Here is a 139,849-nt window from a genome sequence, read left to right as displayed (position 1 = left end):
ATATTAACATAGTAGCAATTTATTATATATCTGCACAGTATTTTTTAATGTATTTTGATGAACCAAAACACTGTTTACTGCATGTAACATCCTCAAAATGACACATACATTAAATATTGGGTTGCCATGTAAACAGTATTACAGTTGTAGCTGATGTTGCCACACAGAAAACTCCCTTTGGGTGTGAGATGACTTTTGTCATCGTGATGGAGATAAAGCATCAGCATTGAGCAATACATCACCCATTGAGGACCACACATAAGAGCACAAGCCTGTTGACGCCTGAGGCTTTGGCAAGACCCCAAAGTATCTTCCCCAGAGCCAGGATGCCTTCATCTGGCTGCAACATTTTCAGTAATAACATTGCAGAGCTCTCCTCAAGGGAGGCATGTTGCATTTAATGATGGTGTTTAAATGGTTCTGTCAATGCACTTGCCAAATCAATTCACTGCAGTACAGGGGTGCTTGAATTTTGGAGGCATTGCTCTCAAACTCCAGAAGAAGTGACAGTAAAGCTTAAAATAAAGAGTGACTCCAGTTGTTCTGTTTTCTCAGGAAAACAGATTACTTTGCACTTTATGGATGTATTTTGGCAAAGTGGGGTACTGGCTACTGCGCACAAAAATGTGTTATAGTGCAGGCCTAGTTGTAATTGGTCCCACTGAGCAGAATTAGGGCAGTACAATTTTATTTGTTTCACCTAATACTTAAATTTACTTAGATCGAGCATTTAGTGTATTTAAATGTGATTGTCAGTGTTTAGCCTCCATTTTCGGAACTGCTTTTTCTCACTGACTGAATCTATTTTCCAGCGCGACTCTTCGATTCAAAGATTAAAGTTGAAGTTACTGCATGAGTTTCGATCCACATCAAATATCAGTCGTGATCATAACAGATGTTTGCTTATGTAACAACATCCGCATCATGATAAACATCTGGACCTGAAATATATAGGCGCCGGCGAGTCTATACGCTGATAATTCACCAAAATATGATTGTTATTGTTGTTTTTACAGTAGTATATAACGTACAGTACAATTATAATATGCATGTATTATGTAAAGTACATTTTTGTACTAATAATGGATTCTTTTTAGACTTCCGGGCCTTTCTTGTGGACCTGTCGTCCCACAGAGAAGGCCAGTCTGCTCAATAAGAGGGTTATTCTCTGTTTATTTTAAACCGCCACGTCTCATAAAGGGGACAGTAAAGTGGATTGTTTTTCTTTAAACAGAACATTTGAAGTGCAACGAATTGTCGGAGGACTGTGTAAAGCTGTAAAACTTTCGTTTTAAATGCGTGCTATTTTTCAGGACGTCCAAGCAGTCTCTAAAATAGGTATATAACTATTTGAAGTTGTCAGTGACTGTTGTATTATAATCGACTCATTATGAAGTCTTGCCCTAACTGGAGCTACTCCAGTGAATAAATGTATGTCTGAGGAATAGTTGTTTATAATTAAAGATAAAAACAATTAGCCTAAATCACAGTAAACATAATGGCCCACGTGTTAGAAATGGTATTTAAAATAGACCTGTTGATATTGTACTTTATTCATTTTTACGACACAACGCTTGGATACTCCCTTTGTGTGCGCGGGTGCTCCTGGTGACTTGTCGTTCATATAAAAATAGTTAAATATTAAAATAATTCATGACATGCTTGTATGTGAAATAGATTCAGTGGCAGTGATGCTGCGGCTTCACCAGGAATCAAACAGGCCAGATATTAAATAGGCTAAATAAAAAAATATTTAGTGAAGAAGAAATGGAAAACCTGTGACTTTGTGTCCGTTAAATCATATTGTCAATACACACAAAAGGTTAAACATCCATTTAAAAAAAGCTTTTAAATAACTTCTTCACCTCTCAGTCTAAGCACACACCCCTTATAAAGGGCATATTTACAGATTTACAGCTCACCTTGCAAGCTTAAAGGAAACCTTACTTTCTCTGACATATTTAAAATCCATTCAGGGTTGCATTTAGTCAATTATCACATTCAGTAATCCTTCCATGTATTTTTTTTTTATTTTAGGTTTTGAGGGTTTTAAGGTCTAACTCTCACTACCACAGGCTACACAAAAAGTTACATTTCCATAAAATGTCAAAATATTATTATTTTCCATGCTCCCAGTTGCCCACATTAATTTGATAGGAAACTGCACAGCCAAATTACACATTAATTTAAGTATAAATTCAATTAATATACTTCTGTTCAGTTGAGAAATGAATGGCAGATGAGAGTCCTCCTCTGCTCTCCGCTCCCAGATCACTGACATTCAGATGCTGTATGACACACACACTAACAGTACAATTACATTATTGCTCGCAAATTCCCCACTCTTGTAACGCGTTTCCGTTCACCTTATGGTCGATACATTGCCTCATACAGTTCCCCCACTGTCTCCCTTCTCTCATGTGCACTCACCATAGCAGGGAATGAGCGTCCCACCGTTGAGCCCGTTGTCCGGGTGCAGTTTGCTGCCTTCGGGTGGAGTTTTGCAGGTCGGCCGCTGCATGAAGAGCTGGTATTTGTTGAAGGTGCCCTCCTCGGTGCCATCCAATGACTGGCACTCCGGCTGGAAGGGACTCCGGGACTTCTCTCCGTAAGACTGCCCTTTACCCGGAATGAACGTGGGGCTGTATTTGGTTTCAGTGGTCGGGAAAGTCCTGAACGGGTTCGCCTGGTGATCCCTACCTGGCGCAGTAGACGTGCTATAATATGAATCCATCGATGTCATATCGCAGTATGAGACGCACGCTGCGTTCATACCTAAAAAGTTATATTTAAAAAAAAATCCACACGGTTCTTCTTTCCCTCCCCTTCTCTAGATAGCAGATAGACCCAAATTCTCATGCACTGACAAACTCACACTGACGCGCTCACGCACACACACTCTCACACTGCCGCATCTGGGACTGGTTAAAAAATGAATCAGATGTTTTCCAGAGACTGCAGACTGAACAAATGCTAAAAGCCCCCTGAAGGTTTGTCGGGGTAAAGAGAAATGCCTTGCTCAAGCTGATGCCGACTCAGTAGGCTACAGTGTATCTGACACACACACACACACACACACACACACACACACACACACACACTTTCGCACACACACACACACTTACGCACACACACACACACACACACACACACACACACACACACACACATACACGGATCACTCCAACCTTCAGGCTCCACACACATCAGAAGTATAGGCCCACACCGAGCTGCAGCCTGCGCTATTATGCAGCCAGTAGAAATGGGAGGTCAAGCTCAAAAGGGGGGGGGGGGGAAGCTTTTTTGGTAAACACGCGGGAGACACAACACATGACATTAATGTAATTAGAGAATGAATGTGACGGCTTTGATTCCTGCAGTTGCACGGCTGCGTGGATAAACTCTGATATCAAACTTTAAAGCAGTTTTTAAAAAAGCGGTGTTTCCATCTCTGCGAGGGGAGCCGCTCTTGTATTGAAGGGTGTTCGTGGAAAATCTAATTTGTGTTTCCTAGAAGAAAAAGGGGACCTTAAAAAACATGTAAATGAAAGGATCGAGACACGAATTTAAGAATTTGGACCAATAAGAGGCCTTAAAGTCAACCGATGTTAAACTGCCCTTATATGTATAAATATTTAGTTGTGTATTTGTTTTAGAGACTTAGCCTACATTAAACCAAACAACAATGGCAGTTTGACCAGCAGGACCTTATGTGAGAAGTCAGTCTGTCACTGCGGATATGTCCACTTATAACGATGAAGAATTAGAGCTCATCATCGCAAACAACTTTCAGCGCTGCTGTTTGAGCTTTTGGCTACTTCTTAATATTAAATTCATTATAAACCATTAAGTCCATAATGCTCGTTGAAATACTTGGCTGCGTGCGCCGTGACGACGCAGCGCCAGCAATTTGTCTTTTCTTGGCTGTAAAAAATGTGAATTACAGCGGTTAAAGCGTGTTTTAAGGAAACAACACAGGCCTTTATGTCTGTCGGTAGTCAAATTGGGTAGCTAAGTTGTCTCATATCACGTCCTAATTGTTTTTTTCTTCTCTCTCGCTCTCTCTCCCTCTCTCCCTCTCTCCCTCTCTCTCTCTCTTGATGCCATCATCTAGATTTGTACTCCTATGGTAATGGAAACATTAGTTTGAGTAAATGAGGAGAATAAATCAACTTAAATCTGACACAACAATACGTTTTTCATTAGTATAGAATGCAAAATGTTTAAATACTGTATGAGTAAGTGTAGTAATTAAAGACCAAACATTATTATTATTGTTGTTATTGTTATTATTGTTATTATGTTGCCATGCTTGCATTTTATTTTAAAGGGTTGAAACGAAATATTCCTTCAGCCTGAGTTGCGGCTGTCAGGCCTGAACTCACATTAATTCTGTATGAACGCTGAAATCCACTCCGCCCTTTCTCTCTTTTATTTCTTATTTTCCGGCATAAGCATTAATTATGACACGAGACATAACTCGTGTCTTGTCGCCGTTACACAACATGACGTCGGCCACATCTGCAGTCCAACTCATTTCTTGAGAAATAAGAAAAGATCCAAAACGATGAAAATCACATGTTCGTTTTAAGACGTTGGCTGTTTTTTTTTTTTACTTTCACTCTTCTAACCCAAGGACTTCCCAAGAGCAGTTATCTTTTAGCATCTATTAAAATGTCTTAATGAAAAAAAAAAAAATTAAATAGCTCAGGTATATAAATCCAGTTTTACAGCTCTGGACCCGGTGCAGTCTGTTCGGTGCTGACTCTCTCGCTGCGCAGGTATTCGTTAACGAGACATTTCACTATATTCTTCATTGGTTTGTTAGTAAATGTCTCCTGTTAAGAACTATTTTCAATATAACATAATGAGTTTAACTTTGGCTGCACACAACACCGAACCTAACTTTTTGTTTAGAACTATTTTTTAATTATTATTTTAATGTTGTGGGTTTTAATTTGGGGAGCTTTTCTCATTTTATTCCGGGTGTGTTTTCGCACTCTGCTCGTTGTTTCAGTCGATGTTATGTGTTCATGTCTTTCAGAGCTCAACAAGCAACACAAAGCTTTTTTTTTTTTGACCTGGACTGGATTACCAATGTGGGATTGAAACAAACAAGCAGACAAGAGAACCATGTCAGCTCTTTATTTCTCTGTTGCTTTTTCTGCCACTCTCTACTGACTTTGTACATTTTACACGGTTTTAAAATGAATTCAGTGAAGCATTTTTTATTTGTTTGCTAAAACAGCAAATTGGCGTTGCCTTTGACTTATAAATAATCTCTCTTAGTCTTGTAAGATTTATTCAATTTTTTCTTTTTCAGCATTAAATTGAAAACAGCTTTCAGAATTTATCCAAATTTTGGTGTTTTTGAGATTTATTTGCACTTCATTGAGCTGTTGCACAGGGTGATACGGTGTGTAAAAAGGAGAGAAAGTGCACACACACATACATGCATATACGCATTTGCACATGCAGACCGTTTTGTCTGCTTATGAAAACACTTCCCCTCAAGTATTGGAAATAAAGGAGACTATGAATTAGGATTTTTTCTTTTCTATGCTCTCCTAACTATTCTACAGGAAAATCTGATATGAACATTTGAAGATAAAAGTGTCACAAAAAGAGAGCTTATAAATGACAAGTCAAAGTTTGTCACACAACTAAACAATCAAGAATGACAGACTTCTGCTTTGAGTGCAGTGTATATATGTAGGCCTCCCTTAATATAAACCACTCCACTGCTACGAGCTAAACTCTCAGCTGTCACAGATATGCATCACTCATGAGTGGCATTCAATCTAAAAGGTTTCCACCAAACGGTGACTTTGTCTGTTTAACTTCCAGCAGGAATCATGTCCAGGTATTCACTGCTGAGGGGACGGGGTCTCCGCTGATGCAGCAGCTCAGAGCCTCTGGGGTTTATGTTGGCACAGGCCTCATGTGTATCAGCAGCAGGGTCCCAGAAAACTCTTCAGGCTATCAGTTTCTTGTACAAGAGAGGCGTGGCAGCGCGGGTAATGGACTGGAGAAAGTGCTCTAGGTTAGACTTTATGTCTCAGCAATGCCATGTTCAGTTTGGCTGTGGGAAAGGCCAGGCGTGGGAGATGGAAAATTCATGGCCTATATGTTGTTTTTATGCTTTATGGGAACATTTTTTAACGTACAGATAGGTGGAAATATTTTGTAAAAAACAGCACAGGAATGGAAACTTTCTAGAAGAATGACGATCAAAGTCTGTAGTTATCTGTGTAAGATTCAAATTCACGCACGTCACTCAGCAGGAACATGTCACAGCAGTGGGTTGAAACCGGAGTTGGACTTGAACCTGTTTGCCTGTGATGCTCATAGATGGGAATTCAAAATAATTAGAGGAATTTTGGGAATTCATAAACCGGCTGTCACATAACGGCTGTAGATCACATCTCACTCTGTCATTTGTCCCAACGTCTATTTTGGGTTGACGTTTCTGTGTGCAGTGCCTCCTCTGTGACTGCAGTAATCCCTGCCGAAGCAGTGTCCATTCCCTTTATTCTCTCTGTCTCCTGTGGTTGCAAGTTATGTTAAATCATAGTTTAGCAGTTTTTCATGTCTTTCCTAAAACAGCACGCACATGCTCATATGTTAACTGAAACAGTTGTTGATCGCTATAATTGTCTCTTCTCTCTAAGTGGGTTATGAGGAGTTTGCTACCAATGCAATTTCAACAGGTGTTCAGACATAAAGCAGCTCTGTGTTAACCTATGTGCATTGGTGGGGTGTGTTGTTCCAGGTGACAGTTAGACAAAGAAATATTCAAAAAGGTCAGTTTTAGTTGTACTTCTATGAGTTTGAAGGCTTGTTAGAAGCTTAAAGACTGTATAGTGGTTTATAAACTACAGGGCAGGTTTTACAACTCTAGATAGTTATCACAGTGAGAATTAATTTCTCTTTTTGTGGCGACAATCTCGAGCTTAACACTATCAATACATTATTCATCTTACAAAATAATCCACCCTGAATGTGCACTTGCATGTGTCTGATTGGCCAATGCAACCTCCTGCCGGATGATGCTGAATTGCTCTGTGGGAAAAGTTGAGCCTGGTTTAACTATTTTGACTGTGCGTTGTCACCCCTGCTGAGGTAATGCAGAGGTCTCATTCAAATAAATTCTACTTTAAATTGTGGGACAAAAATGTATTCTGAAGTTCAGCTGAAGCTAATATGAGGCTTCAGCAGGTCTGCGTTAGGCAAACTGAGTATCTTACAAATGTAGTGTTTTTAATGTAAAATTCCCTCTTTGTGTTTTCTTCATGAGCCATGAAAGTGGGGGGATAGTAACATGAAATGGGGATTTCGCACTAACAAGACAGTAACTTTTTAAGATAAGAAGATGACAGATAAAGCCTCATATTAACTTTAGCTAAACTTGAAAATTGACTTTTGCCCCAGACCTTTGGAAATATCTCCCATTTCAGTGAAGACGAAGGATTTCAATTTTAATTTCCATCTGGGAATGTGAGTGCTGCTTTAGGAACAACTCAAGCTGAATATCTTTTGACTCATTAGCACACAGGTGTGACTGCTGTTACTGATTGTATACATGAAGCGTTGGACTTTCGCTTTTTACACTTTTACACATAGACAGAGGCAAAAGCACAACAGATGAGGATGGGTTACACCTCAGTTAAACCTCTCAGCTTGTGATCAGCATTCACAGAACTGTTGACATTGTCCACATTGTTCGATGATGCTTTCGTGAATTTGAGAATTCTCTCTCTCTCACACCTGCGGACAAACCATCAGCTGGTGTTCCCTGCTCATAAGGCACATTATCACAAGAAGAGGGTCTCTGCACCTCTGACAAATCACACCACACCACACTCTTTGTATGTATGTGTGTGTGTCAGAGAGAGAGAGAGAGAGAGACAGAGAGAGAGAGAGAGAGAGAGAGAGAGAGAGAGAGAGAGAGAGGGAAAAAAAAGAGACACCAGATTTTATGTGTAGCTTTAAATTGGTTTCACATGAGCCGGGCACACACTGCATCAGCAGATTCTCTGATCAAATTAAGCAGAGATGAGGGGAGAGGAAAAAAGAGGCAGCGGTTGTACTGAAGTGTAATTCAATAAACAGGACCAAGCAGGGGCAGACAGAGGGGATGCTGTACTGCCTTCATCTCTCAGCTCTATATCTGGTTCAGCCACGGACAGTTAACCCATGAGCAGGAGACACACAGGAGAACACCTCCGTCCATCAGCACTGCAGCAGCAGCCGACCCAGGCCCTCTGCAGTCACCATGCATATAAAGTGAATATAGATATAAGAGCAAGGATGTAGTGAGTAATAAATAACTTAATCTGATGTTATTCAAGGCAAACCATTTTTATATAATTTTTGTAATATGTCATAATACATCTGAAACAATTAGTCAATGAGTGGATGAAATCAACATGTTGATACTATTAGTCAAAAATTAATCTGTAAATGCTTCTTTACTGTGAGGATTTTCTGTTTTTCTTTAATAAACTGAATATCTTAAGGTTTTGGACTGTTGGTCAGCCATTTAAAGACGTCACCTTGGTTTTGGGGATATTGAATTATTTTGTGTTTTGTGTCATTTTATTGGCAAAATGATTGAACAATTAATACAGAAAATAAACTGCAAACAGGACGGTTGATCAGTGTTTACATGCTGAAATTTATGATTAACCACCTCTTGAGGAAACATTGCGGGGAGCATTAGGATTAACCGGACTGTGCCAGATGGTTCTGGTCCAACTACCCAGTAAAGTTACATTAGAATTATTCATTCGTTTTTTATTATAAATTATTTGATTTGATTTGATTTAAAGTATTGGGTTTCTTTTTATTCTGTCTTTTTAGTATCTTTTATAGGTCACTTGCTGAAATTTATAATTAACCACCTGTTGAGCTTTGCACTGCTGGCAACATTAGGATTAAGGTTAGGATTATTCATTATTACTACTGTTATTTATTAATGGTCTCGAGCTGAAACAATTAGGTTGTACTGAATTAATTCACAACTGACAGACATTCATTCCTCCAAGCTGCTTAAACAGAATAATTTGCTGCTTTTCTTTGTCATGTATGATAGTTAACTGTAAATTGTGGGGTTTGACTGAGTCTGAATCTGAAATAAAATAATCTGCATAGTAATTGATGATTCAAATAATTACTTGCAGCCATATCATAATTGTTACCATCATTCAAATAATAGAAACATATACAACACACACTGTTGTGCCCAACAAATTGTATCAAGACAGATTCACTGTCCTCCTTAGTGAATTGTAATATCAATCCACATGCATTCTGTAAAATATAACCAATTAAACATTAAGAGAAAAAAGTCCATGAAATCTAGTCTTATATCTACTACCTCAGAGGAACATTGATGCATATTACAAAGGGATCGTGCTAAAAATAGATCAAACATTTTACACAAAACTCAAATGTGGAATATATTTATCACTCCACAGTGTTAAGATATTCATGGAGGTGTCTCGCTCTAATAATGCAAAAATTGAAACAGCACTCATGATTGTTCAAACACAGGACATATGGAAGACTTCAGAGGACAAGGTTGAACAGTTGTGGACACATGCTGCAAATAACACGAGATCACACACACACACACGCACACACGCACACACGTACACATGCACACACACACACACACACACACACACACACACACACACACACACACACACACACACACACACACACTGTAATGTATTCCAAAAGCAGAAACATCTCTGTGCTGGTGTTAAATGTCCTCACATTGAGCACCAGTTGATGACAACTAGAGGGCATCTTCACCAAGAGCTTGTGGAAGATCAATCGCTGCAAATGAACACAGAAGATAATGAAGATAATGAAGATAATGAAGATAATGAGTCTCTCCGTTAATGCTGTGCAAATTGAGTGCAGACAGAAAATGTGCCAAGGATTCTGAAAAGATTACACTAATATCCCGTAATTTCAATGTTAGCTTTAATATTGTTGGAAAAAGCCAGATGTGCATACACCACAGTTTGCCACCAAGTCTGCTGCTGGCATTATTGTATTCTAATCTTCCTCATCTTGCTAGTAGTCAAATACGGTTGTAAACTATTTGTAGACACAAATTTCCAAGTAGTTTCTAGCTGCTGCAGTCCACCTTCTGAACAATTTCATACAAAGACTCACATTCAAGGCCAGCCTAATGCAAGTCAAATGCTCTCGCTCTAAAAATAGCATTTTTTGCATTTCCATGTACTTATGTTTATTGTTTACCCTAGCCCTAATTTATAATAAGTACTCTTGAACATGCTGACTTTTTTTAGTCTTCTTCATTGAGGCCAAATTACCTGGAGGACTGATTGCTCTTCAGACTCGCATCCTTTCAGATCATTATGAATTAAGTTGTTGACGATGGCAGACCTCTCTGTGGATATCTGTGTACTGAAGTCTAAATTATTATAATTGAGCCTAACAAGAGTACCCATTTGGTGTACATGTTGGTACAGTATTCCTGCAGGGAAATGGCAGAGTTCATTTAATTAGACGTAACACGGCTTACATTGTATCTAAACAGTGTAATTGCCCAATTACATTTGACTTTGGTTTGTGGAGGCTTGGAACTAAATAAATACACAGGGAATTACACTCAACCATGAGCTTCAATCTCTCCTACTCACAACATGTCAGTAATTGTTGAGTGTCTTAAAATCTGAAAATGAATGAAATTCCATTACGTGTGTGCGTATCAGTCACTGCTGTCATCTCAAGACCATGCAAGATAATAGCCAAAAATACATTATTTTTTTTACCCAGGTCTCCTCTATCTGCCCGTTTGATACAATTTTAGTAAGTGTTTGGATTGTAACAGAACACCGTGTGTGTGCTGACCCAGCCTGATCTTCCCACAGCAGTGTCTGAACCAGGCGAGGCGAGGCGCGCAGAGACGCAGTACCAAAACAAAACAAACGGGTCCGAGGGAACATGTCTGTCGATCCAGGGTTCAGCTCAGCCACACAGGGCTCAAGGAGGACTCCTATCTAGATGGGGAAAGAGCTGCATTCCCCTGAAATGAGCTTCTCTGGGATGAAAGCCTTGTGTGAGCTCCCCAGATGACCCACGACCCCGTCTGTATTTGTGCAGGGGGGAGCCCTGATCCTGGGTTCTCTGCCTCCCTGCCAGGATCCTGGGGAGTCGTGTTGGGGTGGCCAGACAAGCCCACCATTCTACCCTCGGGTGTTTTGCTTTTGGGGTAAAGATAGCCCCTCAGATGAGCCAGCACTGTCACAGCAGTAACCTTTCACCCCAGGAGTTTCAGAGGTGGGCCACAGGAGGCCGTTCCTGGAGCGTTGTGCTATCCCATGTCAGAGTTTGCAACACACTAATATTTCAACAAATCGTGAGATCTGTCAGTGTTTTGCTTCAAAACCCAGTTTGAGATTTTAATATTGTCTGGAAATCATATGTATCTGAGTTCAAATCGCAGGCATTTTTTAACATATTGCATAGGCAGCATGATGTCCACATTTTACTTGCCGGTAGCGGAGAAGAGTCTGGCATGTTTCAGCTAACTGGCGACCAGCTTCAGAAAATCAAATCTCTGGAAGGAGGCGAGGAGAGAAGCTGTCATCAGAAATCAGTTTTCTCCTTTAATGTCTGCCAGTGACGGTGTGCTGACATAATCACACCCAACAGCCTCTGATAACTTGCTCGAGGGATGAGAGGTGGAGAGATGCAGGTTCGATTCAGAGAGGAACCTACTTTTGATACCCAAACCTGATGGTGATACATTTAAAAAGCAGTGAGGCTCAAAGTTCAACAGCAGCGGTCAATGTGCAGTTTTCAGCATGACCGCAGTGTACAGCAGGATTGTGATGGCTAACCTCTGCCCTGCCCCTTAGGCTTTGCAGGATGTCAGAGTCAGCCCCAAACACACCCAATTACAAACAAACACAGATGCCCCAAATTCCACTTTCACTTGAAACAGTTGGCTGACCCCCTTTTCCCCTCTGTTCAGGTTACCTCTACCCACTCTCACCCTCAGGCCAACGTTAATCCAATAGAGAGCACACTTTAAAGGAGGTTGAACAGGAAGACACAGTGGGTGACTGGATGACTAACCCAGCCTCCTCCTCATCCCCCAGCCTGCATTTCTTCAAGGGGAGACACAAGGATAGAGCGCATCTTGGCCTGATAGTTATTGTTACCGTGACCCACTCCAGGTTACCTCCTTCCAGGTCTGCAACAAGACAGTTCCCCTCATAGTCTGTAATATGTTTTTTTCTTTCCCTGGAGCTGTTTTGCACGGCAATGTTTCCTAACCATATGACCATAAAATGACTCACGATAGAGAAAATGTGAAATCAAGATTTCAATTTCCATCTTTAACCAAAACACCTAATATAATACATATTTCTCCACTGTGGAAAGTATCTTAATTACCCAAGTAACACTAAAACAAGAGTGCAGAGGAGAAATTCAGGTGCATGAAATCAAATGCAGGCTGTTATTAATTAAGACAACAGAACAAGACTAACTTGCGCACATTAACAATGTTAACATGCTGATGTTAGCAGCTCAGGAAACTCCATAAATCACTGAAGGTTGAAGCAGAGCAGCCAGAGGACATCAGAGGGAAGACCAGAAAATATTTTCTAAATAAAGTGTTTCACTGAAATAAAGTTTTAAAAGTTGCGTGCTTTTGTAGAGTGAGGCCCGGCTCCCAGAAACCCTTGTTTCTCGTCTCATTTCACTGTAAATTCATCAAATTTAGTGCCCCATACCAGGAAAAGTCAGCAGATCACCAAGCTCAGAGGGATTCATCCTCTGGGGACCACAAATGACTGTATAAAATTTGAGGGCAATGCATCCAATAGTTGTTGAAGTGGTGGACTAACATTGGCACTGGCATGAATAAACAGGAAACTTTTTTAGCGTCTAAAGAAAATTAGGTGATGTGGTGTGATTCTGGGCATTTCTAGTAAAGTGGAAATTAAGCTGTGACCAGCTTTTGCACATCTGAGAATTGAACACAACATTTTGGGATGTTTTTGTGTCAGATAATAAAATGTCATTAATTGAATTCTTTGTTTTTTCCCCTCTTTGTTCAAACTCTTTCTCTTTTCCTTTTCCATCTCTGAAGACACAGAGTTTCCTCCACTCATACTGCTTTCATTTTCTCTTTTTTTCTCTGTCACTCCATCACTCACATTCTTTCTCTCAGAGTTTGGCGTTTCTCAGTTTCCCAGGAGGCCATATCCAGATTTGGTTTTTGGGGTTGTACCATAAAATATTAGAAGATGAGATTTATTTTTTAGATTCTTTTCTTTTTTCCTCAATTTTTTTTGTTGAGAGAATTGGTTTAATTTAATTTTGGTAACTACATATAATATGGTGCAACCTTGCCAGTAAAGTCAGTGATGGTCTTCAGTTCGGTTGTCTTACTGTTGAAGCAGACATTAAAGTGGACCAAGTGACACAGATGGAACTGTCCCAATGCTCTTGCTCTACCCACAGGCTGAAAGTAGTTTTGATTGAGTAACAATCAAGTTTATAGTTTTCAACTCCTGTCATATAAAAGGTTTCATTGATCTGTCATGAAGGTAAAGAAAATGAAAGGTAAAAATCCTGAAAGTTTCTCTGTTATCTGTTTCACATCTTTTCTGCTTGTCATCTGTAACTGAAATGAACAATACGAGTAGCGTTTGCTGTAATTGCTGAAATATTAACCCTCTTCTGAATAGTAACCCTACTTAGCAGCAGAGGGTGGCTCGTCACCTGCCACTTGTTAACGCTGTTTCTGCAGAGCTGCATGCAGATAGGTCACATGGTTCCTATGTATCTTAGACTCCCAGGTACTGAGCCAACAGACAAGGTCGCCTCGAAGAGACAAACAAAGCTGTACTCATCCTCCTAATTGTCAGGAATGTCCTCATTGAGACAAGAAAGAAGCTCATTCACATGGCACTTAATCAGAGTCATGCTCCCTGCACTGGATTTCGGAGGACACTTATTGAACAACTGTGTCCTCTTACAAACAGCTACAGAGACTCTGTGCCCTTATCACTCCTGCAGAACCACCACAGGACAATGTTAGTTCACAGACTTGCCTGTCTCAATCTGTCTAATGCCACATCCGACCACTGCCACTTTAAACAACGTGTCACCTGTTATTCTTGTGTTGCTTTGATTATTCTATTTGCTTATGGTTTGAACGTCTGGGAAAAACACTCGAGGAGAATTTACAGATCTCCCAGAATAAGTTAATCAGGGTTGTTGTGATGGGGTTGAACTGAAGGGCATATTGTTGTCAAACAGATTCCAACAGCTCGGTACCTTTAAAGGCTAGAGCTGCACAACTGCAAATCAGTAAAGTTTTTTTGTAAAATGTTTTCACTGAAAACAACTGACTGCTGCTGATGAGAGCCATGAGAGTGAACCAAAACATCAAAATTGTGGGCCAGAAAACCAAAACAATGTGCTGAAAGCTAAAAGGCTCCATTGTGTGAAGTTGAAGGGAACTGCAGAGTCAGAGAATAATAATAATTATCTGTTGATTCATCACTCCTTTCACATTACACTTCATTTAATTAATTGTTGATATTGAAATAATGATTGATGCAGCATTAAAAACAGGACCAAATGATCAAACTTAGACCTGCACAGTGTTATTTGCATATCACTATATTTTCTCTGTATATCTTGCATTATCAAAAATAATTAACCTATGTAAAAACATTTATTTATTTATTTAATAGTACCAAAATATTTTATTGAATGGCATTCGTTCCTCATTGAACAAGGGAATGAATATACTTAGTATATTATATTACACAGGAGTATGTCAGTCATATATATAATGTTTAATGTTATCTGAGCACTGATTGCACCCCCACTTTGCTCTGCTGATAGAAACACACTGCATGAGATGCTGACTTAACTGTGATTTGTGGGTTCAGATGTGATCTGAGTCAGCTGCAGTAGTCATCATTGCATCCAGGAGTCTGTAACAATTATAGTAACAAAGCTTTACAACATATAACTTGAGAATAGGGCCTCTGGCTGCCCTGCAGGCCTCTGCTCTCACTATTGTGCTGCGGGGTATTACTGTAAATCTATGTGCCTTCCTGGCACAAGCCAAGAGAGTGTAGTCTATCTTTAACAATATGACAGTTGGCAAGTGGGCTGACCAAGCATTAAAGACACATGTTGGATAATACACTTGTCTACACACACATTTGCCAAGATTGCTTCCACAAGTAAGCTCCTCAAATGGTGGCGAGAATTGTCTGACATTTCTACAATCCTGGATTTAAGATGAACATTTTCTTTTATATTTTATAACTAGCCTTGACTTTCTAATCCTACTGAGGGCTCGTGTCCCTTTGGTTTAGTAATGAGCCATATTTTACAGACTTCAGCTCCTCTAGAGACTTTGATTTACTCTGAGAATTAGCAGACTATAAGTAATTTATGGAACTATTTCACTGCATCATAGTGGAGTGATGGAGTAGCCCATTTTAATTTTCTTTATTATAATGCCAACCGTTTCCTGCCAAATTTGCATGAGCTGGGGCAGATTCACAGTAAACAGCTGTGTGAATGTGGGGCTAATGGGTCCACACGCAGGGGTAATATTTCAAGCTGGGATAAGTTGTGTCACAATTTCGGAGTAATTTCACAATCCTGTGTCACTGATGTTTTGAAATCCGAAGCCTTTTTCTTTCACTTGCTGAAAGCAGTCAAGTCGATGTGCCTGGTTTGATGGCTTTTGACTGAAAATTGGCCTTATCGGAGTTAGCTGATGGCAAACATTCCCAAAACTGTCTCACAGCAAAGGGATTTGTGGAAATTCTGCTCACAGACAATAATAATTGGGATGTTTTTGCGTGGTTGATCCCAGTCTAAAGATAGTGACTCACATGGCAAACACAAGACATGGCAAGCCTGAGCACTAAACCTGTAAACTGTGTGGTTCCTGAAATTGGTGGCCTAGACAATTAGAGTGGAGGGGTCCACACAGGGGTGCTGACCAGAGGCCGATCAGGCCGCGTGATTTAGCCTGAAAGGTAGCAGCAATGATGGAGGGTCATGGACAAAGGCTCCACTCAGCAGTGCTCTTTTGCTTTACGCCTCACACTCACGCGCATGGCCCTTCGATTGCTTATTGAATTACATCTAATCATTCAATTAAAGTCACATGGAGGAGCAGCATACGTTGTCTCCACTGAGCCACTGGATGCTGGATAACGGGCGCTGTGTTGTTGTTCGTGGGAAGTTTCAAAACAAGATGTCTGAAATGTTAGCACTATGACAAACGTCTCAATCTCTGGCTGCATTCGGTTTTGTTTGACTACGGCTTGGGAAAGCACCATCATGAATCTAGATCAAACACAGACATTTTTCTGTAACTAGTCCCATTCAGCTCACATAGTTTCATATGATTAGATGATTACAGATTTCTTTAATACTTTCAGCATTGTCTTTCACATAGATAACGTTATACAAATATATATGTGTAAAATTTAATACATTTTACAATTTGTGTCCAGACTTTACAAAGAATGATGTGATGAGCAAGAATGACCTTTTAAAAAGAGTCAAAGGTCCAGTGTGTAACATTTAGGAGGATCTATTAACTGTTCTTCGTTACCTTAGAATGAGGCGTTTATCTACAGAGGGAGCAGGTTTCTCTTCCACACAGCCTGCCATGTTAAACCACCATGTTTCTGTTACAGTAGCCCAGAACAGACAAACCAAACACTGGCTCTAGAGAGGGCCTTTTCGTGGGTTTTGTGGCCACCGCTGTTTCTCCTACGCGCTTGGAAGGCGAGCGGTAATCAGTTGGTTTTAATCTGCAACTACACCGCTAGATGCCACTAACGCCTGAACAGTGGTCCTTTAAGAAGAGAATAGTGAGACTCAAGCTAGTCAGTCAACATCTCAGTATGACAGAAGACTAAAGCAAATAACTCATTCTAATGTGTCTGAAATAAGACAATCAGGCTGCCTGGGCAAGTGATCAGCAACATTTCATTACTGAAGGGGGTAACAATGTAATCTGATGCTAATGAAACATGTTTATGTTGAAACATTTTGCATAAACAGTATGAATATGCATCCCTCCTCCATAGTGTACAGCTGCTGCAATGTCAAACCAACATGAACCGCATGTTTTCAAAAAAATGTTTTTTTAATAAAAGATTTTTATTCGTTAGGTAACAGGTGTCCTACCGTGATCAATAGAGGTATATGTATGGTGAGTGCCTATCTGTATTTTGTTTTTTAGGGTTTCATATTAGCGTTTTTTGTCGTTATTAGTTAATATGCTTAGATTCTTTCTCGATTAATCCTTTGGTATTTAAAATATAAGAATGTTTTTTTGATTTTCATGCAATACCATTAAAATTGTTCTTTTTCACATTGGATTACATGAGACCAGTGGTGTGCACAGGGGGTTGGGCATGGGGGGTTGCCCCCCCATCGTGGCCCAATTGTTGAAAAACGTGTGCTAATGTGCCCTCTTGGGAGCCAAAACGCCTGCTAAAGTGCCCTCTACAGTGGTGAGGACGCGCTATATGTGCCCTTTTTTTTCTTTCAGCCCCTGCCCTTCAAAAAGTCTGTGCACGCCACTGCATGAGACACAATATTATGACATATAAATAACAGCAAATCACTGCTGCCAACCACATACTGTATGTCATTTCTGAACCGAAGGGAGAGAAAACATGTTTGACACAGAAGAACTACACCATTCATGACCAGGCTTTGTCCAAATACTCAGATGGAGAGCGGTCCACATCACAAAGTGTTTTCATAACCTCAACATCTTTCAGAAGAAAGTCATCTTTTTTAGTTTTACTGAATAACCTGAAGCTATACTACAGATACAGATAATAGTAAAAATGGCTATTGCAATGTAGTGCAAGTAGGCAAGACATATTCAGGTTGCTTATTTTGTCTCCTCAACAATCACAAATGCAACCATATTCATATTAGTATCATATAAACTAACACAAAGCCGGAAATCTTCATATTTAAGATGCTGGAACCAGTGAATTTTGGTCATTTGCTTTATCAAATTTATGAAATGGCAAATTATTTAAACTTTAAAAAAAAGTTTACACTCATAAATGCAATTATTTTTCTTTTTGCATCTAAGCATCATAAAATATGCAGAGTGTGAAATTACTTTTCCTCTTGGATTACGAACTGGTCTGGGCTGTATTTATTTTCTCAATCATAGGTGTTTAATGTTACATTTTTAGATGTTGATATTGCAACAAAATTACATAATATTTGGGAGAAATATGTAATTTATTGGCACAGTTCCCTGTGTATGTGTAAGGCCTTACGCAGGGTCACTTCCAAGGTTCTCTCAATCTATACAAGTTCCATGTGGAGATCTACTGGGGCTGCAGCCGGTTGGGTGTTGAGAGGCAGTAGTGAGTGAGGAGGAAATGGGGTCTGGCATGTTGACTCAGGAGTAAATCCCCCCGGACTTCTCAAAAGGCTGCTATTAGAGTTTAATCACCCAGCGATCCTGGACACACTCTAAAGCTGAGAGGGAAGACTGATGAGCATGCAGCATACAAACTGTAAGCATCAACTGATCCAGAAGCTGCAATCAACGCTTTGGATGGATGAGTGCAAGCCAATGATGAAGAAATCGAATAAGCTTTGAAACAAATTAATGTTAATCTTACACTCTTCTTTCCAGATTTCACGCTTTGTCTCTCGCCTGCGTATGAACAATTGTGAAGCCACGAGATTATACTTGATGATGATACTTGAATGGCCACTGTGACCTATTCTTCCACCTAGTTATATTTTATTACCTCAAATTTCTCAAGGCCTTCGTAACAGTGTTCTCAATTTCTCAACAAACGAGGCTCTTAGTTTTCATTATGCACAGCTTATTTTTAGACAAAGGGCCCATTCTGTTGTCTGCAAAAGCAAAAGACAGAGCACCAGTGAATTGTTTCAAGGAAATTTGCATAATGCTTAGTGACTGAGTCTCTATTTTAAGCTGAATTTTTTCCAGACATGGCTGTTTGAGCTACCAGAGAAAAGAACAAGTGTGGAGAGAAATGGACTATCAAAGGAAGGAACTGAGCTTTCATGTTAGGACACTTTGATTGTGTTACAGATTGGTTCCAGGTGAGGCAACTCTGAAAGAAAGGAAATCCAAGGGAAGAGAGGAATTCTTAACTAAGGATGGCATTGGCAGGATTTAAACATTATGGGAAGATTTAGAACAGCAGGTGTAGAGAATCGATGAGGCTCAAATATTCTATATTGTGGTGGGTGGTAACTCCCTGTGGTGCCTCAACTGTTTGGTGTGTTTTCATAGACAAAAGCCAGTGGTTTAAGGTAACTAAGTACATTTAGTACTGTACTTAAGTACAGTTCAACCACATTTATTCAGCAGCTATAACTACATTGCAGGTTAAGATTTTACTCGTAAAATATGTAATCAGCTTTAGGGCTGCAACTAGCAATTATTCTCATTATCAATTAATCTGCAGATTATTAATTGTTAGGTCTACATCACAACATCCCAGTGCACAGGGTGACATCATCACATCAAATCATGTCTTGTTTTGTGCAACAAGCATACCAAAAACCTTATAATTATTATAATTATAATTTTTATTATGATGCAGTTGTCACATTTGAATACCCAGAACCATAAAACATTTGCTGTTTTTTCTTGGAAAATGACTTAAACGACATTAGTTAGTTGCAGCTCTAAATCAGCTTATTAAAATATGATGCATCGTTACAAATGGAACTACCCAGGATACAAAGTGGTTAGAATTATACTTCTGTACTTTTACTTGAGTAAAATGAACTTGACTGCAGTATTTTTACTTCTTCCTTCACTGACAAAAGCCGCACAAAGCCTCTAAGTGTGTAATTTAAAATCCCTCCCCAGTCAATTTTCTGTCCTGAAGTTCTTCATGATCTGTCCAACTGTGGTCCTGCCAGTGTGCCTGCCTGTGCTGCCTTTCTGCAATGATTGGAAGCAGGCATTGCGTGGGAAGTCCAATTAGAGACGGAAATTGCATTGAGCCCAGCGCTGTGTAGCCAAGGTTTGCCGCATGGTCACTTACCTGCACATCTGCACTGATTTTTTAAAAGCAGTAGCCACCTTTTTCCACCACCTTAATTGGAGTTTCCATCACTGATTGCTTGAAAGAGAATTGCATTGCCACGGTCTGCTTCCTGGTAACGGTCTGGCTTTTCACTGATGTCTGATGAGAAGGAGGTGGGAGTCAGGTTTAAATTTATACCAGGAAGTCCTTTTTTATGCTCATCCAAATAAAGCACGGCTAAACTTATGAGGTACCCATGATGTGTGGTGCAAGAGGTCACCTACTGTCACTGGAATAATGTGTCATAGATAAAATATCATATAGAAAATATTGTTGTGTTTTAATAAGAAAATGGAGATAGCTGAATGAAAAGAAACCACATGAATAAATCAATAAATTGTTAATATCTGAAAGTATTCACATGTAGTAGAGAATAAATCAAAAACATTATGTAAGATTCTCAGTTATGAAAATCATTTTTCTACTTTATTTGACAGGTTTACTCTTTATAACAAGCCGCTCTCTCTGCTTGCAACACAGACAAAGCTTCACCTTTGACTTCTAACACCGTATCCACTCACTCATGGTCATACTAAACCCTCAAGAATGTTTTCATGTGTCGTGTAGGTTAATTTTCTTGACTATTCATCCATGAAAGCACAACAACTCTGTGGTTTTGGAGTTATAAAGCGCATAATACCCATGATTGTAGTTTGTAATTCATATTATGTGGTCTTGACATGCAGCTACATTTATTACCCTGCAATATTGCTGCTTGCCCGTGTCATGTATAGGAGAAAAAATGGTTCACCTAACACCCCACCCATCCCATAAGGGCAGCACCTTCTCCCTAGCATGTTTGATGCAGGTCTTGGGACAGAGCCTCTATTGCAAGTCATCAGAAGCCAGGAACACTGCTCAACATATGGGGATCATTTTAGGGGGGGGAAATGAATTATGACCAAAGAAACATATGTAAAAAACATACAGAATATTGGCTCAAAACAGATTTACTACACTTGAATCGCATATTTTTGCCGATCTAAAGAATTTCAGCCACGATAAATGCAAAAGTATGTCAGTGTCATGTGTTCAGAAAAACTGCTTCAACAGTGGTGGAAGGTAACAAAGTAAATTTACCAAAGTACTAGCTCGACATCGTGTGACATTCACTTTCTTTCTTACAGACAGTTAGATGAGAATATTGGTACCACTTGAATGGCTGGAACCGGGCAACCAGCAGAGACTCCAGGAAGTTACTGGTCTCACATAACCCCCTGTAAAACACTGAGCTGACATTGTTAAACCGTTTTGTTCAGATAAAACAAGGAGCTATAATGTGTATTTTAGAAGTGCTGGTAGGCAGATTTTTTCCCCTTTGGACAGAGCAAAGCTAGCTGTTTCTACCGTTTCCAGTCTTGTGCCAATGTAATCGGCTGCTCGGGTAACTTTACATTTACCATACAAACTTTACAGTGGTAGCAATCACCTATACCACATAAGGCTAATTCCCAAAATGTAGAACTATTCTTTGATGTACACATTTGAAGTACTTTTCTTGGGTATTCCCATTTTATGCTACTTCACACTTCCACTCCACTTGAGTTCAGGAAGAAATACTTTACTTTTTACTTCACAGCATTTATCTGGCTAATATAGTGGTCACTATTTACTTTGCAAATTACAATTTTACATGCAAAACATGTTATCATCTTCGTTTGATTAGCTAACAGTATATAAAAACGTATATATTAATACATGAATAATAATTCAGTAATATAATGGTTAGGCCTCATAGTTGACTGCTCACAGGAAGAATTTCTGCATTGAGTGCTGTCATGTTTGATATTTTAAGTATATTTTTCTGATTAAACTTCTTTTACTGAAGTAACATTTAGTTTACATGTAATAGAGTATTTTTACATTGTGGTATTGCTGCTTTTGATTAAGTAGCAGATCTGAATACTTCCTCCACCGCTGTGCTTCAGTCCCTCGGCCTCTCTGTGACATAAAAAAGCCTGCAGACATCCAGGCTGAAGCAGTAAACATAATAATCACAGAATCCATCACATCTCACATCGATACACATGGCTGGCTGAGAGGATAGTGAAAGGGAGGAAAGCTTGAAAGACTAAAATACACAAAAACACCGGGATACTGGGAGTAAAAAGCGCTTCGGGAAGGTAGATAAAAGTAGGTGAGAGAGATTGTGTGAGGTAGGAAGAGAGAAAATATAAGAAGGGAAAAATAGGCAGCTCAGTCTTGGAGTTTGTCTAGGGGGCCCCAGAGGTCTTCTACCTCATATATCCTCAGCACATATTTAATCCAGTGAGAGGACATGCCCGGCGAGAGTTACAGGATACACGCTTATTACTCACCTATCCACCTCTGAATGTGCTGCTGCACCCCACAACCCCCGTCCCCCCCAACTCTACTCCCACAGCCTGTCCTCCATCCAGACTGCAGGCGCTACAGGCTATCAGAGAATCGGGGCAGGAATGTGACTCCTGACAGACACATCTCTCAGGACCACAGACTGAATATGTTCCCAATTAGCTACATCTGATAAAGTGTGAGTGCAAGTGAAACCCAAGGCGGGCATGATCAATAGCTCTTGACTCATATTGTCAGATGGGTTTGACATTGACAGCCCGCGCTGTGATTAATCACTGTGGTGCTGCAGATAATTGTCCGACCACATCTTCCTTTGTAGGTGTCGTTGAACTCTCACTGTCATGTCTGTAGTGCTTTGAATATGGCTCGTCAATTTCAATTCAGTTCTAATTAATCTTTTCTCAAACTGGCATCCATACGAAAACCAGCTTTCCCTTAATCTGCCTGTCAGTTATTTTACAGACACACACACTCACACAGCCCTTTTTTTCCTAGTGTATTTCCCCAAGAACGTCTGCTTGGACCAGAACCGCCATCTGCTGTTGCACACTGCACATTGCAACAGAGTGGGTTCGAGGTGTGGTGGTTGTTTCAGTGGGGTGAGCTGTTTGATAAAAACAAGCTGCGAGCCGTTGCGGTTTCATCCCCAGAAAGTCTCCTTGGTTTCCATGTGCACAGCTGGATGTTTTTAGGTTTACCCGTACGGGACTGCTGTGACATGGGCACTGGAGATGAAACAGGCCTGCCTCGGCACACAAACACAGCACTACACTCCCGGCCTTGTGTACAGCTGGTAGGGATGACACAAGAGGCACAGGGCTTTATTGAGTCCTGCTGAGGCTGCTGTGCAAGTCAGGGCAGTGCTCTGGTAAAGCTCAGCCTGCAGGGCAACAGAGGAAAGCGGGCCGATGGAACGCAGGCCGCTTGGCCGATGCTGAGGGTCTCTGTAGGCCGGTGTGTTGTGTGTGAATGTTGTGAGATGAGACCTTGCCTCCCCTCAGCTCCACTCTCATTAAACTCTCTGAACTCTCTGTAGAAAGGGAGCAGCAGATAAAGAGTACAACACCCTCCTTTAACCCTAAAGTTCTCTTTGGGCTCCTGGAGACTTAAAAACAGCTCAAAAAAACATTCATGATATTTGTCAGGAGTCACATCTGTTTGAGGTTCAAGAGTCTACACCCTTTGAACTAAAGGCTGACACATGTAAGTTTAGCGTGTTGTCATGCTCAAATATACCGATTAGCAGTAAACACAAACTACAACTGAGGCTGATGGGAATGTAATTAGTTTTGCGGGTATTTGGTCGAAAACCAAAGTATTGGACAAATGAAAAGTTTCAGAGCTAAATGAAATACCAAAGATATCACAATTCATCCTGAAGGGGACATCAAATAAATGTCTGTACCAGATTTCATTGTAATCCATTCAATAGCTGACGAGGCATTTCACTCAAAACCACCATGGTGCCACTAGATGAAAAGTCTGGATTACCAGCGTCATTTATCCACTATTGAAGTTTTATAACAGTTTGTTCATAAGGTTCGGTTTCGGTTGAACGAGAGTTAACTGACCTCAAATAACATCACTGTTTAGGAAACTTTTCTTTGTTGTAAATGACTTCTTTAGCAAAAAAAGGGAATAAATATTTGCTTAGCCTTAATAACAATTTTTTTTGGTGTAATAACAATGCTTTATGGCCATTTCTGTATTTTACCAACTGCATCAAATGTGTAAGCCCAAATTGCGGCAAAGAGAAGGGTTACTACTTCTGTACATATTGGATTTTAATGCAGTCAGAAGAAAAGAAAAGAACATCTGAAGAAAAAAAAATCGGTTGGTTTTGCAATTATTTTTCACACACAGCTTTGAGGTTTGCGAGACCCCAAACACTGAGGAAGTAAAGCCAATGTCAACAAAACACAGGGGTTAACAGTCCTATGTCACCAGCATTGTTCCTGAGCTGCTGCCAATACCCTATTTCATATATCTAGTTAACATGTTATTTATCCGCACATATCTTAAGCCCCGTGTTCAATATGGAGTTGATTTGTTAAGACCACCGTGTAGTAGATTTTTTTCATTTGCAGCCATTCCTCAAGCATTGCTTAATGCCACACTGACGATTCTTCAATCTGCAGACCTCCAAATGAGCAAAGGCCCAGTATCCCTCTGTGTGCCTATACCGTATATTCCCATCTCTATTGTGGGAAAACTTGTTAGGCTCCTCATAAGTATCTCTTTCAGTAAAAGCGTCATCTCAGCCTGGGTGGGTTTTTAACTCTGTCTGTTCTCTCATTCTTCCTTCGTCTATGAATAAACTACTGTCAGGCCAGCTAAAGACATCATCCTGGAGCTTCTGTGCTCTGCCTTCTCCCTTTACCTTCCTCTCCCCTTTTTCTCTCTCCTTTGTCTTTGTTGCAAATTGTTTCCCGATTACGTTTTTCACCCACTTTTTAATGTCAGTTGAGGCTGCTTCTCTCTGTGGTCAGGCTCCTTCGTTCCCAACCTCACACGCAAGAGCAATTCATGGATTCAATTATTGATATTATGCCTGTAGAGATAACTGGGAATGGCAGGAGGTTGTGGGGTGGCACTGGAGGAGCACGCCTTGTGGCCAGTTCAGAGTGAGTTGACAGCTGGCAGACATGAAGAAGAGAGCACTGAAACACTGTGAAGGGGACCTGCTTTGAAGACAGACAGCAAGGATAAAAAGCCAGAGACAGCCCAAAACATCATGACTTCATTAACACCAATTTCTTCTGTTTCTCGCTCTAGGATTCATTCTCTGCCAGAACAGTTTATAATGTGAAAAAGCTTAATCCCATAATAGATTTGCAATAATCAGCTGTATAATATTCAGCAGCTCTTGCCCTGGTGAGAAACTCCTGATACCTGATTGAGTGGTTTTCACTGAATGGTTGGACTTAATAAATCTTTTAGTGACCTCTTGTGGCTAAAACAGGTATAAAGAATATATCTCTGAAAGGACTTTATCATAAGGATCTACTGTTATTCTCTTAAACAGACATTCACAATATATTCCTAATTACTCATAAACAGGACAACATCTAGAGGGGTGGCCCCAAAAAATGCCCTAATTTGGTATCAAATGCTGTCTGATTTAAGAAATTAATTGAGATTAATTAAAAAAAAATAGTGTTTTAAAAAGCAGAAATGTACACATATAATTGTGGCTTATTATGGGCACATTTTAGACTAGTTCAATGAAAAATGTGTTTGAAAAAATGTCTGAAGATTTGAAAACTATCTATTTCTTTAATGCCACCTTTTGATCGGCTATATCTTGTCAATGTTTTTCTAATATGCCACAATAATGTTAAATATATAAAAATATATATATATGAAATAATATAATATGGGAATGTTTGTGATTAAATCAGCCTGTATTTCTGCCACCATCTGGGCACACCATGAATTTTTCTCTAGATCCACCTTGCTCTGTATTTCATGTACACTAATTTTATGGAGTATATGCTGTGTGCTATGCTGTTTGTTGTAGTTCTGCAGTTAGTGAAGAAGAAATCAACATATTTTACTTTATAGTGACAGGAGATTATACAATTAAACTGCAACCTTTCAATACAACCACCAGTTAACAAAAGAAATGTAATAGTAATTTTTGTTTTTGTGTTCCTGGAGCTGTTTCACCACCATCCACAAATAGACATGAAAAGCTCCTCATTTCTGTTTTGCACTGTCCCTGAACAGCACACTCAAAACTCAGGGTTGTTTTAGTACTTCAACCCTGCTTAGACCTGATATGTAATGTGGATTTGGGACACAGCTTGTGTGTTATTGGTTGCCAAAATTATTACTTTGAATGCATGGATTTCAGGTTTCCTTGTAATTCCCAGGAAGACACTCACACCAAAAGATCAATGTTTCTCTAAATTGCAATTTATTTAATAAACTGACAAGTAAATATCCAAAAAGACTTGGGTGCATGTCCAGAGAGTTGTAACAGTTACAAAAGTCAGTAAAGTTAGTATTGCATGGGTTCCCTCGTCACTAGAGGGCGCCACCAGTTCAACCTGGCAATACAGTACAATCATTCTGATCAGGACTTTGCAAAATGGACATTGTATTCCATTCATAATATTAAAGTCAGGTAATGTCTTATTTTACAGGTCTGTAATTTCCTCCTCAAGTCTTAGTAATGTTATATTAGTCATATAGAAAACAGAAACAGCGTATAAGTCTTCAGTAAGTGCAGCAGGTAAGCTGAACATGCAATGGTGATTTTTGTCCACAGGCAAGCTTACTAATTAACATGTGGGGAATTAAGCTTTCAATAATGAATGAATAATATGAATATATTTACTTGCGTTTAAATTGAGCAATTCCTTATAATTATTACCAAATTACAAAGTTCTTCTTAGGAAATTACAGACCCATAAAATATAACGTACTGAAATCTTTATTGAACATTTCAGACCAGACTGAGGTGATGCAACAGTTTTTGACTACAAGAAACTTGAAAAAAGATTTTGTTTTTGTTCATTGCTGAAGTTCAAAAATCCCAGTGTGTATAACGAACAACTATTATTGCATTCTTAAGTATTTTCAGTGTTTAAGTATTTTTTGCTTTTAAGAACGAAGCTTTACATGATGAAAAGGTTTCTGTTCTTGCTGGTGCAATCTCCAGTCGTAGGAGCAGATGTAGCATTTGCTGTTATGTTAAAATGATTCCATGTAAATGTCAGAGGCATGATAAAGCCTGCACATGTTACCAATCGTCTGTTTATCAATGATTTATTCCCTTTAGAGCCGACGGGAAAAGGCAGGGTGACGCTCCTTCGTCTTGAGCAAGATATTCTGCTAAACCATGTTGTTGTTGACTTTGGTCCACTCAAAGATGTCCTGCTCACACACAATGTCTGAGTTGATGAGCAGGTAGCGGTCACCCACGCAGAAGTGCTTCTGGCAGGCGGCACATTTGAAGCACTCCAGATGGTACACCTTGTCGCGCACTCGCATCGTCATCTCAAACGCCCGAATCCTCTTCTCACAGGAAGCACAGAGACCGTCCTGACCGAAAAGCCTGAGTGGATGAGAACATAACAATATAATACTGAGAGGATGGAAAACATTCTGCCGTTTTTTGATTACATGGAACTTAAATTCCTCGAGTAGATGTAACTACCGTGGATCTTTTCCCCTGAACATGGCTGGATTTACTTGGATTGACACCCCAGAGTGGTATTGTGCATTGTGGATGTACCAACCAGGCCTTCTTTGCTGGAATATTATTTCTGAGGTCCAGTTTGTGGGAACTTCATTAAACACAACTTTATTTAGGACTAAATAAAATAGGCACAATATTAATTAAAATAATTAATATCTTTACATTTTGAGACAGAGCCCCTTTATAGGACAGGGACCCAGGATTAAGCTAAAATGCTTAATCCCTCTGTTGAAATTGAACTTTAGGTTTACCAAAACCCACTGAAATTCAGTATTCCAGCCTCTCCCTGACACATAAACAACATGTGCTCCCTGAATCCAACTCCAGCATAAACTGTTCCTGTGAATCCTCACTACTCATCTGCCATCTGAAGGAAAATCCACATTCAGGGCCAAATTGTTTCCCCATGTCCCTTTTAAGTATAAAATGCACTCTGCAAACAATCCACCATGTGAAAAGTGGTGTTTGTCAAAAATATGTGTGTGATTTTGAGTGTTTCCAACACTTCTTCAAAGGATAAGACTGGCAATAGTCCATATTTCTGTTTTTTTAAACAAACCCATGAAAAGACCAATAATTGATGTCTTAGTCCACCTCTCAATACTGTCTGACTTCTCTATCCTTTTTTACTTCAGCCCTGAGCTCATTTGCATTTCCAGGATGTCTTAGATAAGTATATATAGTTTAATTTAAAGGACCAGTGAGTAGGATTCAGTGGTGTCTAGCGATGAAGTTGCAGATTGCAATCATGTCCATAAAAAACACAAAAGGCCCAATCAAAAGTTTGGTTTTCTGTTCTGGGCCACTGTAGAAACATGGGGGTTCAACATGGCGGACTCCGTGGAAGAGGAACCGCTCCTTCTGTAGATAAAAACAGCTCATTCTAAGGTAATGAAAACACAATGATTCTGAATAATGAATATTATACATTATAATACTATATAATAGATCTTCCTAAATGTTACACACTGGACCTTTAAGAAAAGGATGAATCATCTCCTCAAACAGCTGTTTTACTCAAGCCAGTATAAACACCGCACTTGTTGGGGGATTTTCAGCTGCAGATGAACACATTTGGTGTGCTGGTGAGTATTTACAGCACCAGACCATTGTATGTGTGTCTGACGTAAAATGAACTATAGACATACAGTATATTTGTTGATCTTTTCATTCATTTTGATGACAATAGGACAAATATAGAATATCATTAGTCCTTTCCTTTAGTCTCTTTGACTCTGTTATGACACATGATTGTTAACCAGTAGGCTAGCTCGTGATTACACAAATAAACAAACATGACTAAATCATGATGTTATGACATGCACCAACCTGAGGTAATCTCTCCGACATAATTTTCTTCCCAGCTTGTAATAGAGCCGGCGGCCCACCTCCCCGAGTCGGCAGCCACACAAGTCGCAGCTCAGGCAATCCTCGTGCCAGTACTGCTCGATGGCCTTTAGGAAGAATCTGTCACCGATGCTCTGCTGACACCCACCACATGTGAGCAGAGATGGTGGCATCTGAAGGACCTCGTCCACCGGCTCCCTAGACGACAAACAAGACTGGTTAGATGATCAAATAGTCATGGTGCGTCATGTGATTCTTACTCATTTGGTCAATAAAAATACAAATGGTGAAAAATGCATAGCACAATTTCCTGAAGCCCAAAGTGACGTCTTCATATTGCTCATTTTGTCAAACACTTACAAACCCAAAGGTTTTCAGTTTCCTGTCATGTAAAAGAAAAACAGCAGCTCCTTACTGAGAAGCAGAAACTGGGGAATTTTGGCAATCATGCTTAAAACATGTAATTACTTAATTTCTACTTAAATTATTAATGGATTATTAAAAAAGATGCAGATTACTTTTCTGTCTAATCAACTAATTTATTATTCAACTAATTGTTTCAGCTCTAAAATGTTCATTTAATTACCTTGTTATCTATAAAATTACTGAAAAACGTTTGTCCGGATTTTTTAAAACAACAGAGCATAAAGCTCAGACTACATAAATGATCTCGCACTGCCCCTTTGTTGGTCCTCTGATATTTATGTCTATCTTGAGTTACTTGCACAATTGCAATGTGATGCTGTCCACTTGAGGGAGCCATTTGATATTGTTAAATAGAGAATACTGGAACCACAAAACAAATGCTAGTTTATTAACACCTTTTATTTCCCCTAAGGAGACTTTAAGGCTGTTTAAATCATCTTATTCCACACTGTCTGTCACCAGCCTGTATAATCTGTATCCAACTCTTCACTGAAACTATATGAAGCTTAGTGAACACAGAAAAATACCTTCATGTTTTTGTATGGCTACACTATTCATCAAATTTAAATATAATAACTATAATGTAAGTCCTCTTATACACATTTCCCCAAAGTCAGCCCACCAAACTGTAAGATATATACGGTTTTGAATAATGATTGGCTTGAGTTCTTCTTCTTTTAGGGGCTAAAAGGTCTACATATCAATCTATATATCTATCTATCTATAAATGTGTATTCTTATATATCTCACCTTTTGGACACTCCACTTGTTCTGGAAAAACACACCACTTTTTCTTTCCAAGAGCTATTTTTACTACCTCTTTACACACACATAACAATCTGCTGTTGGACATGGACTTGATTATTTTTTCTTGCCTAACAGCAGGGCACTCCTGACCTCATGCTATCAGCCATCTGCAGTTACAGCACGTCAGATAGTTTGGCTGTCACAGTAATGATGCGTCCATGAAGGTCTTTTTTCCCCCAGAAATATATCAGAAAATATTATTAATGAAATATTATTTATGCCAGTGTATGCCAAAACTACTTACTCGTTGGCTTCCAGCGTCTTCCTCTCTATAGTGGATGTCATTTCTGACTTATGATGTCCAGCCTGATCCAGATGAGTCCACAGCCGGCTACCTGTGAAGCCTGCGGGCAGACTGAAGCGAAGACGCGCTGCACCTGCTCCCACAGCCTCCGTTACACCCCGGGTTAGGCTGTTTTGAATTAACAAGCAACTGAGTCCCGTGGAAATGGCCGCAAGACAAGAAAATTTCGCTCTAAGCAGCTAAGCAATGATGGAGGACACTGTCATCATTTCCTGAGCCAATAACCCGCGGTGACACTTCCATGTCATCTCAAGTATATTTAATCATCCTGCAGCGACTTTGAGTTGAACAGTCCCGTTATTTAAAAATTTTAAAAAACACCACAAATCCGGTCAAAAGATCACTTGCGTGGATCTCCGTGTGCGTGCGTCTTTTCCAGTGAGCGGGCTGCAGACGCGCTCCTCCCCGTGAAGCCTCCGTTACTGTGCGGCAGCAGCATCGTGTTTAAATACGTCGGGCCCCCCTCGGTCTGTGCTTTCGTTTCCCTCTTCCTGCTCACGACTGTTTGACAATGGGGGGAAATCGGTCTTAAAGAGACAGCTAAACACTGCGCAGGCTGCTCTGTCAGGCGTGGAGTTAGGTCGTGACTAATGAGTTCATTACATGCTTTGCTTCACCAAAGTGCTGGTAGGACAAAAGATAAAGAGCGGCATGATATAATTAGTACAGTCCTTGTGTATTCTCTCGGTCATTAGACTGTGTCTCATTACTTCCCTTACGAAAAAAAGGATCTATGAAATATGTTAAACAACAGACAACTTAAATAGGCTACAGAGTTTTTGGTACCATTTTCTAGTAAGGAACCCTTCATTTGTAAGTGGTAACTACCTTATTAATGGTTAATAAATCCTTTACTAATGTTTTATTGATCGGTTATTGGCACAACATTTGGGTTGATAAGTTATGAAACAGTTATTAACAGTGGTGGAAAGTAGGCCCAACTATTAGCCTACAAAGACCTAGTGTTCTTGTACTTGTCGTGAGTATTTGCCACTTTAAACTTCAAGGCCAGGACATTTCAGATGGAAACATTGTGTTTTTGTTATACATTTATTTAACAGATTATGTTACCAGTTACTTTTATTTTACATCTCATTAATAAAGGGCAATGTGTGTCTCATGAGCCTTTAAATATGTGGTTGTAAACGTTAATAAGGGTCACACTTAAAATGAATAAGTAAGTCATCTGTAATAATAAATGTTATAAGGTACTATTAATAAAGGGTTTTACAACAGTCTTAAATAATATCTCAATAAATGGATTTTGGTCCAAAGGAGCTGCAGCACTTTTTCAGAAGGTTAGCAGTCAAATGGTTAGTTTACAGGATGAACTAAAGAGCTTAAAAAGACAAAACAAGTGTCCTGCTGGAGAAAAACAACACAGCCGGTGAGATCTTTCACAACATGGGAGCCCCAAAAGTTGTTCTTTCTAATGGTTTAAAACTGAACTGATGTATTGACATTGATAAAACATTATAGACTCTCTATAAAGGGTGCCTTAGGAAATGGCAACAAACTAGTTTTAAACTTATACATTCAAAACATTTTTGTATTAAACGTGACCAGTTCTGTGTTTAATACAATATCGTATTGCATGGGGATTCAGTATCCTTAAGGTGCTCTTAATTGAAGATGACAGAAACTGGTCACAGAAAACAAAAACGTTCTTTAGACAAACATGGAGAGAAGTTATACTAAAATCGTCTGTGTACTCTGTGTTTAATACACTGACCTCATCAGGGCAGAAATAGTACAAGTAGATGTATGATCACACCTGTTTCTCTATATAAACAATACACCAGAAATAAATATTACATCACATAAAAGAATCATATATCATAAAATATAATGAAATGATGAGCAGGTATAGACAACAGCTATTACACAGTGTGATGTATTACTTAAGAGGATTGTTTAAGAAAAGGGTTTTTATCTATTTCTTTATTCAGACCTGGATATGCTGAACTTTATCACCTAAATATAGAAATTAAAGCTACTCATTATTCACAATACTTTTTGATATCATCTATATTATAGGATTATTACTTATTCCTGAACATGTTAGAGGCCTTCCTACCTGGTAGGGACGGGGTTCATTTGAACTACTTTACTGTATTGTTTTGTAGTTTAGCTTTAACATAAACTGATCATATTGTATGTCAAATCTTAATCTGCCATTTTTTGCTACAGCTTTCATATAAGGGCAGTGAAGTAAAATATTTCACTCTGAGATGTAGTTGAGTAGAAAAAGTAAAGGAAAATATATTAAGTACAGTACAGGTAGCTCATATGAGAGTAAAGTTACTTTCCACCATTATTGCCTTAAGATAAAATATAAATATTAGGTCAACATACAAAGATACACATGTTTCAATATATATATATGCATGTTTATATCTTTAAAAAGCTCTTGGATTACAACCTATTACCTACTAACTAGAACAGAGAAGATGCTAAAAAAATAAGATCTTTTGAAAGTTGTCTCTGTGATAAATGAATGCAATGCTATTTCTACATAGTTTGTGTCCTCACAGCCTTTTCTTTTCAAACCAGAGCCGCTGCGGACCCTTCTTCTTATCTGCTGCCAATGCCTCGGGGCTGCCTGCAGGAGGGAGGGACACAGACAGCAGTTGGACTGGGCAGGAAGATAAAGCACCTTGACTCCAGAAGCCACAGTCAGCTCCTCACAGCCAGATGCAACGGAGGAAGATCGCAGGCAAACTCTAAATTCAGGCTGAAAGCATCCCTGGGCTAGACATTTGTTGGACTGTGTAGGCTCACTGGATAGATACCAAGCTGAGAAGGCCCAGGAGCAAGGTGAGCATGGCACTATGTTGTGCCAGCTGCACAGAAAGCAGAGCAGCTTGACAGAGATAAAACTCTAACTACATATCCTGCGAATGAAAAACATTTTTGGGGCAAGATTTTCGCCTACTGTCTTTGCGCACAACACAACAGAACAGTGCGAGGGCTGCGGTGGCTTTCTTTGTCTTGAATTTGAACATGTTGGCTTAAAATGGAAATGTGAAACTTTTCCTGACACGTTCCATCTGCTGAGACAGATAGTGTGATACAGTTGAAAGCCACAGTTTTTGTAAAAAGCTTCCAAGATCAATAAACTTTCAATCTCAATGTCCCTAAAGTAGAAGAAAAAATTTAAATATCAACAATCTGATTACATCACATAGGCCTACTGTACTCTGCTTCTGCTTATTCCAGCAATCCATTCAACGTATATTATAATTCATCTTTCAACATATTTAATCCCAACATTATAATTGACATGTCAGGCACATGCAGTGTAGAATTCCTGGCACCTCAGTTGGAAATAGAAATAAAGTCATCTGGGTTGGCACAACAGTCTTTGTAATGATGAACCCAACTGATGCTCTGTGGGGTTTCAAAAGCTCAATCGAGTTATTGGCATAAGAGCTCAACCCTCCAAAATGTCACGTTGCACAAAGGCAAAGCTCAAGAACAAATGTAGGAAAGATGTGAAACAACAGAAGAGAAAGTCAGTACTGATGTGACACCCAAGTCATCCACTACTTCCTGTGGAGTTGATTGAGAAAACCCAGAGGATGTGCAACTGGCATGCGGAGATGAAGCTTTTCTGGGGGGGTTGGTGCACACTGCATTCACTTCCTACCCCCCACCCCCATGCATGATGGCACCCCACTCATGGCTTCCCAGATAGACAGCTCGACTACCAGATGGTTCGGTATGATAGGAGTAACAAGGCTTACAGCGCACCATCAAAACTCTAGCATGTTGGCATTAGGTGGTAAAACCCTTATCTGTGTCTTTAGGCTTCCTAAATGTCACCAGAAGGGAGGTACAAGCTTCATGTCTTAATTTGAAATGTTGAATTGTTGACATTATGTAATGGACCTTTCTTTCCACTTTTATTCCTGTCTTAGGTAGAATTTGGGGAGCAAACAGTTAAGAATGCAGACAACCTTTTGGGAAGTGGTGTCACTTGTGTGCAGCTTCCTGTTTTGCCTGTTTGGTACTGAGAGCATTATGGAGTTGAAAGCAGTGTGGAATTTGAGGGCAGCTGGAAAATGAGCGTCAGCACGAAGCAAACAGTAAAATTATACTAAACAACTCCTGGTCCTTTCTCTCATCATTCAGCAAATAATTTGAATGTATTACACGTTACAAGTTCCTCTGCTGTAGTAAAGTATAGCAAGGCTGTTGCAGGATATACAATTAATATCCTTCCATCTTGCTAAACTATTACAGATTTCCTGTTAAATAGATCTCCTAATTAGAAGTGGAACAAAGATGGTTATCCATACATCGTGGACTGTCTGGATGCAGGCTTGCAGGCCCATTTCCTGAAATAAGAGGACTCTGGACGTATTGTTGACTCTTTGATAGCACAAACTCTGAAACAGCAATAGCAAAACCGACCACTTCCTGCCTAATCTGAAGTGATAATTAGCTCCCGTCTCATAGCCCTTCTCCTGAACTGCCACAGGTCTACAAAGGTGGAAATGTGTTATTGTTCACTGTAACCACACAGGGTTAAATGAGAGAGTGTGATTCGTTGTCAGTTTTATAATGTCAAGGTCTAAAGGTCAGAGGTCAGATGAGGAACCACCCTGAAATTCCTTCATAAAATGGCTGGCGAACTGTGTTCACTGTTGTTGTTTGATTGAAATACAGCAGGCTGCGGAAATGAGTCACTCGTTGAAAGGGAGCTTCACTTACCCTCGGGAACCTCCCATAATCAGTATTATCCCTAAAAGAAAACACTTTCAGTGGAACAGTGCAATCAAAAAGCCGTGCAGCCATGTTAACTGCTTCCTGTATTTGGCAAAACAAAAGAAAGCAGGTTTCCCATTATTCTGGTCAGTTTGGTCTCATTCAAAGACAGACTTCAAGTATGTGTTAGTAAAAACAGAAAAATATATTAGCACTCTCAAAGATATTGGAAAAGTTAGATAGTCAAAGATGTGTTCAATTGTTTTGAGTTGGGAACTTTTTCAGCAGTTATTCTGTACGTGTATAAGATAAGATAAGATATTCCTTATACATGAATATGAACTGTGTGTGTAGATTTAGTCTTATAATAGTTCGTTTGTCAGTGAGTTAATTAAGAATTGAGAGTAGGTCAGAGGATTTACATAAGCTGGACTTTCTCACCAGCCACAGTTTTCCTTTGTCAGTGTTTTGTTGATCATAAAGCTGAGCATTACTGCCACCTACTGATGGAAGTAACAAAAACTATTTTGTCCCCTGGAACTAGTTTTGTTCTTGCGTACTGTATCACTGAGACTTTCCATTTACCAAAGTGCTTGCTATGATATAAATATTTAACTAATTCCCAATATGGGAAACATTGGAATTGCATCTTTGAATTACTTTTTTCTTGTATGAAACATGTACTGTAGAGTTTGTCAACCTGTGAGTCAGGAGATGTAGATGGATTTGTGCTTGTTAAAGTGGCAGATTTAATATGTTTTAAAAGCGAACATCATGATTTCTATTAAAAATTATTGGAGCTGACCTACCTACTCATATATTAGGCCATAAAGGATTTGGAGTATTTTTCTGGTACACCAATTATTTCAAGAGTCAAAACACCTATGTAAACCAATCAGTTAGGCAATTTCTGAGCATTAAATTTAAGTCAAATGTGATTACTATTTATTATTCCAAGATACACATTTATAACATTTGTCTTATAAAGGCTTTAAGCCAGCTTTATAAAAATTCTTAAAATGGATAAACATCTTCAAATTATCTTTAAAACACAGTAGTTTAATCTGGACAAGTATGGAAATCATAAGGCTGACTCAAACAGCCCTAGATCTTTCTGACTTTTCATTTTCAGTTTATTTGTCATGGCTTTGTGCAGCCTATGTTAGTACTGGAGCTCCACAGAAATCTAGACCTACTCAGAAAGCTATATAACTTCTGTACATGTTTAAAAGTAATGTTATTGTTATTATTGTTGTTGTAATTATTATTATGTATTGGTAATTTTCATCATAGCATCATGGATGACATTTTTATTTTGGTTTTGGTGTGTCTGCTTCTCAGGGTTTGGAATGACGCTGTCTTACAGCTTGCAATACTCTGCAAAGCAGTGAATCAAACTTTAACCTAAAAATGTAACTTTAACTTTTGAAGGTGTTTTCAGTGACAGTGATCTCCAGATATTTAAATACCCAATTTCATGTTTAACTTCAACTTCAAACTGAAGTGAACTTACTGCAAAAGAAGGCACAGTTATGTATTGTCATGTAGGAAGACAGCTGTAAACCAACACATGCCAGTGCTTAGAGCAGGACAGGACAGCTGCTGCAGAACAAATACTGTATAAGGCATAGGGATAGACATAGGATTGCCTAATCAAAGCTAATGATTGTGCAGATTTTCTGCCATGGGCCTGTAGACTATTTTTCCTGATCAAAAATAGCAACTTAATAATATCTAATTGCGCTAAGATTAAACAATTATCATATAGTCAACTTAGTACTGTTGTGTTATGTATTGAAATGTTGTTATTAATAAATATATACTCTATCGGAGTTTGTTTTTGTTGCTCATTTATTCAGGCATATCTTCGCTCGCTAAAAACGGACCTCCGCCTTTATAAAGAGTTTCTCCGTCTTTCGGACCGTCTCAGTTGTCGGTGAGGCCGGCGGGGCGGATCCCACACTAGAGTGAAAGAGAAAATAAAGCAACGCAACAATAATAACAACTTGGCCGTTTCGTACAATTCGCTAGCAAGCTCCCCTGTGGATATATAACATCAAGGTGGGTGAATCCGGAGTCGTGTTACCGAGGTAACGAGGCTCCCGGCCGGCTGCTGGTTAGCACGCGTCGCTGTAGCTCCCAGACAACTGAGCTAGTAGTGCTAACTCAATGGTCTGTGCTAACGCGAGTGAGGCCAGGGCCATTTTACCAAACCTCTTGAGATAACACCGGCGAGCTGACCACACTGCTGGGCTGCCTCTGGGCCGCGGTACCGGTAGCTGAACACACAGCTCTGTAGTTGAGGTTAACGTTATGGTTAAATATATTTAATCCGGTGAGGTGCAGAGTTCAGAAACGTCCTCCTTCCTGTTAACAGTCGGACTGAAGTTAGCCAGTTGCTATGATGACATGGTTTCTGGGGCTTAGTTGGTGCTATACTTATTTTGTTACGAAGCTATACTTTATGTTTATACATTGTTTACACCTAAAACAGTTAGATTGTATTGATGATATGTCACATGTGGTACATAGCTGTACTGTTCTTGTGCTATTACATCTCACCTCAACCGCTTATTACCTTTTTGTTACTTTATAAATTAACTGTATTATAGTTTTGGATTTGGTGATCCATTTGTGACATTAGATGTATGTGCCAAACTATTTTACTTAGGCCCATTGTATCATTGAATGTGGTTATAGCTCATCTAGTGCTGGCATGGTTACTTGATTTATCGATTAGTCGACTGGCAGAAAATTAAACAGGAATTATTGTATTACACAATTATTATAATCGGGCCATTGTTTACAGGTTCCAGCTTCTCAGATGTGAATATTAGTAGGTTATTTTAGGTTTTTATGTCTGTTAACTGATACCCTTTTGTCTTGACTGTTGGTCAGATACAAAAGCAATCTGAATATGTCCATTTGGGCACTATGATATTATAATGGCCTTTTCTCACTATTTTGTAACGATGCAAAATGATCTCCCTTTATACCAAATCAATACATTAACTATGGTTGTCTCCTGATAACAATTACCAAGCCAGTAGCTGTGCTCTTCTTCCCAAATGTAAAAATCTGCATGCACCACTGCATGAAATTTCTTTGGAATAATTTTCCAGGGCTTTATAAATTGCATCTGCGGCCTACTGTGGTGGAATAACTCTAATGTATAATGACATTGACAAAGAAACGTACCTGCAGTGATGCCGATCCAGAGCATCTGATCCGTGCATTTCTACTACTATCTGACAGTTTATAGACCAAATGATTAATTCAACTAAGAAAATAATTGGGAGATAATGGAAATAACCATTTGCTGCATCAGCGTAATCCCAAGACGCTGTCCTCAATAGTCTTCATGCAGCAGTTATTGACTTTTCATAGTGTGCCCAATTAAGGTTTTCACAGGTTTCAACTCATGCTGAACCTTTTGTTGTTGAATGTATAATGTTTATGATCAAGGAATCTCTTTATTGCCACCAGAAGTTAACATTGTACACTTCATTTCTAGATGCCCTCAGTGATGAATGCAAATGGAACAATGCAGTCTGTCAGCCCAGATGTGGGATCCGCTCCAGGGTCAATGGGCAATTTTGCACTTGGTGGACAGTCTGAAGTCTTGAAGCAAGTGCTGGGTGTCATCGACAAGAAAGCCCGCAACATGGAGAAGAAAAAGGTGAGTACCGTTGACTGGGGCTGATCCAAATGCTTCCACCGTTGCTATGGTAATCAACATCCAAACCGTATTTTTAAAGCCTGATCCAGCAGTATTTCCCACATAGACTTTACTTGGGTAGGCCGGCAACTCATATTTAAGCATTTTGCAGAGAAATCACAGGTAAACATTTCTAAACGTGACTTGTGCATACTGCTGCTCCATACAGGGAGAGAGAAACGGAAAGAGGCAGGATGTGTGTGTGTGTGTGTGTGTGTGTGTGTGCGTACGCACGCACGCACGCAGAGAGTCACAGAGGTGTTGGTGTGTGTATGGGGTAAAGCAGCAGAGTTAGCTGATTAACTCCAGCGAAATGCTTGATTTGCATCCCTGCTTGATTTGTTCAGGATCCTTCCTGTTAGCAACATGTAGCTACATCCCTGTTGTATAAAGTGTGAGGCATGACAGGTGTCGCACTCAATAGCAATCCATAGCTGAGGAACCAACATCAAGAATATCTTTACTTAATGTGTTATAATTTCAAAACTGCTGCATTTTGATTTTCTGTTACAGAGCAAACTGGATGATTATCAAGTCAGGAAGAATAATGGGGAGCGTCTCAATCAGGACCAGCTGGTGGGTGAACTCAATCATTTTCTTCATAAACAATATAATCCTGCAATTTTTAGAGAGTTTTTAAAACCTATCAATGTGTGAATGTCTCTTTTTAGGAGGCCCTCTCCAAATACCAAGAAATCATGTACAACTTGGAATTTGCAAAAGAGTTGCACAAGACGTTCATTGCACTGGGACAGGATGTAAGGATGACTTTGGTTTTCTGGAAATGTTCCCTCCGAGTATTGTTCACCCTGACTTGTAGAAACCTGACTTGTGTTTATTATCAATAGATCCAGAAGGTGGTGAAGAAGTCTGCACGGCGGGAGCAGCTGCAGCGAGAGGAGGCAGAGCAGAGGAGGCTCAAGACAGTTCTGGAGCTGCAGTTCCTCCTGGACCGTCTGGGAGATGACACTGTGCGGCAGGACCTGAAGCAGGGAGTCAGCGGCTCACCGCTGCTGACCGATGCAGACCTGACAGCTTTCGATGAGTTCTACAAGTTAGTGGGGCCAGACCGTGACCAAAACGTCAGGTTAGTCTAAGGCATTTATATCTGGATGAAAAAGACTTCTTCTACTTTTTTCCATTTTTAAAAAAGGTTACATACAACTCACCTCTACACTTGCAGGTTGGCTGACCAGTATGAAGAAGCATCTGTGCACCTATGGGACCTGCTGGAAGGGAAGGACAAGGCTGTGGTTGGAACAACATGTAAGTCAAATTGAACTCGGAGCCTACAAAAGGTTGCAAGCAGCAGAGATCAATATTTTGGTTCATGATTACTTTGGCTAATCATTGCCGACACAAACTGCAGTTTACAGCTGCAACAATAAGTCATCAGTCATTCAGTAGAAAATAAATTGGCAGCTATTTTGATTATCAGTGAATCATTTATTTAATTCCAGGGATTTCTTAGTCTTCTGTGTTAGTAAACTGAATATCTTTCAGTCTTGGACTGTTTAACAAAACAAGCAATTTGAAGACATGAGGGGTATTTACTGACATTTTATAGACCAGCAATTGATCAATTCACAGACAAAATAATTGTTAGATTAATCAGTATTGAAAATTATTCCTAATTGCAGCCCTATTGCAATTAAAGTGGTTTTTTTTATTCATGGAAAACTTTTTAGTAATCTCAAGGCACAGTAGATAAATGTGGCCAAGTCTACACAAAACCTTCTTTTCAAAAAGTACTGCAGGCCATTAGCCATTCTTAATATGTTAATGTTGCATGTGCATTGTATTTTGTTAATGCAGCATGTATGCAGTGCTCTGATGTGAATAATCAGGGCTTGGGGATATTGGTGTACTGCATTCTCAGCAATCTGGCCTCAGGACTCGCACTGCTGCATTCTGCTTCGGGGCTGAGTGCTGTGGACTTACCCTGACTCAGCAGCGGGGCAGGGTGCCAGTGGCCCTGTCGCCTGTGGTTCCACTGGTTAGATCTCTGGAGCCACATTAGGATACTGGTGACCCAGTTCACTGTAGTGACACCAGCCAACCCTTTCACCTCAGCATGGTCTCACTTGGTGACTCAGGGTGATATTTATTCAGGCAGCAGCAGACGTCTTGGCTTGAGGCACAAGGCAGTAAAGGAACATTGACCTGCTTTGCCTCAAGAGCCAAAAGTGGAAATGTCTGTGCTAGCTCTTCTAGTGTTTTCTAGTGAATTACAAGTCATGATTGTTCTAGTGGCACATTTCTAATGTTGTCAGTCTGCAGTGTTAGCCCCTATCAGGTTTTTAGTTAATCTTTGACTGTAGTATTATGGCATTTTTTCATTTAAGGCCCTGAAACACATTTTGTCTATCAGCTTATTGCTCTTGGCAATAAAGTCCTACATAAAACAGAGTTTATTGTGTGTTTTAATAATAGGGGTGTGTCGACTCAAAAAACCCACGGTTGGCTATGTACCCTTCGTTTCCGGGACACGTTTTTGGTACAGCAGAGAACTTCTTAGTATTACAGTTAATTCACTCAAATACTGGCAATAAAGTCAACAACAACAACTGCAGCTTGTTTATTCAGGGCAGACACTACAGACTAAATGCATACTTGAAAGCACATTGTAGCAGCGCTGAAGCACCATGTGCTTAAATGCTGTAAAGTATGGTTGCATATTCACATTGATAAACACTATAGAATTAGTTATTACTTTGGCACAGTTTACATCTGCAATGAGAGGGTGCCAGTTTGTTTTTGTCTCGTTCTGCTAATTGTCACAATCGGGTGATGCTGTCGTAAATTACATTTACACGTTTTCACAGACATACCCGACTTTAGGGACTTTTCTTTTAAGTCTGATCATACGACTATGGCCGATCGATTTATCACCCATGGCTAGGTGGGAAGCTGTGTTGGTGGGGATCTGTTGTGACTCAAGTCTTGGGTAGTTTGGAACAAGGCAGTTTCAAGTCCCGCTGGTTTTGGTTGATTTGCTGGGGCAGAGAGACGGGTTCTATTCCTCAGTAGGACGATAAGTTTGGGGAGGATGTACCGTGGACCATGCACTGCCACTGGGAGCCCCTTCCAGCCCCATAGAAAAGTATTTGGTGGAGCAAATACCAGTGAGGCATGCTCATGTACTTTGTGTGCCTTGTTAGTAATTGAATAAACCTTTTTAAATTCTAAAGAATTTGAGGTTGTGTGTATGAAGTAAACGGTCTAGAGTCAAGAACTCTGTGGCAACGACCACCTACACTGAAGTTGTTAAAATAGTCACATCAGGAGACCTTGATGACTTACACAGCAGTATTCATTGAAGCTCGATCAGGGAGAATAGAGCTCAGCAGTACAAGGGGAGCCACTGTGTAGACCAACCCAATTCTGAAGGTTACTTCCTGACAAGAGATACTTAACACAAACTAGACCCACGTGATCCACCAGTGTCCCAAATAAGGGCATAACTTACCATATCTAGCTGAATATATGTGAAGATCCAATTGGGTATTGGTTCAAAACAAGGAACTATGCCTACCTAAGTTGAATCACGATGAATGACACTCACAGTCATGTACAACATATTCAAAGGAGACAGTCAGACTGTCTGTTTTTAGATTTATCTCTCAGCCATGGTCATCTGTAACAAAGTGGGACTACGTTTTGTTCAGTGCTCAGTGTTATGTTATCACTAACTTTTTGCTTTGGAGGAGGCACAACCAATGACCTCTTCAAATGACCCGAGGGAAAACACTGTGTGATATTACCCTTAAAGAAGTCAAATTCCTTCACAGAAACAAATAAGGAAGGAATTTATAGCAGACTGAAAACACATCAGTTGAGATTTGGTTTTTGATTACTGTAACTTTGTAAATGTGCTGATTTAATTTCTGCTGTCATGGCTTGACTTTCCAGTAAATTCCTTACTGTCTCATTCGTCTGCTAGACAAGGCACTGAGAGAGACTTTGGACCAGGTTCTGCTGAGTGGGTACTTTGACCGGGTTCCATCTCACCAGAACGGAGTATGTGAGGAGGAGGAGGAGGAAGAGCCAGCATCAGCAGCAGCGGTAGCAGCAGTGGCGGCGGCGGCAGCAGCAGCAGCAGCAGCAGCAGCAGCAGCAGCAGCGGCAACAGCAACAGCAACAGCGGTAGTAGCTGAATCGTCAGAAGCAGAAGAGCAGACTGTTGATCCAGGTCCTGATCACTCTCTGAAGTCATGCTGCACAAAACTCTATTTTTAAAATGCTAATGTAATCAAGCAATAAGGAAATCAGTACTGCATTCTCTGAATTGTTTTTCTCTTTACAGAAACTGAAATAATTGAGGAGTTCACAGAACCTATTGCGGTTGAAACAACAGAGGTGAGATTAATTTACCCTTTCCAGTGAAGTCTTCATTATATTTAATTTTTTTTTGCATTGTGCTGATGTTTGCATTTTCTTCTCCAGTTTGTAAACAGACAGTTCATTCCAGACAGCACCTACAGCGGCAGTAATAAGGAACAGGGAGATGAGTGGACCACGGAAACAGAGGTATGCTGCAGTGACTGTTTTTCTGGTATTGAAGTTTATGCCTCCTTTTTTTTGGTACAGATTATTTGCCTAGTTTTTCAGATTATAACTTTTATTGCATCCACCATTTTAAGAGGGAAGTTCCATTTTGATAAGTCTGATTTTAGCTGGCTGAGACATACATCCATATTACTGTTTCAGGTATTTCATTGGAAGTATATCTTCATCAAACAAGCACATAAAAAAAACATACAAATTAAGAATTTTATAGAAGAAACTGCAAAAATAAGAAAACAGTGTTCAAACTGGTTATGTAATATTCAGATTAGTCAGTGCATCATATCAGATTGTGTCTTGTTTTGCATTTTGCCTTCATTTGATGGTGACAGTAGAGATACAGACCAGACAAATATTTGTCAGATGTTTTATCCAGTTGGCCAATATTGGATTGTTTCTGACTCAGACTGGCAGAATCTGCAAATTATTGATGCGTACTGTATGCGTTAGAAAACAGGGTACACCGTGACCATCTGGCTGCAGGCATCACAAACTATAGATGTAGTCAGAACATTTGTTGGCAACTTTGACACATTGTAAATGTATCTTGTATCACTCACTTCACCACTGTGTGCTCATGCTGGAGCCACTAACTCTACCATTACATTTTTTATCTTATTTTGTGATCAGTGTTAGCATTGTTTTTCTGTTGCGCATTGTTAAAGATTAACTATCAAACTATACTTCAAAGTTGTGAAAAACTTAAATAGTTTTATTGGCCCTACACTGTATGTACATGCTGTTTATCCAATGAGGGTCATCAGGCAGGTGTTTGAGCCCCATCCTGGGATGGTATGATCCCCTGTTATAAGTTCACAGCATGTGATTTTTTTCTATGACTAGTTTGTTTAAATTCAAGTCACTGAAGAAATTTCTACACTGTGTTTATCAGCCGTGATGTTTCAATTTACAAACCATGATGTGAATATGAATTCATAGGTAGCGTCTAATAAACACTGAACTACTTTTCAGTTATTCCTCCTCCTATTTCTTATTTACCTGTTGTCTGTGCACTCTCAGGCAGTCAGTGCATTGCAGCAGCAGCCTGTGCAGCCTGCGGCTTCCCCTGTTGCCTTGGAGACCCATCCCATGAACTTAGCGTCTCCTGTGCCGCCTACTGACCCCATGGCCAGGAAGCAGGTGGTGCAGGACTTAATGGCACAGATGCAGGGAACGTACAACTTCATGCAGGTCAGTACTTTGTAATAGGAACGACTGTTTACTGTAGAAACTATGCACAGTGCTCATCTCCTGTCTGCTCTCAGGACTCTATGCTGGAGTTTGACGGACAGCCCATTGACCCAGCCATTGTCTCAGCGCAGCCTATGAAACCCACTCAGAACATGGACTTACCACAGATGGTGTGTCCACCAGGTACATTTTAGAAAGGGAAACACAGTCCTGATGTCATGTGGTGTATAAAAATTAAACTTGAATGCTTGAAATGGCTTTTCTGGTTCACTAACTAGCAATGCTCAAATCCTCTCAGTTCACCCAGAGTCCCGGCTATCGCAACCCAACAGTGTTCCTGTTCAACCTGAGCCCACACAAGTGAGTAATAAACGTGAATGGACAACACTGATTGTGTAGCCACCCTGAAGATTTTTTAAACAAGAGAACATGTTTAATTTTTACTCTGGTTTTAGGTTCCTATCGTCTCTCCAACTCCGCCCCCCATGTATCAGACCTCACACACGCCAGATCCTCGACCCTCCACAGAATCCATCGACCCCATCCAGGTAAATCATGCTCCTCTGTGAGAGAGTACAGAAATAAAAATATATATATATATATTTCTAGGTAATGAACTTATTCAGGAAACTATTTCTGACTATTTTAATTGGTGCAAAGGTCTTATACAATGAAGATTAGATGTATTAGAATGGGCCTGTAAAATTATTACAGCTGGTATTCAGATAACCAGCAAAAATATCAAGACATCAGTAATCAGCATACATAATATTTAATGAACACCAGCAGCTTCAATATAAAGAATTTTTTAAATTGTGAAACCTGAACTTAAATATAAATGACACTGAAAGAGTTTTCCTCCTCCTCATTAACTTTCCTGCACTGTACATAAAAATTTCATAATGTCCTACATAAAAAAGGTGTTGTGTTGTTTCTCCTCTTTAACAGACCTCCATGTCCTTGTCGTCAGAGCAGCCTCCACCCTCTACAGCTCTCCCACCCGCCTCGCAAACACAGGTTTTCCAGCCTGTTTCCAAAGCTCCTCACAGCAGTGGCATCAATGTCAACGCAGCACCATTCCAGTCAATGCAGACAGTAAGGCCTTTTGTGATGAAGCATTGCCCATGATATCAAATAATACCTCTATTTGTTTAAACTCAAAGAGCAGAATATCTGGCCTGTCATGCAGACAAAAAAGGTCTTTGCAGGACTGTGCGTCACTGCCAGTGGAATCAGAATAGAAATGCATTAATAACTTCCATTAGGAGTTGCTTGTGGAGTTCTAAAGTGCCCTCTCAGCATATTGCAGTTGTATGGGTTTGTAGTGAAGCAGATTTATCCAGGAAATAGTGAGTAATGGACTTCACTCCTAATGAGCTTGTGACCTTTCCTCTGGTTTTGGCTTCACCACAATGTGGCCCTTGTTTGCCCCCTCAGGTGTTCAACCTCAATGCCCCAGTCCCGCCAGCCAGTGAGACGGAGGCTTTGAACCAGGCCAGCCAATACCAGAACAGCTACAACCAAGCCTTCAGCAGTCAGTCGCAGCATCCTGTGGAGCAGACAGAGATGCAGTCAGAACAACTGCAGTCTGGTGGGCAGATTTTAAGTTTTTTTTAAAAATTATTTAATATCTTGATTAATTGTTTCTACCTGGTATTATGTTCCAGTTAAACTTCTATCTAAGTACTGTATGTATGTTTTTTTTTTTTTTTTTTTTTTTTTAGTAGTTGGTGCCTTCCATTCCCAAGACCAGTCAGGAGGCCATCCGCAGCCTTCCCAACAGGGTCCAGGCTTCGGCAGGCAGCCTCAGTCCTTCTACAACAGCAGAGGCATGTCTCGTGGTGGACCTCGCAACGCCAGAGGCATGATCAACGGCTACAGAGGCTCATCCAATGGATTCAGAGGTGAGCTCACAACCTATAGCCACAACTGAATCCATTATTTTTTGATAGAATATGTTACATTGGTGGCTTCATCACCCTATTAAAGTAATGGCTTTTTGTCATTCAGACATGGGTGTCGTTATTGCTTTATTCGGACATAATGGGACCTTTACGGCGCTGAGTTGGAAACTATTTGATATCGACGAAAAGTGTTCTGTTCTCCTACTGGCCACATCAGTGATTGATTTTAAAATTCATTTTAAGGGCTCAATTAATGACCATTGTGAGCATGACATCTCTTTATTTCTTACAGTGACAAAATGTCTGATCAATGTCATTGTTCATTGTTAATTAAAGAACTGTGCTGCCTATTTTAGCATGAATGAAAGATGAATACATGTAGGAGGAGTGCTTCTCGGATTATTATAGTTGTAAAAGTTTTGTGTTGATTTTTATTCCTGCTTTTTGAGGAAAGGAGGGTTTTGGTTTTTTTTTTGGAAAAAATATATTTTCTTGCATTAAAGATGGTAATTAAGTGAAAAGTATAAGTGCTCATAAAAAAGAGGAAAAAAAGTGCATTTAATTGCTCTGCATATTGAACCTCGTGCTGCTGTTGCCTTTAAGCTAATTTTGTCGCTTTCTGATTAAATTCAGATTAGTTATGTGAAAATGTTACTCAGTTCAACCTCGTAAGATTGCCATCATGACTTAAAGTGTTTATTACTTTGCTTGTAAATCTCAAGAAAAGCATTTTAATCTTAAAGTTTCCTTATTTTTTTTCCAGGTGGCTATGATGGTTATCGTCCTCCTTTTGCCAACACTCCAAACTCTGGTTATGGACCGACTCAATTCAACACACCTCGGGATTACTCAAATGGGAATTATCAGAGGGTAAGAAGGATACATTCAGACATTCACATTGGCTTTGTTTATGTCATCTCTGCTGCCTGTTGAAGTAGTTTCTAAAATGTGTGTCTTTTATTTCTCTGTTGCTCAAGGATGGTTATCAACAGAACTACAAGCGCGGAGCTGGTCAGGGACCCAGAGGAGTGTCGAGAGGCAGCACTCAGGCAATACGATCCTGAAAAGGCCTTTCATATAATGACTGTGACTAACTTGCACCACACTGAAAATTCAAAATTCAAGAATGCATTTGCCCCAGCTCACTCATGTTCTCTTTTTGTTCTTCACCATTGGTATTTTTCCTGTCTCTTTAAATCAAAGTAACGCCTGCTTTGATATTTGGAAACGTTAAATCAAGTCTAACACAGAAGCTAAGCTGTAAATCCAATCACTGATTTACACATGCAATGTGTTACAATATTCCTGTAAACTTGAAAGATTTCATAAGTTATTTTTTGTATAAAAAAATGCACCTGCCACTGCTGGTCCAATCCTTGGGAGTTTATTCCCTTTCTCAGTTCTTTCTGTCATTTTGGTTCTAAAAAACGATTTTATGTTCAATGAGCTCCCGTTTCCTTGTTTGTAAATTGATGTCGCTTCAAGAGTTTCAATAAAGTTGTGTTGCATACCCGTGCTTCCGCCTCAGTTTTCTGCTGTTACAGTTGCACCATGTGTCAGTTATAAGGCGAGGGTGCAAAGTAACGTTATGTAATAAATATTAATAAATGCTGAAGTGTATCATTTTATATTCTAATTGTTGTATTCAGGGTTGTTGTGGCTTTCTTTATTCTTTCATTTTCAATGTTTTATTTACCATCTTGGTGACCTGTGACACAGCACCATCCTGTGGCTGATCCCGGTACAGCCACTGACATTCACACTGAATTAATTCATTTTGTTTAAGACACTTTTTTTTAATGTATATTAGTTATTATGAAGTGTAACGCTACATGGTATTTCTAGTCCTGATACATTGTGACTGCCTTAGAAAAAAAGGCGACACTGAACTTAAATTCATAGTTCATGTTGTGGTATTTTGCTGCACACACGTGGTTTTTCCCTGAACTCATGCTGACAGGCACAATACGTAAACTTTCCGCCCCTGCTTCAGTAAATGTGACCGACATGATCTGGATTGCTTGGCGCCCTTTGTTGGTGTATCAGTCCCTATCCTAAACAGATAAAGCTGCACACTAATATCAACCACCAAACTCTTTAATGCATTAGTAGATGAAGTAATACACTCCAATACAACACTTAATAGTTTATGGAATTATTTGTAGGTAAAAAAAAAGAATAAAAGTGCATAAAAACAAAGTTTCTAACTTAAAATCTGATAAACGAGTCTTATCGAAACAGTTTAAGTTAGTTTTCGACGTATCTTTAGAGTTGTACAGGATTTACGCGTCCGTGCCTGCGAGACAAACATCGGGGCAAAAATGACTATGATGTTATTGCTCTCAGAACGTCGCACAGCTTTGACGTCACGCCGGGGTCCTCCATGAACGCATGTCTCCACGTGAGAGTATCAACAGCATGATGGCTGAAATGTAAATGCATCCCTCGAGCTGTTGGAGTTTGTGAAGACTTCAAAAAAACCTGAACAACAAAGAGAAGTAACAGAAGGTAACAATATGTTTGTTCTTCCTTTTCTTCGCGTTGTGGCAGATTTTATATCTTTTTTTATTTCATTTAATTTGTGTGTGTGTGTGTGTGTGTGTGTGTGTGTGTGTGTTCTCTCAGTAAACAGGACGACCATGGCAACAGTCCGTAAGAAGGTAGACAACCGGATTCGTGTCCAGATAGAGAATGGAGTCGCTCTGCGGCATCGGACCATGTTCGTGGTGGTGGGAGATCGTGGAAGAGATCAGGTGAAGTCTCCTCATTAGCAGTGGGCTTGTTTCAGGATCCATCTTCTCCGTGTAACTGTCTGTCTCTTTGTATTCTGGCCTCACACCAATAAACCCCACACCTGTCTCTGATCCAGGTTGTCATTCTGCATCACATGCTGTCTAAAGCCAGCGTCAGAGCACGACCCTCTGTACTCTGGTGCTACAAAAAAGACCTTGGGTTTAGCAGGTGAGTGTGACCTCCCCTTCCGAGATTCAGCTGTTTGCCATTTATTGTGTCAAAAGGGAGATTATAATTTGTGTGAAATGTCTGAAACAGCAACCGGAAGAAGCGCATGAGACAGCTACAGAAGAAGATAAAAACTGGCACTCTGAATCTGAACCAGGATGACCCGTTTGAACTCTTCGTCGCTGCGACCAACATCCGCTACTGTTACTACAACGAGACACACAAGATCCTGGGAAACACCTTCGGCATGTGCGTCCTGCAGGTAAGTCACTCCAGTAAAGGTTGGGAACCACTGCACAGACTACAATGAAGTTGATGTAGCCAATACATTGGACTCTTTTGTTTTGTGTCCCGCAGGATTTTGAAGCCATCACTCCCAATCTCTTAGCCAGAACTATTGAGACTGTAGAAGGAGGGGGTATAGTGGTGCTGCTGCTGAGGACAATGAACTCTCTCAAGCAGCTGTACACTATGACTATGGTAAGTGTATAACCTGTTCAATCTCTGCACGTGTCAGACTGTTTGCTCGTCAGATGATTTGGGGATCATTGTGGCTTGTTTTCATCCAGGACGTGCACTCTCGATACCGGACTGAGGCTCATCAGGATGTGGTGGGAAGGTTCAATGAGAGGTAAGTGCTCCTCCGGCTTTCATGAGCGTTTTCAGGCAACGGGATGATAGTTTTAACAGTGTTATTTGTTTTGTTTCACTGTTTCTAGGTTCATTCTGTCGCTTGCGTCCTGCAAAAACTGCGTCGTTATTGATGACCAACTCAACATACTGCCAGTCTCCAGCCACATGGCAAACATCAAACCCATTCCTCCAAAGACTCAGGTGACTATATTATATATTCTCTCCAACAATCGGTTGTCTGCAGTTTTTAAACTCCACCTCTTAGTAGCGGTTCAGGTCTCTTGGGAACATCGACTGAGGTAGTACTACAAAAAGTACCAGGTACTATCCACAACCGACTTGTACCATGCAGTAAAAATTAGGCATTTGTGTGCTTGTTTTTAATAATACCTTGTCTGTCTCTTTTATTCTTATTCTTTTCTCCTTTCTGAATTTCCTGATGTTCTTTGTGACTCCTGTTTTGAAAAGTGCTATATAAATCAAGTTTTTCTTCCTTGTTGGCTATACGCCACCTCATTTCTGACCAGTTGTCTCCTCCCCTTAGGAGGACGGTTTGTCTCCACGAGAGCAGGAGCTGAAGGATCTGAAGGAGTCCCTTCAGGACACTCAGCCTGTGGGTGTGTTGGTGGATTCCTGCAGGACAATGGATCAGGTCAGGATCAGGACCTCTCACTAAACAGCCCCTTTACACATTTATAGAAGTTTAACTTCATAGATTTTTGTGATTTCAAGTCGGAAGCAATTTGAAGTGCAAGTATCACTACACTGTTCCTGAGAAGTTACACCTCCAATAATCCCATTTTGTGAGTCTTAATAAACGTAACTTTAAAGGTTTTGTATTGTCGTCTAGGCAAAAGGAGTGCTGAAGTTCATTGAGGCAATCTCAGAGAAGACCCTGAGGAGCACCGTGGCTCTGACTGCTGCCCGTGGTCGAGGCAAGTCTGCAGCACTGGGGCTGGCTGTCGCTGGAGCTGTGGCTTTTGGGTACAGATTATTATTTTATAATGTCACACAGATGTATCTATTTTGTCTGTTGTGTTGTCTTATTGCTAATTATTGACTTTCTTTACAGCTACTCCAATATTTTTGTAACCTCACCGAGCCCGGACAACCTCCACACCATGTTTGAATTCATCTTCAAAGGCTTTGATTCTCTGCAGTATCAGGTAGGCTGCCCAAGACTCTTCTCTGTATCAGTGACAGTATGTTCACGCTGTGAGCTCATACCCCTTCATATCCCCCTGTATTTGTAGGAGCACCTTGACTATGAAATCATCCAGTCTTTGAATCCAGAGTTCAACAAAGCTGTGGTGCGGGTTAACATCTTTAAAGAGCATCGGCAGACAATTCAGGTAAAGACCAGGCCACTTTTCTTATTTTTCTATTTTTATAATGCTAAGTAAACATGTCTGATCCTTCCTGTTAATATGACCAACAGTACATCCACCCAGGCGACGCAGTGAAGCTGGGCCAGGCTGAACTGCTGGTCATTGATGAAGCTGCAGCAATCCCTCTTCCTCTGGTTAAGAAACTGCTCGGGCCTTATCTGGTTTTCATGGCCTCCACCATCAACGGGTCAGTAATGGGGCTGGATGATATTTACGTAATCTGTATGTATGTATGTAATGTAATACCATGTTACATTTGTGTGAATAACGTCACACACAAGGGAATGTTCAGAATGTATTTTTAATGATACAGATTCGACCAGTTAAGTAGAAGCAATAATGAATATTCTTTAAACAATTCTTTTCATTATTAGTCTGTAAAAATGGTCAGAGATTAGTAAAAACCCAAGTTTACATATTGAAATTGCTTGTTTTGTATATTGTTTGTACAGATATTTAGTTTAGTAAAAAGTCTAAGAAAGTCAAAAATGACTTTGGTGATCAATCAGTTATTGAAAAGGTATTATTCTGTCGATTGATCAATCACTTTGTCATTTCAGCTCTAGTGATTTGCATTTCTGACCCTCGTTTTCCTTCGTCTCTGCAGGTATGAAGGCACTGGGCGCTCTCTTTCCCTCAAACTGATTCAGCAGTTGAGGCAGCAGAGTGTGGACAGTCAGCAGAGCATGTCAGCAGAGAACAGAACCGCCAACACAGTGAGGCTAGCAGCAGGTAAATACCTTCTTTCTTTCTTTTTTTTTTACTGTGTTTGTTCAGCGTGTCTCGATCATCTGCCTGACTGCTGCTTACCGGTCTCCCTGCACAGCTCGCTCTCTCCATGAAGTTACTCTTCACGAGTCCATTCGGTACGCTCCAGGAGACGCTGTGGAAAAGTGGCTGAATGATCTTCTCTGTCTGGACTGTCTGAACATTCCCAGGCTCATCTCTGGCTGCCCGCTTCCACAGACTTGTGACCTGTATCCTTGATGTACTTTAAATTAGTTATGTTCTTACAGTATGTCATATAAGCAGTGTAGTATTAAGATGGTGTAAACAATGGTACTTGGTAAACTGGAAGTGTTTTTGTTGGTAATATTTAGAGGACGGCTGCAACTAAAGATTATTTTAATAATTGATCAACCTGCTGATTATTTTCTTGATTAACCGTTCCCATGGTGACATCTTCAGATTGCTTGTTTTGGCAAATCAATCAAATAAGAACAAAGAAAAGCAATGGTAATGTGAATGGTTTGAGATTTTGCTCAAAAGCCAACTTAAATAATTAATTCATTATCACCTGTTGGTTAATGGTAACCACTTGGTATTTAAAAAACATAGCAGTGCGGCTACATCGACTCAAAACCAGAGATCCAAAACCAGTTTGATTAAAAAGGAAACAGTACTTCAGAGATTTATAAAAACCCCAAAAGTATTTGTCTGGCACACACCTGCAGACCGTTTTTCCTCAGCCTCCGCTGTCCAGATATTATGTGAACAGAGACACACTGTTCTGTTACCACAAGGCCTCTGAGGCCTTCCTGCAGAGGTTGATGGCCCTCTACGTGGCATCACATTACAAGGTGATATTAGTTTGTATTGACATACCTCAAGGAGTATAATATCCTACACAGAGCATTGTGTCATTGTTGCATTTATTTGCTCACTCAATGTTTTCTTTTGGATCCAGAATTCACCAAACGACCTGCAGATGTTGTCCGATGCTCCGGCCCATCACCTCTTCTGCCTGTTGCCTCCTGTTCCTCCCACACAGAACTCACTACCTGAGGTCCTCGCAGTGGTGCAGGTAAGACGAGATATTAGATTCTGTGTTTTAATTGAGCATGAGAGTGATAGTCGCTCCATGCACGCAAAGCAAAGGGCTGTGGTAAGAGGCTTTTTGCAAATCAGTACCAACTTCCACCAAATCAGCCATTCCTTTATTTACTGCCCAACAGTTTGTTGTAGCCTCCTTGTATGCTTTTTTTCTGTCCAGGTTTATTGACTTGACTTACGGTATTTGTTCTTCATTATGTAAATGTATTCCTCTTTGTCCCCTCAGGTGTGTCTGGAGGGAGAAATATCTCGGCAGTCCATCCTAAACAGTCTGTCCAGGGGAAAGAAAGCCTCTGGTGACCTCATTCCCTGGACGGTGTCAGAACAGGTACACACTGATCAAAAAGCTTTTGGGTGAAATCCTTACAGCTCACGTTTTCACAGTGCAAACATGAATCCTCTCCTCTGTTCTATCTAGTTCCAAGACCCAGAGTTTGGCAGCCTTTCTGGAGGCAGAGTGGTGCGAATAGCTGTCAATCCAGACTACCAAGGGGTGAGAACTCGCAAAGGCCTCAGTCTGTTTTTTTAATTAATCGTGATGCACTGTGTGTAACTGGTTTCCAACCTGTCCATCAGATGGGCTACGGCTCCAGAGCTCTCCAGCTGTTGCAGATGTACTATGAGGGCAAGTTTCCCACCATGGATGAGAGCACGCGCTCAAATCACAATGAGATCACCTCTGTCAGCAGTGAGGTAATACAATTAAAGACAGAAAATTTACTCAGCTGTATTTGAAAGACATAAATTCCTGTGTAACTAGAGTAAAAATGCAATTTAGAGATTATATTAGGCAGATTAAACACACACACTGTCTCTTGTTATCCAGGCTGTCAGCCTGCTGGAGGAGGTGATCACTCCACGGAAGGAGCTCCCGCCTCTGCTGCTGAAGCTCAGTGAGAGGAGAGCAGAGAGACTGGACTATCTAGGAGTTTCCTATGGCCTTACTGCACAGCTGCTCAAGTGAGTTTCCTTGAAAAGGAAGAAGGGGAAGCAGGATGTCATATTTTTGCACATATTAAAAAGTATTTTTGCAACCTGACAGGTTCTGGAAGAAAGCAGGTTATACTCCAGTCTACTTAAGACAAACCCCTGTAAGTATAAAATAAATTCAACCTTTTTTGTAAGTTTGTGTACATTGTGCGGTTGTCACATGCTGTAATTGTTGGTGTGTCTGTGTGGTTGTTTTTAGAATGACCTGACAGGAGAGCACTCTTGTGTGATGCTGAAGGAGCTGAATACAGATGAAGCCCCAGAGCAGAGCCAGTGGCTGTCTGCCTTCTGGAAAGGTGAAACTTCCACAACTTTTCCTGAACTCTGGAGATCTGGTTGGTTTGTTTATTAAATTTTTTTTAATAACAGTTTTTTGTTTTTCTCAGATTTCCGCCGGCGCTTCCTGTCTCTCCTCTCCTACCAGTTTGGCAGCTTCCACCCGAGCCTGGCACTCAGCATCCTGCAGAATAAGAAGTCCAAGGAGGAGACGAGCAGTAAGACTCTCCTGCTAACTAACATAGTCAGATTTCCTCTGCGTCTCACAGACCTGATCTGACTTGTCTTTGACCTCCACAGCTCTCAGTAGCTCTGAGCTGGCAGCCCTCTTCAGCCCTTACGACCTCAAACGTCTGGAGTTGTATTCGAGGAGCATGGTAGACTACCACCTCATCATGGACCTGATCCCGACAGTGGCACGCATCTTCTTCCTCAAGCAGCTCGGCAACGTCTCCCTCTCAGCTGCGCAGTGTGTACGTTTCCCCGTCGGTTGCGATCTCAGCTGTTTCTTGCTGTTAATTCAGTTTTATTGGTATAAATGTTGACTGTCCATGTTCTTTCTAGGCGTTACTGCTGGGTGTCGGGTTACAGCACAAGTCAGTGGAACAGCTAGAAAAGGAAATTGAGCTTCCAAGCTCGCAGCTCATGGGCCTCTTCAACCGTCTGATCCGGAAATTTGTTCAAGTAAGTCATAACCCACTGAAAGACATGACATGAAGAAGATGCCACAAACCCTACCTTTTAAAGCTATTACTATTCTACTGCAACAACATTAATACTTCCGATTGTTCTGGCCTTTACTATCCTAGGTCTTCACCAACATCCAAGAAAAAGCTATTGAGGCAGAGATGGTGGACACTAAAGACGTTTCCATGGAGCCGACTGTCAGAAGCCTTAATGATGATCTGGTATGTGGTTAACGATTGATCTATCGGAAAAAATGCAAAACATTTGCTGGCTTCAGCTTCTCTTGAGGATTTTTTGCTGTTCTTTTATCATTGTACATTAAATATTTTTGGATTTTGAGTTGTTTCAGTACAAAAAAGAATCTGAGGATGTCCCCTTGGTCCCTGGGGACGTTAATGGGCGTTAACAATTGGAGTGCAATAACAATCAACACATTAATCATTAATGAACAAATTTGTTAGTTGTATTCCTTCAACTTATTACATTTTATTTGTATAGCGCCAAATCATAACGCGTTATCTCAGGATACTTTTCAAATAGAGCAAGTCTAGACCGGTACTCCTTTTTATAAAATTAGATTGAAATTGAATTAGTTTGAGGAAAAAAAGTTTAAAAATGAATCTGTTACTTACAGAATGAAGCAGCAAAGGAGTTTGAGGAGAAACACAAGCAGGACGTAGAGAAAGTGAAAGAAATGGACCTGGATGAGTGAGTATGAGGTTGGGTTGGGGGCGGGCTGGGCTGGGTCATTATTTGTGTGTAGCATTTTGGAATTAAAAAAATGTAAAAATGATACGATGATTTCCTTTTTGTATTTACAGGTACAAGATCCGTGGACATGATGAGGAATGGGACCAGGTGTTGAAGAAAGCAGGGAACACAGCGATTGTCAGCATCAAAAGGTGCAGTGACATCCAGGATCTTTGACAATGGTGTTTGGTTGTCGTGGAAACATGTTTGTAACCATGTCTTACTTTCAACAGTGACAAGAAGAGGAAGTTGGATGGGGGGAACGCCGTAGCAAGTAATGGGGCTTCCCAGCACGGGAAACTAAAGAAGAAGGAAATGCAACAGGGCAAATTCAAGAAGAACAAGGACAAACATGGCAAATTTGGAAAGAAGGTGTGACCGTAAACTGCGGCGCATGGACAGGACAGTGTGTGTGGGCAGCAGCATCAACATCATCTACTGAACTTTGGATATCTCGGACAGACTTGTAGATACTGAAGAGCGCCCAAAAGACTGTTTAGACTTTTTTTTTTATTATTCTGCTACCCAATTATACCGATGTTTCTACATTGTCATTACAAGTTTGTTGCTTTGAGTCATGTTAAGTGCAACACCGCACAGATAGTGTATATCAGCAGAAAATAACACACTTACTCGTACTAAATGGGTATTCCTTTACTATTGAGTATTTCAAACATTTTCACAGTATTTTTTAAGAGTTCCCTTTTTAGTTGAGGTCATGATTTCTACAAAGACTTGTAAAAAGGTTAACAGAGATGTTTTTAAAACTGAAATGTGAGGTATATTGGTTTTAAGTTCCACTGAACAGGTCACTTGAACACCTGAGGCTGTAGATCAACCCACTTCTGCCGGAGCTGCTGTTTCACAGTGTCTGGTGCGAAGATACAGTCTATGGCCTGCTGGGAGAGCTTCCATACAGCTTCACGACTGAGACCAAACGTGGAAGCTGCCAGCTGATATTCTTTAGACAAGTCTGTGCAGAAGACTCCCTTATCATCAGTCTGTAATGTGACAAAGAATAAAAATTCATGGTGAACTTTGATTTACTCACCATTAACTGTCATCTTAGGTTCTATATAAATGATTTTAAAAAGGGAACTACCAATTTTACACATCAATGTCATCATGAGGAGTATTACTTGAGACAAAAAAATTGACAGGAAACTTCATAGTTTTAGTTATAAACTTAGAGTATTGGCATTAAACAAGCAGTGAGAGACATCAATTTTGACTTTTTTTAATATCACTTTGAAGCCAAGAAACGCAATACTAATTGTTGGGTACTCCTCTAATAAAGCAAACCAATTATCTGATTATATATTGAACCTAAATACTTTTGAATCCTGCCCAAATTGTGTCCGTAACACCAAGTATCAAAAACAAATGTTTGGTTAAATTCTCAGTCTAGTTAGTTGTGTTCTGTTAAATATTTAACTAATTAAATCAGGAATTGAGGCACAGTTTCTGTGACTATTTGTAAAAAGAAAAACATTTAATAAGTTTGGCTAAATTGGTTTTAAGCAAAAAACATGTTTCATATATATCAAAGTAAGGAACCAATAAAGTTTCATTTTTGCATCAGTATTGAAACTTAAATATTTTAAATTTTACACAGCCCCAATTTTAAAAGGGGGAAAAAAAGTATTTGTGCAAAGAGAGGAAACTTACACAAATCACACTTGGATGTCCCAGCTGGTACCAGTATTCAAAATGATGTTTGGAGTATGACGGTACAGTTTGTCCTTTGACATTTGATGTCAGACATAGCTCTACAAGAAAAAGAAGGTTGAGAAATCAAAAAACAAATCACTTCAGTGTGCACAGAAGATAAAATAATTTCATCTCAGTCTTACCCAGCGGTATGTTGTTCTTCACTACTTTGTCAACAAGACTTTGAGATCCACCCACTTCCGGATGCAAGAAGGTGCCGTGACCGATCCTGTCTGGAGGAAGATTCAACAGCAAATCTGACTCCTCCAGCTGTGACCGTACCTGCAACAGTTATTGTTGTAATGTCAGAGCACTCACAGATAACAGAAAACAAATAACATTAAAAATGTTGAGGTCATACTTCTGAGAGGTGCAGTGACAACTTCAGCCCACAGTTCTTGGCCCTCTGTAGAGCAGGAAGTAGGTCTTTGCCGTGGCCAACCTTAAAATGAAAACCACATTAATTAACAGGAAAGACTGACAAAATCCAGCATCTGTGATGAAGAACACACATTTTTGCCTTAAAATATTCTAGATAGTTTTGATATAATTAGCTGAAGTCTGAAGGCATAAACAGTACTGGACCATTCAAAAACACATAATGAATTTGTGCCACTCAGACTGACAAATAATTACATTTGAAGAACAGTGTGAACAAGTGTAAAACAGCAAGCACACAAGAGAGACCCTGTTAAGATCAGTTTATAATTGAGCTCCACCACACTGCTGGGATACGTCACAGAACCTCCACTAATTCCACCACAGCCGCATAACTTTATGGAAAGATCACACTTTAGATAAGAGACAATGCTTTTGATGTGTTTTACTATAAGAAAACTGAGTGTACACTTTACTAGAGTACCAAAAGTAAAAGTAATCATGCTGCGTAGGCTGTGATCTGTAAGAAGTATGTCAACAAGGGATTTAACGATATATTGCCAGACTGTTAAATTGCCATACAAATATGTAAAGATTCAAATTGGTGAGACGAAAAATTAATCGTGACATTAAAAAAGGTACAAAGAGTTCAGTTTCACTTTTACAAAGAAAGGGAAATATACATTGTTTATGGAAGTTTATACACTACCTTGGAAATGAAAATGTATTCTGTAATTTCATAAAGAAAATATATTTTGTCTGAGAAATAAATTAATCTTTTTCGGTCATAATTTGTCTTCAATCTAATTTTTTTTCCAAAACTTATTGCGCAACTTTGCATTAGTTTTAATTTATTTTTATTTTCAGAATCAGAATCAGGAAGGAGTTTGCCTTGGTTTTCAATCCAGTTCAGGTTCAATTAGTTTCCAGAGTGGGTTTGCTTGTTTCAGTTCAGCTTTTATTGTTTAAGAATGTTTAGTTTTTATTAGTTTCAGTGTTACTTTTTTAGAATTGAATCCAATCGTTAGTTGAGTTTATCGTTACATCTCTAACTTTAACGTTACCACTCATCTAGCTAGTGCCTATCTAGTGGGTGTTTTAACTCTAATGAGGCATAATACTTGGAATAAAATTGTAATTTTCTTTTCTACAAGTCCCACATGGCTGACTGACCGTTGGATCTCCACTGAGGTCGAGTCCCACCACCAAACCACCAGAAGACAGCATGAACTCCTCAGCCAGCTTCACCGTCTCCATTGCTACTTCAGTCCCATTCCTGCGGTCAATCGCCACCAGAAACCTTCACAACAAATGGACTCGTTTAGAAGCACAAACACTGCTGTGGGCCGCACTCGAGTTAATGGATCATCACAGTAAAACACTTTGTAATATCTTTGGTGGTTTTATCACACACACTGAAATAACTCAGCTTACCGGACATCAATGTCCTCTCCCTCGTTTTTACACTGTTGGATGGCTTTGATGATAGTTTCTACATATCCTTTCTTTGACAACCCTAGGACAAAAGATAATAAACCTGTAAGCCTAATAATAATAATAATAGACCTTTTTCCCAGCCATTTTGACATGAAATAGTAACAGGTGTTACCAGTGATACTAATTAACTTTAATTACCATCACTGGTATCACCTGTGATTCCCCTACTATTTCATGCCTCCTGTGAAAGAGCACTAGTTGGTTATCATGCCATCAATGTGTGTATGTTAGGCTCCAAGTCGACATCCACACCTGTGTTTTTCTCCTCCCTTGGGGTACTTCTCAGTTCTAAATATTTGACACCATCAGCAGCAAACTCCTTGATAACATCTGTAGCCACCTGGAAAGAAACAAAGATCTGTGACTGATATCCTGGGCAATAAAAATGAGAGAAACAACTCAACCAACAGCCAATCCTCACCATCAGGATATCCTCCTCGGTGTCCACCAGCTGATGGATGACCTTGAACACCTGAAAACACCTGCGGACAAGCGCGCCATGTTGTTTTAATGCTGATCCGTTTAACAAAAGACCCCCCCCCCCCACCTGAATACAGTGAACACACACATATACATATATATATATATATACACACACACACATATATATATACACAAATACATATATATACATACATACATATATATACATACATATATATATACATACATATATATATATATATATATATATATATACATATATATCATACATACATATATATATATATATACACATACATACATACATATATATATATATATACATACATATATATACATATATATATATACATATATATATACATACATATATACATATATATATATACATACATATATACATACTATATATATACATACATATATACATATATATATATATATATATATATATATATATGTATATATATATATATATATATATATATATATATGTATATATATATATACACATAAACAACATCTACTCCCACTGTTACACCCACTCGTCCAGTGTCCTCCGCTGGCCTTTGCCGATAGCAGTCATGCTGTGTTCAATGTTGAGATGCGGTTTTCGGACGATGAGTTTCTCGATGGTTTGGGAGCTGACGGATCCGTTGAGGTGAGCGTGAAGCTCCTGGTGACAGCCAAAAAATGCTGACGTTAGCATGAGCTCGCTGACACACATATGTTACCGACATTTGACTTGGCTAATTGTCTTTAAAGCTCTCACAGAGTAGATGTTTTTGTCTCTTTTAAAGTGTTTCTTAGTAACACGTTTGTGACTTACCACTTTTGGCAGCTCCCGATAAAAGACATCAGCTTCATTTTCCATCACAGAGGCAAACAAAAGCCCGGGTAAAGTTAGTCTGCGAGCCCCGAGTTGTTAGCTGTCACATAACGCTGACAACCGCCTTTGTTTTCAGGCTACATTTTCCTGTAGCACCACCAAGTGCAACAGAGAAATAAGCCCCCGATCCTCACAAAGGTTCCGCTATCTCCGCCGTACTAAAAGCTGTCCAAATTCTTCCTTCATAAATTAAAACTTTATTATTTGTTAATCATTATTTATTTATTGATTTATTAATGTGTGTGTTCTTTATGTGGATTATTCTAACGTATTCTCTATCAGCAGATTACATAAATTAATACCTTAAATGCCAGACTTTTCCCTTTCTCCAAAGACATTGTTTTTGGTCCTTTCTTACATGATAAAGACAATACATTATTTTTTTATTATTATTATGGCTGCATACATACATACAAACATATATCTTATCCTCCTTCAAGGTCCATTGTGGAGGATTTAGTGACATCTAGAGGTGTAGTTGCAGATTGCAACTCCCTCTCTTTTGACTGTACTGTTTTTGCTTTTATTATGCTTTTATGCTTTTATTCTTTTATTTTATTTGTTCAGAAGTGACATATTGCATGGTGTGCAGAAAGCTTTACTATTAGTGTGGACACATTAAGGCTTCAATTAGCAAAGATTTAGCCAGGTGGAGCGGTTGTCATCCTACAAATATTTTAGAGGAAAAAATGCTTTTTTTTCACTTTGCTACATCTAATTGCTGTAATTACTTTGAAGAGTGGAAACTATATAATACCAGCATTGGAAGTTGTTTTCAGATCCTTTTGTAAATTTAAAGTAGCATTACGAAACTATACAAATACAAGCAATATTAACAGCAAAATATACCGTATTATCAAGATTATGCAGAATGTCCCATTTTAGAACGTTGAATTACATAAATGATGTCTAACTGCATTATTACTGATGCATTTATATATAATCAGCATTTTACTTAGCATATTACTTTATGGTACTGGGTAGTTTAATATATAAAAATGCATCATTGTTTATAAGAGGATTTGTCTGTAAACCTTTATCAGCACAGATAAAGCTCAGAATTGTTCTGGTGCCAATTGTAAGTGCAGTATTTGAGTCATTTACATTACACTATTTACTGCTTCAATACTAAATAGCAAATACTTGAACAACTTTGATTTAAAAAAAAGGGCTTGTTAAAAAGTTTCTCACTATTACAAAAACAATTTCAAAATGTTTTTGTTTTTTTATTGGTCAAAATGGCAGCACAGTAAAATTATTAACATTCTCAATTTCTCATTACATACAAGAGCCCGACAATTTGGTTAAATCCAAAGATTCCCAAAATAAAACATTTATTGATGACGGATGGAAGATTCTGTACATGGGAATGATTCCTACATGACTGAGCTGCATGATGTTGTTACATCAGTAGTAAAGGTGACATTTATCCAACCTTGTGCTTCCTTTTTTGACTTACACAGGGATCCAAAAGTAGCCATGACATATTTAAAATCACATAACAATTTAAAAAATAAAGCTGCATAATTATAGTTATTTTTTTAACTTAGTCCTTTTAACAAAATAATTCAACATTCATGCAAAAATGATGTACCTGGACATGGTCAAAGATAATACAGCATGTAATGACATATCGAAGTTGTATTCCTACTTGAATTGTCTTTCCTCTTTCAACGGATACAATGGATTCAGTCGCTGTAGTCAAACAATGAACTGTCTAACTGTTCATAAAAATGAAATGATGCCATCAATGTGACCAAGTATATCAACATACAGGACATAAAATACATTAAAAAAAAACTGGTCAAGGCACTGTGGCTCTGAGGCAGCACTGTGTTCTAAGGAAAGACTCACTGATATGACAGTTAATAATTCACTCTTGATAACTGAGCACAGAAAGACTTACTAGAGTGACTGAGCCAGTAATTAAGAGTTACTGCATTTTGAACAGGTGAGGGATGGTGGTCAGGAACATAAACTTAGACAGATAATGTGTGAAACAAACCCATGTTACGGTCCAAGTGGTCAAAATGAAGGAAGAGAAGAGTCACTTTTTGTGTCTGTTCTGTCAGGTCTCTCATTGTTTTTTTCCCATCCCTTGGCTGATATGTTGTAGCCACTCCATCAACATCTGAAAGGTTGGTCGAGCAGCAGGATCCAGGTTCCAGCACTGTTTCATGATGTTATACACCACTTCAGGACAGCCATCTGGACAATCCATCTTGTATCCCTTCTCCACTCGAGGCACGACGTCTTTTAATGGCTAGAGAATGGATGAGAGTTGTTGGTAGAAAGAGAATGCATTAAAGAATATATACAGTACTTTTTCATCAATATTTGAATTTTTGTCTTTTTTAAAAATAACCCATTACTTAATTCTATGTATTGTACAATTTAAGCAGATAAATCATACATTCTCAAGTATTACTGCAATAGATATAATAGTCTAGACAATCTATCTGTATTTCTCTTTCCAAAAAGATACTGATACTTACAATTCTTGGGTAAGGCACTCGGCCAAAAGAGTAAATCTCCCAAAGCAAAATACCGTAGCTCCAAACGTCTGATTTGGTGGAAAATTTCTACGGATTAAGAGAAAAACATACAGGTAGAAGTTTATTTCCAGCACACTACTCGACATGGTAGAAGTCCTTGCAAACAACAGTGTACCTTTTCTCTCAGGGCCTCTGGTGATGTCCACTTTACAGGCAGTTTAGCGGTATCCTGAGTAGAGGAGGCCTCCTTGGTCAGACCAAAGTCACTGACTTTGGCCTTGTTGTCTTCTGACACAAGAACGTTGCGGGCTGCTAAGTCTCGGTGGACAAAGTTATTGGCCTCCAGGTACGCCATAGCTTCACATACGTCTCTGTAAAAGAACGAGAAAAGAAAGTTAAAAATCTTAAGGGAATCTCTCTTTAAACTCTTAATTCTTCGGGTCAAAAACATGCAGTACAAATGTCCTAGTGATCCAACAGAACATGGGCAATCTTACAGGGTATACTGTGGATGGTTTTGTGTGTCTCAACTACAATGCGTTTACCCATAAGACCTGACAAACAGGCTTAATGCATCTCCAACTTTGCAAATTCGCAATGCTGATTTGTTCTGTTACTGTTTGCGGCCTTTTACAGTTCATAACCATCACCGATTGCCAATATGTGGAATTGCATGAAACTGAGAGATACTGTAGCTGTTTGTGTATGTTTGGTCCATTTTTAAGACAGACCTACAGTATGTGCAAGTTTAATTTACAAACACATTAAGTATATGGACACACAAAACTCCACAGTCTACCTTTAATACATAATAAATACAGATACTGTATTAAAAGACAACTGCAGTCATACGCACAGTGTAAAATTAAGGAGAGCTTCTCCACCAAGTACTGTCCGGCCTCTCGAACGTAAGTAGTCAACCAAACACCCCTAAAGCAAACAAACAGACAAACATGTGACATCTTTACAACAGTACTCTGGGATGTTGACAAAATGATCCGACAGACAGTCTGCAACCTACCTTGGCCATGTACTCAGTAACTATAAACAGACTCCCATTCTCCTCTACAATCACACCAAGAAGCTGCACCAGGTTATCGTGCCGTAGTTGCCTGAAGAAGGAGAGGAGCGCAGAGACATGTTATTTGGTTTACATGTTACTTGTTTATTCATGTTTATTAAAAAAAAAAAAAAGTTGTGTAATTTTCCTTACGTCATGACAGAAGCCTCTGCAATAAAGGCCTGTGCTGTAGCATCATTTTTTATGCACTTCACAGCTACTTTAGTCCCTCTATAGTCCCCAACCATAACATCTGGAATGAACACAAACAATGCGATCAGGGGAATTCCCATTTATTTGACACTGAGCTGAAAATAGACATACATGTAACAGGAATAACACATTAATGGTTACTTTGTAATATCTGGAAAGAATTTGAATACTAGCCCGTCCTGTTAAGATTCTTTTAACTTTTTAACATTTAGCTCGTTATTCGCTGGTACAACAGCAACAACAAAAACCTGCACTTAAACCATACAGGACATAAGGAAATATTTTTCATTGTTAAAAGTTATTGACTAAGTATGTAAGTTTTTACCTATACTTGTTTACAAGGTGTGCTTTTTAAAGTAAAATCAGTCATGTTCCATTTTTATTTACATGTTCGTAATACATATCTGTATTATTGCACACGTAATCAATAAAATAAAATGATGTCACTTGTACTATGCAGTGTAAACTTAAAGGTTTCTATGTGAACGTGAAGCTACTTACCACCAAACTCCCCTTTTCCAATAACCTGCTGCAACTTGAGGTCCTTTCTGCTCATCGACCAACCACCTGTTGGCCATTTAAAGAGGAAAAAGCTGAATCATTACAGGCTCCCAGGCTCACTTCTTAAAAGGCTACAATGATGTAGTTGCATAAATAATTGTAAAGGAAACAAACAAACTGAGACTTACTCCTGGAAAACTCATCCTGGGCAGCCACTGTCCCCTCCTCCAGCTTTGGCTTTATAAGTTTGGTGCACAGGCCATCGGCATCTTTGGTGTAGTGCTACAAACAAAGCACAACCAGAAGATAAACAAAAGCAACATGAAAACAAAGAGGAAACACCATGTTAAGGGCTCCCCAAAGGCTGTATATACCCTTATAAACAGTGGTATAGTGCAGGGTATACGCAGATATACGTACACCCACTTCTACATCCCTACTGTTTAAAACACAGGACATCAATGCTTTCCTGGATGGGCCGCTTTAAAAGAACACTGGGGGCATAAATGAAGAGTATACCCACTTCTCCAAGCAACAATACACTACTGCTTATAAAAGAGCCCTTGGAAACACTAAAACCACCTTCACAACATCATTGGCTAAATGATTGTCAGGGACCCTCCACCTGGACAGTGGCTGACGGGTACAACTATAGGTTGACATTTTTTTCCCTCTCCTCTGTATCTACTTCTGATTTTCTGCTGTTTTGTCAGCTTGTGAACTCTTCACCATACTAACTTCTCGGTTGTTCTGTTTCCTGTTGTACTCCCGTTATTCTGTGGGAAATGTAAGCATACAACTGTACCAACTGTCTGAACATTAACAGGGCTTCAATAAAAATATATATGACAAACAATACGAGCATTAAAGTTCAGAAGCAATACAATTCTGAGCAGTGCTTCAAAATGGCCGATAGAGGGGTGTATAGTCAAATTAGCAAAAGATATGATGGACGACTGACAAGGCTTTCTCTTAAATAGGTCATACTGAACTTTATTCCTCCTAATCGTCTATTTGACTCTGTAGAATAAATAGTAAGCTTCTATTTAAAATAAGCGTGTCACACAGGAAAAGAAGTTTGAGAGTAAAAGACTGGTATCTTTGAGGTACTGTGAACCTCTGCATACTGTTCACTCTTCCTCTTTGACACTTCCTGTTCATTTGTTCCAGGAACTGTATGTGGTCTATGTGGTAGCACAGACGCGGGCACTCTAAAACAGGAAAACGCAACACACATACAGTAGACGGCAGCTCTTTATAGCACCAGAGCAAACACTAGAAAACACCTTGTTGTATTTATAAATTTATGTAATACCTCAACCAGTTGCATGAGGTTTTCAAAGTACCCCTCGTTATCAATAGTGAGCTGGCCGTTGTGGTAGATGATGCGGTAGTGCTCCACCTTGCCATCACAGCTCACACACAGAGTGTAGTCGCCGGGGAAGTTTGTGCTCTCTCGCACCAAGAACAGGCCCGTTTCAGGAGGGTAAAGCAACCGCTCTGCTTGGTCCCGCGTTATCTTCCCGTGAAACCATCTGGAAGTGAAAGAACCAGAGAGTTAACGGTGCATCCTGTACAACTCTGTCACCCACACTAATCTCATTCACTGTTAATTAACAAGACCTGTATAGTATCGGCTTTCACACCAATCCAGTCACTTATTTTTTTTTGGTTTGGTTTTATTTTGCATTTTCATTTTACACGTGTTGTCTCTTTCCTGTTTTTATGTTGTAATGCACCAAAAATACTTCATATGTAAGAAGCACTATTATTACATATATATTTTACTTTTCCGTGACATTTGAACAAGGCCTCACATTTGGAAACTGGCTCATGTGCTCCCTGAGTGCAAAAAGGTGGCGACAGCAGTGACCTTTACATTATCTTCAAATGTTTCTGTTCTTGCTAGTTGTTCTATGTGCTGGATTGTCATTTTGAGAATGAATGTTTTCTACAGTTAACGTCAAAATTCAAAATGACTATAGATGTTGGTTTCATTGTAATATTTCACTGGTTTGTACTTATGAGATTCATGTTTCTAATTTTTTCTGTAGTTGTGTAGTCAATATTATTTATATATATATATATATGTTTTCTGTGGACTAATTTTGAATTCTATTGGATAAGTTGAGAGGAATTATAATATATATATATAATTTTATATAATATATAATATTAATATATAATATATTTTATATTTTAATAATAGATCCCCCCCCCACATAACACAAACACTGTTCTGTAGAGGAGGTATTGAGCGACGTATAGATTACAGTAATTTGCATATGTACTGTGACCAGTTTTATTATGAGCGGATCACAGAATATACAGTAAATTCATTTGCATATGGCTCCATGAAATTACATTTAAATATGACAAAGAACGCCTTGTTAGGTTGTTTTGACTGAAACAGAAGCAACTTCGCTCTGACTTGTAGGAAGAGGATTTTCCTTTCTGTTCTGTATTTATAGGCACAACACTGCCTCCACTCAGTGGCCCCCTAGATCCACTTTGCCGTTCAACTCTGACATTCATTACAGGCAATATTCACAATAATGACAAGTGGAAGTATTGAAAAATGATAAGATCAGTTCCTCAACTTGTGTTTGTTCTGTTAACATTATTTGTTAGTTTAGCTGAAAACTAGGTGTTTCTGTACCAGAGAATGGATGCTCGGCAACACTATGAACATACATACACATACCAGCTGAGGATTTATGGTCAATTATGGGTAGCTCATATATGGTAGTGTCCTAATGGCTATATTTTGTCCATTATGTTTTCTTTTACCTTTCTTTGAATTCCTTTGGACACTGGTTGTTAGTCTAAGTGGGTATGTCTACATTAAGCCATACATGTTATAGTTTTGTGATCAAGAGCTCTATAAATAAACCATTGTCATTCATACACGAGCACATGCATGCACACTGAAACCCATCATGTGGTCGAACAGGGAGATTTTTGAGATTACTTGAAATTGAGATAGAAAAGAAACAACAGGAAATTGCTCACAAAAAGCTGAGCTGGAAACAGACACAAGTGCACTGCAATTACAACACAGCCCGACCCAACTGTGGTCTCCATTCACATAAGTACAGCGACACTGCCTCAACAAATAGGCTATCTGCCTACAGCAACCACAGAGCCATAGGAAGAGGGCACAGTCGAGCTATTTTAGCCATTGCTGCAGACAAAACATAAAGCTGGTAGGGGGGGCAAACGTTGAGATATAGACAGCAGATACATAAACCTAATCCTGTTTTAAAGTGAAAGGTTAACAGCATCAGAACTAATTAAAGCACGATAACTGTATACTCACGGCATTAGACTCAGCTTGCCTCCAGATTTCACACCTTCCCTTTTCTGAACATAGTTGGCTGGAATTGTTCCCTCGCGACCTGCAGAATTTTTTGCTTTGTACCAGTTTGGATCCTGCAACAGAAAATGACAGAAATTGTGAAACTGTTTTGTATCAGTCACAGTATCATCACATACTGCACCACAAGTCAGACTCCATCTTCATAGGAACATAAACTAGGCCAGAAATGTAGCTTATGAAACGTTACCTTTGTGACGACAATAATAGTCAACACATCCCCTTTGTTAAAAGGCAGGTCCTGTTCTGATGTGCCTTTGAAGTTGTACCTGGCCACACACTCTGTGCCCTGTGGCCATGGAGTCTATGGGAACATGGGCAGATCACTAATCAGTGAACAGATTAACAAATTACTCATCAGACATGTCTCGTTGGAGTTTAAACGTGCACCACTGTTTGTACTCCAGAGGGTTATCTTACCTGGACCTCTGTCATGGTGAGGCGGTTAAATCCTCTCACAGATGTTTTCTGGCTGCTATCATTAGAGCTGGTAAACACACACACACCTACAGTACCTATGAGGAGAAAGAGAATTTAGTCAGTACTGACGCCCCCGCTTCTGTGATATTCACTTCACCACAAATACATTCTGGACAGAAGACTGTGGATTCGTGGTTTTGCTGTGCAGGGGCACATGAGAATTCTTAGTGAACAAGTCAGCTATTATCAGAACGCACTACAGTAGCATCGGATCAGACAGTGTCAGTAAAAATAACTTGCTAATACAGAAAGCAGAACTAACAAGTCTTCTTTTTTTAAATCACACTTTCACAACTGGGGCAGAATGTTTCCATGACGCAGGGTAATACTAAGTACATGAAGTTTCAACTTGTTGATGGACAAATAAGACAAATTAAAAACTCAGAAATATATTACGACAGATATTTTGGACACTAATATTCTACTCTGATGAATAAAAAGCATAAACCTTTGCACTTTGTATTCTATATGGTAACCCGGTTCGCGTTGACCAAAAATGGACACACACTGGTTTTTCCAGCTAAACCCCAATGACTGGGCCTTGTATGAATTAAGATAGCTCTCCTCAATGCTGGAATGCAAACTTGTGGTGAGATCTGACCAGGCCTGAGGGACTCATCCAGCCCAGCATTTCTTTACATCAATAAAGCAGCCACTGTGACTGTAGCCTTAGCCGTGAGTCACTCTGGGCAGTGTTTCCATGATACACGCACAACAAATTAGAGCAGAGGTGTTACAGTGAAATGATGGGCTATGGATTAAGTCATGCTCAATATCCTCCCCTCGCTCTCCTCTCCTCAAAACCCCATTTCCCCTCTTCCTGTACCAGTTCCCATGGACTGACACATGGGAACTGATACAAGAAGAAGAGAAGTAGCGGGGCCCAATGGTCAGAGCTCAGGGAAAATCCTGGCTCCAATAGATCTGTCACTTTACATGAGGTCACATCCTCTGACACGTCCATTACTACGACATCGACTTCCTGTATGAGAGCACAGATTTAGAATACTCCAACATTAGGGTGGGGTTTTTAGAAAGATGAATGATACAATAGATACTTTGCTGGTATCACTCTCCAAACTCTTCCTTTTAAAAGCATATTTCTTTCCTACGAAAACATAATCTGACATGGCACACATTTAGAAAAAAACACAGACACCAAATGGGAGAATAAAAACTCTCATGCGTCCCAGAGAGGACTGTCATCACTCAGTATGATGAGGATGTGGTGGATGTCGTCCCCAATGGAGTACTGCAGCTGTCTTTCTGTATCGGGGGACAGAACTATCCAGACACATTTCCCACGCCCATCAAGCCAGCAAGGACACCCCTACTTTGCCTCTGCTCATCTCAGCCCATTCTTTCTATATTACACATCTAGAGGAAGAAATAATGTAACCCATTCTGAAGAAAACCACGCCAACCCCAGGTGACCCCTAATCAGAGGTGTAACGGTCATGCGTCATAAGTAGTTCAACAAAAGTGCCTTTCACTTCTCAAACTGCCTCAACTAAACATATTGTAAGAGGCCTGGAAGTCTAAACGTTCTCAGTTTTTCACAAGAAAAAAGGGAAATATTAGAGAAAAGTAAGAAGAAAGTATAAACATGAAGTAGTAGAAAAACATATTTTTGCATTCTGTCCGATCTCTTGAATCAGCTCAGATGCTTCTTACAACCCCTCCCAAGCTGGAAACCACTGTACTAGATAAAAAGCAGCGGTGGAAACGTGCATTTACTCAAGTACAATTCTGACTTATTTGTGCTCTACTTTATTTAGTATTATTTAAATGTTATGCTACTTTATACTTTTTACTTACTACCATGTAAAATCAATGCAGTGTTAAACGGTAGGTTAAACCACCCAAAAGAATAAAAATCGAGTAAAATTAGCTCTACGGCAGCCAGCTACAACATAAAAATACAGCGTACATGTTACTTAATCAATAATAATATAATAGTATAACATGTAATAATGTAACAACGACAGAGCCTATTTCATCTGCATGGTGAGTACTTTTATACTTTAAGTACACTTTCTTGATAATACTTATGAATGAATGAATGAATGAATTTTACTTGTAACTGAGTATTTTTAAATTGTGGTATTGCTTTTATGTAATACTTCCACTACTGATAAAAAATCAGAGGGAGAGGACCACAAAAGTTTACCAAGACCAGTGTCTGGTTAAGACATTTCACTCTGGATCAAAAATGTCAACCTCCTAGTGGCACTAGAAGTTGGGTCAGGGGATCACCAAGGTCAGTAGGATTCATCCCTTGCGGACCATGAATGTCTGTACAAAATGTAATGGCTTTTTCAGTCTGGACCATGGTGGTGGGTCGACTAGGGCTGTGTATTGCTAAGAATGTAGCGATGTGATACCTATCACAATACAGGCGTTACGATTCAATATATTACGATATATTGCAATTTAAATAAACACGTTTAAGAAAAACTGTCATAGCACAAAGAACACACCACCATATATATACAATCAGAGTACAAAAAGCAATCATAGCAATGGGATCTGCATTTGTACTTATCAATGCTGCTATCTAGCAGTTGGGGGTATAAATAACATAACTGATACTGTGTTTTTGAGAATTAATACAATAACACAAAATAAAATATCCTGAAACAATATTTGTTTTAAACCCTATACCTAAGGCCACATTGCGACGGTGGCTAAAAACCCTCATCTAATGTAAGTCGGAATTCCGATCTTTAACTAAAATCCCAGTATGAGTTATAACTTGAAGGAGGAAGTCATGCTCATGATGTTCTGAAAATAGCAAAGCTATCCGAGTTTATTGATTGCAAAAGAATATGTCTGGGCAAAGTCTTGTGAGGGAGCAAAGTGATCTCACTGAGTGAGGAATGGATGAACGGGGCCAAGGCCGACACACAACAGCACTTTTTAATTCATCTCTTTTGGGACAGTGAATGCATCTCAGCAGCAGGCCACCAACAGCTGATTGAATGGGACAGAACTCAGTCTGTCATGGTGTCACATTGCCATTTCCAGAGAGCTCTACATGGAACCACAGCTTGCTCATTTCAGCAAGCGGACAAGGCTGTCATTGTGACTCGGTCAAGTTTCTACTGACTCCTGGGCTTGAGAAGTCAATCATCATCAGTCTGTCCGGCCAGTAGCTTTAAGGGCAGCAATGCTGCAGGTCCGGAGACATGACTTGTATTTCACATTTTATTCAGCGAGTACAATCAACTTGTGTCTACTGCTCTGTTATCATCGTAATTCTGCTTTACTTATTCATAGAAAAAGAAAACCTCACAATTCCCCCAACACGCCATGACAGAGCAACTGAAGCAAATCATTAGTATATCCGATTGAGAGATGTTGTTTATGACCCGAGAAGCAATGCATGACATGAGGTTCTAAAAGCAAAAAGAAGCCATCAAACTCAGTGAGAGACTGAAACCAAATATTTAACAAGTAACTAATAAATAGAGGTGGAATCTCTTTAAATAACTCATATAGCTATACAGTCCAATTTTGCGTATTCCTGGCACCCACAACAATCGTACTGTTCAAACCGGTTGACCAACATTTGAGTCTTGTCTTATGCAAGTCAGTCATGGCCTGAACTGTACAAATCAGTGGTAGCCTGACTGCACAAAGCAAGACAGGACAGGAATGTAGGAATATCTTCTTCGGCCTTGTTTAAATCTGCCACTCCCTCATCTATCTGCAGACAAAACCTGAGGTGAACAAGAAAATGCTGATCATGTGGTTGTTGCAAAAGCTGTTGTGATATTAAGGTGCTGTAAATAGATTTGCAAATGTGTCACTCATTAACATAATTATGCACAGGTACTTACAGTACATTACTTTAATATTTCCATTTTTCACTACTTTGTAATTTTACTCCACTACATTTAAATGGCAAATATTTTACTTTTTACTCCACTATATGTAACATTTTACATTAAAAAAATAAAACTTAATTAAATTAAATTAATTGTTAAAGAATAAATCAAATTCTTTTTGGCTTGTGACTCCTTACAATGAAGCAGTATCTTCTTAGGGCTTATGGTCAGATTTCAGATGTCTATGAGTTGTTTCATTCTCCCACAAAGATCATAGAAAAGACCAAACAATTAATAAGAATTTGTGTATCAGTTTTTTTTTCCATCCCCCATGCTGCACTAATCACCTCGCAACCCCTCACATTTATCTTGTGACTTTTCAAAGGGGCCTGACCCAATAGTCAGTCTAAACTAGCACGACCTCCACAAGCTACACAGTAAAATGCTGCTTAGAGTAATATTGTAATATTTAATAATATCGGTTTCAGGGGCCATTTATCTATGTAACAAGTACTTTTACTTTTGATATTTTAGTGTTATCTGTATTTTGCTGATAATACTTTTGTGCTTTTACCTAAGTACAATTTTGAATGCAGAGCTTTTATTTGTATATAAGTATTTTTACATGAATGTATTTGTACCTTTACTTTACTAAAGGATCTGAATCCTTCTTCCACAACTGGTAGTAAGACCTTCCCAATGAGCATCATGTCTGTGCAGCCATGTGCATCCCTCTTCTATGTGCAGCAGGAGGCCCTGGGTAATCTGCCCCTCATCCTGACCCTCCAGCCTGAGGATGCTCTGCGGCTGCTTTGATGCCACTGCCCTGTTATCATCACCATTACAGCAGCAGGGTGGCAGGGCCAAGTGCAGACAGAAGGAAACAATGATTTCTGTCCATATCCACTGAGCTTTTATCTGGCAGGTACACACAGACCAACACACCGAGTGGTGAGAAACGAGATAACGCACAGAAATATAGAAGAGCACATGCCAACAGTTCACCCAGCCGGGTCTGACGTGCTACAGATGTTCTTGAGGAGCCTCAGAGGAGGAAATCACCTCTGCCTCTGGGACAACAGCTGGATTCTGGTGGAGCAGCGCTGCTCAGTGAAACAACTGTTTGTAGGATGTAAGAGAGGAAGTAGAGTCCAGTGGTAGGCCCTGCAGTACAGGCCGTCATTGTATCACTTTAATGACTGTCAGTTTTGACTGTGAGCCTCTGTAATACAAGGCATGAAAGCAAATGGCAGTTTATCATAAATAAACACAAAACGTAATAATAAAAACAAGGTTGTTTCAGAGTAACAGGAAGAGGACAAATCAATGATTGCTAGTTGGGGAAATTCCCCTTAATTTGATATCCAGAAATTAGTGCACTTTGCATTTTACTATCCAAAGTTCAAACAGAACAATGGCGGTCTTGACACTCACGACACTTTGGGTAACTTATCATTTTACAAAGCAGACTCATTGAAAATACCATGCAAGGCAATGTTGCCTTCCCTGAGCAAGTGGACGGACACTTCCGTGCTGTGCACACCATGCAGTGCAAGGCTGCTCTGCTGATGCAGCCGTGCAGAACACATTACAGGGTAGCAGCTATGCTTTGCTGTGGTTTCATGAGCTCTCTTCATCTCGTTTCACCAGTTCGATCCTTCTTTACAGTTTTGTCACACTCTAAGAAGAAGAATCCTCTCCTCTCCAGGCTCTCAGGCTGTTGCAGCATCAGACTGGCTTCAGTCCTTTTTTTACTAAGGTGCTGACCTTTGAGGGAATTCCTGTCTCAGCCAGAGCGACATCACCCTGAAACAGACCCGAGAGGTCCCCAGTTCCTCTCTCCGACAAATTCTGCTTGTAGTGAACTTTTTGTTTTCTGTTTGGCACTTGCTATGAAATGCATTGGGGGCTTTTCAAATAAAAAAAAAAGTGATTAATTGTTTCCTATGGATGACTGGCTGATGAGGGGGAAAAAAGCAAAAATCTAACTGCGTGTCATTGCCATTTAATAATCACCCTTTGAGAGTCACACATTTCCGCAAATTGCAGCCAGCCTTCAAAAATAACGACTCAAAGAGCCAAGACTCTGACAGGTTGGATGCATGCTCACCATCTTGAGTCAGCAAAGTATGATGACCATTTACCTATCCATATTATCTACCAGGTTGTGAAAGACAGCTGCATGATGCAACCGCTGCACCCCAGGAGTCAGAGGAAATGCAGAAATTTGGAGGCGGAGGATGTTAAAAAGGTTAAGTCTGTCTCGAAAGCACACAGTTATCAAGTCTATTTTTGTTTTACTGTAAAGCACTTTGAGCTGCGTGCATTACATAAATGGAAATAGGGCTGTAGATAAAAGCTTTATTGTGTAGCCCAATGCTCTCTGATAAGCAACATGATCAGAGCTGTCAGTGTTACATTAATGTAAGTGCACCAGCTGATAGGCCCTACAGCTCATTAGCTTTACTCTAGAAAACATATATAACACAACATAACAACAACCAAAGGCTGCGGGCTCACAATAAAACTCTTACCTGTTTGCAGGCAGAAAACGAGACAATAAAACAGGTGATTCGGCTACTTCCCGACGTCCTTTTTCATCTGAGCGACAGCGGACAAAAAAACTCCCATTCACGAAATAAACAACCGACAGTTGAGGTTAAAAACGCATCAATGAGGAAGTGACTTCTCTCTCAGGTGACACGAAACTTCAGCAGTCCAAAAGTAGCTCAATAAAACCAGCCGAGACTGCTGCCTGTGCGTCTCCTGTCAACATCCTTTGAGAAAAACAATAAATAAAATCAGCCTTATGTGATGATAAAAATAAAAAAAATGTACTTTTTCTACAAACTTATCACTGCGGGCTCGACGGAAAGAGAGAAGTGAGTCAGGGAAAAGAAAACAACCCGGCAGAAGTCAACTGGATAGAAAAGTGCAGCGTTTAAAATAACTGCTAACTAATTTGCGTCTCCTTCACACTGCCCCACTCCTTTACTCCGTCACAAACATTCAAGTTTCTTTTGCCCCACCTTGATTTCTCACTGCACATGCGCATTAATGGCAAACTAGTCGGGACTAAAAATGGATCACTGGGTCTATTTGAGTGACGCTGGTGAAGGAATTTGACCATCAGTGTTTACAAAAAAAAAAAAAAAAGTCCACAAAGAAAAAGCAATGGTGAAAGTTTTATTTTTTTTTATTGTTTCAATCTGCAGACATGACACAGGAGGACTGCACAGCATTTTGATTTGACACTGACAGTGAACTTCGCTCCCAAAGGAAACAGTTATCTCGACCGCCCACTGATTATTTATTGCAATTGTATGTCAACTGCACACTGATTTCGCATGGACTTAACATCCACATTTGAAACATGTAAACTAATTCCCAAGAAACACAACCAGCGTTGTTTTTTTGTTTTTTTTGTTTTTAAACAACTCCCCCTTAAACCTACAAAAGAAAAGCCAGATCACCACTGGGGTTCAGGCTGTTTCACATTTCGTAGAGAAAATAACGCTCCTTCTTTGAGGAAATAGTGTTCGGTACATAACGCTGCCATTTCAGCAGAATAAGGAAGAGCCACCAGAAGTGTGGGTTCATGGCCCCCCTGGCGGCCAAAGAGAAACAAAACGCATATTCTGTTCACATTCAGTAACGCTGGCTGTGTCAGAGCCAGACTTGTCTCAACAGATGAGACGTAACACATCAGGCTGGAGGAATGTTGGAGAAAGGACAATACCTTTGTGTGTGAATGTCATTTTCACACAATCAGCATATGAACCCTGTGCAGGCTAATGTGCACAGAGAAGAATCCACACATATAATGCAAATCTGAGACTTAAGTTCACATGTGGAGACAATACCACACCATAAAACACAGCCCCAGATGATTTGTAACCTCTGCAACTGCAATTCAGCATTTTCTAGACTTCACCTCAATGACACAACAGATTTAAAAAGACATTTTAAATGAACGTGATCTTGTTAAAGAACAAGCAAAGGGTTTGACTTTCACTGTCTAACAGATCTGGCAGTAGAGAGGCCTACAGCCCCTCTGTCAAGGACTCAACAAGCACAGAACAAGCAGCTCTTCTTGTATTTCACAGTCTATGCTTTAGTTTCATGGTTAATGCCACCAACGATCGAGTACATAAACAGGCTTACCCCATAACATCAGGAGGCAAAAAAAAAAATCTCATCACAAAGACCTGATCGAATTAGTTCAGAGGGCAGGATTCTGCATGTTGATTTTCAGTTTAAAATAAAACAATTCAACCTAAATGCATTCCACGTATACAGAGCATTTATACTTTAGAAAATGCTACTAACCGACACGTCTTTGATCAAAAGCTGTCAACATCTGAACCATGTGGTTTGAAACCTAAATAAGGACCATACCCATGTTTTTTTTAGCCAATCTATTACAAATCACTTACACTTTACACCACAACCAACCCTCAGCTACTGTGTTTTATAAATTTAGATGCTTTTTGCCTTCCGTTGTATTGTACTTATTTTCATACAACATGAAAATCTACTCTCTTGAAACTTGAGTCTATCACAGACAATGTCAAGTAAGCATTAGTTTTTGTTGGTGTAAAGCAGTGCAGACTTTTGAAGTCTGTGATTAAACTACATATCAAACAAAAAATATGTGATATTGAACTAAACAGATTGAATGTTCGCTGTGAAACATTACACAACATAACAAAGTTGTTAGAGTTTGCCAATTGATTTTGATACTGTATAGCAATTGGATACCAAGAGCAACACATATTAAAACATTTTAAACTGTAGTCTGCGTGTAAAACAGGTCAGAACAAATGTTAATTATGCATGTTAGTAGTTTAGGAGCTAAAACTTGCAAACACTATGGTATGGTCCTTTAACTGATACACTAGAGAGCTGAAATGAAACCAGAACTTTCATGTTCTGCTCCAGGAGTAAGAAAACCTCATTCAAAACCAACTCAACTCAACTCAACTCAATATTTGTTTTTACCAACCTTTGACAAAAAACATCTCCCATAAGCTTCTACATTTTATGGATATGGACGAAACCAAGTTATGATGACGCACATACCTGCGCTGCCATGTTTGTAGTTTTTCTTATAGGAGATGTCTTCTTTTTTTTCCTTCTTTGCTAACCTCGTAATGATGTTCAACTTTGCTAATGTCACAAAGGTTTAAATTTCTTATACCAACTGTGATAGTGGATGAAACCCCAGGAACATGCTTCATTGAGGAATTGCATTGAGTTACAGAAACTAGAGGCTGGCCTGATGTTACGTTATGACTTCAGCTCTCTATTGTACCAAAATTTTGTCAGCAAACCTTTTTTTCCCCTCTTAGAGGCAAGATCGCTAGAGGTTTTGCATGCTGTGTCATCTTCATCAATGCCCTTAACGTCACAGACAAACAGAACTGCGAATATCTGGATTCTCTCAATTAGCTGCCCAATTCAGCACTGGCTTCTTTTGAAAACACAGCACACATCAATTACAAATAATAATAAAAATCATTTTAAAAAATCAGACAACAGTAACTGAGTGCCGCAGAGTATGGCAGGCTATAAGGAAAGCCATTAGCAATGGTAACACCGATATACAGAATGATGGATTTCTGCATGTAATAACATCGCACTTGCCTGTTTATTTACCAGATGGCTTTGGAATGAGGTTACAGTGACATTGAGAATTTTTCCATTTAAAGTTGGAGATTGTCCTATTCAAATTTAAACAGAACACTATGTGGTATAATTTTTGACACGTCAGCTGTATTTTTGAAAAACCTATTCTCCAAATACACTGTAATATCACGTAAATACAATGGTATCTACATAATTGCTGAAGCCTCTAATGGACAACACATTTACTTTTTCAGTAAAGCTCTTTTCTATCCTATCCATGTGCACTTAGTCGTTGTGGAACTAATGTACCAAACAGTGGGATGTCCCGTTCACATGTTGATGGGTTAGAAAGTTAATGGATGAACTGAAAAACAGCTGAAGCTCTGGAATATACAGTAAGGCGCCAAAACCCGAATGGTCATGGAGGGTGAAAGATTCAATCAGTCAGTCATGTTGATCATTCGTCACATTACGCAGAGTGCAAGGGAATGACAAATTTGCAGCCAAAAGGAGAATGGTACTTGATTCCCACTTCCTGGAACACCTGGCGAGGGATACCTATGTCACAAAGGTAAACCCTGCCAGCCCCCTCAGCTAGGGAAAGGGGGAGGCAAAGAGAGAGGGACCACTTGGCCTCGACCGCCTGCCCTTGTCCAGTACCCGGAGGGTCTATGCTGAGCACTGGTGCTCGGTTCTGGTTAGCCCAGTCTGCGGCGGCTCGGTACCAAGGCTGATCCATCAGGAATGTGTTCTCGTGGCAGTCCAGGCAGTTAATGATGAGGTCTACTGGGGTGTCTGGAAGATCTGTGGAGTCAGAGGGAAAAACTGTAAAATCTCAAGGTATGTAGCCTGACCTGACCATCTACAATGCAAAATGTAAAAATGAAAAAGTAGAAAAATATCGTATGCTCACCTTTGATACTTGACACCTGTTTGCCACCAGTCTTGTTAAAGAGTGTGAGCTCACTGGTGACTGAGTCGAGCATCTTGACGAAATTGGGCAGAAACAAGATGACCTCGACTTCGTGATTGGCCAGGTGACGACCACAACTGATGCCCTGAGCTCCCTGAACGTGGGGGCCACAAAGCAGAGCCACTGTGGGACGCTGGTGTAGATTTTTTGGAGTGAATCTGTAAGGAACATGAAAAAGGACCTGAGTTGCTTTCCTGATGTAATGTTTGACATATAAAACAATAGGTTTCAGTTGTATGTAGGGTTATCGGCATGTGTATTCGTCCCGAACAATTCAGTACAGTACAGACGTTTAGTTTGGTGCACAATTTCCTCAGTTCGGGACGCCCACTGACCCAAACAGTTACTTAAAATAGTCTATTTATAAATCCTACTCACACACGCGGAACAGAAATAAGAGTGTGTGAGTTTTACCCAAATGACTGTATGAGACCATTTCAGTTTCCCAGTTAGTTACAGCTGAAATGGACAAAGATTAGTGTCCAACAAACTGTGTGCTGACACGGTTCAACTGAAGTTGAGTATGTCTGTGCAAACATGTCAATTACGACAGCATCACCCAAATGTGCCGATTAGCAGGATGAAACAAAGTGACCAGAAGGCAAGTCCTTCTCCCCACAGTGTTCAGGCAGCCTTTCGCTGCAGATTCAGACTGTGCCAAAGCAATAACTAATGCTACAGGAGTGTTTATCATTGCAGACATGCGACCATACTCGGTCATACAGAACACAGGATATAAGCACATGGTCACATTATAGTCAGTTTACTGTGCCAGCCCTGTATAAACAAGAACAAACTGCAGTTGTTCAGGAATTTAACAACTCAGGATGGAGCATTACTGACATTTGTACTTTATTCTTATCGACTACATGACAAGTATATGAGTGCCAAACATCCAGAAATTTGGCCAAGGAGCCAGTGTTGAATGCTTACATTTTTTCTAAATAAATTAATGCTTTCTAAATTTTTCCCCTGCTATACCGAAAACGTACCAAACCATGAAACCAAAACTGAGTTACATACTGAACTGTGAATTTTGTTTACTGTCACTAGTATAATAATAATGCCATTAACAAATAATTATATGAATAAATGAAGACAAAATATGTATGTGAAATAATACAATATATTTTCAAAACTCTGCTCAATATTGTGACGTTATTTCATTTAATTCCTTTTCTTATTATTTCATAACAGCTTATCAATACTGAAGACTCGGGCTCTTCAATGAAAACCATCATTTTGATGTTTACATCATTACATGCTTACCTGTTCGGTCCTCCCAACAACGTAAGTGCCATCTGACTGGCACACACTCCAGTCATCTCAAGTCTCCGTTCCAGTGAGAGACCGTGACGCTCCGCGACTGACAACAGACGCTTGTGTAGTTCATAGGATATACTGGGTACAACAAGCCCAGAGTCTGTATGGAAAAAAGGATAAGTATATAACAGTCTCCTTCAGATCATTTACCCTCACTACCATTTGTTTCATTACAATGTGAAACACTTACCAGTGCAGTACTCTTTGGCCCCTGGCTGCGGTACAGTAATCTGTCTGTACACAATAGGTTTGGCCTCCAGGATGTTTTCATCATGACGATACCGTGATGGCGTCTGCTCTTGAGGTGTCCCACGTGATCTTGCACCATTACGGCGCTCCGATATGTCAATTTCTGAAAAAACTGCTGCTTTGTCAAAAAGAGCCAAGTTTCCTTCAAAATCAAAGTCTGTATCCAGCCCGTCATCCATGCCATCCCCAAAACACTCATCATCTCTGGGCTTCATCTGACCATTCTTCACCCCATTCTTCTTCGGTGTCACTTGGTTTGCCCCTCGACTACTAGATGACCCTGATTGGGGGAAAACACATAGTAAATCTCAACACAGCAACAATCATTAATTTGTCTATTTGACTGAGTTGTACTACATTGCACTTACAGGAGTTGTGTCTCCGACGAAATGCTTTTGGCTGGCCGGGAATCTCCAGGTGACGTTCTCCATAGCTTTTAGAGCAGTGCTGAGGAGAGTTCAGTTTCTCCACAGACCTGGGGTCACCCTTGGGTACTGAAACTGGAGCACTGCTTACCTTTGTAGATGCACAAGAGCTGTTCCTAGCATTGCCATTTCTGATATCTAAAATCTTAAGCTCCTTTATGTCAATGGCACTGCAGAAAAAAAAAAGGTTAAATACTATATTTAGTGACAAAAAGAACAAAAAAAGCTGTGAAAAACAGAAAATGAGCAAACAATTGGTGTCTGAGCTTTACCTGAATGTCACCTCGGGAATAGAGCACTTGACCCCGTTATGAAAGGGTTGTCTTAAGGAGATGGTTTGGCTGGATTGGTCCACAGATACCACCTCTCCTTGATAGACTCCCAGTGTTGGCCCACAGTTAATTGACACCAAACTACCCAACCAATCCGCAGCCATTACTGCACAATGATAAAGAACAGAAGTTTTAATGGAACTAGTTAAAGTTACTTGACAGAGAAGCTTTGTAGTAAACGCAAACCTTGAAAATGAATAAGCTTAGGACATCATAACTACTAATTGCTTAACGTTAGCGAATAGTTATGCTAACTGACTAGCGTTGGCCTGTTGTGTAGCTAAGTTCCTATATTAACTAACTAGCGTTAATTTCAAAACATAAACACTGTATTTGATTAAAGTCCTGGGTTTAAAGTGTTGTACCTCTCCGGAATGAATACGAAGCTCGACTCTCAAGAACACAAATGAGTGAAAGTTTCAAATTAAGTGCTGAAAGGAAAATAATTGCGCCTTTAAACTGCTAGCTTTAGCTTCTTGAATGGTCAAAAGCTACTTCTGCTGCTAGCTTGAGGATGACGACTTCCGGCTTCCGATATAAGACATCTTTCAAAATAAGAGCTTAAACGTGAAAATGGGCGAAATTTTGACATATTGCGACTTTTGGTCGCCATGAGACGTTTTAAATCCTGATAAAATGTACCGCGTATGAACATGTAAGTTATAATTAGGGTGTACACTATTTTGGAAACATAGAGCTGAATAATGTCTGACTGGCATATGCAAAGAAATAACTTTGGATTTAGTCAGTGGTGTGCAATATTTCACACTGAGCTGGAGAGTAATAGCATGCTTACATAGCCATGGTACTATCTGACAATTCATCATGCTTGATCATCCCTATAGCCAAAAAGAAAAAAACTTTTAAAAACACTTGAAAACACAATTATAAAGAATTGTTTTCTCTGTGTGTCCCTGAAGGTAATCATAATCCTCCCTGGTACATGTCACTGTCATAAGAAGGTAGGCTATGCATATTATAGTTCAAGAGTTCTTAACAACCCGTGTCAACAAACAACCAGTTAGCAAACTGTGTGAGATCATGTGGAGACTATCCCAGAAGTATTAACACATCCCACACCCACCCCACTGCGTCCTGTGTACATGGGTTACCATGGAAACTCAGTTCAAGGACTACTGAGCAGCTTGCAATCAAATCCTGTGTGAGGCTTACAAGCAGATCAAGTGAGCATGAGGGTTTCTGCAGCAAGGTACCGTAAGAAAAGTGTAATTTTGTGCATTAGATCAATATGTTGTGTTTATTTTCTTATCTCACATTTTCCTAGATAAATATGGAAAATGCTGTGTAAATAACACATTTATAATAAGATTAAATAAAACTGTTGATCACAAACACACTGTAATCGTCATGCAGTGTTAAAACTAGTTGTTGATCATCAAGCAAGCAGTGGAAATATCAAGACACATGATCCAAGGATAGCCACACACCTCAAGCTGCCACCTCTGTGAGAAAATCTATCCCTGTCGCTTGACATTGGGAGATGAGGATTGCAGCCTCTCCCATTCAAAGGGAAGTCATAGCTTGGATCTAGGAAGACACTTCAACATGTTTAGACCCTCGTGCAGAAGTTCAAGTCCATTTTCTCTCACAGACCTCGACATGTGGGACACCAAATCTCGCTTTACAGCCCAGGTAAGAGACATGTATAGTCTTTTTGTGGTAGAACATATTGATCTAAGTGTTTTACAAATGAGTGTTTTTGTTTCTTAGACCTCAGCATGGTGTGGTATGGCAACTGTCTCTGGGACAGGGTTCCTGTCCAAAGTTAACACAAGGTGAGAGGATTATTTATACAGTTTTTAAGCAATAGAGACAAAGTAATATTCATTTTCAGGTCAGGGTGGTGGAATAAATTCTGACTGATACACTGTATGTATTACAGCACATCTGGGAGCACCAGTGGCTTCAGGCAGAATGACCCAGGTCTAAGGAAATGGCAGTCATTGTCTCATCTGGCACCAAATCCTACACGATCCTTTCCTCCATCTCCAGGGGCTGAATTAAGGGCTGCTCGAGGTGCTAGTAGCTATAGAGAAGCAGAAGTGGGGCAATGGCTGCAGGATGCTCACGAGCGTCTGGACACTCAGCTGGACCGGCTGAGGACCAGAAATTCACAGCTGAGCTACAGTTTAACTACTGCACAACTGCTTGACATGAAACATAAGGTAAGAAAAGTAAATCTATACAAAGTAAAAAAGTAAATATGTAAACAAATTATATGATCTACCTTTTTTAATTTTTCTCCCTCCTTTTGTTTTGGTAACAGAGGTGGTTTTATAGTTTCACTGCTTCGGATAGGGGTTTTGGTATGTGTTTTAGTTGCACACAGCATCCTGTTATGTTGATGTGTTTCACAGCAGCAATCAGAAGCGATGAATGCTCTTGAGCAGGAGAAGGAGGCCGCTGAATTATCCCAATTTGAAAAGAGCCGGCAAAGTGGAGAGCTTCATGAAAAGTAAGTGCAGGAAAAGACACAGAAAGGAAAATCTGAAAGACCTAAGAAAAGATTCAAATTCCTCATATGAAATTCACTCACAAGGGTCCTACAGCTGGAGAAGGACCTGTTGCAAATGAGGTCTACTTTGGACAGAGGAAGCAGTGATCAACCAACCGAAATAGCTCCTGGCTCGCCTAGCGGAACATTACCAATGAGTCAAGATGACTTTAACAGACAGGTGTGCAAGCTTTATGTCTTATGAAAATAGATTTTGGTTCTGAATAGTGTAGTATTCTGTATTTATGTTTGTCACATTGCTTTTACACATGGCTTTAATTCAGGAGAGCCAGAAGGTTGACACAGAGCTGTGTAAGCTGAGAGAGGCTCTGAGAGATGCTGAGGCCAGGGCAAAGAAACACGAAGAAGAACGAAACCAGGCTCTCCAGAAACTCCAGACGTCTACAGAGGTCAGTTTGAAAATAAAGGGAAATACCAACATTTTGTTGTACTGTCATTTTCTTTTATATTCACACCTTTAGGCTGTGTGTATCTTCTGTGTGCCTAGACACAGGGGGCGCTGTTGAATCAAATACAAGAGATGAATCAAAGGTTTAGCCACACAAGACAGGATCACTCTGAAGTGCAAGAACAACTGAGGGAAGCTAACAACAAGATCAGCCAAGCATGTCTGGTCAGTTTTCCTGTCTGTGATTCGCTATTACCTCATCCTATAGTACACTATTTTACAATAGAAATTGCACATTGTTTTTATTTGTTATAAGGAAAAGGCAATCTTGTCGACTCAAGTGATAAAGCTGGAGGATGATATAAAAGAACTGAAGGCCAAACTGGCAGAGCCTCCTCTGTCTGACAAAGATCACCTGATCCAGGTAACATAAATTATCTTTAACAACAACAGGTTTTGTGCATGTCTCATGTGTCTTGTATAGGAAAAAGAAGATCTGCTTTTTAATTTTTTTTCTGAATTCTTATTAAATGATCCCTGTTGTGTCTTAACACCAGGTAAATGAGAAGCTGACGTGTGAGCTGGAAATGATTAAGCAGAAACTGAAAACATCACAGTCTCAGCTACAGGAGATAACAGCAGAAAGGGTCATCAGCTCCAAACAGATCACAGACCTGGAGGCACAATGCTCTCAGCTGATCAGAGAAAAAGAGGAACTGTTGAGTAAAATAAATGAAAGTCGACATGAGGAGCTAACAGAGATGAAAGAAAAGTGCTGCCAGCTCAGGTGTGATGGTGACATTATTTTTCCGTATTTGAAGATGAACTTATCAGTTATGCAGTGTATTATAATTTGCCCATCTTTAATGAAACACTCAAACTGTGTTCCCAGAGAATCTGTGGAAGTTTTGGAATTAGAGAAACTGAAATTGCAAGATCAGTGCCAGTGTTGGGAAGCTCGGGTCCTTGAGGAGGATGAGAAGCTACACCTGCAGGATGAAGCGTATCAGAAACAAGATGCAGTGAGAGTCCAGAGCATTGAGGAACTGAAAGCTGTGGCATCACACTGGAGAGAGAAATGGCAAAAGGTGGCTTTGACCCTGCAGTCCACACAGGAGGAGCTAGAGGAACTCAAAAAGAATAACTCCAGAAATGAAGTAAGATTATATCCTTTTATCATTCCCTTGAAAATAACTTTATACCACATCAGTGCATGCGGCAAAATTAAAATGTTAAAAATCTAATTTCAGCTAAAAGCAGAAGCTGAGCATCTGGCAAATGAGACTGAAAAACTTAAAGAGGCCCAGAAAGACAAGTGAGTCAATATTGTAAATCACTAATTACACTAATGACTGTCACACATGTCTTGTTTTGGTAATATATATTATTATATACCTGCCTATAGAGAAGAAATGGAGAATCGGCTGCAGCACCAAGCTAATATGGAGGCAGTGCTGAACAGAGCCAAGGTAGCGTATCCCTGTAAAGCTAATGCTTGAGCATTTTCTTCCTCAGGCACTGGGCACTAAGGTGATCTAATTGTTAAAGATACAGTAGATATATATACGGGTTATTAACACTATATGCTTTTTAACAGAAGGAATCTGACTCACTGCTGAGGGTTGAGCTTGACGCATGCAAACAGGAGCTGGAGCTGGAAAGGAGCAGGAGTCAGGCACTTCTTAAGAGACATAAAGATAAAGGTAAATGTAACAAAGTATTTACTCAAGTGCTGTATTTAATTACAATCTTGAGGTACTTGTACTTTACTTTGGTATTTCCATTTTGTGCTACTTGTACTCATTTTGCCAATATTGTATACTCCACAAAGCTTATTAGATGTAAATCACGTTACTTTGCAGATTTAGATTATTAAATCAAAATAATTGATTCATTCAATAAATTGTTAAGTATTATTACACAGTATCCACCCAGCAGTATGTAAAGTAGTAGAAATTAGTTCTACCTTTAATGATCCAACATTAATGATGATTACACATGAATGCAGCAATAATTATAATCCAGTAATGTTATATATATATTGTTCTGAAATAGGCCATTTCACATAATGCATACTTTTACTTTTTGTACTTTAATAAAGGGATAGTTCAGGTTTTTGTAAGTGGGGTCTTATGAGGTACTCATAAAAAAAAATCCATATCAGTTCAAGTGTATATAATGTTTAGAATATTTTCACTGCTTTAACTTGTCGTCAGACAGTCTGATGTTTATATGTTGTTTAGTCTGGTGGCTTTGGAGAGAGCAAAGATGGATATAACGGCTTAAGTTACATCACTGGGTATGGTGAATTCCCAGCAGACACCTAAACCTCAAAAATATTCCAAATAAGATTATGGTTTTAAGTACAGCAAGCATCCAATTCCTGAGAATTAATATTGTTTTATTCTTTAAACACAAGAGTGCATTAAACTGCTGTGACCTTGTAATTGCAGGTGGTGAAGCCTCAATGCAGACTCAGGACAAAGAGACAGTGACAGAGTGAGTGGATTTTGATGAGTTTTTCATTTTCAAAATGCACCATCAGCAAATACTCAAAATGAAATTCTGTGATCTGTCTCTTTATCATGTACTCTATCTGTTTATCAGCTTATCACAATCCTCTTTGTTATGGGAACCACCATCAGACTCCCACAGCAGCCAAATCAAATCCCCTCAGGTAACAAGATGTTCCTCCCTCACTGAACTGAATTTGCAACAACAGTGGAGATGTAATTACATATGTCATACCATTGTGTATTTTTATGTAAACATGTATTCAGAGTAAATATTTTGTCTATGGAGTATTGACAGTTAACATTTATGATTAATAGGTGTGTATGGAAAGCAGGGAGGTTCAAAAGTTGAAGCAAAGACTGACTGAAAGAGAAAAGGAACTGAGGGAAAAGTAAGTTTGTCTTTGAAAGATTGGCTAATTAATAATAAAGAATGGGAAGTGGGCGTGTGACTGGTTTCTATACTCACTGTGATAGGGAAGAAGCTTTAAAGAGTCAAGAAAAGCTGAGGGAAACAGAAATAAATAAAGCTCAACTCAAGATTTCTGCTCTGGAGCTCAAGGTGCAGTCACTACACCCTAAACATACAGTCCCAAATATGTGGATCTGTGTTTACCAGCAGGTGTTTTGCATGGGGAATTAACCAACACATCTTTTTCTTCTTTATTTTATGTTCCTAGCTCTTGAAAAAGGCCTCTGGAGAGGGTCAAGATAATGGAGGCCAAGCCAGCGTCTCAACCAGTGACTCACTGAGGGCCCAGCTAGAAGGTATGATCCTTGAAAAAGTTACAGAGGACAGTGTGTTGATTTTCTTTACTGGCTCAGCTCTTAAACATCTTCCTCCACCTGTTTTCAGAGAGCAAGAAGAGGGCGAACCAGCTGCAGCAGGAGAAAGCACTGCTGGTCCAGAAGCTTCAAACATTGAAGCAGCTTTACCAGGTAAAGTTCATAAAAAGTGATACTTCTGAAGATGGCTTCCTGTGGTGGTGATGAACATAATAAATGTCAGACTCCTTGTATATAGGTTAAAGATGAAAAACCATCTGTTGAAGGCGGGAAGGATAAAACTGCCTGTCCAGTTAATCTCGAGACGGAGCAGCAGAGGAGGATGGTCACTGAGCAGGTATATATGATGCCAAAATGATTTCAGTTTACCTCTGTTTATCCAGCAGTGTGGCTCTAGGGATGGTAATATTGGTCTGTCAGCCCAGGCCCACTACTTTGTAGGTCATAGCCTAAGCACCATCATCAGGTCAAGATTTTAATTTGGTCATCAAATACAAAACCAACCCATCAGCCTTAGCTATACTTATTTAGTACTAAGCAATGATACGCAGCTGTGGAAAGTAAATACTAAATAACTTAACTAAAATATATTTACTCAAGTTGCATTTTCATAAACAATACATGCTAAACATCCTATTGTTAGCATTGTCATTGTGAGCCTGTTAATAAGCTGACATCGACATTTAGCCATTTAGCTCAAATACCGAGTATAGCCTTGCAGAACTGCTAGTGTGGCTCGTTTTATACCTGTTGTAATGACAACAAGCCTCTTAAGAGAAATATACTGTATCTTACCAAATTTTTAGTTAAAGAGTCTGTTTAAGGAGCGAGAAGGAAAGGAGATGGGAAAGGCTGACAACAGATCAGCAGCAACTGGAGCTTCCTCATTACAAGACTGGACTCCCGCACCTAAAGTAATGAGGGTAAGTTGCCTCAGAAAATCAAAAACTGAGAAAATATGAGAATACTGACTTACCAACACTGATAGCGATTCAATGGATTACACTAATGTGAATATGTTAAAAAAGAACACGTCTTGTGTGTTTTAATTTTCATTCAGAGTGCAGTAGACAGGAGGAGCTGGCAGCATGGTTCAGGTTTGATGCCAGTGTTTGAAGAGGACGAGGAGAGCAGTGACTGGCCAGGAGGGGAGGAGCGAAAGCCAGCAAATGAGACTCATGCTGAGGAAAACGTCCACAACCAAAGCCAACAGGTTGTAGAGGCTTACAGTAACTCTAAGTTGAATGGTTACCGAGTTGAAAATCTATAAACAACCAGCCTAAACAGGCAATGTATGGATACATGTGTCCCTAAAAACCCTAAACCTCTGTCAAGAGCAACAGCTAAATGACTAAAACATTAACACTTAACCTCCAGTCACCACACCACTCAAAAGACCATATATATGCCTGTATGCACACTAGGATGTGCAGGATGTTAAATTATGTATTAACATCTGCAACTGATGCAAATTAATATAATTAATGGCATAAATCATGGCGCACAGATTATGTCATAAAATTAACAGAACTACCCGCACATTCATTCATTACATACATCCACATGTGCAGACAGCACTAATCCCAGCTTCTGCTTTAATCAAATAGCATACAGGACATGGGGAGGGGTGTCAGGCTGGCTGCATAACCACTTAAACTTTATGTGAATGTAGTTCAGCTATAATCTCACATATGACTCTTTCTACTCCGTAAATAATCTGATTTAAAGATGAGGAGTGAACTGCTGGACTGGAACACATCTGACTCAACCATAAGAGGATAGGAAAGAGTTACAGTCTGTCACTGTCTTATACTGAAAGCCTGTGATGATATTACAGCAGAGAACCTGTCAGTAAAAGATATATGATAAAGGCATTAAAAGGTGGTGTTGAGTGCTGATACATACACATTTTAATCTTGAAATAACATTAAAATAAAATAAAAAATTAAATTAAAAAATTATTAAAATATTGAAGTTGAAGTTACACTTTTTTTTGGTTGAATTCATTGAAAAAAATACAGCAATACAGCAAATGTCTGAAATTAGGCCTATTGAAACCATTCTCTCCTCTGCCAGATGTCAACTATGAGTGCAGAAATCAGCAATCTGAAGGCAAAAAATGAGAATCTGCTACAAGGTGAAGTTGTGCATGAATCAGTGTAGTAATCATTAGTATCTAGACATGTGCTGTGATCTGTGCTGTGCTAATAGTTTGTGGCCTTTGGGAAGACTGTGGGATTCATATTTTTATCTCAGACAGGGACATATCCACTAACGCCTAACTGTACTAATACATATGGACTGTTTAATAAAACAACAAGCTACTTTTGTCATCACTTTTCGTGGAGAAGTCCCAGATCTCAATTATATTCTCTTTTTCCTTCCTTGACCTTCTGTCTTCTGTATGTAAACACATTGATTTGACATTTTGAAATATCAATCTTGGTGTAATTATTTTCCCCCTTTTCCAGATTTAGCCACACTAAGGAGCAAGCAGCCAATCCAGGACTGTCCCCCTTCATCAGACAAGTATTTTGCAGTTGACAAGTCAAACCTATCTTATTGCTCAGTCGAGACTGACTTGCAGCAGAGGAGACCACTGTCTACCTTATATCCTGATGGAATATTCCTGGCAGAGCTTATAAATATCTGTAGCCCTGATGAAGATGAAGAGGAGGAAAAGGACAAATTAGGTGTTTTGTCAAGGCTGCATTGAGAAAAACTTGCTATATACAGGTCTATACATACTGTAGACCAGTTATTGCAGGGTGTTGCACCAGCCAACTTTGTGCCTTTTTGCTTATTTGTTGTTTTACTAAAATTAAATTTAAGTACTAACTCACTTCAACAATTTAAAGACAAGGTTCTGCTCAGGTGATACTTTGTGGAAGTTCAGCTATAAGTAAAATGATTATAAAATGATATTTTTGTTTGTCATTCTAACAGAAGATCACTGAGTGGTAGAAACAATTAGAATATTTATACCTCAGACAATAGTGTTAATAAAAGTCACCAGGCTACCTCATGCAAAAGTGTGTTTTATTTATATGACATGATACGGTTCTTCACATCATTTTTACATTCGGAAAATACTACAGCCAACAAAACTGTAATTACAGATGTACATGACAGTATATAAAGTACATTTGTATAACATACTGTACATCAAGTGAATGACAAAGTTTTACTCACAGGGACTGAATACTAAGTAACTCTTCAGTATTTCTAGATAAATACTACATTGCTCAGTTTAATTACCTTTCTTTACTGTTAGAGAAAACTCACTGATTAATTCTTCATTGTACAAGATCCATTTAGAAAGTCTGTTGTTTCATAAATACATTGTTCTGTTAAAAGCCAACAAACATATATTGTGTTGTTCAAAAAGTCCTTCTGTGCACTTCCAATACTTTCCCAAAGAATTCACAGGTTGCTACATTCAAATAAGGCCATTATAGAGATTATATTGTGTCCATATATCCATCCATCAAAACTGCAGTGTCAGTGAACACATCATTTGATAAACAGTACTCAGGTCCACTGTTTCTCAGCTCTAAAGACGCTCTGGTTGTACAGTGTGCCAGCGTGCCTGCTCCACCTGCAGGTTGCACATGTCCCTCCAGTGAGCACGTCCTGCGTCTGCAGCCTCTGCACCGATTCGGACTCGACCAAGAACTTTACCATCTGAAAGGACCTGATTCTGTCACATAAGGAAGGAGCAGGGATATGGAATTCACAGGGAAGTCACAATACAAATAAATGTATTTCATACTGTGATTGTGAGCTCCCAATGCTTTCTTTACCTGCATGATTATGAACTCAAGCATGAGGGGGAGCTGACTGATGTCTCCTGGAGGCAGGTCAAACAGGAAAGAAGTATTCCACACAGTACAGGACCCTCCTTTAGTTTCTCTGTGGCTGATCACAGCGCCCTCGTGATGCAGATTGATCACCACCTGGTATTCTTCAAAGAGATATACAAAGGTTATAAAATGTAAATTATAAAGTAAACATTTAACTAAAATTCAGTAAACAGTAAATGGCAGGAGAACACTATACTGTATAAACATAAGAAGGGTTAATTCAAAAGCTGACATTACAGACAAGCATGCATTGTTTTAATCCACCTGGGTCTTTGTATTAGATATTTAAATCTAAAACACGCTTTTCAAACATGGACATTTTGAAGGATTGCATCACACAAGAGTGTTCAAGCATTAAAAAAATAAGATTTAAACTATTAAAAATTTTAATAATTAAAAATAACATTTCAGAAGAATTCTGACTGTCCTCACAATGCCTTTTCCCCTATAAAGACACTATAACGTGGCACTAGAATTCATTACATAAATTTTTTTTACTCATCTTTATCTGTGTTAATGCAGTTCGGTCCACTCTCTGTATAGTCTAAATATTCATGAACAAATACTTTCAGAATCAGATATGAAACAAAAAGAGATTATCCAAGACAGATTTAAATGACATACTGTACATGAAACATATGATTAAATCTAATGGCTCTGAATACAGGACAGGCTTGTATGTAATAATTTTTATTGCATCATGCTTAGACAGGCTAATGCAAACAAAGATTAGATCTGACAGATCAGAGAACCAGATGAGATTGGAACATTTTCCTGAGGATTGTGAATAGTGAAGGATTAAACCACAATGTCATTAAAAAAGGGATGATCTCCTGCTGCATTTGGGTCCAGTAAGACATCATTTAATCCCCTAAACATTAAAAGCAAACATAGGGAATTACTTTACCTCTTTACTTTACCTCTGCCCCTGCAAAGCAAAAGTTAGTTCTGCCCATGCATGCTTACAGAATGCCTCTATGCGTGATGTCTTAAGGGATCTCTAAATCAAATTTAAGTGACATTAAATGTTGCTTTTACCTGCTGCGGCCAATGTGTGAACAAGGTTGTCTAGGTTATCTGCTCTGAGGACTGTAGCCTTGATGCGATGGGCCAGAGTCTGATACTGAAGCAAAATGAAGATCTGTGGAGGACAACTAAGCCCCTTACACATCGTTGCATCCTGTGAGATCAGACCCTGCAGACAAAGGGCAAAAGGTCCAAGAGCAGAGAGAAAGAAACCTCAATCAGCAGGAAATGCAGCTTTTGCTTTGTAGTATTCAAACATCACAGAACAAAAGACTTAAAAAAAAATTGCAGTAGCCACAGACATATCATTTCAACTGGTAATCTTCATGCAAGGCTGGATTACCAACCAGGCAACTATCCGATTTTTGCCCAGGTGCTATGTAACAGGTTCATCTGAACATACCTCTACACACCTTAAAATAAAGTCAACACCTGCTCACAGACATTAATTCAACACACCACTACCTTTTTTAGTGTCCACTTATTTGTGTTAAGCTCCTTTGTGAAGTGAAATGGGTGATCTGCTCTCCAGTCTCTTCCTCCACATTCGGCCTCCAGTTCACCCAGTCCGGTGTCTCTCAGGCAGGGAGGTTCCCGTGGGTATACGGCTATTCTCAGTACACACCTTTGGAGCTCCTTCACAGAGCTCACTTTCAAAAGCAGCACCAGGCTGTGGGTCTGAGGGCTGAGGCTGCTCTGGGCAGAGGCTTGTATGGGACAGGGGTACAAAGGGGACAGGCTGCCCAGCACAGATACGTCCTCCAGGGTGTGGGGTGTCCCAGTGAGGCTGAAGACAGTGACTGTCAGGGTTTGCTGCTCTGGAGAGAAGGCCATAGTGAAATGGAGGCATGGTTTTGGTGATATTGGCTGTTGGCAGCTGGAACTGGAGCCATAGTTCAGTGGAGCCAGTGGAATTGGTTCTTCAGGCATAACGGGACACAGACCGCTGGGGCTGGTGAGCCTGCTGTGTTCATTGTAAGATATACTACCCCCAGACACTGTGCAACGCCTCTGCAGAGCCTTACAGGTTTTGGACAACAGTCCCAGTTTGGGAAATGTAGACAGGGAAATATGGGAACTGGGATCTATGGGTTTATAAAGGGGTGATATTAGTGTTGGTGTGCTGAGGCGGCGCAGGGAAAAATAAGACTTTGGCTGCTCCTTCCGCTCAGAGGCAGCTGTAGCTCGATTAGAGAATGTTGGAGAGGTAAATTCACCCTCTGAAGGGGCAGGGCTGGGGAAAGTAGAAGGGTACTCTAGTAAATCTCCATCCAGCTCTTCGTATTGCTGCCTAGACGCTGTCGTCACTGCTGAGGGAGGCGGGCTATGGGCAAAGGTCACAGGTTCAGAAGGAGCTGGTGCTGATGTCACAGGATCTTTGTCTTTCACTGGACAAATCTGACTGTTCCTCCAGCACAGGATACACCCCAGGACCAAACACAGACAAAAGACTATCAGTCCAACCAAAAGAAGAATTTGGAGGTGAACTGTAAGAGAGAATAATAAGATTAGTCAGATGGAAGCAGTTTAGAAACTATTGTAATTTACCCCCAAACAACTCCTGGATTACATAACACAAACCATACACCGAATGAATTCACATTAAAGCACTGTTAAAGGTTAGTTCACATTTTTTCCAAGTCTATCTTAAAACAATATTAAAATGTTTATATCCATGTTGAAAAAATAGTTGATCTCTGTAATAATTCCTGTCCATTCCTAATGTGATTCCAGTGAAAGAGATGCGATAATGAAAGAGATTATGCTCAAAAGTTACAGGCTATTTTTTTGCTAAATTCCCCCTTTTTTCCCCCTCTGACAGAATTTAGTTGGTCTTTGTTGAGCTATGGAGGACAAATAGTAACACAAAGAGGGAATATTGTACTGAGTCACACTGATAATGCCTCATTTTAGCTTTGGTTTCATTTATTTTTGCACAGAACAAAGACTATGGATTTTTTTCTCTAGCTATTTACACTGAAATCATGTTGGGATGAGGCCACTATGGACAGAAGGAATTATTACAGCAACCAATAACTCTTTTAACATTAATATAAACATGTGAGTATGTTTTTAGGCTTGAAGAAACCTGAACCTACCCAATTTAAGACCATACCTTCTAGTTGTTTGGTGAAAAGGACCTGCACCAGAAGCCAAAAGAAGAGTATGACCATGATGCCCTCAATCATACCCTTACAGCAGAAGAGCAGCACAGACTGCCACAGAGGCTGACCTGGGTACTCCTCGTCATGGTAAGGCATGGTGCCACTAGTGTGTTGAAGGTTTGTCAGAAACTATTTCAAAACATTCACGAGTAGAAGCCCAGAGGTCCCAGTAAAGAAGATCATTTGCTTGACTTATGAAAATACATCCTGGCTTTCAGTCCTGGACAGATTTCCCCACGTAATTCTGCTCCAGAGGATCAATCAAAGCCATTGTTTTGGAGTGCCAAAGTCACAAAGGCAAAAAACATCTGTATCCCATTAAAACATCTTGGATATTTATAATCACAAGTTTCAGGTTTGACAAAACGTGCAGATTACATGATATCCAGTGATTTCATAAAAATAATTTCTCATATAGGATGGACCTCGTTCTTCAACTTTAGTAGCTGCAGGTGTCTTTTCCTGTTCAAGTTTGAAAAATCTTCCTGCTGTTAATTCCAGTCTTCCCAGATCAGTGATCTCCTCATCTGCAGAGTGACTTGGCCGGTATTATTCCTCCCTGGCAGGGCAGGCGGGGACCGTGGGCGGAGATATCAATCTCATAATCTAAATTGTGCCTGTAGCATCATTCTTCTCCAGTGTTCCAGATGCCAGTCCAGCAGTGTCACTACAGAACAACTATCCCAGCAGTAAATCCTGCAACCCATCCCCCGTCCTTATCCTCTGACCCACGAGCTCTTATCTCCATTAGTATAACCTCTGTTATAGGTCTGCTGCAGAGTTCAGAAATTAACTCTTCCTCTTCCATACACACAATGTGTAGATTTTTACTTGATAAACATAATATGGTGTGAAAGCAGACTAATTTTGTTTGTCACCAATGTAACAGTAACAAAAATGAATTGACAATAAAATCCAGGACAGGAATTGTTTAAAAAAAAATCTCAATAGTTTCCCCTTTTTTAGGTTCCTGATATGACAGATATTAAGGTTAGATATGTCAGAGTGACGATAAAGTGGAAATACAAATAAATGTGTATGTTTATAGATGCATAAAACCCCTTAACTTGAATGGGTTGTGTTTCTTGTATATAGGAGGAAATACTACCCCCCTCTGGCCACTCATTAATGTATTCTTTTCTTTTTGATATGTACTTTCCAAGTATTGAGATCATTTGCTTGAGTAAAAGAAGTAGTACTGCAATATGAATATACCCCATAATGCACAATATTATATATTATTAGATGTCATTGTAAGGATGTGTAAGTAGCATTTTAAATTTTATAGTTGTTCAAGATAGAACTAGTTAGTTAAATCTATAATAATGCATCATATTTATTAACTGATCATATGTTTTCACTTTTATTTGAAACTGTAAAGTACTTCGTAAGCTTTATTCTTAATATTGGGATCAGTATTTGTGACAAAACAATCTCAACTCAGTTGATGATGACGACTATGAGATGCAGTTGAAATCTCAAAAAACAATTTATAAATTGAACTTGAGTTGAGATTATTTTGTCACATGATATAAAATGTTCTCTTATTTACTTATTAAGGATTTCTTCAAGCCGAAAAAAAAAATGAGACTATTACACAATGTAAAAATGCAAGCTGACATATTATAATAACTAGATCTCTCAATAATCTCCATAAAAGGCAAAAACAATGAGAAACAAAAACTTTCTTCAGCACACAAGATTGTTTTATTCCTCATGGCCGCATGTCCAAGAAAGACGTTAATCAAAGACCAAAACATAGTTAAACATTAAGTCTGATTTATTTATTTTTTTTACAGTTGTCAAGTTCACAGTGACATTTGTTTGCAATGATATGTTTACTTGATTGTCCACTTACAGAAGATTTCAGCAGATGGCTAAATGAACACATGCTGCACTAAGTATTGCATATTTCTCTAGAAGAGTGAGGTAGCACTGTTTTAGTGTTCACTTGTCAAAAGCTTGAGGTCATTAACGATACATTCTCTGCGTTTATATAAATACAACACAGCAATATATTATGACATATTATGACAGGACATTCCTGAGTCCAAAAGAAGTTCCAGAGAAACTTACCAACAAGGCAAGTCAGTTGAGGTATATTTGTATCACTTCCATCCTACATAAATCTTGTCTCTCACATTTTGGCTTTGATTCACAGCTGACATGAAATAAATGTTTTGTAATTCTGAAGCTGAGCCAAATGATTAAATAAAAAAAATAAAAAAAGTAAAATAACACAATGCAAAACATAAAACTCCAACCAGCCTGCAACCTATTTCTTTTAAATTCTGTTTGATTCTTCAGGCTAAGCTGCTGTAAAAAGAATAAAGTTTGAGCTTGAGCATTTTACCAAATGTTTGCCAAGAGGGATACACAATGGCTTCCACAAAACAGTTACAGACAGGAGCTATGAGACTGAGCTAAGGCTTTTTGGTCTTCATCAGGTGCACTTTGGCAACCACACTGTCCTACTCTGGAAAAAGGCAGCTACAGAACTGATGATTAGCTATACATGTAGAAGACACCCAAAGAGGCTAAGCATTGATTCATTTTTGGAGCATTTTTTTTACATTTCGAAGAGCTTCTAACAGGCACTAAGGTGAACTGTGACCTGAATCTATATTACAGTCAGTTTGGAAGCTTATGAGGTCAAAATCAATGTCCTCTTGATAAGACAAATCTTAAGCACATTACACTGTGAAAGTAAAACAATGCTAGAAATAAACTGAAATGCTTCATAAGTTGTAGAAGATTTTACCTATAATTCACAAAGGACTCATCTGACAAGAGAGGTACATTGTGTATCATCAGAATAGATTTAAAAAGGCAGCAAGCCTTAATTTGGTCCCTTTGAGGAGGTGGATGATGAAGAGGAGGGACTGTGTGAGGAGGAGAGGGCACTGAAACCACTCGTTCCTGCCAGAGTTACAGCCTGCGATGCCACAGTAGCAGCTGACTTCTGGGCAAACAGCATTCCTGCAATGTAGCGATCAAAGAGAGCATTACAATAAAATAATAAAAATAAAATAATCGGCATTTACTGTACAATTCAAATTTCAATTTCATCAACTTCAAGGGAGAATTTAGTGTCATTAAAAGGTCCAGTGTAACATCTAGGAGAAATTAAATATAATATTCTTAGGTACGTTTTCATCAGTGTATAATCACATGAAAATAAGAATGGTTGAGTTTTCGTTACCTTAGAATGAGCAGTTTTAACAAAAAACATGCAACATTTTGGAAAAGATGCTCATTTGCTTTCTTGCGGGGAGTTAGATGAGACAATCAATACCACTCTCATGTGTTTACACTACATATAAATTTAAAACCAGCAGGCTAGCTTAGCTTAGCATAGAGACTGGAAGTTGAGAGAAACAGCTAGCCAGGGGTAACAAATCCCCCTACTAGCCCCTCTAAAGCTCACTAATTAACATGTCATATTTTGTTTGTTTAATCCGTACAAAACCAAAGTATAAAAATGACTAAATCTGTTTTCCTTCTAAGTCTAATTACTCACCTGAGTAAATGGTGCCATTGACCTCCACAGAAACACTGATACTGGCTGCTCCATTAGTGGAGATACTCAGAGACATATCTTGTTTGCTTTCTGTGGAAGAAAAACAAAATTCTCAGATAAATGAACTTTCCTGAAATAAAGTAATGCTATTGCCTGTATCATGACAGCAAAGACAACTCACCATGTCCGTTGTTATGTTTGAGGTTCATGGGGTTGAAGTGAGAGGCAAAGGCCAGGAGGTTTTGCTGCAGGGCCTGCTGCATGAGGCGTTGCTGCTCCTCCGCCAGCTGCATCATCTTCTTGTCTGGACCGTCGCTTGCAGCTCCTCCTGCTCCTCGCTCCAGCCTCTCTCTCAGATGCTCCAATGTGGCAGCTTGTGCCAGCTGCTGCTGCTGGCTCAGTGCCATAGCCATGGGCAGCCGGCTAGGTAGAACAGGGGTAGACATCTCCTCTGATTTGAAAAAGATGAAAAGTAAGAATAATTTTAAACATGGCAGGAAATCAGAAGACAAGCACAAAGAAAAATGGCAACATGGTACAGTTCAATGTAACCTATATTAAAGTTGTAAAAAGAAATGATTCATTTTATTATAAATCTGCCAAATGTGAGGGAAGATTTAAGCCACTAGAGGTCACAAGCATCACCACAACATAATTCAACATTTATTTATGACTGAATACGATGTAAAAACTAGTTTAATAGTAAAATATGAGTCCTCTAATAGATTGGTGTCAAAACAAAATTCAGCAAGTATTACAAATGTAACACCACACACACTCTACCATACCTGTCTTTCTCTTCAGATTTGGGCTAGCGGATATATTCAGGCCGTTGTGTCCGGTCGAGGTTTGCATCGTGGGTGAAGAGAGGAGGGCGTGAGGAGCAGAGCTCGGGGAGGGAGAGTAGCGGTACAGGCTGTTGGTGTAGCTGGGGCGTCGACCTTCTCTACGATTACTGTCGATGGCAGCCTGCAACTCACCTGGAGAGCTCAGGCCTTTCTTCTCACACTCAAACGGGTACAGATACTTCATATACCTTCAAGGGAAAGTTTTATACGAGTTAGATTTTCTGGAGCAAATGAGACCTTTTTTTAAAATAAAGATGATCTGGGTGTAACAGACATTTAAGGCATTCATTAGTTAGCGTTTTAACTCAATTTACAAACTAGCATCACTAATTAAGAGAATTAATTCAACATTTCAGTGTTTGTCAACTACAGCATATAATACTCAGATTTGGGCTAACTGTTACTGAAATGTCCATGTCCATTCTTTGATTACTATTACATGAAAAATACACACACACACACACAAAGTGTGAAAGTAATTGAACAAAGCTGGTGAGTGTTCATTCATGAAATGTTCATTTTTCATCATTCACTAGATCACCCAGCTACCTTCAAAAAAACCTTTAAGCAGACAATGTTATAACTACCTATTATAACTACTGTTATAGTTTCTCAAAATGTAATCAATGTTTCTCTTAAAAAGTTGAAAATAGCAAGATATTTATTAATGTGATACTGCAATCTAAAATCATTACTTCATAAGGGGAATATCACATAATGTAAAATACTAACAAATATACATACATTTAATTTTTTAGTCATTATTATTCTACTTAATAATTTCAGGATATAATTTGTTTTTATTAGAAGATATTAAAGCTGAAGTCGGTAACTTATAAAATAACTTTTTGTCACATTTGCTTAGACTTTCACTCTATCCTGACAGTAGTTCATGGGACAATATGAGAGATGAGATAATCTGTGAAAGAAAGAACAGGTTCCTTGTGCTCCTGATAGTATTTACAAGAATCCACAGCGCCTGTTCAAAAACATCCAATCGGAGCCAAGAAATATAGTTGATTGTTGAATCTCAATTTCCACGTGCCGGTATTTCTATCTTTCTCTGCTCTGACTGGTTGTTTTCATTGAGGCGCAGTGGATTCTTGCAAATGGCATTAGGAGCACTAAGAGGAGCCAGAGAAACCTGATTCGTTTCACAGCTTATCGCTCTCATGTACTACCATCAGGATGTAGTGAAAGTTTCAGCAAATATGGAAAACAAGGTTGTTTTTTTTTTTATTTATAAAAGTTACCTACTGCAGCTTCACATTGCCAGTTACATTATCCGTTAATCTACTTCTTCATACCGGACCACATTTTAGTTCTCGGACTGCTCCTGGAGCGTTTCTCTGGTAATGCAACAACTTTTCCAGCTTTTCTGTTACAAATGAGAGAGACACCTACTGGGTGCGGAGGGTGAAGGCTGCGCTGGTGATGGATGTGGGGAGATTGAGACCTTTGGTGATCTCCCTCCAGATCTTCTTGTTAATAACCTCCACCAGGCCTCCCTTCTCTGTCACAAGCTTATAAAGCCTGTACAGGTCCAGTATCTGCTTCGCCATGATGGGAATGCGGTTCACAGGAGTTCCTGAGTGAATGAGGGGATTAATACCACAAAATTAATTTATTTTCTTTTAATTCTACTCCTGAAAAGTTGGCTTAAAACAACAGTGACCTTGTAAAGACACTATTGTGGACAGGTACAGACACAAACATATATCCTGACTCACTAACCTGAGGGCCTGAGGTTAATGTTAGGTAATGTGGCTTAGCATGTATAATCTGTGTGGATAAACCTCTCTAATTAAGCTTATTTCAGATGGATGGGGGTGGGGATAATTCCACAACAGCAGCTCAGTTGGTGCATTGATTTGAGCACAGGGGGAGGGTGATTTTACAGCCAGCAGCAGTGCCTGCCAATCACAGGGTTGACAGCTAACCCTTCCAATCCTGATTTTTTTGGAGTAAAGCCAATTAATGAAGAGGGCTAAAACGCAGTTGAAGAAACAAGATTACTTTGTGCTCAGGATAAACCCATGCCACAAACACACACACACGTTCATTTGCCATGGCCATGTCCTATCCCGAGGATACTTGAATTTCCCTCGGGATAAATAAAGTATCTATCTATCTCTTAGCACCTAGAGTAAAGATTGCTGACAGTGTCTGGCTGCACCTATTTTAGTTCAACTAGGATTTGTTTCCATTGGATCAAATGAATCTGCATAAGTGTCTTTAACATACGGTACTTACACTGCTTTACTATAGTGATAGACAAAAGTATACTGTAAAAGCAGCAAGGTATTTAATTTGATTTGACAATTCAAAAATTCCTAGATTTTTGTAAGATTTGAAAATTAATGCAATTTTAGCCACTTTAAATTAGAGTCTTTTACTTGATGTGATCAGTGATCAGTATAAGCTGGAAGATTAATTTAATTGCATTCATACTATTCTGGACGACAACAACAAAATACTACTTTACTTACTAAAACTAAACTAAAAACCGTTTCAAGCCTTTCATTTTTGCATTAATAGATCAGCATTTTTTCCTAATATTATAATATTCAACACACTTTGGCCACAATTGTATTTGTGATCTGACTCTGATTGTTTTGTTGAACTCTTGGGGTATTTAAAAATCACATCTTAAATGCATTTTGTTTCAAATCTATGAAAACAGCAAATTCAGGGTCATTTACACAATATAGTAAACTTAAAAGATCACTTACAATTAGTTTTGTCCTACACAAAAACAAACGGTGTAAATCATTTTGAAAGGCAAACACTTTTCAGATCATCCAAACATCAGTCAAACCTCAACTTTGACCAGCAGCTTATGACATTGGGTTTAACACTAGTTGAAGCGTGCTGTTGTCACATTGAGATAAAAATATAATTCTATCGGCAGTGCCTTGAGAGCATTGTTACGTAGTTCATCAATGGAAGACTTTGGTTGATAAAGTATGAAAGTGACATTAATTAATAGGAGCTCGCTTGGCTCTTACCTCGTTTCTGCATAAAGACAAAGAGATCATCAAGAAACTCCTTCCGTTGTGGGTCATTATCCAGTTCATAAAGCTGTAAGTTGGGAAAAAAAAAAAAAACACATCAGCAACAAGCTGGTCAACTGTTACTCTGATTATTTCGGCCATTTTGTTGTTTACATGCATCTACCGAATATACTGACCTTGGCAAAGTCCCTGGATGGTTCTCCTCTGACTTTTCCTCCGTCATTCTCCTCAGCCCAGATGGCACTTCCTCTCTGTAAATACACCCACATAGAGATAACATCAGTGAACAGTTTGTCCTCTTTGCCTGCTTCCACATCAAGTTTAGAAGGTAATTTCCAATTGCTTCCTTCAGACTAAAACCTGATGTACATATGGTGCTGTACTGTGGATGAAACTTGCTTTTTTCCCCTAGCACTGAAATCATGGTTTACTGTAGGATGGTAAACAGCTGGTCATTGTAAGCATCTTGGATGTCTGTACTGCTGTGCTGTTTATATAGTAATGCATATTTCTTCCCCAAAAGTGTCCATTTAAAGCTGTGCACAGTGAAATGGTGATTAATGAAAGGCTCAATGCTCATTAGGAAGTTTAATATGACATGTTATTCCTCCATCACCTCCCCCTTAACATGACAGTTAAAGGTTAAAAATGTGAGTGGAAGGCAGTGTGTGCAACTGTGTGGAAAATCCTGCTGAGAGGTTATTGTCCTGCTAATGCGCACAGAGAGCTGCGCCATGATGCTTGTCTTAAGAATGGTCTGTCATTACAATTACTTAAAGTTGATAATTTTTACCACATTATCCCTCCTATCTTTACTCATAACTGATAATACCATTCATTTATTTTAGGATTATTGTTGATTTAGTTGCAGCTTATGAAATATCACAATGCTATGATATATTTTATTGGCTTGCTTTCTGTATATAAGGCACTCATATTCAGTTCAGTGAACATGTTTTATACTGAAACAAACTTGTATTTTAGACAACAAAACGTGTTTTACCATGGTCAAAAATAATGGCATGTTTTTGGTTTTCCTTCCCTCATTATGATTTTACTTGATACTTGCATTTATCATTTTGGACATTAAACACCTTATCCAATTCACTTAATGTTTGGCATGGCAACATGATAAAACCTGGGGTTGATGACCATAACATTCAACCATTTGAGCTATAAAATACATGGGAACCAATGAAGTGTTGGCCTCCAGTCCAACTGTTTACAGTAAAAACAACTCAAACTGCAAATGCTGACACCACACAGCCGTTGTAAAGCAGTGGTTCCCACCCTTAGTTGTCGGATGTACACCCACACCCCTATCAGAGTTCATTTCGATAGATTTTAAACTGAATGTTATGTAGCACTAGTAATGGGATAAAAGGTGGATATTGTTACAGTAATCTTTTATCCAATTTAACTCAATGTTTAGGTTGGTTTGCATGTGTACTACTAAGTCTTGTAGTGGCAGAACCTGGACATTTTAACCATTTAATCATTACTTTTGGATAACGGTTTTTAATTTAAATTCTTTACTTGAGCTACTCCAGGATCTTTCAACGTACACCTAATTGCAAAAGTATGTTGCCCCTGGTTGGTAACCACAGTAAACTTTTCCTCTTTTAGTTGTTAAACTGGTTAAACAGTACAACTGTATGCATCCACACAAAACTCTGCCCCTGCGGTGGCAGAGCTGTTGACACATCTAATGGCTTCACAGCTTAGAATTTCTAATAAAGGACTTCTACTCCCCCACCAGAAAACGTATTGATGTGAAGGTAGATAAACACCACAGTCTTTTCACCATCAAATGGAAATAAAACCCTTCCCCCCTTATTGATGAGCAAGTGAGACCTACTGTGGATCTATTAACAAAGACCTTTCAGTTAACTGCTCACAGAGTTTTCACACATCCAGCCCTGGGAATCCTGATAGTATTCTATATGTAGGTCAGGAACATTTCTTTTGTCAGCTAGTTTTTTTATTAGGCTTTAGATTACTCGTATTTAAATGACAAATTCTCAGGTTAATGCATATAACTCTACTCTAAGTAGTTCTGTAAAAGTATGTCTTTTCAACCAGTCAAGATTAAAAAAGAAATTTCACTTGAGCTGAAATGTTGTATAAATCATCGAGCATTAACAATAACTTGAAACGACCTCTTATAATAACCTTCATTAAAGAGGAAAAGTTAAAGCATATCCCTCTCCAAATTTCAATGTAACTGCAGGGGGACGAAATTTTTAATCCAAATTCAAATTATTAGGCCTTCAGTCACCCGAACAAGTCAAGATAATTTATCTTGCCCCTTGCTGGGCTATGAACTGAGGGTGAGAGCGAAAAGGGGCTTTTTTACCCCCGCCAATGCAACATTTAAGGGCGTACAGTGAGACCGCACACAAGGAGTGAACAATGGCTGTCTGGCATGGTGAGGCTTGTATAGCTTTGTCCAGATATTCACTGATGAAAGAATGAAAGAAAAAGCTAAAGAAGTAGTAGAGAGGGACACAACTTTAGGGTGAAAAGAGGGTAACAAGCGTAAATCTTTACAACCAGCCACAAATTATCTCACAAAAGGCTAACAAAGTGAACTTATCTTCATGCAAGTCACATAAGACAGCTTCATTGAACAGCTACATATCGACATTTTAAGGCAAAGTGAAAAGCATCTTTGTGTCTGGTTTTCGGCTGCATACCATTTTACTATAAACTTAGCAATGTTTCCTACAAAGCAGTTAGCAACGATATAGAAATCTGTAACTGCTTTTTAGCTTAACTTAACATATAGGTAAACAGAATGAAATTAAACATAAGCAATACCTGCTTGTTAGTTATTCATACAGCATCCAAAGTTAATCTGACCACATACGAAGATGTTCATAAATCTTGACACAAATGGGTCTCAGCAAATGTTTCACATATATTTGTTCTAATGAGAAATGGTTCAGAGATGTTCATTGTGCTTTAATCAGTAGAAAAACAGAATCCAAACCATTTCACACACATGCAATTAAGTTCTTTACAGTTTCTCACAACTCATTATTGTGCTTCAGCTAAAACAGAAGGAATGTTCTTTATCGCTCCAGCTGTTGTGTGCTGGTCTGAGAAAAGGAAATCCATTACCACTGCAGTAGCCATATAATGTATTGATTACTTGCAGCTGAATTAAGCTGCCATTTACTGTTGCCAAGCGACAGCTAAATTATGCAAAGCTACCCACTGAGCTACAGCTACGTCAGCAGTGAGTTCTGAGCCTGTTGAGGTCTTAAAAGAGGCTAATGAACACGTAACCTTTTGAACCATTGTGGATCTTACATTTACAACTTTTCACTCCATGTGCAACTTTAACAAAACTCAGAGGGAAAAGAAAAGCACAAGAAAATATGAAATCTCCCTAAATAATGAACAAGAGGTGGTAAAACCTCTGATAGCAATACCAAAGGCCCCTTCTGCTCCACTGAAACTACTGTAAGTAAACTTTATGGGTAGTCGCTTGCCGGTATGCTGTGAGGCTCTAACCCAGCTGTCCCTCTTCCTACAGGCCTCATTAATCATAATGTATTGTATTGAAATGGGGCCTTTTCAAGGGAAACATACCCACCAGAAGAACCAATCAGATTAGCCACCATAAAAAGGGGAAAAAAATCTACAAGGGCAACCTCTGTTTCCAATATGTAGCCAAACATATCTGTTGAAAAATATAAATGCAAATACTAGCTGTGGGTCTCACATTTAGTACCAGATTTTTCATATTTAAAAGAAGATCTGGCTAATATATATTGAGAGGACACCATACCCAGCAATTCCTTACAGTGGTTAACCATTAAATCACTGTTCATGTACATGCTTGAGGCTATTTAATTAGTCCTCTACTCTCATTCTAACCCGATCTCTGAAGGGCCCGAGCCGGACACTATAAACAGTTAGGATTGGACCACAGCCAAGACCAATTAACTCAGCGGTGGCCCGAATATGTTTTCAAAGTGTCTGACATGAGGTGGAGTATAAAAGAAGGATATCTTTGGCCTGGTGAGTAATTGAAGACTATCAAGTTTGGGCATCTTGCCAAAAGGGACACGCTCCTTTCCTCCACATGTGAGACAACAGGGGGCAGACCAGGCAGCTGTGAGCCAAACTCTGAAGAAGTCAGCAATTAATAAGAGTTAGAACACACACCAGAGACTCAGGCTACTTCAAAATAGAGCTATAATCCCTACAATATATCCAAAAGGTGAACAGATATGGTATAATGTGACAGTGATATCACAATGGGATTTGTTTTTTCTGTAATGTATGAGAGAAATGTTGATGGTAAACAATACAGCAAAGAAAAACATTGTTGCCTTGATTTGGGCGGTCAAATAAAAGATAACTTACTTGTTTAAATGGCTCATCATAGCCCCAGTCAGCGAAGCCATTGGGTGATGTGAAGGCCTGTTGGCCTGCGGGAGACAGCAGCTCCTTCTCCTCCTCCTCCTGTTTTATTGCTGAAGGTGGAGATTCGGACATTTGCTTCACAACAGACGAGTGAGATGTGGAATAAGGAGGGAAGGGGAAGCCTGCAACCTGCTGGAGTCTTGGCTTCTTCACCTGCTGATGAGGCATGTTGTTCTCCTCGTCCTCGTCCTCATCATCGTTCTCTTCAGGCTCCACCATTTCCTGTTCCTCCTCGTCTGAGTCTTCATCTTCTTCATCTGGATCTATTCTGCTGAGATGGCAGTTCAAAGCTTGTTGAGCTGCTTGATAAGTCTGTCCATCTGCTTTGCCAAATAATGAAGAGTCTAGTCTGGAGCCAGAGGCTCTCACTGCAGCAGCATGTTGAGCAAACAGGAGCTGGGCTTGAAGGAGATGTTTCTCTTGCAGGTTTAGGTTCTCAAGTTTGGCCCCTTGTTGTCTCTGCAGATGCTCCATCATCGCCTCCAGCTTCACCCCAGCAGGATTGAACTGTGAATTGCCTTCCTCGGATAAGCTTGACTGTGAACAAAAAATACAAACTTTGAGGAATTTTTATATCTTACTCCACCTTTTACAGTTTGATTGGGCCCTTTTTGCTTTATTGTGCTGCAGCAAATTATCCAAATATATAAATAATGGAAACTGCATTCAACAAGTACAAACATTAAAGGTTGATTAGAGGCAAATTAAAGTTTTACTAAACGGATGCTTAAATATTAGATATATTGTCCGAATAAAATTATTTGGTTTTTGATCTAAACAAATTACCAAGTTTATGTGAAACGTTTTCAAAGAGTCCGTTTCGGCCTCAGAAAGCGCTTCGTGGCTTGAGGCAATTATTAACAGAAATACATCAATTCAGCTGAGAAAAAACTGTAGCAGGGAACACGTTTCCAAATCAGCTTTTCGGCGTCGTCTCTTTATTAAAAGCTACTTAAAAAAGTATGTACTTTCGTATTTTCCTCGGTTTTAAAAATGGAAAAATCAACTCTATTTTACAGTGCGTTTAAATGCGTATGTACGGGCCTACATTAATAAGTACCAAGAAAACCACCGTTTAACCAAAGTTAATCAATAACTAAAACGAAATCTTCGTCGTAAAAGTGGAAACGTTGCTTAAAATGTCTACAGGAACAGTCATTGGCTTTGTTACTGTAACAAACACGAGCGTTACACCAAACAGTCGTCGACACTCACCATTTGCGCCTTTGAGTAATCCATCATCGCCAACCGGTCTTTATCTAGTTTGTTCTTCTTTCCTCCGGCGGAAATAAATCGCATCGCATGACCAGATTTCTTTAAACTGATTCTTCTGATCAAATGTTATTTAAAAAACCCTGTAGTGTTGGAGGCCGGGGTGATCGGCGCTGGAGGAGGGGTAATAATGCTCTGCGCTTTACTGCGCATGGAAACTCAAACAAACTAGCCTACACCCCCAACTTGATGAATGAAAGGCCCGCCCCGTGCGTAAAGCTCGTAAAGTGGGTTTTCTTTCCTGCATCTCCGTGGAACTACCCACCCACTTTACGAAGAAATCCCACCCACTGCTAGTATCCTATACATTTAAGGTAACACGACCTTTAAATAAAAAATAAAAAATACAACAACACAATGTTAGTCAGGAGCTGCTTCATTCACAGTGCGAGTGGCTCTGACCTCTACAACCTTTTCTTTCTCCACTCCTACGTTTAACAGCAGAAACATGACTCTAAGTCATTCATTAGTCATTGGCTATACATTTTTAAGTAATAAGGATTAACTACATTTAACAAAAAGTGTGTCATAAGTGCCACGTAAAATGTTTCAGAGGCCGGCAGACAGAGGCTTGTTACTCTTTTCCTGTTTTATTGACACTGGGGGATTTTAAATTATTTGTTTTTTATCAGAATCAGTCTTTTATTGGCCAGGTATGTGTGCACATACACGGAATTTGACTCCGGTTTTACGTTGCTCTCAATGTACAAACACAGATTAACAGCATAAATAAACAGTTCAACAAAAAAGACATAAACTTATTATACATATCCATAAACAAACATTTGTAAACAGTAGACAATAATGCAAAGGATGCTGAAATAAATATTTTACGTGCAGGTATCTTTATGTACATGATGTAGGTGGATATGGCAGAGTCTACTGTACATACAGTACATACAGTATGTACTGTATGAGTAGATGTATTAGAATAATATTTTTGTTTTATCCTTTTTTTTTTTAATGAGCACTGATAGTACAGGATATGTACATAGATACAACATTCACAAAATAACTTTGGACCAATGCTCACATCATTATTTTGTATGAGTTATTCTAAGCTGATGGGGATCCAACTGAATTATAAAGAATAAAGAACCTGTTTGAGGTTCAGTTTCATTTAATAGAACCATGTTTTTGGCACCATGGTGAAGATCTAATGTGCTTCTGTTTTAAATTTGCCCAACATGTGTGACATTGCTTGAAATCTTGCTTTCATGGGCATCAGTGGTGAAAGTGACTCCTACACTGCCACAAAGTGCCCGAGGCAGAGGCTGCTGACATGGCTGATTACAGGATACAAGCAAATATCAAAGTCAAGAATAAGCCTTCATTAAGCTCAAGATTTCTGTTTCTGAGAGAGCCTCAAGCAGAAAGATTACTTCAATTGAGAAATAAATCCCATAATTTATTCACACAAAATAGAAGTCAAATGGTTTATCAGACTTGAAAGGGACACTTGCAAGTATAGAAATTCCTCTCAAACTAACTCCTCCAAAATCTTTCTCTCATATAAGTCAAAGCGAACTTGTAGCTGTAGCAGATGCAGCAGGGTGATTTTCTTTAATCAACTTTAAGTTAACTAATTAAAGTAAGCCTATAAGCACTTACTCTTATTTGGCCTGTTAAAGAAGTTATTTACTTACTTCAAATAATGTCCAAGGCTGCAGTGAAGAAAGAGCTCTGAAATACTTTACTCAACTCAGGTTACTTTAGGTAAAAGTGGATCTTATCATTATGCACATATTTTGTTTTTTTAAAAGAGAAAACATATAATAAATGTGTACGACTTCAGTTTAGTTTGACAGTTAGATTTAACCATCAACATTTCTACTGGATGCATTTTCTGCTATCTCCAATAAAAGGAGATAGTTATAACTGACAACATTCATCCCAAAATTATCCATAAAGTATAATCTATATATAAAAATCATTATTTCTTTTAACTGTAGGAACAGCCTAATGTCCCACAAAAAATAAAAATTATAATTCAAGCTGTCATTTTCAGTGTCTCTTCACCAATAGTCGTTATGTGTCCATAATAACTTGACACCATTTGTCATTCGAACAAGTTTATTTTACCAGCATGTAAATTTTCCCTGAAATGAAAACAGATGTAATATAGATTGATACAGTAAAATGATTTTTACATTCATGTGAAAACGCTGCTCCCTGGTGGCAAAATGTGATTCTCACAAGAACGTCCAGACACTCACGGAACAACATGCATCATAAAGTGACGCTCTGCTCTCTATTAAAGCAACTTGAATGAATTGAATGTATTGCTTCAATAAGTATTCAAACTATTTAAAATATCCCAAACATAGTTGTGACACTCAATAAAGATACATTTTCCTTTATTAGGTTCATCAATATTTTACAAGCAAAAGAACTTAATAAAGGCAAAATTAAATATCACACGTATTACAGGAGGCAAACATTAAAGTACAAGGTTTGTGTGTCAAGGGGATATCCACCGTCGTTAGATCTGAAACAAACAAACAATATCTGTTAGACTGCCATCTTATGACATGGTGGAGGAAAGAAAACACATGACTGGTAAGAGAATTTTAACACCTACTCATCTACACTTTGTCAATGCCGAGCTCTTCGGGTGTAGAGATGCCAAGCTCCTCTAATGTTGGCTTCAGCTCTTGGATCACGTATGGGTAGATATCTTTATGAGGGCCGGCTTTGTCCTGAGGATATAACAAAATGGTAGAACCCAAATTAATCATTAACTTAAACAACGAGCAACTGCAAAAGGTGCTGGCTGGCAACACTTCTTGGGATTTTTACCAAGCTCAGAAACTGGCTCTCGCTCTCACCTTCACAGCTTCCAAAATTCGGATAGCGCTGGCCAAGTCATTTAGCCTCCGACAGGCTCTCAGCGCTGCTTCGAGAATCTTTGGCTCAGGTACCAGATCATAACCAATCAATGTGTTCATCCCTGAAAGAAGGAATTACACTGTTTAATTAGAGATTAGGAGCAGAAAGAAACCCCAAACACTTTTACTACAATCCACTTTTTTTCATTTCATCTGTTATTTAAAAGATAAAGCAGGTGATATTCTATATTTTCTCTTTGTGAATACATCCCACAAAAAGACCAAAACCAATAATGAACTGGTCCCACTAAAAAGTAGGTTTCCTTTAGTCTCATATACTGTATCTTATCCCTCTGATCTCCACAGTTACTGGGTTCCTTCATTAGAATAAAACATGGGCATAGTAGTTTATTTTGAGCTGATCCCACACCAAAAGTACTCACTAGTGTAGTAAGTGTATATAGCTTGTTTGTGTCACGTTTGTGTCAGCCATGATGTATTCTGTTGGCAGAGTCTAACTGGTGAGACATTTCTGCAGTAGCTAGCGGTGTGAAATGCAACACTCGCACCATCATATGCATCAGTAAAAAAAGTGACATTCACAAGACTGAATGCTGCAATGAACACTACCATCGTATTTAGAATGCCTAAATATATATGTATGTAATGTCCCAACACCACGAAGGACATTCCTGACTCTTGGCTAGTTACATCATCTGACCGTTACATCATTTGTCATAATATAGTATTAGTATATAGTATATAATATAATATCATGGATCTTGTTGTTAAAAGTTAGGTTCCTCTGGCTTATTCTAATACACCTAATAATATTTGCAAGAATCCACTGAGCTTGAACAAAAACAGCCAATCAGAGCTGAGAAAGGTAGTTGATTGTTGAATGTCATTCCTAGGTCGTCAAACCACCAACCCAAATCTTGGCTCTGATTGACAAATGTCATTATGAGCACTAGGAGGAGCCAGAGAAATCAGATTTTTTCACAGATCATCAGTCTCAAGTTCTTCTGTCAGAATATAGTGGAAGTTTCAGCAAATATGACAAAAGAATATTTTAATACAGCAGTTTTAGGCTAATTGTGAATTGTTATGGCTAAAACGAAAGCTGTTCACATGTTGTCTAACTGCTTATCTCAGTTTGCCATGAATCTTAAAATGTGTTAGTTCTTATAAAGTGCTGGCTGAAACGGCAGCAACAGAGGAAGGAGGAGAGGAAGAAGGACCGATACTGACTAGGGATGAGACCCGGTTCCAAATTTCTCAGATCCTGAAAATCAATAAGGTCTTCATTCTGTACAAACTTGACTCAGGACTATGATTTATCTTATTGACATTTTAGATTTGTTTCCAGTGAGACAGTAATGAGTTTATATAGTGACCTTACTGCTGTAAACTTTACTGTTGCCACTCTAGAAACAACATTTAGTTGAATTTTAAATATAAATAAATTCTAATTCAGTTCAGGACATTGGGTTTACTTCATCAATGAGCATATTTGTTTCATGTCAGAGTCATTTGAGGTAATTTTTTGTTAAATGACACACAATTTTCTTGGAGGAGGACCCCCAAGCACACACCACAATTACACTTAAGGAACCCAAATGGCCAGCAGCGGCCCTGATTTAAATGGATGCAATCTTTCATGCATAAACGTACCTTTTCTCAGCTCCCATGCGTCAATGTCTGGCTTGTTGAAATAGGTGACCCAGCGGGCATCAAACTCCTCATCCGTCTCCTGTTTCCCATGTGAGTAACACCTTGAGGCCAAAAGAGCTGCACAATGAAAACACCATTTTTTAGAAGGACAACTTATCACCAATAAAACAATGCACTACAGTGGCATCTAGAGCCAGGTAATGTAGAAGGGCAAACACAGTCAAGGGTATCTGCACTGAGTGAGGTGGAAAGAGGACAAATGCTGTCTAGTATGTAATGCAGCTGGAGCACTGCCAAAGTCCTTACATGACCTACCTACCAGACTGAATACACACTGATAAAGAGATTAATGTTTATACTATTGCTTTTATGATAAATCTAATAGGATGTGGGATAGTAATTGTAATTCTCTACATCTACATAATTTAACTTCCCTGTTAGACGAAGACAGTGAAGCAAAGGTTTAGCTGAAACAACACCAGAGTAATGTGCGTTTCCTGGTTGTGATTGTTTGCACCAAATCATACCTTGATGTCAAGAACAGTAGCTAGCCAGCTGGCAACTAACCTAGTTAGCATATTAGCAACTAGCAGTAGGCCCGACACTCAGCCTTCATAATGGGTCATGGCAAGGACACAGACACTACCGAGCCTGGCACCGGGACATTTTCAGAGCAGCACACACTCGTGTAATGTTAATATTGAGAGTAGTAAACGAGAATCACCTCAATCTGACTAAAAAAAACCCAAAGTGTAAGAGTGCGGTGAGCATTAAAAGTGTTACACTGTCTTAAGATGATGATATCTGCCAGCTAGCTTAGCTGCGCGGCGCCGCAATGTGCCGACAGCCACACTTGACTTCCGTCAGAACTTCGCCTAGACAGGTTCATTACATACCAAATTACAGAATAACAGTCAGAGGTGATAACCGAGGGAACAAATACCTTGGCACCCGGGTTGTGTACGGGTTAAACTCCGGACACCGGAGACCGAGAGTCGGACGGCGGCTCTGAACATGATGCGGGACAGCCAGCTACACGAACCGGGAGATTTCTGAGGAAGCTAGCGTTAACTGCTTCGCCGGTCACGTACGCTATACGGGTCTGCGCATGTGCAAACTGCAGCTCATTGATATTTTTTCTGTATTGTTGACCTACTGACTCTGACTTTGACTTCTAAATAATACTTTAGTTTGCCCAAAATTTACTTTTTTTGTTTTCAGACGAGCTGCTCCCAGTGGAAAATGAATCAACATATTCACATTATATTCTCACAGAAAAGTTCAGTAATCATTTATTTAAGTGGGTATAAAAACTTTACTTTAGCCTATAAAAAAAATACTTCAAGCGGAATAAAATGCAGCTGCTATATGAGACCCAGTTAATATCATTATGACATTAATTTGAATGACCCCACTAACAAGTAGTCCCTATAAACAGTGGCGGTTTAAGGTGCTCATGGGCCTCTGGGCTAGTATTTGTGTGGGCCCCTCCGTGGCCAGCTGCAGCAATAGTTTCTGGCGCCTTGGAGACTTTAAATGGCATCAAACATATATGCTGATTTAATCACAATTACGTCAATAATTGCTTGGAAAAGCTCCCAAATGAAGATATATGAACTCAGAAACATTATTGTGCCACATGAGTAAAGCACTGAATAAAAATATGTAAAGGTGGCATTATAAATTTTTTTTTTTTTTTAAATTACAAATCTTCATACATTTTTACAAATAGGGGAGACTGGGGTGAGATGAGCCATTTTTCATATTTAGGATCACTACATCAAGGCAGTCATAGTTTTGTCGCTAACTAATATATCTGCATATATTTCAGGATGTTGTGCATCCCTTCAAACAAACAGAATGAGTGTAAACACAACTGTTTCAATAATATAGCATGTCCAAAAAAGTGGTCTCGTGGCTCAATTTACCCCATGTATGGGGTAAATTGAGCATAGGAGCGGCGTAAATTGAGCCATATCCCTACTCCCACCCCACCCCTCCCTCACCTTCTCCCTCCCTAAATAACACTCACTTGTTCACATTCATGTGTATTTTTATTTATTATACACAATTCAACAGGTACAATAACTTTTTTTTATTATTATTTCATATTACTGCTTAACAGCTGTTTTGTGAAAAAACATTTTAACATGAGAATGCCTTAAAGTGCGCTTAGGAAGAGAACAATAACAGCTGTGTTTTTGGAATATACACAGAATATCTTTTTGGATACACTTATTAAGTGTATTTTGGCTGTAGCCACCGGCTCAACTTACCCCAGAGCAACCATTTTGACTTTATTAGTCCCCACTGCTAAAATGGGGCACTTTTATGCTAGGTTTATGACCTCATGTTGTAGCTCATAGATACCACAATTGATGTATAAAACAAATTTAAAATGATCTATTTTGGTCTAAACACAATTCTCATGAAACTTATGATAGACTAATTTCACTTTCAAGAGTGGAAATAAATATCTAACCACTTCACCCATGTGGTTCTTACCTTCACAGACTCCATGAAATGATGCCTTCCTCCTTTTCGGTCACATGATCAATGTTTTTTACCATTTCCTAGCAACAAGGGGTGGCTCAACTTACCCTTTGGCTCAACCCCAGTCTCCCCTACAGGTTCTCACTGAACTTAAGCCCATTACTTAGACCAAAAAATGGCCATAACAAATAATTAAATTAATGTCTGTTTTTTAAAATGTTATTTTTAAAATTAAACTGGAGCAAACAGGAGTGGCAGCTGGGATGGCCAGGTATTTTTTTTTTTAGCTTTCTATAGCAACAGGTACAATATCTGCAGCAGAATATAACACGCTGTTTTACTGAGGCAAAATCACACCATCATTACTGAACCAAATAGTCTGGCCAATCCGGGCCCCTTGTACTCGTGGGGCCTCTGGGCTGCAGCCTAGGCCAGCCTATAAAGCAGTATCAGATTTTTGATAAGATTTGTCTATCGGCTATATTCTGTCAGGATGAGAATGTCAGAATGGGAGTTAAATAGTCCCAAATCTGGCATTGTTGGAAATTATTTTTGCTTTTAACTTTTTTACTACAACAGATAAATAAAGTCTGCCAGATTACATGTTTTGGAATGCAGGTGCATAAAACAGGTTTGTCTCCAGGTTTACAGGGTTAAAATAAAAGATGTGCATACACTCTCCAACACAAAAGAAAACGTCAAAGTTGATTTCCAAACTAGTTCATTTATTCCAGTGATGTTACATCCAAAAAAGGGACAGCATCATCATGAAACTCTTTACCAAAATATTCTGGTCCCATGATCCATTAATGTACGTGAATTCACTTCAAAAGTACAAAACAGAAGAAAAACTACAGATGCAAACCTTGATGTTTATATTTACAATGACTGTGACCAACTTTGTGTATGTTTACAGTGTTTGTTGACCTTTTGCATCAGAATCAGCTCTCAGGTTACTAATATATGACTACTAATGTGACTATTAATATCGCAGCTAATACTCATTAATAAATACATTACTTTTCATAACAAAGTTACTCAGTTGCAAAACACAGATTTAAATTTTTACATGCACATCAACAGTTTGTTGATACTAATTATTATAATATATATAAGTATGATCACCTTTTATTCATTCTCAGTGAAGCTTAGAGTTGGACCAAGAAGCCGTGCTGCAGAGTTGGGGTGGTCTTACAGTGCCCGATGGCCTGGGTGGAGAATAGCAGCTTTAGTTGCGTAATACCTTATTACATTAAAATATAAAAGTTTAAATTCCCATTTGATATTTTAGGTGAAAAAAGACCAACCCTCTGAACAAGCCTAACATATACTGTATGTTAATTTCACATGATGCATTCAGACTTTGGGCGTTTGTGTAGAACATACAGTCCAGTCATCCGGGCAGACTCTCTTTGCTGTGTGCTGTGAGGAGGGACTCTGAGCTGGCCTAAGCAGAGCTCTCCGTCTCTCTGCATCCTCTGTGGGAGTTTGGGGGGGTTGGTATCCAGGTTCCTGGGGATCCAGAGGGTCTTTAGAGAGCAGGATACAGATAGCAGGGACTGTCCTCTGCATTGTTATATCTGGAGATCCCTGTTGTGGACTCTCCCAGACCTCATTTACGGTCCTGTAGTGGAGCTTGGACACCTGGTGGAGCCCTCCCACTTTACGTTTCAGAATCTCCACACAGGTGATGGTCTTAGTGACTCCTCTGCCTGAGCCAGTGAAGACCACCTGTCTCAGTGATGTCCCATTGCCATCTTTTCCCTCCCCTTGCATGCGAGCTGTTGCAAACCGCAGCAAATTGCGGATCTTACTGCCTTCTTTCACTCGCATGTGCAGGATGTCTGCTGCCAGGCCGGGGATCGGACAGGGACTGCTGTCCTCTGTGCGGCTGACTCTCTTGAAGTTGCTCCCGCCAAATTTTGGAGACGAAGATGAAGATGAGACATCAGGGTTGATTGAAGCAGACTGTAGGTCCATTACAGTGCTGCTTGTCCCATTTGAACTCTTCATCTGACCCCTGGGTTCAGTCATTGTTTAGAAAGCGGTGAAATAATAATCTGAGCATCGGATTGTTTGCATATCTTCCTTGAGATCGGAAACACGTTTCTTGTTCATTTAGTCTAAGAAACCAAAAGCTGATCAGCTTTGTAATCCAAACTTGTGACTTATCTTGATCTTCTTTCTGTCCACTGTACATACTGCATTTCCATTTTGTCTTTTGAGCACCGAGATGACAGCTAGCAGTATGAAGAGGGTATTTCTTCCTCTAATCCCATTGACGTGAAGGAAAAGATGTCCTTGCTCTATTCAGCACTGAGGACAGCTGATGCCAACAAACACATATGAGGCTCAGAGAGAGACATGTAGAGTGGGACATAGTGCTCTTAAAGGCACATGCAACATTTAATAATGTCTGTCACATTGTAGTTTGTTGGTTTTGGAGGGAAGCTTTTGTTAAACCCTTGAGGGCTCAGAGATTTTATTTGTCCATGTGGTTGCTTGAATTATATGGATGAATAAACACGAGTTAATGAGATTTAACAAGGCATGCAGTTGAATCAATCCTTTGTTTCAACTGAATTGGCTTTGATTGTTGACATTTCAATGTGCCTTTTTGCAGATATTGCACCAAACTACAATTTCATTGAGGCAAAGATTTTTAGAAATAATATAATAGTTACGGCAATATACGTGTATATCATGGTTTTCAAGACAACTTCCCCTCTGCACTATCATCAGAGAGCCATATGGTCTTTGAGAAATGTCTTCCTTTGGGCTATTACCGCAACTTCACAGTTCTCCTCCCTTCAGTCCATCGCCTGCTGGGCTGACCCAGAAAATGCTTGCTACATCATTTGTGCCTCTTTTGAATCAGTGACATTTATAAGGACAATCATACCTTGGAGCCAAATTGCATTAAATCATAAAGCCAGAACTGTATCCAGATGCAAACAGAGGTGTTTTCCTAGGTGCTTCTTTTAAAGGAGCAGAGCCATGGGAGGAGGTCAGGAGGCAGCTGTGGGGCTCATATGGAACCAGTATACTGTTATAATGGTGCACTTCTGCCTCACAGGATGGTACGCACCCCATGATATTCACTGACTCGAACAATGAGCACAAAGACTTGGTTCTCAATGGTGTCAATAAAGTTCAAGGCAAATTACAGTTGGTTCCCAGGAGAGAAATCCACTGGCTATGAATGTCAATTAAATGCACATTAACTGACCATCAGTGAATATATTCCCATCGTGAGAATATTGATAAACCATTTAGAAAATTGGTGTGCCATAAAAACTCTCAATTTACTATTTAAGTATAAAGCCGATGATAATTTTGTGCGTGTGACTCCTGTGACACATCTGGTGTGTTATGCAGTTGTTTAGTGTTGCAGAATGTAACACAGAATCAAGTCAACATTCAAGCTGTGAATGCAGACTCCTATCTAACTTTAAAATCTGTAGTGTTATCTACTTACAGACATTTATAAGAATAACTGCCATTACACAACAATTATGGGCTTTTATTGCCCCTGTGTTAGCAATAAAAAATCCATCAGAGTAGTTGTTATTGGTTACACTTCCATCTTGTGGTAAAACACACGTATTACACAAATAACAATGTGGACCTTCAAGCAGTAAGCAATCTGCATTAACAAGTCATCGGAAAACATTTGATATGTTAAATAAAAGAACCAAATATTGTAAACTTTTATTTAAAAAATGTGTGGTTATAAAAATGTACAAAATATGTATTTACAGTACATAGGTATGACACTGGCGGTAGACACAAATCAAATTTAAATTACACCGGACTGTAAATTAAGGTATAAGGCAAAAAAAGCTTTTACAGGTGGGCATTGTGACACAACAAACTAGTTTCTTCCATCTAATATTATTGCAGTTGACAACAGAAAGAAGAGATGCCCTTCTCCTTCCTTTTGAGTTAAGGTTTTTCATTCAAACAAAAGTTGATAAAAGCGTCTCATTGTTAACTTGTCAAAACAATAAAAGCCAAACTTAATAAATTCAGCCACAAAGTAACTAAGACCTATTCAGACAGTGTTTTTTTTTCTTGCTTCAAAGCTGTGCTGAGGCAATTACTTGTAAAATTTCCCTGTGGATTCTGGCTTCCTGTGTGTTGATGTGGACATCTCCCACCTGGCCATTCTCATACCTGAGAAAGACAAAGACAGAACGTCGTGGAAATCTGAAATATAGTCTGGAAATTTCTTATTACACTGGGAGGCAGAAAGGTTGCTTCATGTTATACTCACACAAAGAGGAAACGTGTGCACACATGGTCTGATATCGGACACACCCAAATGTTTCCATGTTTTTGAAGGTCCTTTGAAGTTATCACTGTCAAGACATACAGACACTTTTTAAACAATGTCACAAAATCTGTTCTTGTATTATCAAAACTATGCTCTTTGTAACATGTACGTGTTATTTCAAATTTACCTTCGCAGAGAGCGATGCAGTTTAGGTTCCTGTTTTGCAGAAACCTGGTTTGCCCCGGCTGGTCCTAAGATAAGAACAGAATATGGAATGAGATACAAAAATCCAGAATAGATGGAAAAGTTTGCACTAATGTGATTTATAATTTACCTCTTGAATTTTGTTTATTTGGTTGTATTTCTTTATGCGTTCTTCTCTGGTGGGTATGTGGTGCTGCCCTTTACCCATCTCTGAACAAAGAGGAGGGATGAGTTTTAAGAATACACTGGAATCAATAAGAAATGGTAATCTTTGTATAAATAGGTAATCTCATGTTTGCATTCATACCAGAATATCCAAATGATATGCTTGAGATTGGACTCAGATAGATGCCTTTCCCATATGCAGCTCCATGAAGCTTAAATAAGAATAATAAGAAAAATGTGAGATTGTAGCAAATGAACACTTAATAATTTCAAATCAATTTCAAATCTCCACCATGAAATTAAGATTATATTAATTTAGCTAAAAATACTCTACCTGAAATTTTGTATAGGAGGCATTTACCAGCCCATTTCTCAAGATAGAGTGCCAGTTTTCAATGTGGGAACCACTGAGAAAGAGAAAATAGGGTATATAATAGGGTATATGAAGCAGGGGGTTGTATTCTGTGTATATGTTTTTATGAAGGTTTTATATTGGTGGCACAGCTTTCATGTAACTCACTGGAAAGCAAAGGTGCTGCCATGAAGTTTCCTGGCAGTTTGAAAACGAGCCTCTTTGGATGGAGGGCCGCTGATCAACAGGAACTGATGGGGTGTGTGCATGAACTTTAGTTGCTGTTGTGCACCAAATGATAAGAAAATATATGAGAGAGTGACCACAGAATAAAATGTATATAAAGTGTAAAACAAAGTATGTCATCTAATATTTGGCCACTTATAAACTACTACTGTTGTAAAACTTGCAACAAAAACATGTTAAAACATCAGACTCTAACTGTGAACTACTCTATCATACCCTGTTCCATGGAAGCTTGACAATGTGTGATCTGTTGCTTGCTAAAATCCTGTTGTCAAACATACAAACACACACACTTGGATATGAGTCTAAGAGATATTCATATTTGATGCCATGCCAAGTTCATGAAATAGGATACAAATATGAGTGAAAGGCTTGTTTGGATTGTGTCACTCACCATTGTAGTAAGGGATAAGCGAGAGGGTCTATCTTGTCCATCTGCTTCTTTATTTCAGAATAGGGACCCTGGATATGATAAACACAGTTTAATCCATCTAACATTAATGCAGCTGTCAAGGAAACAACAGCTTTTAGATTATTCTCAGATGAGGGGAACCAAATGTGAAAAATTGTGTCACGAGTGAAGGATTTATTTTAAGATCAGTCACCTGTGCCATCCTCCTGATTAACAAGACACTGTCCAGAGCTTTTTGCAGCCTATTGTAGCTCTTTCTCTGCCATAACAAAACAATACATGATTGCTTCATAATTAAAAAAGAAAAGACAATGATTAGGCCATCACAAAACAAGTAAATCAGAAATTACAGTATATTAAAGTTCAATTGATACCTTGGGACTAAAGGCCAGGATTTTGGGGTTGAATGGATCAACAACCGAAGGGTACGGTTCAAATATGATGCCCTTGCGTGAAGACTGAAGGGCAGCTCTGCACATGGCCACCAGGAGGTCAACAACCTGCAGAACAGACATTATTGTAATATAGTAATCTTATTTTATGATCATCTGGACTACCTAATAACGATATGTGTGTGTAACCAACCTCTGCGCCAGTGGCCACTTCATCTGTAGCTCCAGACATAACCCCCAATGTATAAAAGGAAAAGACACATAGCTCCCTGGTGCAGACTGCTGGCTAAAAACACGCAAAACAGAATAGTGTCAATATGTTAAGAGTCAGCTTTATTTCTATTTTCACTTCAGTAGATTAGCCACAAAACCACCAGCTAGTAGGAGCGCACCTTTAACATCGGGCCGTTCTGAATCACATGTCGCTCATCACAAACAACGCAGTATTCATTCAGCGTGGGGATTCTCTGCTCAGCATACCTCATTATCTGTGTACACAATGAAAAACATTACACATTGTATCTGCTTCACATTAGCTAGAACCAAAATTAAAATTGTTAGTATTGTTTTAACATTTAAGAACCATTTTACAACATTTTGCCCAAACACAAACTACATTATGGTTTATTTATTTCTAAATGATCCATTTCAAAATAAATTCCAAACAGCTTATTTACAGCTCATTTGTGTCTCTTTGTGTCTCAAAAAGTGCTCAAAAATGGACATTTGACAATTGAGGTTAATTAATGACAATTCTTACATTTCTATGACAACTGGGTATCTCTGTCTGCTGAGGAAGATTATGTGACATGATAGAGAGCTCTAGAACAGCTACTGAGTGGACCTTATAGTGAGATGGTTTTGTCAACGGTTTTTAATTTATATTTCTTTTGAAATTGTTTTGTGATATGCAGAAATATTAGAGTAAATTGTTTCCATTGTACGATCTGTGAACTGGAAATGGCACTGGAGATGGAGATAGTGGGTGCTTCTGTTTACCAACACAAGTATTAGCATTGAACCATAGTAAATCACTGCCGTATAGGATGGGGAAAGACCATGTGAGCACCACTAGTTGTCAGGGCAAGCTGGATTGTGAGTCTCTGTGCAGTTTAACCCAACTCTTTAAAGTCTCTTTCCGACAAAATATAATTGTAATTGATGTCTTATTCTTTACCTGCACCAAGAAGCCGTGCTGCAGAGTTGGGGTCGTCTTACAGTGCCCGATGGCCTGGGTGGAGAATAGCAGCTCTATCAGCTGTTTGGTACTAATCTGTGCTGATGACTTCACTGCTGATACCACCACCCTCTGTGCATGAAAGGACACAAAAACTACTATAAAACACTAACAGAACTTAGAGACAAAAACCTGGAAACATTGTCACAAACACAGCAGCAACCATAATGTTAAATGTATGTTACAGAGGTGTAGTTTGAGTTATATTTACTTCAGCTGGAGAGAGAGCCTTCGCATTTCCACTGGGTGTGTAGTTGAAGAGCTCTCCTGTGGGATTCTTGATGGTGTATGAAGGTGTATGATTCGTGAAAGGGTTCAGTTTCATTGCTGGCAAAATGATCCTTTCTTTCACAGCTGGTTCCTGGAGCTCATTTGACCTGCTCACAGTGGGTGAGAAGGCAGTCAGTAGAGACTCAAGAACAGATTGAATCAGTAATAAAACTGCTGAATTGAAACATACTTTGATAGCGGGAGCCAGACGTTAAGCCTTGCACGAACTTTCTTGATGGTTCCACTTGGCCTGAACCAGCTTTGTCTCCTCTTCTGACGGACTACGATGTTCTCGTTGGTCAGATGTTTCCACTCCCGAGATAAGAAGACGGTGAGAATACTGGGGAACAGAAACAAAGAGTTTGTCAGTAGTGACATCTTTTATAATGTGGAGCCTTCTGCAACACGCATTTAAGAAACTGCCATAAAAAATAAATATAGTTTGAACACTCACTTCTGAAGTTGTTTCCCAAGGCTGAAATCGTCTGTATTGGATGGTTGAAAGACTTCAACTGAAGGTGCTGTGGTGAGAAACATTACCTAATTAGATGTCACACTGACTCATAGTAAAGTAAAGTAAATATATATTAAATTTGGCTCACAGCAGTATTGTTGATACCCACCGGGTCCGTCCAGATACTGAGACAGAGAGAAGTGCAGACGGATAACGATGGGCTCTGATGGATTAATCCTCCAGGCCTGGGCCACTTCCTGCTGTGGACACCAAACAGTTTAATCATGTTAACCAGGCCAAGATGCCCCAACAGCAAACAACATACTGTATGTGAATTGAGTGTACTGTAAATTTAACTTACATTCAAAAGCTTGGCATTTATGTTTAGGTCAACATCCACACCATCAATTGACCCATACTCCCTGTCAGAGGAAAGGGGAGGAGAAATGTTATGTATGAAAGCAGCACATGTCCTCTCCTTTAAAATAATAAGAAGAGATGTTCTGACCTGACAGAGACTGCAGAGTCTGAATACAAAGTCCTGACTGCCTCTATATCAGTATCCAGCTGGGGGTGGTGATACAGGTCAGTGGCGCAGCTCTCCTGCCGAGACAAACACAAACACACTTACTTTATGGTCCAAACAACCCAGCACCACAGGGGGCTGAGGGATTAAACCACTCACAGATTTTTACCACAATGTCTGAGAAGCAGACTTTTATTCCCATCACGACAAGAAGTTTCCTAAGATAGTTTTAAAATGTGAGGAACAATGTTTTTCTAGTATTTATTTAGCGTTTAATAGCAATATAGGTTTATAAACAATTAATAAATGGTTAATAACTTACTATAAGACACAATACAAGTGTACTGTATTTGCATATCTCCTGTGAGGGATAGCGAATGATTAAATGTCATATTTAACATAATTACAAGTCATTCATTAATATGCTGAATATAATTATAATAAATTGTAGCCATTATATTAATGATGTATTTATTAATTTAGAAATACTTCTTCAGAATCAGAAATATTTAATAATTCCTGGGGGAAATTACTTTTAGGGGGGGAGAAAACAAGAGGAGAGGGGAGGAGAAAAAGGCAGCTCCCAGACTCTGCTCCTGTAGGGGAGTACAGTGTGGGACTGGGAAAAAACCTCAGCAACATAAGCACATATGAGCACACTTTACAACATAAGAACTCAAAACAACTTGCACTGGGGGAGGTGGGAAAGGGGTGATGGAGGCGTACCAGCGCAGACTCTCATAAACAAGATGCTGCTGAAAGGACCTTGAGTTAACTATTTCTGAGGTCAAGAATGAACCTTGAAGCTCAACCTGTCTTCATAATTTCTGAACACATTTTTAAATAAATGTTTTTTAAACCTGCTTGTGAATGATCTGTAGACAGATGATAAAGGAGTTGTTTTTGTGTGTGATCATTTATAATAAATATGTTCCAGTGTCTAATCAATCATTTATTACCTGTTTATACACCTGTTATTGATGCAATTGACACTTTAAATTTTACACCATTGCCACTCCAACATCCAGTGACCATATACAGTACTTCTGTAGGTAGTTGTCTTTACTCAACTGTGTGATGATAATTGAGATTGTGCTGAAATAATATACAAAGTGATGCTTACATGAATTCCACACAGGATCTCTTCTGTGTCACTGTCCTCGTCAGTTTGGCTCTCTGGCCACTGAAGGGCACACTCACACTCAGTCTCCTGTCGGGTTAATGAGAAGAGCTGTCATTCAAAAGATCCTCTTATTTACAAAGCTAATTTGGTCCTTCTGTCCACCCAAACAAAGTCAGCTAAGCATGCTTCTGAGACTGCCACTGACTTCAACACGTCCTTACCATACTACATGTATTGTAGACAGTAAACATTTCAATTATGTTCTTGATTAATAAATGTATTATTTTTACTATAAAATGTCAGAAAATAGAGACCAAATTACCTAGTTAGTCTTTTTTTGGCAGACCAGCAGTCCAAAACCCAAAGATATTGAATTTAATATTGTAGAAGACTAAAACAAATCACAGAATAGAAGCTTGAACAAGTGAATTTATGGTATTTTTTGCCTAAGGAATGATAATGATTTTGCAGATTAATTCTGCCCAACTAATCAATGAATCAAATTTGATTTTAGTTCTAAAAATAGAGATACCTTTCAAACCTACTTATGTGAAATTAATATATTATGAATGGGAGAGGGAAATTTGGGGCTTATATACTCACCATGTGTTCAGTTCTTTGGCACTTCTTCAGCAACAATCAGCACTTTGTTGAACACTATGCTGGACAAACACATGTAACTTAGTTACTAGTTGTTAGTTCAGCTACCTCTACAATATATATATGAACATATTACTGTCATTAATGTCACATTAATGATACTATTATTTGCCTCCCTTTATATCAGCATCTCCAGGGACATTGATTACAGTGTGTGGGGGGTACATGAAATTTAAAAGTAAGTGATGAAGCTAATGCCGGCTCATTAAAGGAATCTGCCCCCACCAGAACATGAGAGAGCCTCCACATGTTGTTCGATGCTAGACGACCTGAGATAAACCCACTTGATCAATATGGACTGTGGATGGAAAGTTTTTGCCAGTATCTTACAATAACAATTCCATAGCCTAAAGGCAATTTCCCTTTTGTGTTAGTTTTTTTATCCTGGGTTTGGCAAAAGGGATATGATGGCTTTATGGAGGGTGGCACAGTTTCACATTCAGCAATCTCTTCATACAGTAAAAGTAGAAGAGGTGATATCTGCTTTTTAAAGAATTTGTCAAATCTGTCCTGTCCTGTGCGTTAAAGGGGGCATCCAACAACTGATTATCTAACTCACTAACAGAGGGCAGCTTCACATGCTCAGAGAACTGATCCATGTCCTCTGACCTGCATTGCTCTCTGCTTCGTATATTTGGATTGGTATAATACTGTTTAAATAAATGACTAATTCTCTCTACATCACATCAAGGTTTTTAATTTTCATCTCTAATTGCTGGAATAAACTGTATATTTTCTGTATGCTTTATTCTATTAGCTAGCATTTTGCCTGTATTGTCACCCGCCTCAGAACGAAGCCTTCGTGCTCTAAATAAAGCATAAGCTGTCTCCTCATGTAACATGGTCTGGAAGTCTGCTCGAGTGGCAAGAAGAGATTTCCTAATATCTAAGTTGAATGGGTGAGACACATGCTGTTCCTCCAAACTCCTTAGTTTGTCACATAATTGTAATGGTCACTCACAAAAATGTGGTTAATTTGAGTGTTAATTATGTTTTGAATAAGATCTTAAAAAAACATAAGGATTCGGTCTATTCTAGAATATGTTGGTTTAAATAGAGAGTATATTCCCGACTGACAATATGCCACGCATCTGTAACCAATAGCAGTTCCTGAAACTCTTACGTAGCAGCAGAAATACACCGATCAGACGGAAGGTGGCAATTAGATCTATTTATACTGCATTTGACACACATTTAAAATCACCTCTAACAATAAGGGGCCATCAGCATATGATTTGTTAGGGGCATAAGCATTTATGAGCATGGGCATTGGAAGTAGGGGTTCTGCCCCATAAAATATGGCATAATGAAAACCATTAGTTCATAAAAATGTTTAAGCTTATAATGAAAAATAAGTAAAATCACTTTTATCCACAAAAAAGTAAGATCATTGGTGTTAATGTCAATAACTATAAAATAGGCTAAATAAATTATCCTGGCCATTAAAATTAATGCAAAAACCATGACTGTCATGTATTCAGCATTTAGTATGACGTCATTATATAGACTGACTTTCTCTCAGCACCCCCAACACTGATTGACTTCCAGTGTCCATGTTTACAAGTGTGTCATTCTGATTCTGTAAGAGGCCATTTACTATTATATATCTCCCCTTGTGGTCTGTGTGTACATAAGATAGCTTAAATGCTGTATTCTTAGAAATGAAGATGGTTACAGCTCTATGAAATTATTTTAAATGTTAATAAATTATTCAAAAGGCAGGAACATGTGTTGCAATAATGTGTTAATGTTGTCAGTAAAAAGTCCTTACCTTTCCTTCCAGAGTTTCCACATATTCTCATTGAACAAACAATGTAATGATGTAAAAACAACAACAAAAGGGAGAATCATGTTCATATATGACCTTGAAACAACAAAAACAATGAATATTCCTGTTTGCTGGCTTGGCTGGCTGTTTGTGCTTGGCTGTCCTCTCTCCCTTTGCTCTCGAACAGCAGGAAGTCCCACATGTTCAGTCCTGGACTTCAGTGTCACATGATTCGCTGCAGATACTGACTGCATGATCAGCTGAACCTGGTCCAGACAGAAGAGAGGCGGAGACCTGCAGCTCCAGGGCTTTACATGCATGCTTTTTATGCACGCATATACTATCTCTGTCCTATTTGTGTGATATGAGTGCCATCCTGTCCACAGCATATATTCCTAAAAGAGAAGGGAAATAAAACAAACCCATGTATCACACTATCCTCCAGACTCTTGATAAGTCAGGTTCATTAATCAGTTTTAGGACTGTGAAGACAACAAAGTTGGCTGGTGGCAGAGTTGAAGGATGGTGATACGGGTGATGTTTGGCATTTATTAGTCTTCCTGTCTGCCTGCTGTGCTGCAGTTTGACCTTAATCAGCAGTTACCCTTGTTAGCCGTCACCTGCTGCTCTGCTGTCTGGCCAGATTAGACACTTCTAGGACTGCATACATCTGTGCAAGTCTTCTCTCAACGAGTGCTTTTCTAAGGAGTAATCCACTTAGACATGAGTGGGTGTTTGTTATGTGGCGGTGTTTATTTATAGTGGGTGGGCACAATATCGTGAACCCCTCCACTGTATGTTGCCACTTCTAAGGCGGTGCATGAATAATAAGAATATAAAACAATCACATACAAAGCAACTTAAAATTTCTGCTGAGGTGAGTCAACACATCTCAGACACATTGTGTGCTTCCCAAAGCCGGTGTTTGTTGCGGGGGTATTGATTTATGTTTTATTATATTGTGTAGTTTTTGTGTTGTTGTATCCACCTTCTCATTTTACACACCCACTCTTATGTTACAACTACCTGGCTTTCTTCTGCCAGACCCACAAGATATCTGAACATCAGATTCACAGTGAATGATACAGGGATCAGAGTTATACAGTAACCAGCCTCATATAATATCTATTGCATCTGTAGACACCAAACAGTCAACATTGAGTCAACTGAAATAAATACAAGTTGGTAAATCCTTTATTTAAACAGGCTGTCTATTTGAGATCAAAGTCTCTATTTTTGTAATACATATTTCATTTGATAGTGACAGTAAAGATACAGACATGAAAATAGCAGAGAGAAAAGTAACAAAGGCCCAAAACTGGATTTGAACCAGGGATATTGCAGTAATGGGTCTTAACCACTAGGACACCCCAGAGAGCTGCACCTCTTTACATATAAAGCACAAAATCATACAGAACAAAAAAACACACAACATCCGAGTTAGTTTCACATTACATTAAAGAAAAAGATTACAGGTTTGTAAAAAGTACTAAATGTATAACCGGTTTGAACATGTGGTGCAGCTAGAGTTTAAAAAGTCTTGTGACCTGACCTCATACAACATTATATCAATATAACAATAACTTATTGATAACAATTCCACAGTTCAGTTGCAATGGGAGTCAAGCAGGACCATGGCAGGAGGCACCACCAGGATCCATGAGAACCTGTGAGACGAGAAAGCACCAGAACTCCGGGGAAGAAGTGAAGTTAGTAACATGCATTAATGGGACATGAATGAGTGCAGAAAGAGAGAGAGAGGTAGAAAGGAGCTCCGTGCACCATGGGAAATCCCCCGATAATCTAGGCCTATAGCAGCATAACTAAGGGATGGTTCAGGACTCACCTGATCCAGCCCTAACTATAAGCTTTATCAAAGAGGAACGTCTTAAGCCTACTCTTAAATGTGGTGAGGGTGTCTGCCTCCCGAACCACAACTGGAAGCTGGTTCCACAGGAGAGGAGCTTGGTAGCTGAAGGCTCTGGCTCCTGTTCTACTTTTAGAGACTATAGGAACCACAAGTAGCCCTGCTATCAGAGAGCGCAGTGTTCTAGTTGTTTAATAGGGTACTATGAGCTCTTTAAGATATGAAGGGGCCTGACCATGAAAAGCTTTGTAATAATAAGAATAAGAATAAGAATAAGAATAAGAATGCTTTTGTGTGATGTTGTGAATTATATGTATATGCTGACAAAGAGTTGAACTGAGACAATTTAATTGGATATAAAATGTATTGTTAAACCCTTCTGTAAACTGGCAGTCAGCCAGTGGCTCCATTGGCTCTTGTCCAACTTATCACACTTGAGATTGTGCATTTATCCTTACATGGATGGGAGGTGGGTGAAAGTCTGTTTGGAGTCAGATTTCTGCCTCTTGGTGGATCCCAGCATCCACACGTTCCAAGAATATTTAGGAGTCCTAAATGTCACTTAGGTCCAGATGAAATACTGTACATTTTAATGAGGGTGTTAAACAGCATTGGGGGGCATAAACATTTACAGACATTATTCATTATATTTGTTGGTTTAGCCATAGCTCTTTGGACTATATATTTCTGGTGCAGACTAGGTGTTTTTTAAGGTTACCTTAAAACATGTGTAAGTTCAGCTTAATTACCTGCCTAGTCAGCAAATTAGGACTGCAGCTTTTTTCTAAAGCTGCAGCAAATGAGCAAACCCAAGTCTTTCCATCCAATTTATACATAGTAACAAATGTTTCAGATAAATATTCTTTCCTTTCTGTCAATAATTGGAATTAAGCCACAACCACCATCCAAAAGAGAAATGTCACACTGACGGCTGCAGCTGTGAAGGGTAAATCCACACTGAGTCACTTGCAGAGGGTTAAGAAACTTATGCCGTTCTGCTCTATCTGGGTTGCACACACTTTAATCAGTGAGGTCAACAGTTGTTTTAGTTTTAACAGCAGCCGGTAAATGTTTATAGATAAAGATGATTTGATTTCTGAGAAGGGCTGAGACAACACATTTAATTTGTATTAAATAACACAGAGGGGAGTGTACATGTATGTTGAACATAGCACTGATTTATATTTATGGTGAGTACAGTATGTTCCTAATATGATCCTCATGCTTCATGGAGCCCAACATGGTTCAACTACAGTACATAATGTATATATATATATATATATACACAAGAAAATGCTTTGACAACCAGACATATCATATGTTTTTTATTCTATTTTTAGTAAAAGTGTGTCATGTGTTGCTATACCTGAAAGAGCGTAATAAGTGCATTAGTACATTTGTATTTTATGTTGATATTATTATGGCTTATATTAAGTTTGGTTCTCTGCATGCATCTATTGTTGTTTTTGTATTATTATTTCTGTACTTTGCACATATGCAATAAACTTCATACTGTTGATGTGTGTGTAAAATATTGACAAAGGAATGTGTGTGCATTGCACATTCCTTTGTCAATATTTTACACATTCCTGCACAAACCTGTACAGCTCTTTCCTTTTAAGAAACAGATATATTGTTCATATTTTTAATAATATTGACACATACAATGCTTCTATTTTTAATTTATGCTCCTTGAATTTTGCAATACTTGCCCTTTGTCTTTTAATTTTCTCTTAATGTGTTTATTGTTATGCACTAAATACCAAGGCAAATTCCTTATTTGAATTAGGTTTATTGGCTACTTGGCAACTTGGCAATAAACCTGATTCCGACTCTTCAGCTGTCACATCCTCCAGGGCATGTAATTTTCAGCTTGGCTGCACCTTTCTTCTCATTCTGAAAGTCCATTATTGTATATCAAGCTCTAAATGAAAGCATTTGGACAGTCATATCATGCTGCAGGAATGCAGACACAGTTCCACCCATGCTTATCTCATGAAACAAGCCCTGCCTGTTGGGTGGTATGGAAGGAGGTCTGACATGCAAAAGAAAAAAGTAAAAGAGATGATTTTTCAGCTTTAAAATGAGAGCCCATGGGTTAACCATAAAAGGAGGAGAAATATATAATATACATACAAATATGAAATCAGTAATAAATAAAAGAAAAAAACTATATTGAATCAATAATACATTCCTGATATAGCTGTTACAAACAGACATTTCTTACTAGATGTTGCATGATATTGATGATAAAGTAAAGTAAGTACAGCAAAGATTTAATTTGTGTTAAAAGTTCAAGCAAAAATTCAGGTTAGTGGCAGAACTGTCTTTAATGGTTCGAGTAAAGTTTGTTGTCACAAGTATTAAATACAATATAAACATCGTGTTAGAGTTTTCTCCAAAAGAACAGAAAACCATAAAACATCTAATATTGCAATATGCCAATGAAGTAAATCATTGATCCTTCAGATAAAATATATTTAATAAAAAAATAGACTAAAACCCTAATGATATCAATCATTGTCGTAAAAACACATGACACACCAGAATAAGCAGTGAAGCAGCACAGCCTCAATTACAGTCTATGGCTGTCCTCTCATTTATAATTTAAGGCGCCTCAAATCCAGATTGATGACCGCAGGCCCAAGGAAGAGCTTGTGATTGGTCAGGCGAACAACACTCGCACCTGCGCTGTATTCTCCCTCAATATTGTCCAACTTCTGCGCTTTTTGCAAGAAATTTGTCATTGGATTTGATACTTACGCATAGAAAACATCATCTATGTGAAAAATATACGTCCAACTCGCTGCCCAAACGGTAAACGTTGCCTTAACTGTCGCGCCCTATATCCTGTGTCACCGGGGGCTTCTCACACAGGAAAGTAGTCCCGGTTAGTGAGGGGAATAAAAACTGTCGCCACAGCAGAATCAGTGGCGCCTTCGTCCTTGCAAAGTTTACCCAGTTGGTGAGTAACAGCAAGTAGATGAAACCATATGACAAAGAGTGGAGAGCAGATTGTGTACTAGTTTTAACTGAATTTTTTAATTTCCTAGCATGTTTTTTTTTAAGTAATTTCAACCTCTGAACAAACTTTTTCTTCAAAAGTCTTTATATCACTTATTGATATAATATTTAAATTTATGTGATAGAAATTCTGCATTGATGTTTTTATTTAATATATATTTAAAGTATAGAAATATACAGAATCTGAAGTTACTGTTGGTTTACACTTCCTCTATGCACACTGTACTAAGGTAAAGTTCCATATAGCTCTCTAACTTTATGTATTTTATTTATTTATCTGATCCTGTTGTCATACCATATTGCTGCTCTGCTTCTTGTGCAGCTGAATTTCTCTCCTTGGGAAATTTTGCTCTTTTTCTTTCTTATCTGAATATTGACAACCCTGATGTCCTCAGTAGCTGATAGGTTGACAAGAAGTGAGTAAAGTAAAGTAAAGACATAAACAAGGGAATAAATATCAGTCTAACGTATAATATTTTTAGTAATTAGCTGTTGCAATAATTACAAGGTTTTGTAGACTGCCTCACTCATAAATATTGCTTGTCTGTAAGCTGTAATGTGTCATAAACACAGCCTTTTTGTCATGTAATCATGATGAGTTGTAGGATGTGTTTTTGTAATACGTTTCTACAGCCCATAAATACTCTCGGCTGACCATGTTATTTTAGGAGAATTCTGTGTGCAGGAATGGTGTCCCCGCCACACACACACACACACACACCATGTACTGACCGACGACACATGTGTCATGCATGTTGCATACCTCTATTGCATGGACTGTAAACTGAATGCTGTTACCTCTCCTTTGGCCTTTTAATGTACATTGCTTGGAATCTCAAGCATGATTGCGCCTCAGGCAGCATAAATAATGTGTTTCAGCTTTCTCCAGGAGTGCTGGAACTATTTTTTGTGTATGAATTAAATGACAAGCTCCTCTTCTCCTATTGCTGGAGTGAAGAGTGAAGTCGGGCAGGCACATACTGTCGTTGTTGCTTTATGAGCAGGTTGTTCGGTCAGCTTGCATAGTCCCTCTCCATTCGGGGAGACTTTACAATGAATCCATGGAAAGGTCACACCTTACCACAAGTAACACACACAGATTTGTTTATTGAATCTAGCTTCTATTACAAGTTATTGGTTGTCACCATTTAGACCACAACTCATAGTATTTACCTGGACTGTCTTCTGTCAGAGGACCCTGAATCTCCTATAAGACATGTCAAACGTACAGTTGTCAGGTACTAATCGATCATCACACTTAACTTCTTTTTTTTTCCTTCACTGTCTCCACAGGTCATTTCCTGCAGACACAGAGCCAGTCATGTCGAAATCAAAAGATATGGGTTCTTCCATCATCCACACCCAGCAGATGCATGCTGCCATGGCGGACACCTTCATTGAGCACATGTGCCTGTTGGACATCGACTCTGAACCTGCCGTGTCTCGCAACACCGGCATCGTCTGCACCATTGGTTAGACTCATTAATAAACACTGACAATACATGTTTACACACTTCATTCAAAGATGATCTCATTGTATCTGGGTTTAAAACATCCCTGTGACCTAAACATAAACATAAACATAATATTTAGCTCAGTGTTTCTGTCTCCATCCATGCAGGACCTGCCTCCCGGTCCGTGGACATGGCCAAGGAAATGATCAAATCTGGGATGAACATTGCAAGAATGAACTTCTCTCATGGCACACATGAAGTAAGTCAGAAATATTCAGCAAATATGTCTTATTTAAAAAAAAGTTCACATAAACACTGTTGCCTGTTGCACTGCACAATCCTAAATAGTGACGTCACAGCAGGCGAATTACCAGCTAAAACAGCTGCTGTGACCTTACTGAATCAAATGTGTGCAGAAGTGCAACATGCTTGAGAGTTTGAACTCAAAAGGAGTAGAACAACAGTCGTGGCCGTTCCCCTCTGCAAGTGACTCAGTGTGGATTTACCCTTTACAGCTGCAGCCATCAGTGTGACATTACTCATGAGGCCTGGTAACTGTCTGGCTGTAATGTGATCTATGAGCTTGTACTTGCCCCCTCAGTGCCGGGTCTGTGTTTTGGCGAGCAAACTGCATCACAGCCAACTCTTTGGCCTATCATATACTATTGACCCTTCGCCTTTAAAAGTCATGCCTCTTTACCTTTTCCTCTGTCACCTGAGTGGATGAGCCATCAAATCTATCATCAGCTGTAGTATGAGAACTTAAAGGTTAACAGTGTTTTTTTTCAATGTAACTCAACTCTCAGAGTGGCTTTAGAGATCTCAGAGCAGTGGTGTGATTGCTCAGCATATCATCCTATATTTTAGCCAACAAAACAAAATGCAACAAATGATATATATATATATATATATATATATATATATAAAACAAAGGATACATTATTTGTTATGAGAAGTGCAAAATAGATTTGACCTCTCTCTCATTGGTGTGTCAGTTGCCAGTACAGCTATAAATAGGACTTCTCTGAGAGTCAGCCTCGCAGCAACTGTACAAGTAGAAGGCATGTAGGGAAACCACTATTCAGTATTGACTGCAGACAGTAGGCAGTGTACAGATTAGACTTTGAATTTGTTATTCTGTTCCATTCATTTAATTTGTCAAACACCGTGCTTTAAAGCCTCAAATATTTTGGAAACTATTCTTATATGTGGTCCGTGAGCAGCTATTTATGAACACTCATATTGAACAATGTCATGTGCTAAAAATGCCTGCAGCTGTCATACAACATTTACTACATATAGTTATGTAACCAGTACTGTGCTGTCCGTGTGACTGCTTGATCAACTTTGTCCACCTGTTGTTGCACTAACTTAATTTTACTTTAAAAGAATTTGACACATTTAGAGATAATCTTTTCTCCGCCTAAATAAAACAAAGTATTATGACTTTGTAACAATTTACTAGCATAATTCACTGGGGTAAATTCTTTTACCTTTTATATTAGATTTTCAATTTGATAACATTTGTTTAACACCCCTTGTCATACAGTACCACGCTGAGACCATCAAGAATGTCCGTGATGCAACTGAGAGCTTCACGCCAGGAACTGTTGAATACAGACCAGTGGCCATCGCTCTGGACACCAAGGGACCAGAAATCAGGACCGGACTTATCAAGGGCGTGAGTTCTGGCCAAATTACCCAGGCTCCAATGAGGCCTCTTTTGATTTATTGCACAAATCATTGTATGAAGGTTTCTTTCAAAGATTTTCACCCTGAGAATGAAATGCTGTCTCTCCCCGGTTTTTAGAGTGGCACTGCTGAGGTTGAGCTCAAGAAGGGTGAAACCATCAAGCTCACATTTGATGACCAGTACATGGAGAAATGTGATGAGAAAGTTCTGTGGCTCGACTACAAGAACATCACCAAGGTTGTGCAGACCGGAAGCCACATCTACATTGATGATGGTCTGATTTCCCTCAAGGTTAAAGACATTGGTAAGCGCACAAACAATCATCTGTTAGGCTCATGTTGTTTGTCTTTCATGTAGGTTTTGCTTTTCCCTCTCCGCTTACTGGTAGAAATGACGTTTCTCTTCATTCTGTGTGTCTTAAGGCAACGACTTCCTGATGTGTGAAATTGAGAATGGCGGTATGCTGGGCAGCAAGAAGGGCGTCAACCTGCCTGGAGCTGCTGTCGACCTGCCCGCTGTATCTGAGAAGGACATTAAGGACCTGCAGTTCGGCGTGGAGCAGGGTGTTGACATGGTCTTCGCCTCCTTCATCCGTAAGGCTGCTGATGTTCATGCTGTCAGGAAAGTGCTGGGCGAGAAGGGAAAGGACATCAAGATCATCAGCAAGCTGGAGAACCACGAGGGTGTGCGCAGGTGGGTCGATTCCCAGTGGTCACGCTTGAATCTTCACATATCTGAATCTTTGGGGGACTGTTTGACTGATTATTTGTGTGTGATAGATTTGATGAGATCCTGGAGGCTAGTGATGGCATCATGGTTGCCCGTGGCGACCTGGGCATTGAAATCCCAACAGAGAAGGTCTTCATCGCCCAGAAGATGATGACTGGCAGGTGCACCAGGATCGGCAAGCCCATCATCTGTGCCACACAGGTCTGTGACATCAGTAGGATGAATAAAAAACCTAGGAAAACCTTTTAAAAAGCAAAGTGTATCAGAGAGTTTTGTTGTTTCTCCTCAGATGCTGGAGAGCATGACCAAGAAGCCTCGCCCCACTCGCGCTGAGGCTAATGATGTCGCCAATGCCGTGCTGGATGGCAATGACTGCATCATGCTGAGTGGTGAGACCGCCAAGGGAGACTACCCCCTGGAGGCCGTGCGCACACAGCACATGGTAGGAGCGCCCCCTACTGGTCCCATTTATTGATTGAAGTGTTACATCTTGCTTAGTGTTATGTGTGGAAAATATAGGCATCTTTCATATTGAAAGATTGTACCAGTGTTTTGCATTTGGTCAGTTATTTTAATTTGATGTGAAAATTGAGCCAATGGTAATGCCAAAAGCTGCCAAATTCACATGATCAAGCAATGCATTTGTGCTGGTGACTCTTATTTGTCAGGGCTTTATATAAACTGTTTTCTGGAGACCTTGAGCCGCTTTTTGTACTTTGTATTTTGGTCTGTCCAGCTCTCCAAAACAGTTTCACAATTTATTGTCATCATCTGATCAGCTCAGTGAAAAACAAGGTCATAAAGTGACTAAAAGTTACTTGAATATAGTGTTTGCTTTGTAGTATAAGCTATATTTTGTAAATTATGTAGAATGAAGAGAAAAGCAGCTTTTACATTGTGAGCACATCGTTGGTATCAGCTTGGGTTTTACTAACAGCTTGTTTAGTATTTGTTCGACTTGCTTTGTGTATCCCTGTTGCACCCGCTCCTCCCTCGGTCCATCTGCTACCATCTCTACATCTCTTCTTGCATCGTGCTTTAATTGTGTGATCATATTACTCAATTAGCATGTGTCTGAGAATCTGTAGTGCACAGCTATTGTTTAGCTTCATCTATCAGTGTGCTTTCAGGTATGAAGACCTCTGAGGTTAACTGCCTTTTTTTTTGTGATTTGTCCTTTAAAATGCAAACTAACTCCTGCAGTTAAAACTGGCTGCATGAGTGCAGCCCGGCACTTCTGTAACCTGTTTTTTTATTTTCTTTCACACATTCAGATTGCTCGTGAAGCAGAGGCAGCCATGTTCCACAGGCAGATGTTCGAGGAGCTTCGTCGCACCTCTCATCTGACCCGTGACCCCACAGAGACTGTCGCTATCGGTGCCGTGGAGGCTTCCTTCAAGTGCTGCGCCAGCGCCATCATTGTGCTCACCAAGTCTGGAAGGTGAGACTCAAAGAAGAGGTCCATCTTGTAAATTTCCTCTGCAGTGCTCTGACTCATAATGTCCTCCACGGCACCCACTGTGAGCAAAGAAGCTGGTGCATTATAATATCTCTCTACCTCTCCGCCTCCACTCCCTCCCTCAGCTCATATGAAATGTGCCAACTTCCACGGCACTCACAATCTGTGCTCCACTTGTGACCTTTTGAGATCTGAACCCTGACATTTTACAAGTTAATTTTAACTCCCTGTTCATGCCTCTCCATTTGGGAGTTCATCCACACAACACATGATCGAGGACGTACTACTGTCAGCTGGATGGATTTCCTACTGATAATGGCATATTTAAAGCAGCTATATACTATATCCATGGATCAAATTACTCTGCTGTTCCCCTCAGCTCTATGGAGCTTTATAGTGATGGCCCTTAATGCCATTGTTTAGTTTTTTTGTAAATTGAGGTTTAAATATAAATATTTTAAACATTTTTGTAATAATTTGTACCTGTTACATACAGGTCTGCTCACATGCTGGCGAGGTACAGGCCCCGTGCCCCCATCATTGCTGTGACCCGCTGTGGCCAGACCGCTCGCCAGGCCCACCTGTACCGTGGTATCTACCCCGTGCTCTACACCAAGCCTGCCAACGATGTCTGGGCCGAGGACGTTGACCTGCGTGTGAACTTTGCCCTGGAAGTTGGTGAGTGTTTTGTTGCATAGAAATTATTCTCAAATACGAAGACTTTTAGAAGTAGTGAAATTATTAGAAGGCTCAACACGGCAGCCTCCGTGGAAGGCAACCTGCGGTGTCTGTAGATTAAAAGGCTCATTCTAAGGTAATAAACACATAATAATTCTTGTTTCCAGGTGATTACACACTAATGAAAACATACCTATGCATATTATATATTTAATTTCTGCCAATAGATCTTCCTAAATGTTACACATTAGACCTTTAACTGAATCTCTTTTTTTACACTGATACCTCTCTGTTCTCTATCCATAGGCAAGCACCGCAAATTCTTCAAGTCCGGTGATGTGGCCATTGTTGTTACTGGCTGGCGCCCCGGTTCCGGTTACACCAACACTATGAGAGTTGTGCTGGTACCTTGAACTTCATCAAAGGACATTAGTAACCGCTCCCCCTCCCCTCTCCTGTAACCTGCGTGCCCCCTCTGTCAGACTGTTTTTTTTGTTGGTCCGATAACTGACCAAAACCAGGCCGCTCCTTCAAAGGACTTTTGAGGGTGTCGTTCACAGTAACTCTCTGATTCCTGTCACCTATATGTGTAATTTATTGTCTAAATCCTGCTGCCAGACACTGAACTCAAAACCTTTTAGTGGAAATTCTGTTGTGTGTGTGCTGACTCTGTTTGCATGATGAGCACAGTGGAAGTCAGTGTTTCTCAGCATGCACTGTGAACTAAACTCCAAATACATGTTATGTAATTTCTTTGGTTTTGGGTTTCTTTATTTGTCCAGGGATAAACATACATATGCACTGATATTCTCCACTGTTCAATGCTGAACTCACAGTTGGTACAAAGTGTACTTGTGAAGTAACCTAGCATGACTTCCATCCATTAAAAGGAATTCTGGGGTCAACTGTGTTTGTCTTCTTGTACTTACTGTCCCACTAAACTGAGACAAGAGTCATTTTTCATTCAGTATTTTGCAGTACTATAAGCACCTCTGTGAGATACAGGGAGAGATAGATGCAACAAACCAGCTACGTTGCATATCAGTAGTATGATGTTACTAAAAGATTGAAACTGCTAAATTATCTAATGTGTCAAAGAACAAGAAGATAAAATAAATTAGCAAAAAACTTGACGGTTTAGATTCATCATAAGACAAGATCACTGTTGGACAGGACAGTCTCAGTGTGTTAATGGCAACTTACAGAGGCGGGAAGTAATGAAGTACAAAAGATTTGTTAATATACCTAACTAAACTACCTGAGTAGTTTTTTTTTCAAGTATCTACTTAACGTATTTATTCTTCTTTTAACCTTAACTTTTACTCACTACATTTTCATGCAAACATTTGCCCTTCAACAGCTTTAATGGATTTGAGGGGAATTTTCTTTTTCTTTTTTTTTGCATTACTGCACGCCTTCCCAACATCATATGACAAGATGAAAACGACAAAACAGACCGGCGAGGGAGATTTGACCCTATTTGAAGTTTCACTCAGCTTTTCAC

General features: G+C 39.3%; 14 protein-coding genes across 25 annotated transcripts in view; 4 read left to right on the top strand and 10 right to left on the bottom strand.

Moving 5' to 3' along the window:
• Positions 1-3,208, bottom strand: part of alx4b (ALX homeobox 4b) — a 20,815-nt gene extending 17,607 nt beyond the window's left edge. The window contains exon 1 of the mRNA XM_051382536.1: positions 2,431-3,208. Coding sequence (XP_051238496.1) covers positions 2,431-2,773 — 343 coding nt within the window. The 5' untranslated portion in view covers positions 2,774-3,208. The remainder of the gene's footprint in view (positions 1-2,430) is intronic.
• Positions 3,209-26,389: 23,181 nt separating this feature from the next.
• On the bottom strand, positions 26,390-31,120 carry lmo2 (LIM domain only 2 (rhombotin-like 1)). The gene is made up of 3 exons (XM_051383101.1): positions 30,524-31,120; positions 29,029-29,244; positions 26,390-27,555 (listed from the first exon to the last, which is right to left on the bottom strand). The coding sequence occupies exons 1-3, from the start codon at positions 30,562-30,564 to the stop codon at positions 27,333-27,335; spliced, it is 480 nt and encodes a 159-aa protein (XP_051239061.1). The 5' UTR covers positions 30,565-31,120; the 3' UTR covers positions 26,390-27,332.
• Positions 31,121-33,277: 2,157 nt separating this feature from the next.
• caprin1b (cell cycle associated protein 1b) lies at positions 33,278-48,182 on the top strand. 3 transcript variants are annotated; one of them, XM_051383094.1, is made up of 18 exons: positions 33,278-33,400; positions 38,808-38,972; positions 39,525-39,587; positions 39,683-39,769; positions 39,860-40,098; positions 40,195-40,277; positions 42,955-43,203; positions 43,318-43,370; positions 43,458-43,541; positions 44,598-44,768; positions 44,843-44,951; positions 45,067-45,128; positions 45,224-45,316; positions 45,717-45,863; positions 46,206-46,359; positions 46,493-46,672; positions 47,436-47,542; positions 47,650-48,182. In XM_051383094.1, the coding sequence occupies exons 2-18, from the start codon at positions 38,808-38,810 to the stop codon at positions 47,734-47,736; spliced, it is 2,133 nt and encodes a 710-aa protein (XP_051239054.1). In that variant the 5' UTR covers positions 33,278-33,400; the 3' UTR covers positions 47,737-48,182. The 3 variants fall into 3 exon arrangements, with proteins under 3 accessions (XP_051239054.1, XP_051239055.1, XP_051239052.1); XM_051383095.1 differs by lacking the exon at positions 33,278-33,400 and adding an exon at positions 37,198-37,354 and having other exon boundaries at positions 46,496-46,672; XM_051383092.1 differs by lacking the exon at positions 33,278-33,400 and adding an exon at positions 37,198-37,354.
• Positions 48,183-49,047: 865 nt separating this feature from the next.
• On the top strand, positions 49,048-57,232 carry nat10 (N-acetyltransferase 10). 2 transcript variants are annotated; one of them, XM_051383084.1, is made up of 29 exons: positions 49,048-49,180; positions 49,298-49,425; positions 49,542-49,633; positions 49,724-49,895; positions 49,991-50,113; positions 50,203-50,264; positions 50,353-50,467; positions 50,811-50,918; positions 51,117-51,250; positions 51,339-51,432; positions 51,520-51,618; positions 51,705-51,841; positions 52,262-52,386; positions 52,481-52,631; positions 53,138-53,234; positions 53,342-53,458; positions 53,714-53,815; positions 53,906-53,980; positions 54,064-54,180; positions 54,314-54,447; positions 54,530-54,578; positions 54,677-54,773; positions 54,864-54,971; positions 55,054-55,226; positions 55,318-55,437; positions 55,563-55,661; positions 56,075-56,148; positions 56,262-56,342; positions 56,424-57,232. In XM_051383084.1, exons 2-29 carry the CDS (start codon positions 49,312-49,314, stop codon positions 56,566-56,568), a joined length of 3,114 nt encoding a protein of 1,037 aa, XP_051239044.1. In that variant the 5' UTR covers positions 49,048-49,180; positions 49,298-49,311; the 3' UTR covers positions 56,569-57,232. The 2 variants fall into 2 exon arrangements, with proteins under 2 accessions (XP_051239044.1, XP_051239045.1); XM_051383085.1 differs by having other exon boundaries at positions 49,053-49,180; positions 49,305-49,425.
• Positions 56,830-61,217, bottom strand: adal (adenosine deaminase-like). The gene is made up of 10 exons (XM_051383100.1): positions 61,049-61,217; positions 60,765-60,895; positions 60,197-60,257; positions 60,028-60,115; positions 59,713-59,794; positions 59,452-59,578; positions 58,262-58,342; positions 58,044-58,182; positions 57,859-57,959; positions 56,830-57,191 (listed from the first exon to the last, which is right to left on the bottom strand). Exons 1-10 carry the CDS (start codon positions 61,091-61,093, stop codon positions 57,000-57,002), a joined length of 1,047 nt encoding a protein of 348 aa, XP_051239060.1. The 5' UTR covers positions 61,094-61,217; the 3' UTR covers positions 56,830-56,999.
• A 1,104-nt stretch (positions 61,218-62,321) lies between these two features.
• On the bottom strand, positions 62,322-76,069 carry LOC127353659 (tyrosine-protein kinase CSK). The gene is made up of 13 exons (XM_051383099.1): positions 75,598-76,069; positions 69,174-69,268; positions 68,944-69,057; positions 68,697-68,809; positions 66,693-66,912; positions 65,566-65,659; positions 65,378-65,443; positions 64,817-64,916; positions 64,625-64,715; positions 64,460-64,533; positions 63,779-63,974; positions 63,604-63,690; positions 62,322-63,371 (listed from the first exon to the last, which is right to left on the bottom strand). Exons 2-13 carry the CDS (start codon positions 69,186-69,188, stop codon positions 63,186-63,188), a joined length of 1,356 nt encoding a protein of 451 aa, XP_051239059.1. The 5' UTR covers positions 69,189-69,268; positions 75,598-76,069; the 3' UTR covers positions 62,322-63,185.
• Positions 76,070-76,241: 172 nt separating this feature from the next.
• On the bottom strand, positions 76,242-82,510 carry edc3 (enhancer of mRNA decapping 3 homolog (S. cerevisiae)). Its single transcript, XM_051383098.1, has 7 exons — positions 82,359-82,510; positions 81,934-82,099; positions 81,605-81,831; positions 81,178-81,516; positions 80,934-81,087; positions 79,605-79,822; positions 76,242-79,495 (listed from the first exon to the last, which is right to left on the bottom strand). Exons 2-7 carry the CDS (start codon positions 82,095-82,097, stop codon positions 79,161-79,163), a joined length of 1,437 nt encoding a protein of 478 aa, XP_051239058.1. The 5' UTR covers positions 82,098-82,099; positions 82,359-82,510; the 3' UTR covers positions 76,242-79,160.
• A 619-nt stretch (positions 82,511-83,129) lies between these two features.
• LOC127353654 (interaptin-like) lies at positions 83,130-91,248 on the top strand. Of its 6 annotated transcripts, none has more exons than XM_051383087.1 (24): positions 83,130-83,646; positions 83,725-83,789; positions 83,897-84,179; positions 84,375-84,469; positions 84,554-84,689; positions 84,793-84,918; positions 85,017-85,142; positions 85,234-85,341; positions 85,475-85,704; positions 85,810-86,074; positions 86,168-86,232; positions 86,323-86,386; positions 86,515-86,620; positions 87,371-87,416; positions 87,525-87,594; positions 87,749-87,822; positions 87,908-87,992; positions 88,111-88,198; positions 88,287-88,369; positions 88,455-88,553; positions 89,023-89,139; positions 89,277-89,429; positions 90,293-90,353; positions 90,688-91,248. In XM_051383087.1, exons 1-24 carry the CDS (start codon positions 83,560-83,562, stop codon positions 90,930-90,932), a joined length of 2,877 nt encoding a protein of 958 aa, XP_051239047.1. In that variant the 5' UTR covers positions 83,130-83,559; the 3' UTR covers positions 90,933-91,248. The 6 variants fall into 6 exon arrangements, with proteins under 6 accessions (XP_051239047.1, XP_051239048.1, XP_051239049.1 ...); XM_051383088.1 differs by having other exon boundaries at positions 84,372-84,469; positions 86,518-86,620; XM_051383089.1 differs by having other exon boundaries at positions 84,372-84,469; positions 89,041-89,139.
• Positions 91,239-95,855, bottom strand: syt18b (synaptotagmin XVIIIb). Its single transcript, XM_051383097.1, has 5 exons — positions 95,222-95,855; positions 93,571-94,592; positions 93,118-93,274; positions 92,020-92,180; positions 91,239-91,916 (listed from the first exon to the last, which is right to left on the bottom strand). Exons 1-5 carry the CDS (start codon positions 95,364-95,366, stop codon positions 91,770-91,772), a joined length of 1,632 nt encoding a protein of 543 aa, XP_051239057.1. The 5' UTR covers positions 95,367-95,855; the 3' UTR covers positions 91,239-91,769.
• Positions 95,856-97,032: 1,177 nt separating this feature from the next.
• LOC127353656 (AT-rich interactive domain-containing protein 3A-like) lies at positions 97,033-108,530 on the bottom strand. The gene is made up of 9 exons (XM_051383096.1): positions 108,305-108,530; positions 107,030-107,626; positions 102,829-102,903; positions 102,647-102,719; positions 101,043-101,226; positions 99,579-99,826; positions 98,972-99,241; positions 98,791-98,880; positions 97,033-98,249 (listed from the first exon to the last, which is right to left on the bottom strand). The coding sequence occupies exons 1-9, from the start codon at positions 108,386-108,388 to the stop codon at positions 98,110-98,112; spliced, it is 1,761 nt and encodes a 586-aa protein (XP_051239056.1). The 5' UTR covers positions 108,389-108,530; the 3' UTR covers positions 97,033-98,109.
• A 1,886-nt stretch (positions 108,531-110,416) lies between these two features.
• LOC127353362 (cytochrome c oxidase subunit 5A, mitochondrial) lies at positions 110,417-113,974 on the bottom strand. Its single transcript, XM_051382535.1, has 5 exons — positions 113,807-113,974; positions 112,864-112,980; positions 111,190-111,311; positions 110,943-111,060; positions 110,417-110,849 (listed from the first exon to the last, which is right to left on the bottom strand). Exons 1-4 carry the CDS (start codon positions 113,877-113,879, stop codon positions 110,947-110,949), a joined length of 426 nt encoding a protein of 141 aa, XP_051238495.1. The 5' UTR covers positions 113,880-113,974; the 3' UTR covers positions 110,417-110,849; positions 110,943-110,946.
• Positions 113,975-116,060: 2,086 nt separating this feature from the next.
• LOC127353022 (ribonuclease P protein subunit p25-like protein) lies at positions 116,061-117,705 on the bottom strand. The gene has a single exon (XM_051381966.1). The coding sequence runs from the start codon at positions 117,388-117,390 to the stop codon at positions 116,713-116,715; it is 678 nt and encodes a 225-aa protein (XP_051237926.1). The 5' UTR covers positions 117,391-117,705; the 3' UTR covers positions 116,061-116,712.
• A 1,350-nt stretch (positions 117,706-119,055) lies between these two features.
• LOC127352929 (protein mono-ADP-ribosyltransferase PARP6-like) lies at positions 119,056-127,656 on the bottom strand. Of its 4 annotated transcripts, none has more exons than XM_051381821.1 (23): positions 127,445-127,656; positions 125,617-125,675; positions 125,014-125,100; positions 123,873-123,967; positions 123,726-123,786; positions 123,513-123,624; positions 123,365-123,431; positions 123,101-123,250; positions 122,852-123,017; positions 122,581-122,712; positions 121,796-121,891; positions 121,597-121,689; positions 121,386-121,511; positions 121,205-121,270; positions 120,994-121,061; positions 120,816-120,864; positions 120,522-120,634; positions 120,336-120,408; positions 120,144-120,213; positions 119,967-120,046; positions 119,820-119,883; positions 119,633-119,717; positions 119,056-119,532 (listed from the first exon to the last, which is right to left on the bottom strand). In XM_051381821.1, exons 2-23 carry the CDS (start codon positions 125,617-125,619, stop codon positions 119,436-119,438), a joined length of 1,953 nt encoding a protein of 650 aa, XP_051237781.1. In that variant the 5' UTR covers positions 125,620-125,675; positions 127,445-127,656; the 3' UTR covers positions 119,056-119,435. The 4 variants fall into 4 exon arrangements, with proteins under 4 accessions (XP_051237781.1, XP_051237784.1, XP_051237783.1 ...); XM_051381824.1 differs by having other exon boundaries at positions 123,534-123,624; XM_051381823.1 differs by having other exon boundaries at positions 123,513-123,621.
• A 4,513-nt stretch (positions 127,657-132,169) lies between these two features.
• Positions 132,170-139,250, top strand: pkmb (pyruvate kinase M1/2b). Its single transcript, XM_051382473.1, has 11 exons — positions 132,170-132,273; positions 133,626-133,804; positions 133,954-134,045; positions 135,336-135,467; positions 135,597-135,783; positions 135,902-136,172; positions 136,259-136,409; positions 136,498-136,650; positions 137,483-137,649; positions 138,164-138,345; positions 138,652-139,250. The coding sequence occupies exons 2-11, from the start codon at positions 133,654-133,656 to the stop codon at positions 138,756-138,758; spliced, it is 1,593 nt and encodes a 530-aa protein (XP_051238433.1). The 5' UTR covers positions 132,170-132,273; positions 133,626-133,653; the 3' UTR covers positions 138,759-139,250.
• Positions 139,251-139,849: the final 599 nt, after the last annotated feature.

This window comes from Dicentrarchus labrax, unplaced genomic scaffold, assembly GCF_905237075.1.
Source record: "Dicentrarchus labrax unplaced genomic scaffold, dlabrax2021, whole genome shotgun sequence".
Taxonomy (NCBI): domain Eukaryota; kingdom Metazoa; phylum Chordata; class Actinopteri; family Moronidae; genus Dicentrarchus; species Dicentrarchus labrax.
This window is presented reverse-complemented; position numbering and strand designations above follow the sequence as displayed.

What these genes read in the sequence shown, in the direction of transcription:
- lmo2 (XM_051383101.1), bottom strand. Translation starts at nt 30,564, where the DNA reads ATGACATCCACTATAGAGAGGAAGACGCTGGAAGCCAACGA. An exon ending in AAGACGCTGGAAGCCAACGA is followed by an intron (nt 29,245 to 30,523) that starts GTAAGTAGTTTT and finishes TTTGTCGTCTAG; the next exon opens with GGAGCCGGTGGACGAGGTCC. An exon ending in TGTCGGAGAGATTACCTCAG is followed by an intron (nt 27,556 to 29,028) that starts GTTGGTGCATGT and finishes TCATCCACTCAG; the next exon opens with GCTTTTCGGTCAGGACGGTC.
- caprin1b (XM_051383094.1), top strand. Translation starts at nt 38,808, where the DNA reads ATGCCCTCAGTGATGAATGCAAATGGAACAATGCAGTCTGTCAGCCCA. An exon ending in GCAACATGGAGAAGAAAAAG is followed by an intron (nt 38,973 to 39,524) that starts GTGAGTACCGTT and finishes TTTCTGTTACAG; the next exon opens with AGCAAACTGGATGATTATCA. An exon ending in AGTGGACCACGGAAACAGAG is followed by an intron (nt 43,542 to 44,597) that starts GTATGCTGCAGT and finishes GTGCACTCTCAG; the next exon opens with GCAGTCAGTGCATTGCAGCA.
- nat10 (XM_051383084.1), top strand. Translation starts at nt 49,312, where the DNA reads ATGGCAACAGTCCGTAAGAAGGTAGACAACCGGATTCGTGTCCAGATA. An exon ending in ATGGCCTCCACCATCAACGG is followed by an intron (nt 51,842 to 52,261) that starts GTCAGTAATGGG and finishes TCGTCTCTGCAG; the next exon opens with GTATGAAGGCACTGGGCGCT. An exon ending in CACAGTGAGGCTAGCAGCAG is followed by an intron (nt 52,387 to 52,480) that starts GTAAATACCTTC and finishes CTCCCTGCACAG; the next exon opens with CTCGCTCTCTCCATGAAGTT.
- adal (XM_051383100.1), bottom strand. Translation starts at nt 61,093, where the DNA reads ATGGAAAATGAAGCTGATGTCTTTTATCGGGAGCTGCCAAAAGTG. An exon ending in ATCGGGAGCTGCCAAAAGTG is followed by an intron (nt 60,896 to 61,048) that starts GTAAGTCACAAA and finishes GGCTGTCACCAG; the next exon opens with GAGCTTCACGCTCACCTCAA. An exon ending in CCGAGGAGGATATCCTGATG is followed by an intron (nt 60,116 to 60,196) that starts GTGAGGATTGGC and finishes GTTTCTTTCCAG; the next exon opens with GTGGCTACAGATGTTATCAA.
- LOC127353659 (XM_051383099.1), bottom strand. An exon ending in ACCTCATGCAACTGGTTGAG is followed by an intron (nt 65,660 to 66,692) that starts GTATTACATAAA and finishes CTTTGTTTGTAG; the next exon opens with CACTACACCAAAGATGCCGA. An exon ending in CAGAGGCCCTGAGAGAAAAG is followed by an intron (nt 63,691 to 63,778) that starts GTACACTGTTGT and finishes CTTAATCCGTAG; the next exon opens with AAATTTTCCACCAAATCAGA.
- edc3 (XM_051383098.1), bottom strand. Translation starts at nt 82,097, where the DNA reads ATGGCTGCGGATTGGTTGGGTAGTTTGGTGTCAATTAACTGTGGGCCA. An exon ending in TTGTTGGGAGGACCGAACAG is followed by an intron (nt 79,823 to 80,933) that starts GTAAGCATGTAA and finishes TGTTCCTTACAG; the next exon opens with ATTCACTCCAAAAAATCTAC. An exon ending in ACAGGTGTCAAGTATCAAAG is followed by an intron (nt 79,496 to 79,604) that starts GTGAGCATACGA and finishes CTGACTCCACAG; the next exon opens with ATCTTCCAGACACCCCAGTA.
- LOC127353654 (XM_051383086.1), top strand. Translation starts at nt 83,560, where the DNA reads ATGTTTAGACCCTCGTGCAGAAGTTCAAGTCCATTTTCTCTCACAGAC. An exon ending in AATCTCGCTTTACAGCCCAG is followed by an intron (nt 83,647 to 83,724) that starts GTAAGAGACATG and finishes TTTGTTTCTTAG; the next exon opens with ACCTCAGCATGGTGTGGTAT. An exon ending in AGATCAGCCAAGCATGTCTG is followed by an intron (nt 85,143 to 85,233) that starts GTCAGTTTTCCT and finishes ATTTGTTATAAG; the next exon opens with GAAAAGGCAATCTTGTCGAC.
- syt18b (XM_051383097.1), bottom strand. Translation starts at nt 95,366, where the DNA reads ATGCCTTACCATGACGAGGAGTACCCAGGTCAGCCTCTGTGGCAGTCT. An exon ending in ATAAGTGGACACTAAAAAAG is followed by an intron (nt 93,275 to 93,570) that starts GTAGTGGTGTGT and finishes CTTTGTCTGCAG; the next exon opens with GGTCTGATCTCACAGGATGC. An exon ending in TTGAGTTCATAATCATGCAG is followed by an intron (nt 91,917 to 92,019) that starts GTAAAGAAAGCA and finishes CTTATGTGACAG; the next exon opens with AATCAGGTCCTTTCAGATGG.
- LOC127353656 (XM_051383096.1), bottom strand. Translation starts at nt 108,388, where the DNA reads ATGCGATTTATTTCCGCCGGAGGAAAGAAGAACAAACTAGATAAAGAC. An exon ending in ATGATGAGCCATTTAAACAA is followed by an intron (nt 102,904 to 107,029) that starts GTAAGTTATCTT and finishes GTGTATTTACAG; the next exon opens with AGAGGAAGTGCCATCTGGGC. An exon ending in CAAACATAACAACGGACATG is followed by an intron (nt 98,881 to 98,971) that starts GTGAGTTGTCTT and finishes TTTCTTCCACAG; the next exon opens with AAAGCAAACAAGATATGTCT.
- LOC127353362 (XM_051382535.1), bottom strand. Translation starts at nt 113,879, where the DNA reads ATGTTCAGAGCCGCCGTCCGACTCTCGGTCTCCGGTGTCCGGAGTTTA. An exon ending in CGCATGGGAGCTGAGAAAAG is followed by an intron (nt 111,312 to 112,863) that starts GTACGTTTATGC and finishes TCCTTCTTTCAG; the next exon opens with GGATGAACACATTGATTGGT. An exon ending in GAATTTTGGAAGCTGTGAAG is followed by an intron (nt 111,061 to 111,189) that starts GTGAGAGCGAGA and finishes TTATATCCTCAG; the next exon opens with GACAAAGCCGGCCCTCATAA.
- LOC127353022 (XM_051381966.1), bottom strand. Translation starts at nt 117,390, where the DNA reads ATGACTGAACCCAGGGGTCAGATGAAGAGTTCAAATGGGACAAGCAGC.
- LOC127352929 (XM_051381821.1), bottom strand. An exon ending in AGCACGGCTTCTTGGTGCAG is followed by an intron (nt 121,892 to 122,580) that starts GTAAAGAATAAG and finishes TTGTGTACACAG; the next exon opens with ATAATGAGGTATGCTGAGCA. An exon ending in TCCTGGCCTTTAGTCCCAAG is followed by an intron (nt 121,271 to 121,385) that starts GTATCAATTGAA and finishes TTGTTATGGCAG; the next exon opens with AGAAAGAGCTACAATAGGCT.
- pkmb (XM_051382473.1), top strand. Translation starts at nt 133,654, where the DNA reads ATGTCGAAATCAAAAGATATGGGTTCTTCCATCATCCACACCCAGCAG. An exon ending in AACCACGAGGGTGTGCGCAG is followed by an intron (nt 136,173 to 136,258) that starts GTGGGTCGATTC and finishes TGTGTGTGATAG; the next exon opens with ATTTGATGAGATCCTGGAGG. An exon ending in GAACTTTGCCCTGGAAGTTG is followed by an intron (nt 138,346 to 138,651) that starts GTGAGTGTTTTG and finishes CTCTATCCATAG; the next exon opens with GCAAGCACCGCAAATTCTTC.